General features: G+C 39.6%; 5 protein-coding genes across 8 annotated transcripts; 1 reads left to right on the top strand and 4 right to left on the bottom strand.

The window, feature by feature from the left end:
- Positions 1–19,850: 19,850 nt before the first annotated feature.
- On the bottom strand, positions 19,851–38,921 carry nab1b (NGFI-A binding protein 1b (EGR1 binding protein 1)). Of its 2 annotated transcripts, none has more exons than XM_066687847.1 (8): positions 38,317–38,921; positions 33,459–34,301; positions 32,756–32,889; positions 32,057–32,108; positions 28,049–28,168; positions 26,404–26,572; positions 23,144–23,296; positions 19,851–22,507 (listed from the first exon to the last, which is right to left on the bottom strand). In XM_066687847.1, exons 2-8 carry the CDS (start codon positions 34,275–34,277, stop codon positions 22,419–22,421), a joined length of 1,536 nt encoding a protein of 511 aa, XP_066543944.1. In that variant the 5' UTR covers positions 34,278–34,301; positions 38,317–38,921; the 3' UTR covers positions 19,851–22,418. The 2 variants fall into 2 exon arrangements, with proteins under 2 accessions (XP_066543944.1, XP_066543945.1); XM_066687848.1 differs by having other exon boundaries at positions 33,474–34,301; positions 38,317–38,903.
- Positions 38,922–64,369: 25,448 nt separating this feature from the next.
- Positions 64,370–72,490, top strand: nemp2 (nuclear envelope integral membrane protein 2). Its single transcript, XM_066688547.1, has 9 exons — positions 64,370–64,477; positions 65,297–65,406; positions 66,215–66,449; positions 66,875–66,947; positions 67,203–67,296; positions 67,647–67,758; positions 69,153–69,378; positions 70,052–70,249; positions 71,322–72,490. Exons 1-9 carry the CDS (start codon positions 64,378–64,380, stop codon positions 71,611–71,613), a joined length of 1,440 nt encoding a protein of 479 aa, XP_066544644.1. The 5' UTR covers positions 64,370–64,377; the 3' UTR covers positions 71,614–72,490.
- A 103-nt stretch (positions 72,491–72,593) lies between these two features.
- On the bottom strand, positions 72,594–88,255 carry mfsd6b (major facilitator superfamily domain containing 6b). 3 transcript variants are annotated; one of them, XM_066688546.1, is made up of 8 exons: positions 87,923–88,254; positions 85,127–86,633; positions 80,702–80,799; positions 76,750–76,911; positions 76,005–76,103; positions 75,501–75,781; positions 74,856–74,865; positions 73,731–73,871 (listed from the first exon to the last, which is right to left on the bottom strand). In XM_066688546.1, exons 2-8 carry the CDS (start codon positions 86,629–86,631, stop codon positions 73,861–73,863), a joined length of 2,166 nt encoding a protein of 721 aa, XP_066544643.1. In that variant the 5' UTR covers positions 86,632–86,633; positions 87,923–88,254; the 3' UTR covers positions 73,731–73,860. The 3 variants fall into 3 exon arrangements, with proteins under 3 accessions (XP_066544641.1, XP_066544643.1, XP_066544642.1); XM_066688544.1 differs by lacking the exon at positions 74,856–74,865 and having other exon boundaries at positions 72,594–73,871; XM_066688545.1 differs by lacking the exon at positions 73,731–73,871 and having other exon boundaries at positions 74,557–74,865; positions 87,923–88,255.
- A 743-nt stretch (positions 88,256–88,998) lies between these two features.
- Positions 88,999–98,284, bottom strand: LOC136711953 (inositol polyphosphate 1-phosphatase). Its single transcript, XM_066688548.1, has 6 exons — positions 98,144–98,284; positions 93,513–93,731; positions 93,226–93,286; positions 92,576–92,770; positions 92,002–92,176; positions 88,999–91,338 (listed from the first exon to the last, which is right to left on the bottom strand). Exons 2-6 carry the CDS (start codon positions 93,714–93,716, stop codon positions 90,804–90,806), a joined length of 1,170 nt encoding a protein of 389 aa, XP_066544645.1. The 5' UTR covers positions 93,717–93,731; positions 98,144–98,284; the 3' UTR covers positions 88,999–90,803.
- Positions 98,285–99,969: 1,685 nt separating this feature from the next.
- On the bottom strand, positions 99,970–102,909 carry LOC136711945 (leucine-rich repeat-containing protein 15-like). Its single transcript, XM_066688537.1, has one exon. It carries the CDS (start codon positions 102,907–102,909, stop codon positions 101,800–101,802), a length of 1,110 nt encoding a protein of 369 aa, XP_066544634.1. The 3' UTR covers positions 99,970–101,799.
- Between the last annotated feature and the right edge of the window lie 18,035 nt (positions 102,910–120,944).

Raw genomic sequence — 120,944 nt, 5'->3', positions numbered from 1 at the left:
AGCTGTTTTTGTCAGCGGAACTCGATTAATAATGTATGATCAAGTAATCACCATAATGAAGGACTGGGTCCCAGGTTTTAATGTGTTGGTATAATTATAACTGAACTGATTGCGTTGGTGGTCATTCGTTTTCAGCTATTTTCAGTTTTATTCGGATACATGATAATAATAGAAGACAATTGCTTTCCATTAAAGATGCCAATCATGAGCTTCCTTTTAAAACGATCAAATTACAGTGTATTTTGGATTTGGTATGCCTTCCTCATTTTGGAAAGTACTAGGTATATTCTGATAAGTATAAACTATTTTCACTCACATATTTCTTCTTATTCAATGAATGCAACAGAAAATGGCATGAAGTTGAGTCACTTGTACTATGCTTAGCGGTAGCCCTGCCAAGTAGCATTAAAATACACACACACAGTGATGTTCACAGCATTACATAGCAGGCTGATTATTATTAACAGTATGTGACATGAAATAAATCAAGTAGGATATCTGGTACTATGCAAATATCCTATGCTGTGACAGTATCAGCCCATGCAAGGGTGAATAATATGCTTTACACCAGCCCCATTATTATTATTATTATTATTATTATTATTATTATTATTATTTCTTGGCAGACACCCTTATCCAGGGCGACTTACAACATACGTGCAAACAAAGTGCAAAAATACAGAGAAGTACAAGGCATCAATCGTTACAAATTCAACTTAGCTAAAACATAGCAATTCAAAATAATACATTTTACAAATTCCAATTTACAATTTACACAAGTACAGTAAGAGACTTCCTACATCCTGGACGGTGAAAGCTAAGTGCTGTCAAGATGTAGGATTACAGACAAGGGCTACGGGAAAGGGAGCAAGGAGGAAAACAATCAAGAACGCGAGGAGCATAATAAGCTGAAGTGCTATCTAGCAGGGATAGAGGACTAATATTACAAGTATCCATCTTATGAGCACTGAAAAATAATATTTGAAAAGAAACATCTGGTAATATGAATGATGCATTACTAATTACTGATTAGCCACAAAGGGTGTGAATAGTAAACATTTAAATTATCTCTGCAAATGAAATGTAGATACACTTAAGAGGTATGTAAACGATAACTAGTCCCTAAGTGAGTGGTTTATGTGCCCTCTGAGCCACACGCTTTGCCTCTCAATTTCTAAATAAAAGTGGAGGAACGACCTTCCCACTGAGGTCAGGCCAGCAGAGTCCCTGACCACCTTTCGGCAATTATTTGACACATCTGTTCAGACTGTGCAGTTTATTCTCCTGAGGTACTTAGCACTTCTGTAATTCTGTACTTTATATAACTATACATTACATATTGTATTGTATAACCTGCAATTTGTATTGCTGTAACCTGATTAAGGGTATCTGCTAATACAGAAATAATAATACTACTTAATACATTAAAAAACTATTGTTCAGCAAGACCGTGTTTCTCACCTAATACACTAATGCATATTTCTAATGGTTAATTTAAGTTAGACACATTTCTTACTTTACAGGGATAAAATTAACTGGTTGAAAATGTAGCGCACACAATTACAAAATACATTTTTACACCTTCATATCATGTAATTGTATTGTGAATTATGTGGCAAAATTGTTGAAACCATGTCCCTTTCATGGCAGTTATCAAAACATTCTTAAGTATCTGAACTGTCCAACACAGATATCAGGTTTCTGCTTTGAAATGTGAGATTTCACTAGCTGTCTTTAAGACCTAGACATTTGTGTTGTGTTTATTTGGAAACTAAAAGCTTTTTATAAACCAGTTAGAACTACATTGTTTTAAATCTACAGTGGGGGGAAAAAAGTATTTGATCCCCTGCTGATTTTGTACGTTTGCCCACTGACAAAGAAATGATCAGTCTATAATTTTAATGGTAGGTGTATTTTAACAGTGAGAGACAGAATAACAACAAAAAAATCCAGAAAAACGCATTTCAAAAAAGTTATAAATTGATTTGCATGTTAATGAGGGAAATAAGTATTTGACCCCTTCGACTTAGTACTTGGTGGCAAAACCCTTGCTGGCAATCACAGAGGTCAGACGTTTCTTGTAGTTGGGATTTTGTCCCACTCCTCTTTGCAGATCCTCTCCAAGTCATTAAGGTTTCGAGGTTGACGTTTGGCAACTCGAACCTTCACCTCCCTCCACAGATTTTCTATGGGATTAAGGTCTGGAGACTGGCTAGGCCACTCCAGGACCTTAATGTGCTTCTTCTTGAGCCACTCCTTTGTTGCCTTGGCTGTGTGTTTTGGCTCATTGTCATGCTGGAATACCCATCCACGACCCATTTTCAATGCCCTGGCTGAGGGAAGGAGGTTCTCACCCAAGATTTGATGGTACATGGCCCCGTCCAACGTCCCTTTGATGCGGTGCAGTTGTCCTGTCCCCTTAGCAGAAAAACACCCCCAAAGCATAATGTTTCCACCTCCATGTTTGACGGTGGGGATGGTGTTCTTGGGGTCATTCCTCCTCCTCCAAACATGGCAAGTTGAGTTGATGCCAAAGAGCTTGATTTTGGTCTCATCTGACCACAACACTTTCACCCAGTTCTCCTCTGAATGATTCAGATGTTCATTGGCAAACTTCAGACGGGCCTGTACATGTGCTTTCTTGAGTAGGGGGCCTTGCGGGCACTGCAGGATTTCAAGCCTTCACGGCGTAGTGTGTTACACAAGAGCATCGCTGCGTGTCTGGCAACAGGGACAATGCAACTCTGATTTGGGACCATCATCCCGGACTTCATCAATAAGCACAATTTCCCATCAAACCATTAACATCAGCTGAGATCATCCGACAGTTTATTGATCTGCCCACGACTGCGCCGCAAATACCCCCAAAACAGCCACATCCATAATCAATAGGCTAGCCTATAGTCATTGTAAATAAGAATACAAGTAAAAATACGCCACAAAATGAATGAAAATGTATCATGTGTCAGCTGCCTTGAGATCATTAACAAGATCCTCCCGTGTAGTTCTGGGCTGATTCATCACCGTTCTCATGATCACTGAAACTCCACGAGGTGAGATCTTGCATGGAGCCCCAGACTGAGGGAGACTGACAGTTATTTTGTGTTTCTTCCATTTGCCAATAATCGCACCAACTGTTGTCACCTTCTCACCAAGCTGCTTGGCGATGGTCTTGTAGCCCATTCCAGCCTTGTGTAGGTCTACAATCTTGTCCCTGACATCCTTGGACAGCTCTTTGGTCTTGACCATGGTGGAGAGTTTGGAATCTGATTGATTGATTGATTGCTTCTGTGGGACAGGTGTCTTTTAAACAGGTAACGAGCTGAGATTAGGAGCACTCCCTTTAAGAGAGTGCTCCTAATCTCAGCTCGTTACCTGTATAAAAGACACCTGGGAGCCAGAAATCTTGCTGATTGATAGGGGATCAAATACTTATTTCCCTCATTAACATGCAAATCAATTTATAACTTTTTTGAAATGCATTTTTCTGGATTTTTTTGTTGTTATTCTGTCTCTCACTGTTAAAATACACCTACCATTAAATTTATAGACTGATCATTTCTTTGTCAGTGGGCAAACATACAAAATCAGCAGGGGATCAAATACTTTTTTCCCTCACTGTATATACTTTCCAACATAATAATCAATAGTATTTATTGTTCTACTTAGCCATGACAAACAGCACAGTATTGTATTTATTGTGAATATATTGTATTTATCTGAATCTGATTTAAAACAAAAAAATAATCACCTTTGGAGAAAAAACAACTGACATAAATTGAGATGTTTGAAAAGTTGACTGAAAGATAAAACTTGTAAAAAACTCACATTTGTGATGTTGAACAATGCTTGGTCCTGGAGGACCCCCTACCCTGCTGTTTTCTGTTCCAACCAAGTTCTCAATTACTTAATTGAACACTTAATTGAACTAATAATGTCCTAAATCAAAGACTTTTAATTAGGTTTCACTCAGTTTTACTATTTCTGGGAATTTTGAATAATGGCCAACACAATGAATGAACTCCATGTCATTGTAAAGAAACAACAAGTTTAAAGATCTTCCTTTCTTTTCCATTTTCTGACCCTCTCATCCCCTCTCACATCTCTTCCTGTCTCTCTGCTATCTCCTCCTGGACCTCCTCCCACTGAGATCAGGACAGCAGAGTCCCTGACCACCTTCGGGCGATTACTCAAGACACATCTGTTCAGACTGTACCTGCCTAATCACCCGGGCTGTTCAGCACAACTCCTAGAAGACGAAAACTGCAAACAGTTTCTTTAATAATAGAGGTCAATTTGTGACATTATTAACCACTGCAGAGCAGATAAAAAAACAAGAACAATGTTAATGCAGAAAAACCACCAAGGCCACTATAGAGTTTGCTCTGTTAATAAATTAATAAATCAATAAATAAATACATAATGTCCCTGAAGACATTAAGTATGATCAGAGCAGACATTTGGGTAGTCTCTAGTTCTACTATAGCTTGGTTAAATTTTTTTTAAACTTTTATTTCAGATTAGATGTTTCCAACACTGAAAATTATACCGCAATACAGTGTTGAATCAAGCATAAAGGCTTTCCGATGACTTTATTGTTAACGTAATTACAGTGTTCAAACCGAGCTGCTGCCAACATTTTAATCACAACCAAAAAAAAACGGAGCAATCCTGGCATTAGGTAAAGAGGACAGGAACTTCAAGCCACTCCCCTACGAACAGCAGCAAGTTTCTGTTTTGTTTTTCTTTTCTTGCCCCTTGTGTAAATCTTGTTTTAAATGCCATTGTACATTAATTGAAGTAGTGCCTAGGTATGTTGTTTGTTTTGTTTGTTTGTTTGTTTGTTTGTTTCTTTGTGTACATTCCTTAAAATTTTCCTTGTATTGTGTTAAAACTGTTTATTTGCCCAATTCCATTTCACAACCCGTTATTAGAAATACTTTCATTGTAAAATTAAAGGAGCATCAGGCCGGCCGCATTACTTTGTGTCCACCTTGATCTACAGATGTTATGAAAAGACAGCATTGTGTTGCAGTGCTCCTTTTTCCTGGCTTATTCTAACGCACACAAACACACCTGGTCAGTGCAGTTCGGTTCCCATTTCCGTACATTCACTTCCACCACCAGACTCAGACCTAACTTTCACAGTGTGTGATTTCCTCAGGATGTACCAAGGCTTTGCCTAGAAAATAAGTTATCCACACATTCAAATTTGTTACAATAACATTGAACTTCCAAAACCAAACAAATAATTGCATATTTTCAAATTCTTTTCTGTTTATTAGGGTCTCGGAGGAAGAATGCATTGTTAACCATCATAACATGAACATGCTGGTGCTGGGAACATCAGCCGATCAGCCATAACATTATGAGTACTGACCGGTGAAGTGAATAACACTGATAATCTCATTATCACGGCACCTGTAAGTGGGTGGGATATATTAGGCAGCAAGTGAACATTTTGTCCTCAAAGTTGATGTGTTAGAAGTAGGAAAAATGGGCAAGCGGAAGAATTTGAACGACTTTGACAAGGACCAACTTGTGATGGCTAGACGCATAGGTTAGAGCATCTCCAAAACTGCAGCTCTTGTGGGGTGTTCCCGGTCTGCAGTGGTCAGTACCTATCAAAAGTGGTCCAAGGAAGGAAAAGCGGTGACCCGGCGACAGGGTCATGGGCGGCCAAGGCTCATTGATGCACGTGGGGAGCGAAGGCTGGCCCGTGTGGTCCAATCCAACAGACGAGCTACTGTAGCTCAAATTGCTGAAAAAGTTAATGCTGGTTCTGATAGAAAGGTGTCAGAACACACAGTTCATCGCAGTTTGTTGCATATGGGGCTGCGTAGCCGCAGACCAGTCAGGGTGCCCATGCTGACCCCTGTCCACTGCCGAAAGTGCCTACAATGGGCACGTGAGCATCAGAACTGGACCACGGAGCAATGGAAGAAGGTGGCCTGGTCTGATGAATCACGGGTTCAAGGTGTTGACTTGGCCTCCAAATTCCCCAGATCTCAATCCAATCGAGCGTCTGTGGGATGTGCTGGACAAACAAGTCCAATCCATGGAGGCCCCACCTCACAACTTACAGGACTTAAAGGATCTGCTGCTAACGTCTTGGTGCCAGACACCACAGCACACCTTCAGAGGTCTAGTGGAGTCCATGCCTCGATGGGTCAGGGCTGTTTTGGCGGCAAAAGGGGGAGCTACATAATATTAGGCAGGTGGTCATAATGTTATGGCTGATCGTTGTATAATGTGGTCCTAGTAAAAGCACGAAAAAAATCAGCATCAACAAAAAACAAAACAGTAGCCATAATTGAAATTACATAACTGCGTAAGAGAGCAAGAGGCTGCTATTGTGATGTAGCCATGAGATAACATCCTTAGCTGCCCACAACTACTCCCGTCTTATATGTTTCTAAACTGAAAGCTGTTAAGATTGAATTTCTGTTGCATGCAATCCATCTGATATTGAGTGCTGGCCATGTGCCTTTCCAAATAAATCTTGGCCGACCATTCTTTTAACTAGCTTTGCTAATGGCTGTGGTTGAGAAGGAGTAATTGAGGTCTCGGAGTAATGAAGGAGACGTACGAAGCCGCATTGTGTTTTAATCTGTGCGCTTTCATGCCTTTTCTGTATTTTCTGTTTGTTTTATTTAGTTATTAGTTATGGGACGGACTTCCTACAGGAAAAAACTAACTCATACAGTACAGTTATTCACCAGGGAAAGTGAGCGTAGCCAAGGAGCAATAGATGATTGGCTGTTTAAAATGCTTCTCACAACTGCCTTTTTACAATACTTAAAAGGAACACTGTTGGCTAACCGAGGTGGCAGCAGGACAGGAGGTCTGAACAAGTCAAAACCTATTTAGGACCAGTGGTGTGCAGTAAGTGCAAAAAGAGGAAGTAACTGATGATAGATCGGTTCTTAGATGACACATTAGAAACATAGTTCAAATGCTTCCTGCTTCCAGAGACATAAACGTCAGCTTCCGCAGTAACCAGGGCTTTTATAAATTTTAGAAGGAGTGTCTGAAGTTACTGTGAAGAAAAAGAGGTGCCACGAAATTGCCTACAATCAGCCAAAATGAACAATTACTTGTCTGATAATTGTCAGTAAATGCTTTATACATTAAAAAATAAAAATAAATACAGATAAGTGTCCAGATCGGAAGTGCAATTGTCCAGGAAGCGGTCAATAGAAGCTTTACTCGTTTTTTTTCCTTTCAAATGTGACATTTCCCTACTTGATGTAGATTGAAATTGGCCCTTAATCCTTACTCTGTAATCCTTGCCCCTTTTCACTTTGTCATGGGAAGATAAAGAAAAAAGGCCAAAGGAAGAGTTTTGTTTCAGTTAGAACAGGGCACATCGGAGGCATTCGAAAGTGGTCTTATTTGACAGTGTGCAGCTTATTCTTCAGCAACAATCCGGCGCTCCACATAGTTTAAGCTCTCGAAACTAGACACTTTTTTGTCCAGTCTCCAGTTCTTGTTCCATCCGCCTCCTATTACTCAGTCCAGAAGTATCCGTGCTTCTGTTGTACCCTCGTTTGAAATACACTGAAAATCCAATGAATAAATAAATCCAATAACCTATGGATCTCACGTTTTGAGGGAGCGTGTGATTGGCTGCCGACTGCATTAATGTCCACGAGAGCTGCAGTCGGGTTGAGACCCTGGTGAGGTCTATGAGCCGCAGATGAGCTTCCCTGAGATGCTTTCTGACAGTTTGTGCAGAAATTCTCCGCTTGTGCCAACCCACAGTTTCATCAGCCGTCCGGGAGGCTGGGCTCAGACGATCCCACAGGTGAAGAAGCCGGATGTGGAGGTCCGTGGTCTAAGGTTGTGAGGCTGGTTGGACATACTGCCACATTCTATACATTCTTATGGTAGAGAAATGAACATTGAATTCCCTGGCAACGGCTCTGGTGGACATTCCTGCAGTCAGCAGCCAATCACACACTCCCTCAAAACTGGAGACGTCTGTGACATTGTGTTGTGTGATAAAACTGCACATTTCAGAGTGGCCTTTGGATTAGGGCTTATTTTGGCAAAGGTATGTAAACAAATTTGTGCACAATTTGTTTTAGAAATAAGCTTTCTGTGCGTATGGAACATTTCTGGGCTCTTTCATTTCAGCTCATGAATCATTGGACCAACACTTTACATGTTGTGTTGATATTTGTGTTCAGTAAATATTGATCTGGGCTCTGGGTTGCCACTTCCTGAAACTGAATAAGAAGCTCATTCACTTACCTTGACATTTTTGGTTGTTGAAGTTTAAGATGTCAGACATAAACAGCACCAGGAGGGAGACAGGCTGAGAGGTATCAGTTTCACAAAAATAGATCCTCATATAGCCTGCATCAGCTGCTTCAGCATAGCACAAAGGCACAGTCCATCATATGTATTTGTACACAGGAGATTTAAATATTTACAAACCGCAAATTACAATTACTGTAGGTCTTTCTGAAATTCACACATTAGAAATAATTAGCTCTTGGATTATGGTGGTATTTGATTTGGACACACCTGCCACTCACTCAGATCCAGTTGCCTGTGGCGTCTTGCATGTAGATGCCGAAAAAACTCCTCCAAATATTATGTCAGTAATATCTGACTGGCTTTGGTCTCCCTCAACTGTCTAGTTTACTGGTTAAACCAATTGACTAATAAGAACATAAGAAGGACATAATACAGTTTACAAACGAGAGGAGGCCATTCACCTCCATCGTGCTCGTTTGGTGTCCATTAATAACTAAGTGATCCAAGGATCCTATCCAGTCTATTTTGAATGTTCCCAAATTGTGGCTTCAACCACATCGCTGGGGAGTTTGTTCCAGATTGTGACGGCTCTCTGTGTGAAGAAGTATCTCCTGTTACACAATATATACATATATATCTTCACATGTCAGCTATTTTGTCATTATTTTATTCAAATCTCCTCTGCAATAGGTCTTTGAATGTAGATGAGCTCTTTCCAGCAAGAATGCCTTTCTGTCAGACACTTTGTCAGCTCACATATCTGAACAGCACTGAGCTGACGTTTTCCCCGCGGGCCGTTACATGCAAGATCATTGTCAGAGATAGGCGATACCACATTCCCCAAACCTGAGGCACTCAATCAATCCCATAATACTTGCAAACAGCAGACATCAACTTTCTAGAAATCTTATGATTTATGAGTGAACTGTATATCAAACAAGTAGATTTGTTAACATCGGTTTTTGTAAATCTCTGTATTCCTGAAATCTTTTGGTTTTTTTAGACCAAATTTGCCACCTGCCCTGCTACTATACATTATTCTATTGTGTATTTCTTCTTTCAAAGTTATTGCTGTATACAGTAGTGTAGTCTAGTTTTTTGTAGTGAGTATACTGTGATTTTTCCTTCCCAGCCTCATACTCACCTGTCCCAGAGCGACACCCCATAAGCACCACCACACTCACTAATGCATACAGCATGCATCTACATGTAATTGAGAACATTCTGAAAGACTGCTTATGTGTTATCAACATGTCAATTTATTATAAGCAACACAAGACTGAGACTGGACTGATTTTCTTTTGATTAGTGTTAATCATCTAAAGCTACATTTAACCTTAGATGTTATATGAATATGGTCCCTGGAGCACGGGTTTTATCAGCTGGCAATTTTCTATACAAATTTAAGAGTGCAAGTTGCAACTATTATTAACAATAATGGAAAGCTGAGGCTCATCAGTAGCAGTATTAACAATGAACATTTGTGCAGTTCTATCACCAACACTCATTCATTACAGAATATTATTAACTGAATTATAAGGAACAAAAAGTGGTCCATATCTTCTCGAGCACACTTATCTTCCAAAACCATTGTCAAACTTAGGCTATGTACTGTTTCAGCTTAAATGCATGAGAAAGCATCCAGGAACTGCTACAAGAAAAATAAGCTTCAAATAAGAAAAAAAAAACAAGGTTAATTAACAAATAAGCTACACAATAGCTAACAAATTCATGAAAAGCAGGAGAAAGGAGAAAAATGTCCCTCCTAACATTACCATATAGTAATTTTATGGTGTAAATGTTTCAAATTAATGCACATTTAAGATGACCATGAATTTACTTATTTGACTTTATGAATTTCAATTGTTTTTAACATCAGCTTTGCATGTGTGCTGATATCAGGCAGTACTGTGGAGTAGTGTTTAGGGCTCTGGATTCATAACTAGAAGGTTATGGGTTCAACTCCTGGGGAGGGTAGTCCTGTTGTATTATTGAGCAAGGATACTGATTACTCCAGCTATATAAATGGATACAAATGTAAGTTGCCCTGGAGAAGAGTGTCTGCTAAATGACAAGGAATATAATGTCTGCTAAATGACAAATAATGTAATGATATCTACCTAACTTTATGTCCCTCCACTCTAACCAAGGATGTCTGTTTTTAAATTCCCTAGTCTGACTTTCAGTCCACAGGGTTGGCCAGGAGTTCTCATCTCTCTCATCATCTGAAACAAGGAGATATACACATTGTATTCTGTTTACTGTACACACACACAGTATCTACGTTATCTCCCCCTTCTCCCACATTAATTCATCCACCAGATTAACGTTAGTGAAGTTAGCTAGTTCTATATACAATTCAATATACCAACAATCCCCTGCTGTTAGTTACGTTAATGGTAACGTATATGCTACTTTTACAGGTAACGTTACGATAGCATCGGGCTCATTTTCTGTAACGTTAACGTTCGTGTAATTTGCTGCAGCTGCAGTGTCACCAGAAGCCGCAGTAGCTTAAGGAGCAGGCTTACGAAAACACTGAAAGAGTGGAGTCTGCTATAATGATTCACATTTGTTAATTTCAAACTTGCGCCGGGAATGACCGATGTTGTTACGTATCCTCGCCCTTTTTTAAGTGGGTATACGGAAATCCTTGCGCTTTTCTAGTGGGTATACGGCGTATACCTGCGAATCACGTAGACTACACCACTGGCTGTATAGCTCCTCTGGGATCAGCAGCAACTGGAGTTGGGACAGAGGTGAAAAATAAGTGATAATTAAAGATACAGTAAACTGCAACCCTACCTGATGTTTCCTGACAGTCTTCTGAATGTGCCAACGACTGCTGTAAGCCTACGAAATTGTACTATTAAGAAATGTAGGGCAGTTCTTTAGACATTGCAATTTCACCAAGGCCAATTACAACATATGCTGTGAATTAGGAACTCATTCTGATTTTTGTATTGGCATTTGCATTCAGTTATAATGTTTTCCAGTTTTGAGCCCAACCCATAATTAATTCCTCACGTTGTCAGCATTTTTATTTACACCAATCTCAAAAATTCTTATTCACATTTCTTGATAAACCAAAACGTTCACCGCCTCCCATTTAAATCAAAACCATGTGGAGCGGCTACCACCTGGCGGCAGAATTGTAGAACATACTTCTCTCAAACGTCATTGAGTGTTAACATTGAAAAAGACAAATAAACAATTAAACAATTAAACACACGCGATACGCTAAATAAATAAACGATATGTGCATTTTTATTTCTTAATTACAGTGGTGCATTTTGTAAGCTTCTTTGTGCCCATTTATGCTTTTATTGTAGATGATTAGAAAGGAAAATAATAGTTGTACCTCGTTTAGTAACAACAAGAATATAGAGGACAAATGATAAACTATTACAAAATATATTACAAAGGCTATAGTTACAAAAGGCTTAGAAACTAAAAAAAAAAAAGTTAATACTAAATTGGGAGTAGTGCTGCCCTCTGCAGGATTGATTCTTATTATTTTTATTTTTTATAAATCTTTTTCCACTCAGGTCTATCTTCCATCTCAGCTGCATCAATTAAAGAACTAAAATTTATGTCTACTTGTGAACAATAACTAGGGGTCCTAGTTAACTGATTGAGGTACTGTAATCGGGAACATGACCCAGTGGAGAGAAATGCAAAATACTTGTTTTCTTGGTTTGGGATTTACCAGCAAAACAAATACTGTTTAATCTCTGTTTCAGTAATTCCTATTGCATATGATTAAAGGCTACAGCTCTTTTTAATCCATTTATTTTTATTTGTTTATCAGAGGTTATAAAATCCTCTCTTTGGCACAATCATTTCAGAAAATGCAGACCAGTAGTTCGATGAGTCATTTCATGGTTGCTATGAGGCCTGTGGTGTTAAAAAGGAAAACAACAACAACATTGAAATGGTTTCTGTGCTAAATTACCTTCTCAAATGTTGACAACTAGGACAATCAAAATTTCCAAACTCGAGACTCCGATCAGAGAGCTGACTCATGGGTCACATTTGAGTTTTGTGATCAGGGAGCTGGTTGAAGTTTTGATTTCATCTGGGCCTTTGTCTACCTTAGGAGAGTCTCAAAGGACAGAGAAAGATCTTTATGTTTGTATGACGTAGTGTCCTAATAAGCTAATTTGGGTTGAAATTCTTCTCTTGTCTGCTCTTCCATTGTTGAAAGTTCAAAGAGTTTTTTATCGTTGTTGTTTTCAACTAAAGTCACAATGAAGAAATCGGCGTGACTCATCCAAGACATCACTTGTGGTGTAGGGTGTAAACTGGGCCTCTTTGAAACCCTGTTGCCAGTCAGTCTCCTCATCGTACTTTTTGGGGAACCGCTACAAAATCACTTGGGTTACAAAACCCTGCGGTAGTCACATGGTTCCCCAATGAGCTGCATATTTTGTACCACCAACAAACAAGGTGCATTTTTTACTACGGGGATGCCCACCAACCTCCTTGACGTCACTGAAGTCTTCAGGGAAAGGGGAAGGGGGCGGGAGCCACCCAGCCTGACTGAGTGAAGAGCCGGGAGGGGTGAGGAGGAGGAGGTCTACTGAAAGGCATGACTAGGGCTGCTTTGAGAGGGAAGAATGATGTTCTTTGTGACTGGATTAGAGTGAGTAGCTGCAGGCAATCCTTCAGCGAAGGAGATGCAGTGTTTATGGGATTTTTCAAGATCGACAATACACCTGCAATTACCACTGTCTTTTGCCCAGGCCAGTCTAATCACCTTGAGCTGGGGAAGTCCCAACTTTGTTTCCATCGCGTTGAGCTTATTTAATGCTGGCCATAGACAAAAAACAACCAACAGTATCCCCGGGTCAGCAACACAGTCACGGTTGAACTGTCGGTCGGCACTTAAGCTACACACAGAAATGTACTGGTTCTCCAAACAAGCCAACCATTTCAAATAAACAGGACGTTAAACTGGGCTTGGCCACTCCAGTCCACAAGAGCCACGGGGCTGTATTTTGTACATTCCAGTTGATGCGCTGTCCTTATTATTGTCATTTGGGTAATTTGCTGTGGAACGGGATGGAGGGAGCAGGATAGTGTGAGTCACTCTATCCTACCACCATCAGAAACCTCGTCATGTCTTCTGAGGACAAGACCATAGAGTGACCCACCTCACTAGCGTCTGGGCTATTTGAACCCTTTCCTAAACGTCAGTCAGTTACAGATGCTCATATGACGAGACTATATTGCTTCGCTGTCTGCTCTTCAGTCAACTGTATACCGAGTTGGTGTTAATGAGTGTCAGACATTTATTCCCTGCTCCACTGCTCAGGTACCTTTGGGATGATCATCATTTAAGAGCAGTTGCTAATGATGGTCTGTAAAAAGTCCTGCCAGAAACAACACTCGCAGAAGTGATTCTTTCTGGGAGCAGGTGTGGAACCAAGGCCGGCCTGGGAAGTGCGAGCTAATCTCTCTAAGGGCCGGACATGTGAAGGTTACATCTACACCTGCTGTACTCCTGCCAGAATGAACTCCCCCCCAACTCCCACACACACTAAAAAAACATGTAAGCAAACAAACAGGAGGGTGTCTGAGTCAATATGAGCCACGAATAGCCAGCGTCTGGATGGACCTCCTAGGAAGACTTATTGCATGAATTTTATTTGATTCTCTACATGAATCGAAGCGGCAGAAACAAAGCACAGCTGAAAACACTGACTCAGTTCGCACAGCCTTGTCTTAATTATTCGACAGCCCGCAGCACTTGGAAACAACCGTGTTACTCAATCGGTCAACACCATTACTAATAATAACTGAACAGCGTTTCTTGGTTGATGTACAGTGGGTGCGTCGAGAGTAAAAGAGAGCAAGATGTGTCCCTGGTGCCCTCTGAAGCAGAAATGACACTTTTACACATGGTAGAGTTGAAGTCGAGAGAAGTGAGACATCTCCGTGGGGCTCCGATGTCAGAAATGATCGCACTAGCCTTTGCCACACTGACTCAGAATACATATACACTCACCTAAAGGATTATTAGGAACACCATACTAATACTGTGTTTGACCCCCTTTTGCCTTCAGAACTGCCTTAATTCTACGTGGCATTGATTCAACAAGGTGCTGAAAGCATTCTTTAGAAATGTTGGCCCATATTGATAGGATAGCATGTTGTAGTTGATGGAGATTTGTGGGATGCACATCCAGGGCACGAAGCTCCCGTTCCACCACATCCCAAAGATGCTCTATTGGGTTGAGATCTGGTGACTGTGGGGGCCAGTTTAGTACAGTGAACTCATTGTCATGTTCAAGAAACCAATTTGAAATGATTCGACCTTTGTGACATGGTGCATTATCCTGCTGGAAGTAGTCATCAGAGGATGGGTACATGGTGGTCATAAAGGGATGGACATGGTCAGAAACAATGCTCAGGTAGGCCGTGGCATTTAAACGATGCCCAATCGGCACTAAGGGGCCTAAAGTGTGCCAAGAAAACATCCCCCACACCATTACACCACCACCACCAGCCTGCACAGTGGTAACAAGGCATGATGGATCCATGTTCTCATTCTGTTTATGCCAAATTCTGACTCTACCATCTGAATGTCTCAACAGAAATCGAGACTCATCAGACCAGGCAACATTTTTCCAGTCTTCAACTGTCCAATTTTGGTGAGCTTGTGCAAATTGTAGCCTCTTTTTCCTATTTGTAGTGGAGATGAGTGGTACCCGGTGGGGTCTTCTGCTGTTGTAGCCCATCCACCCAAGGTTGTACGTGTTGTGGCTTCACAAATGCTTTGCTGCATACCTCGGTTGTAACGAGTGGTTATTTCAGTCAAAGTTGCTCTTCTATCAGCTTGAATCAGTCGGCCCATTCTCCTCTGACCTCTAGCATCAACAAGGCATTTTCGCCCACAGGACTGCCGCATACTGGATGTCTTTCCCTTTTCACACCATTCTTTGTAAACCCTAGAAATGGCTGTGCGTGAAAATCCCAGTAACTGAGCAGATTGTGAAATACTCAGACCGGCCCGTCTGGCACCAACAACCATGCCACACTCAAAATTGCTTAAATCACCTTTCTTTCCCATTCAGACATTCAGTTTGGAGTTCAGGAGATTGTCTTGACCAGGACCACACCCCTAAATGCATTGAAGCAACTGCCATGTGATTGGTTGGTTAGATAATTGCATTAATGAGAAATTGAACAGGTGTTCCTAATAATCCTTTAGGTGAGTGTACATATACTCAGCAAAAAAATAAACATCCTCTCACTTTCAACTGCTTTTATTTTCAGCAAACTTAACTTGTGGAAATATTTGTATGAACATAAAAAGATTCAACAACTAAGACATAAACTGAGCAAGTTTCACAGATATGTGACTAACAGAAATGGAATAATGTGTCCCTGAACAAAGGGGGGGTCAAAATCAGCTGCATTAAGTCCTGCAGTGCATCTCCTCCTCATGGACTGCACCAGATTTGCCAGTTCTTGCTGTGAGATGTTACCCCACTCTTCCACCAAGGCACTTGCAAGTTCTCGGACATTTCTGGGGGGAATGGCCCTAGCCCTCACCCTCCGATCCAACAGGTCCCAGACATGCTCATGCTGGGATTGAGATCTGGGCTCTTCGCTGGCCATGGCAGAACACTGATATTCCTATCTTGCAGGAAATCATGTCCAGCGCAGGTGGGTTTGTGCCCATTGGCGACGTTGTTGCCCGTGATGTCTGGTAAAGACCTACCTTACAACAGGCCTACAAGCCCTCAGTCCAGCCTCTCTCGGCCTATTGCGGACAGTTTGAGCACTGATGGAGGGATTGTGCGTTCCTGGTGTAACTTGGGCAGTTGTTGTTGCCATCCGGTACCTGTCCCGCAGGTGTGATATTCGGGTGTTGTTACACGTGGTCTGCCACTGCGAGGACGAGCAGCTGTCCTTCTTGTCTCCCTGTAGAGTCTTAGGCATCTCACACTACGGTCATTGCAATTTATTGCCCTGGCCACATCTGCAGTCCTCATGCCTCCTTGCTGAATGCCTAAGGCACGTTCACGCAGATGAGCAGGGACCCTGGGCATCTTTCTTTTGGTGTTTTTCAGAGTCAGTAGAAAGGTCTCTTTAGTGTCCTACGTTTTTATAACTGTGACCTTAATTGCCTACGTCTGCATGCTGTTAGTGTCTTAACCACCGTTCCACAGGTGCATGTTCATTAATTGGTTATGGTTCATTGAACGAGCATGGAAAACATTGTTTAAACCCTTTACAATAAAGATCTGTAAAGTTAATTGGATTTTTACAAAATTATCTTTAAAATACAGTGTCCTGAAAAATTGATGTTTCTGTTTTTTGCTGAGTATATATATATCATCATCATTGTTAGTCTATATCAATCCACTGCTGGATGCAGGCCTCCACAAGATGTTTCCACTTGCTTTGATCTATGGCTTCCTTTTTCCATGTCAAGCCCTCAAAGTTTATTATTTAATCTTCCCATCATTTATGTGATTGTCTTCTAGGTTTTTTTTCATCTCTTGGGATCCATTCGACAGCTTCTTTCAGATCACAAAATCAAAACTCGGCAAATTAAGTGTAAAAAGTATTATTCCTGTGGTATTTATACACCAATTAATTAAGCACTGGTCCCCATTGTGTGTATATATATATATATATATATATACATTTAGGTGGAGTTGAGCATCAAACAGCATCAGCAGAAGAGAAAAACTGCCGCCCACAGGTATTCAATCTGTCAGGTTCAGCAGTAGACGTTGGTGTCCACGGCGAACGTCTCTGTGCAGCAGTACGTTTTCCTCCCACTCTCCTACCACTTCTCTGCTGCCTACAGTAGAAAGCACTTCTGTGAACTTTCTGTGTTATTCCTGAACACCGTCATGCTCAACTGGGGATGGCTGCCGGCTGGGCTGCACGTGGGTGTTCAGTGTGGTACTTGTAAAGGCATCGTAGCCGAGCAGCGAGCGAGCGCCCGGCCGCCGGTGAAGGTTGCATATGAATGAGTCATTAATTGAGTTTCAGAATGTGTACATATGATGCACATGCTAACCAACTGCAACGCAAAAGTTTTGCCCACAAAGCACGGTTTACATGGCTCAGCAGCCTTTCAGCCTGGTGAGAAACAATTAGATGAGGTCAAATGATATTGTGGTGTTGACAATAATCCAGAGAGAGGTTTAGGCTCAATCAAAACTAATTGTACTTGTACAACAGCTTGTATGAAGAGGTTCACGGGGCAATTCTGTGTAACCATTATGAAGTACGGGTATTTTGATGCAGGCTGGACATGAGAGAGAGAAAACAGGACTCACACGTCTGTCCCGTGATGAGTGAAAATTTGCTTTTCTGCCTGAAAACGCTGGAAGAACCATATATGGTCAAATATATGGAGATACACAGGGGATAACATGCAGTTCTTCAATATGAAAGGGACATGTGCTACTTAGAAAATTTATAAATAATAACAATATTAATAAACAATGTATATTTTACACTCCAAGCATAAATTAGCTCAGGAGTTGTTCCTGAAACTAACCATTAAGCAGTTTATGCTGTTGCTATTCTATTGCATATAAAAACAGGCCTTTATTTATGGATGAATTGAATACCATCATAAAATATACAATTTTATGTATCACTCAAGCATCTTAAACATGTTGGCAACTGTGCAGATGTGCAAATATCTAAGCCTCGACTTCTCTGAAGCGGTAATTGACTGCGGTCAAGTGAGCAGCCAGTTCGAGAGTCACGGTTAAATGAGCAGCAGACAGACGGTGGAAATTATGAACGCGGTGCTGTTGAAAGGAAAATATATCAATCTAACGAGAGATAGTGTGATGATGTATTCCATTAAAACTGTATATACTGCACCCCGAATTAAAACAATGAAATTGCAATTAATTGTATTACTGGTATATCATCTATTATTCAGTATCTGCAAAATGTATGATAATGTAAACTGGCCAGCATTATGGAAAACAACAATTAATTAATACAATTAATAAAAATAAAAATGCTCCAAGAACAAGCAGGATCTAAAGGCAGCTGCAGTACAGGCCTGGCAGAGCATCACCAGGGAAGAATCCCAGCATCTGGTGATGTCTATTGGCAGAGGCGCAGCTTGTAAACAGGCAAGGCAAGAAACTGCCTGGGGCCCCAGGCCATTAGGGCCCCCCCCCCCCCGAGTTTATAACATAGCCTAATGTTGATGAATGCTGGTTGGAGGGGCCCCCTGGGAATTTTTGCCTAGGGCCCCAAAAGACTCTAGGATCACCACTGTCTATGGGTTTCAGACTTCAGGCAGTCATTGACTGCAAAGGATTTGCAACCAAGAATTGAAACTCACAATTTAATTAATGATTATGTTAGTTTGTCCAAATACTTTTGAGCCCCTAAATGTGGGGGGACCACATATAAAAATGGTTCACCCAATCTGGATGTAACTACCCTCAAATTAAAGATGACAGTCTACACTTAAAGCACATCTTGATTGTTTCCTTTCAAATCCATTTTGGTGGCGTACAGAGCCAAAATGATGACAATTGTGTCACTGTCCAAATATTTATGGACCTAACTATGTATTTGAATACTGGTCAGGGTTGAAGACACTCCCCGCTGGTAATACTGTGACAATGCACAATATTAAACCAGCAACCTTTTAAGAACTACAGAGACCATGCCAGTTCAGTTTGTATCAAAATAATTGGTTCAATTCAGTAATGAGCTCTAAGGTGGAATAAAACAGAAGTGGACCAGTGTAACCCAGGAAAATTCCCTGTTTCTTAAAGCCTAAGAAGGAATGCGTGATTGCACAAATAATACATGATCATCTATTTTCTAAATTGTTCTCGAAAACCACAATTAAAAAGGATGCTTTTATCTTTTCTGTTACAGTACTTTTCTCGTGTGTTAAACTGCTCTTTGCATCAAACTGACTGCCTCAGCATAAACATAGTAGAATTTCCAATTATGCAAATACTTTTGTTTCTTTCCATTAAAAGTATGACTGAATTAGAGATTAGCGGTCAGATTGGGTTAGCTTTCACTCATGTACCAAAATCTACGTTGTTATGTTTGTTTGAAGTGGTGCAGGGGGAAAAATAAAGAAAAGTAAAAACGTTTTAAATAACGACAAACAGAACGGAGAAAATTTGTATGGCTTGTATTTAGTGGAAAAGTTTAGCCTAAAAAAACAGCCAGGGAAACGTTACGTTAGGGGGGGAAAAATGAACACAAAAAAACCCAGATTTCTTAGTGTCAGTGAGAACAATAGGCGTAATTTTTTAAATGTGACAATTCATCACCCCTACTTTTTGAAAGACACACCCACGCCACTTTGGAAATCTAAACTCCGTCCTTTATGAGAACATGTTTAAAAAAATTACAATTACATAACGGGAAAAAGAAAATTGCTTTGGATATTCATGGTGGGCAAATGAAAAATCTTTCTTTCATGATCTCAGTTCTCAGATGAACAGTTGTAGCTTCAAATGCTCTCCATCTTAACTGGGACTTTACAGCATACTTCTTCTAGAACATCACCTGGTTCAAAAAAAAAAAAAAAGACACGGCACAAAAGGTCGCACACAGATTTTCAAAAAAATAGAGTTTAATGTTTATGTGCTGTATAACAAATTAAATATATTAGTGTTTACAAAACAACTGGTGCATACTATGCAGACACTAACGAACATTTCACTCACAACAGTGATAAGAACAGAAATAAAGTCTACTTGACAATAAACACGTTTTGATCCCACAATCGAAGATGCATTGTTCCCTCTTTTCATACATACAGTACAGGGTATGTCGGCTAAGGAAATTAACGAAACTACAAAGCAGTGACAACAGAAACATTTACCCTTTTAACTCACAGAACTACATTGGAGGGCACAGTTACTGACGAAGGACAGGGAGGATGTAGGCAACATCCTCAAGAACAACTCATTGGTGGTTGCATATATATATATATTGCATTGGTTGTGGTGCAGTCAGGTCTTATTTAGTGTGAACCTTTGAACACTAATTGATTGCAGCAAGATCATCGCAAACGCTGGAGGAGTTTCAAAGCTACTTGCCGCAGTCCCTTCCTTTTCTGGGTTGGATCCTATAGCTGCTGATTAGGCAGCTAAAAAACAAACGTGTGTGTTTGGCTTTCCCCTTTTCATTGCTTATTTTATCTGCCAAGACATTTAATAGGTCACACCGCCTTTCAGGGAACTGCAGGTGCAATTTGCAGCAAAAAGCTTTGAAACCTCTCCTGGCTGCTGTGCTGTCTTTTACCAAAGTGTTTTTTTTGTTTTCCTCAGCATAGCACATTAAAAGTACACATTAAAAGTAAAGAAAAACAACAATGACATAATGGGTTATGCCACTTCTCAAGTTCAGAGAAAATAAATAAATCAACCATGGGTTTAGTAGTACCAGAATTGTTATCTAGTACTTTGGTGCCCATTCACTCTTAATTTGAACGTCTCCAATTCCTTATCCCCATTTTCTTACTGTAAATACCATTTCAGAGATATCACAGTTATTGGTTTCAGTTTCTTATTCCTGGGTTTTACTTCAACAAATGTACAAAGATTTTGTTAACATATGAACATTTCTTGCTTTAACTCTTTGAAAAAAAAAAAAAAAAAAAAAAGACATTCCTAAAAAGAATGGAAAACAAAAAAAGAAAAACACTTGACTCAAAAAGGGTATTGCATGTGGTTTAGGTCTAGGAAGTCAGTGCTGCTGTTGGCTGCTGCGGTATTTACCATCAACAGCCGTTAACAAACTAAAGGGCTGCGTGAAACGGACACAGTTATAGGGAGGTATCTGTGTGAAACCTGAAAGCATAACCAATCTACACCTTTCAAATGAAAGAAAGAGCAACTACCTCATCAACAAGAACATGAATATCAGGCACCCAGTGCCCTAAATATGCACATCATTAGTCTAACTACTTTGAAATTTCCAACAGTGAGATATTCATTTGAAACACAAACGTTGAATACTTTGATGCTAATTCTAACAGCACATATGTTGCAATAAGAACATAACACTTGTGCATATTGGTTATAGGTAATCTCAAACATCATCAGAACTAGGACTTCTAAACTAGTCAACACAAAGATATTGTACAGTGAACGAACCAGAAGGACAAGACACCATCACTGGGATTCTCCACGACTACTATTCAGTATTGCTCTACTAAAATATACATTGTATTGGAATCGATGCTGTAAGGTCCATGGAGGAAACACATTGCAAGTGATAAAACCCCCAGTGTCAGGTTTTCTTTTTTTAAAGTCTCTTTATGTACAGGACTACTCCTTTCCTCAAAGCATGCCGTGTGATCTCCCAATCGTACTTTAGACTGAGAAATGCTTCGGGATCTCTCCGTACTCTCAAGACGACAGAACACCGAGAATGAGAAATGACTTGTGCTTATTCTGAATGGCTGAGGCTGCGGCTTCAGCGCGTGGCAGGACCCGCCCTGTAGTACAGAATGCAGTCTGCTTCGTCTGACTGTGCACACTCTCTCTATTATTTCAGACACTCCGGTGTAACACTAGCAAATTCCAGAAGAACCGCGTCCATTTAATACTGAAAGTAAGCCTCGGACATCGGAACAGGACTTGGGAAAGTCTTGCAGTCCAGGGATTTCTTTAAGTATTCTATGGGCCTATTAATAAAGTGTTACTGTGCCAAATGGTTTAATCAGGATACACCATTTCGAATGCACATAAAAGACTTTTAGTTCACCATTTTTAGTTTTTGTGTCATATACTGGCATCCTGATCGATCTACTGATTTACAGGCACATAACAACCGCTGTATAGAGAGAAGTTAAGTTTCCAAAGAAATACATTTACTTTATACACAGCACATTCTTAAATAACATCATATACATAACTTTTGGAATGACACGTATCTACAAACAACCGCTTTCGCCGCAGGTTGTGTGAACAGCAATGAATAACTGTACAGCCAGTGAGAAGGGAGCTTCTTTTGCTTCGTGGTGTAGCAGACTAACAGGTCTAGGCGCTTTGGCAAAAAAAATCATGTTTGAGGCATCATTGGTTGTTAAGGCTCTATTGTAGCTGTGCTTGTTTTAGTATTTACCGATAGACATTTTGTTCAGTACAAACATGGAGAAGGGACAGGAAGGGAGGCTATCTGGAATCTTCCGGTTCTGATTTGATTACTTTCTTCTCCGAGAGGTTCAAGACGCGCTGAGAGAAGTCTGTGACGCAGCCGTTTTCTGCGGAGAGAGCAGAGACAATAACAATGAATCAGCAGCAAGTATCTGTATGTTTCACATCAGTTTCACTGAACTTGAATTTTTGTGGAGGTGAATTCAAGTTGGCTGGTGTCGTCCTGCAGCTTCATGTGGACCAGAACGCTATTGGGTTCACATTGCACTCGTCCAAACACATAATTGTTCTCTTGTAGTTTTGAGTTTGAACAGAAGTTAAATTCTTCAAATTGAGAATATTTGACGTGCTGTGGTCTTGCTCAGCAATCAACACAGACAAAGTTATACATTTAATTTCAGTGGGTACAACACATTACACAAAAAGGATGCATCCTCGTCTCAAGACAACCTGTGAAGTGTGTTAATGGGAAACTGTCTACTCTGGCTTAGCACAAGGTAATAAACAGGATAACTCCACAGACTAAGATTTACTAACTACATACTCACTCCCTAATCCTCTACACAATTTAAGCAGCAGGATAAAGATAGTTGGGATAGCTAGTGCCAAGGTTTTTCAATGTACTATTCACGCAGAAGATACACCCAAATCAGCTGCTGTCAGACTGCTTTCAAAGCCTTCCTGTAGAAAAAGTACCCCCTGGCCTTAATGAGGAAAATCAACGCCCATCAACAAGAGCTCACCTGTAGACTGCATTTTCCCTTCACTGGAAGAGTGAAACCGTTTCAATTCGTTCGAGAGCTGCTTCCCCAGGAGCGACTCCCCTTCTGAAGCCATCTGTGGCTGCACCGCGTGCCTCTGCTGGCTGGGGACCCTCAGGTTTAATGGCTTTTCAGCTGCGGATGATAAAAGAAGAACACTTGACCTGCCACTCACATCAGTGGGTGATTGGGTCGCCTGCAATGCTTGTGTCGGTTGCCGTTATGAAGGGTGCAATGATTTAATAGCCGATTGACTAGCTGCAAGCGACCAGTACAGTTATGGATTACCTAAAAACAATCTGTTTTATGCTATAAAATGTGATGCCTGTTTCGAGCACATTTGTACTTAGTTGTACTTGTATCCTATGGCTATCCAAGGTGAGTCCCCTCACATTCTCCACCTAAATTACACACTGCTACTGCATCCATGTGCCAAGAAGACAACTATATCCTGTCCTCAAGAATGCATGGTTAACACATACAAAATGTTCAATTATTATACATTTGTGCTGCACTTTTGTAATGCTTGTGTAACCTGTAATTCGCTCTGGATAAGGGCTTCTGACAATAAATAAATAAATAAATAAAAGAATAATCATACAAAAATAATGATAATTTGCAGGTTTTGTTCCCATAAAAAAAAAAAAAAAAACATAAATGAGGTGTAGTAAAGAGTGACAAAATGTGGACTCCTTTCTTATTTGCTAGTTTGTGCCTGGAGAAATCACTTTCATAAAGTTAGCCTGGAATTTACTCAGCTAAAACACTAGTAAAAATATTAAAAGATAGTTTAGAACATGAGATCTTGATTTCATTTCTGAATGGTGAAGTTGCCTAATGACCAAAACCTTAAAAGCAAAGCTATGCATAAAATACAGGCAGCTGAAGGGGAACACGAGCCTTTGTTGGCAAGATGCTGAATGCTTATGTAAGACCAACACCTGAGCGGAAGGCGGTGGGAGGTGCAAACCGAGGTATTGCTGCACTGTTGAAAGGGAAAGACCTAAACTGTTTTGGCAGAAGCTTTCATGATATAAGACAGTGGATGCTCAGCATAAAAGGTGTGTTATCTAACCACTGTAACAGGCAAGACAGCAATGGGAGGCACTGAAATCTGCCAAGAATTAAATCATTTTCGGTCCCTCTCTCTTTATCTCTGTAAACCGCACAACAAGATAATTCATTGTTCTTCTTAACATGGATTTGTGGCTCTTTTTTTCTTTAGAATTAAAAATGCGTAATAAAATATACTGCAACTGGATTAACTCACATTACAGAGATGATTAACAAACTGTTAACAACCAAAAGCATTGGGTGGACTGATGCTAATTGCGCTGCGCGTTCCTGACGTCAGCAGTTCGATATTTTTGCTCAATTCAGTCTATGGATCGTAGTGAAACTGTCCTTAATTCCAGGTATCATAATTCTGAAACCAACAGTGTGAGAAACGCAATGAATCAGAGGCCAGGCAACTCAGGGATGGTTTCACTCACGCTGACTTGCTCCTAGAAATATCTCATGATCACACAGTAGCTTTTCAGCAATTGGCATAACTGCCTTTGCTTTTACAGATGAGTGCTGTCTGCACATGTTCAATCAAGTTCAATAATAATAATAATAATAATAATAATAATAATAATAATCATCTGTATAATAATCTTTGTAAGAGTAAATATTCTGGACCACTGGTACTTCATCAGGCTAAAGCAATTTGTGACAAAAGTATGTTAAAATATCATGTTTTTTGTAGCTTGTTGTAGCTCCGCCCATTAAAACGGATATTGTTTACGTGACATTTGTGGCGAGCGATTTGTGCGTTTGAAACAAACGTCTCAGCTGTTACAGTTTTAAAGATTCACAAGCAACACCTGGTGCAGCATATTTTTAACAAATGGTTACACCGTAAAGAAAGACAACCTGTGTAAACATCTGTTTAAAAATCCAGATAAATTATTGATTCAAAAATGTAATGGACATGTTAAACAACACACCTGCCACTAATTTCAAACGCTGACCTATAGTCTTGAATATCGCTAAGAATACATTGTACTGCGCACAGGAATAATTTCAGGTTTTGCACTCTTGTATAATCGTACAGGAAATCCCCGTCCACGCATGCCCTTTCCCCTGCGTGAGGCTTCGAGCTGTCAAGCACCAACAAAAAATGAAAGCGAAATTAGAGAGAAAAAAAAAAGAAAAAATGATGACGACAGATGACATACGACAGCAGCCCCCACATTCACTCAGACACAGAGCGTCTGACTTTCTGAGGGGAACCACTTTCTTTCTTCTCTTTTTTCTATAAAGACATTTTAAGGGTCATGCTGCCATGACAAATGCCTCTCCAAAAACAAAAAGAAAAGTCACTAAATGCCTGGTGAGGCACACTTGAATTCGACCTCCTGAAGGCACACAGGCTTAAGTAAAGATTAACCTATTTAAAGAGAATATTATTAGATACTTCCCCCCCTTAAACACAACCAATCATTTGGCCTTGTATTCTCTTCACAGTTTAGTACCTTAACAAAAATCACGTTTTCTTTGTGACTGCCATACTGCTTGTAGACCAAATGAAATACAGGGAGTATCATTATTTCACTCACAGCTCTTGTTCTATTAATGGAAAGGGAACTCAAGTTCTCATTACTAATTCCTTTCGCAAACAACGGCGGCCTATCATCACTACACCTTTTGAGCTGCCCACGTGTCCACTGAAGTGGCTCTGATTCAATCGTGCCTGGCCTGAACTGCTCTAATCCAGCAAGCAGATGCAGACGTCTAAACTGAACTCGCTCTCTGCAACAAAGCTGGTAAAAAAAAAAAAGCCACTGGCACCTTCCGCCTCCCCCCCCCCCACTTCCGTAAGAAAATAAAATCGATGTCAGGGACCTATTACAACCGACACCTCCTTAAAATAGTGTCCACCTTTCCCACCATACTTATATAACAAACTGTGCCAGTCAGCAGACAAGCTTAAGGCTAATAGAGAGAGATGGGTTTGAGTCAGCTCTGTATCATGCTATGTGTTTAATACTATTAAACTACCATCGCGGTGCACATGGTTTTTCACAGGTTTGTAAAACATGCATCAAGAAATGAACCGACAGTTGTGCGATACTTACATTGTGCTGAGGATCGGTTTAACCCTTGGCATACAGAAACACACGTATTTTGAGGAGCACCATCTTTGTTCTACACCAGATGCTTCAGATTTACGGTGCCACCGCGGGAGAGGGCCTCACCTTGCCGATCGCTGAGCTTCTCTGCACTCAGCCCGTTGGTGCTCTGTTTGTCGGCGCCGTGTCTGAAGGCGGTGGGCGGCACACGCCAGTCCAGGGCCTGCAGTCGCTCCTGAGCGGCTGCGTCGTGGACGATCTCCATCTGCTTGGCCACCAGTCTCTCCAGCTGGGCCTACAGCGCGGGAAGGAGTCGGTTAGCGTTCAGCATTAAGAACGGCGCTATGGTGCTCAAAACTGTCCCTGCCGACATGTAGTCCTATCCATATGGAATAAATATATATTTCTTACTTATTGGATACATTTTAAATATCCCAAAATACAAAATCCCAAAGTATATTTTGAAAATACATTTTAGAAATGAAACTCACCATATATTTTCAATGTATAATAATTATAATAATAATAAACCTTTTTTTATATAGTGCCTTCTCAAAATGCATCTCAAAGTGTTTAAAAAGCCAAAGTAAAAAAAAAAGTGGTAGCAGCTGGACAGCAAATTAAATTCTAAAAATAACAAAAGAAAATCTAAATGTTATGTTATAACTGTCTGGTGCATACACTGCCTATTTATATATTAATCAATTTACACTCTGAGCTGCCAGACCCTACTGTTGAATATTAATATAAAGTCACGTAATGCAGTAAATTCTCAAAAGAAATTCTAATCTCCTGTGGTTAATATTTCACCCATTCTACGAGGTAATATCTCAGTTTCCCATAGGCCATGAGCACAAGTTACTGTAATTTTAATTAGTAAAATTTTTAAAAATGTAAATCTATTTTGCTGCTGAAATACAAAACTGCTGGCTTTTAACTTTAAATGCTTACTGGAATCTCAGACAAATGTAAATGGATGTTGCCATTCAATATGTTTTTTTTTTCCTTCATAAAAAGACAAGCCCTTTCGAAAAGATAATTGGGCTGGGTATTTTAAGCACAGTGGTGATGTAATCTGAGGGCTGGTGAAAGGCAGACAGCGCAAATAAAATTTAAATTTAAAAAAATGCACAAAACTCTTAGGCCTACAGAGAGACACCCTCTGACAAATCTTTTATGGCTACATAGAGTGCATAATAATACACAAACAAGACTGAGGATGGAAATAGTTATAGCAGTCATTAGCAGTTTAAAATCCACAGGGATTTGTTCAACTTAACACAAAACATTTCCCTCCAGTTGTGACAATCCTCTACCTCAATAGAACAACAAATCTTTCTTATATTGAAGTTAGAAACCGTATTCCACAAAAGCTGCTGGCCATTCACAGCGGTGGGCAACAGCAGACAGACATTACAGATAATCAGGAAACAAAGAGGAAAAAGGAAGTTACTGTATCCTTTCAAGCCCTTCAGCTTTGAGGGTCAAACTCATCTCAGGCCAAGAAGACATGAATCACTACCCAGGCAAACACAAACAGGGCGAACTTGGTATTTTGGGTTTGGGAGAGGCCCCTGGCTAAAAGATATGGGGAGTTCACTGCAGCACTAAGGTGTGACACCAGAGCTTGATGACTCATGTAGTGTGATGCCCCTTCACAGTCCTCAGCACCCATGTCTGGCAACTCTTTAGGGGGATTCTCTAAAGTGTTGATAGGAAAAAGTAAGTGTATTTAAGTAAACACAAATGGTTAGACCACGGTGTCGGTCACCTGGATGTTTCGACCAACGCTTTCCTCCCCTTTGGACTTCGCGTGCGCCAACTGCTCCTTCAACGTCTCCTGCCGCTGCTGAATGGTCTGTAGTGCCTCCTGAATATCGAAAAAGCCTTCCTGCGAAACCAGGGACAAACAACAAAAAAACAAGTTATTAGCGTGGGACTCATGACTCTCTTCACAGCAAACAGAACATTTACAGCCTTTGCAGCCCTGACGGTGATTCAGTGACTCCCCAGGGTTTTTAACCCCTGTGCCGAGCAGCGGGGAGAGGCAGTAACATGGCGAGATGAGTGCTGCGTTGCACTTTGAGGATCACGCAGCGCTGTGTGGTAACAGGCCGTGAAATGTAGTGAAAGTTGAACCGTTTTATGTAGGAGAAGTGGGATGTCTGAGATGCCAAGTCGATTCTAATCCGGCTGAATGCACACAATAATGCTGTTGGACCAGCTGCTTTCATGGCATTTACCATCTGACATCATACGGCTACATTTGCAAAAAAAAAAACACAAATGGAATTAGGCATCACAGCAGTAAATATACTGTGCCTTAGCAGTCAGATGCAGTAGAAGATAATTAAGCAACTTTTATTTATAACGCCCCCATTGACAGCTTGACTAATTCTAGCAAAACATTCAGTTTTATCTCTGGGTCACCTGCTTGTGATTTTGAGAGACAAAAGTCCATGTCTTTCACAAAGTTCCTGGATATGGCCAAAATATATTGATTAGGGGACATATGGAATATTGAAAAACACTGACAGTGTAACTGGATTAAAACACTGGACTCTGGCAGACAATCTAGGGTTTCGTACATTGTATTGTTCCATGTTGAATAGTACAGGACAATGTTTTAGATTCGTCAACACTGGGAAACAAACAAAAAAAGACAGGAAGGTCTGTGACTTTGCCACCGAACAATCCCAGTGTACTTCTTGTCACATTGCTAGACTAGTAAATCTGGGACTTTTATTTTTCAGGGAAATATGAGACATAAATGCAGGCAGTGTCTCCTGAGAACTGAAGCATCTGTGTTTATTTCAGGAGGAGGTCGCTCTTCCTGCTGGGATCTGGAGGCACGTCTTGTAATTACTTTTTTTCAAACTTTACAGAATAATTCAAAAAAGGTGTGAATTCATGTTTACCGGCATACATCTCCCTCGATTATTGATAATGGGCATTGTTCCACTTAATCACACTTTAGCCAGCCTGTTGTAAATTTTACTAGACTGAGGGACAAATTAATCTTATTTATATTGCTTTTGATTCTCTGTGGATAAAACCTTTGTAAAAATACAGCAAGACAGTGAGGCTTTGAGCACAGTTCATAGTTATAATCAACAATTAAATCTGCTGCATCACCTTAATTATTCCAGACTTCTCACTGTTGAGGTCATTGGATTAGTGTCACTACTCACTAAAACAATCCTTTCAAATATTTTCACTCCTATCTTTGCATTAGACATACAGCTTTTGGAATTAAGCAGCCATTAATTCATTAATTAATTAATTACCATTATCTGCAGTACTTGAAAGGTAACTTCCTAAATTGATGAAAGCTCTTAAATCATACATGCAGTGTATACTCATAAAAACATTTTGAAAAAAACTATTTCCTGTTTTTTTTTATTGTCTCATGTGAGACTTTACCCCTATGGTGTGACTACAACTAAATATAAATCTGGGGAAAATCCACCCACTTTGAGTGAGGTAAAGTTAATGGATAATTCTTCACCTAGTTGGGATGCTGTGCTGAAAAATCCATTCTCGGGACTGCCCCATACAATTTATTTGCACTTTTTCACGGGAAGACTGGGGAAAATAAGCACATTTGTTAAAAAATATGAATTCATATAGATATTAGTCAAGGCTAATTAGGTAGAAGGCTTTGGCCAGGGAGAGTGGCAGGTCATGCTCAGTGCGACTTTCTCAGTGTTTTTATTTCACATTCACTTGCGGTGACTGTAAGCCTGCATGGGTGTGGGTGATTCCAAGTGCACCCACTTAATGATGTCATCTGTACCTCAAGATTATGGGTAGGCGCACTTGATCTCATTTGGGCTTTCCTTCTCAATGTGGGTGGGCAGATGGTTCTTAATGGGAGGGGGAGGTGGGAGGTGTGGAAGGGGGGCTGATTGCCTTGTTTCATATTAAAAACCCTTCGAGTTGAAAATACTTTCCTTAACTCCTTAAATCCTGAGATATATTACAAATATTTCCAGCCTTGCATATCTGTAATTTTACTTACAAATACATGCACCTATATTTATGTATTCTTTTTTTTTATGAATAAGGTTCTGTTGTGCATCATTTGCCTGCTATACACTATATTATTGTAATGCTTGTGTAAACTAAGTTGCCCTGGATAAGGGTGTCTGACAAAAAATAAAAACATATTTATACTGATAATAATATTATTATTTATTATTATTAGTATGATGATGATGATGATGAAATGGAGAATAGCATTTCAAACATATCCCAAGTATATATATATATATATAACAGTAATACACTAAAATGCAGAGCTACAAAACTTGTTAGTGTAGCTTATCACTTATTTTATATAGTCGAAAACCACAAAGTTTCTATATCTGTCATCACACTCGCACATATACGTCACATTACAAATTGAAAGGGTAGAAGTTAAGCAAATTAACCTGTACATTTCTTGACACACACACTTTGGGCTTAGACAGTAATTGTAGGATGGGGGAAATTTTCCAAAAAATTCAAGATTACATAGTTGGAAACAGATCAAATATGTTCTTAATGAGACTCAATGGGATAACTGCCATATGCACAGCTTCAGACAACAAGATTTTATTTTATTAAAAAAAAAAGACATGAAAGTGCCAACCTGAGATGGAGACAAAACTAGTTTTCTTGTTTGGGGATTTTTAAAATGAAATGGAAATGTTTGGGAAGACAGCTGGCAGGAACTCTGTGCTATTGGAACGTCATCAGGTGACAGATACAGCTGACAGGACGACAACAGTCTCACAAGCTACAACTCCATCCACAAAGGGTATTAGTACGCATAAACACACACGCAAAAAAGAGTGACAAGTATCTGAAATACTTCGGGGTAGGCGTCACACAATGGTGTTTTTTTAAGGAATAAAGAAAGCTACTTCTACAGACTTGCGACAGATTGTCCTGAGGGACACTCCCACACTTCCAGCCCACACGCCTGCCATCACATACCTCGACTGAGTGGAATCTAGCTATTTAAACAATGAAGGTCACAGTTCTGTTGCCGTCAAGTAAAATCTGTCAGTCTGGGGTTATTTTCGGCCTGGCTCGTGAACTGTGTCGCAAAAACCTTTGAAAACCACATAATTAATGTAAAAAGCGATGGCTGTCATATCGGTACATCCAAACTGCAGACACAAACTGTATTACTGTACAGGTCTCCCGATCCAATGCATTATTGGTGGAGGAAGTCCTATGCTTGTACAGTGTTGTGTTATTTCTGTGAAGGTCACCTTGACTACATCATTGATGTATTTTCCGATAAGAGTAATACCAGGATTAATGCGATTTGCAATAATAATACAGTGCACTTCTGGTGAGGAGCCATAAATCTACTGACACAATGCGCTCCCCACGCCTTCTGTGTTTCTTATAGGTCTGAACAAGAGAAACAAACATTGCTGGGTTACCAAGGAGCGTCCCTTGCCTTTAAAAGTTTATAAAGCAGGATTGCCAAAGTAGTCACTGACTAGAATGGAAGACTTCAACAAGACCAGGCCTGTGCGTTCTCCAACCCGGCCTCATACTTGACTGCTTACAAAGCCCTCCTAACCCAATCGCTGAACTCGGCTCACGCGTGCGTGTTTTGTGGCAGATCACTTTTGTTCCTGTTAATTGAGGGCTTTAAAGGAGAGCAAAGTGTACTCTTGGTTAACGGAATTACACAAAAAGCAGTATTCATCCCTCATGCACATTCTCCACATCGGCAACTATGGAACAGTAGGTTGGATATAAAGACAAATATTCATACCTCGGATTTGATCCTTTTCGGAGATGGCTCATCTCTGTCTCCACAGCGGGATCTGGAAGAGAAATGAAACTGGATTTGTCCCCTTATCATGTGAAAAGAAAGCTACAATCACCACTAAAAAACTATAATTCAGTATAACATACCTTGTTAAGTAGCTGATGCTTCTTTTATTTCTGTAGATTAACTTGGCACTGTGCATATTGAGCAAGATGGACATTTTACGGCCATTTATGTCGGGGGTGGGGGTAATTTCAGTGGTTTTCATCACTTTTTTTTATTTTTTATTAAACTGAAATAGTCAACAAGCTTAAAATTAATTACTACTAACTCTGCTAACACATAACAGCCAAGGATCTGTGCAGATAAGCACTTGCTCAAAGCCACTGACATTTTACACAGTGCTGAATGAAAAATACAATCCTTTCAGATCAGCTTTAATCCAGGAAGCACCTGCACCTGCATATTCGCTCCTCTCACAGATACTCTACGCCAGGCACCGTATGCAGGGTTACTTGTACTGTGTTACTCTGCTTTAGAGGAGGGAATTGTATATAAATTGTGGGGAATTGCAAGAATTACCATCATGCTAATTCCCAAAGTCTTTTAAAAAGGTATATACTATGAGTGGCAGGGGAAAAAATAAAAGGTATGACGGGGAATGCGAGTGGTCAGAGAAATATCCAGTTGAGCGGCTCTTACTTGCTGGTCCTGTAGGTGTATTTGTAAGTGACCTCTCGGGAGATCTGTCGCGCTAATCCAAAGAGCTCATCCCTGCGAGTCAGAAGAGCATTGTCCTTCATGCACAGCTGAGCTGCAGCCTCGTTGACCGTGAGCTGAGAGTGAAAAATCGGAAAACAGTCAGCAATCCCCGACCCAAACCAGTCATGCCTCTTTAAAACGGAGTTCACTGCAGGTCACAATGTCTGGGTTACACTGACTGCAGACTTTAGTAAAGTTACATTTTGGTTAACAAATGAAGACATTAACTTACTTGCATACCTTATGTTTTACCATATTTCAAGCATTTACAATCTGCTTCGGTTTCCATAACTTTCCATAACTGTTTACATAACATGTACCAATACTGGTAAAATGGTGAAGGAAACTTGATTTTACATCTCCAGAAGGTATAGGCCTACACATCTACAGGTTATATTCAATGAGAAAAAAATTCCTAGCTGATGTATATGATAAAAAACGTCTATCTTGTATATACTAGTTCGTGAATAGGAGAACATTTCTAACAGGAATTCAGTCGTTCAGAAAGTTCTGGAAGTATTCACGTTGCATACTTTCCCATTAAGAGGTCCCTCCCACAGTCTCTTAAAAGCACTTACACCCTTAAGTATTTTGCCAAAATAAAAGGTTTTGCTGCTAACTTAAAATGCTTTTAAATACGCACTGCGTGTCTTTGTACCTCGTGCAGCGTCAAGTGCTTGCCATCTTTCCTCTTGGAGTCGAAGCGCCCGTAGATGGCACTGTACTTGCGGATCTCTTCCTCCTTGTGGGGGTCATCGTCACTCATGTCGAAGATGTGTCCGATCATCTTGGCCAGCTTCTTGTTGTTCTTCAGCTGCTCCTTGACCTCGGCCGGTTCGCCCTTGAGCAGACCCTGGGCCATCCGCTCCACGCACTCCACCACCGATTGCACGGCCGCCGCGTCCAGCGCCTCCAGCCCTTCCCTGGGAGACGAGGGCGAGCCCAGGTCGGCCGGGGACAGGCTCTGCTCGCTCTCGGTGGCGTGGCTACCTGCCCAGAACCGGGGCTCACTCCCGCTCTGCATGGGCGAGCCGGCCGAGGTCTCTGACTTGCTGGGGTCCACGCAGGTGGTGGCGATGCACTTGGGGATCTTGACGTGGGGCTCGCGGGTGTTGTTGCCGCTCCTCTCGTAGCTGTTACACAGCAGGGTGGGTGAGCCCTCGGGCAGCTTGTAGATGGGGATGCTGCAGACGGGCAGTGAGGTCAGGGGCTGGTTGAAGAGGGCAGGGTTGGTGACCCAGTCGCGCAGGGCCTTCTGCAACCGGCGCACATGCAGGGGCTTGCTGGCCATGCCCACCAGTGCCATGATCTCCAGGAACTCGTCCTCGCCGGCCTCGCACAGCTGCTGCACGTCGTCGCCGCCCTGCTGGATGAAGGCATCATAGTAGTACAGCAGGTTGGCCCTCTGGAGGATGCGGTAGAGCTGCAACTCCCCAAGGGTTCTGGGTAAAGTCGCCGCCATACCTGACTGAGATGCGAGTCGCACCTAGAAAACAACACAGGGAAGAGGGGGGGAGTGAGGAACTTGCAAATGTGCACCCCAGTCTGAGTGTAAGAAAGAAGGCAGTCTGTCAGACTCCTTAGCTCTCCGAGATCCACATACCACACTCCACCTCTGCTGTGTGTAGGTGGCCTCAGTACAGTACAGACTCCACTTGTTTGCTAAACTATTGTTCTCTGATCTTGGCAAGTTAGGATCTTGATAGCAGGCTTAGCCAGAAGAAAAAAGGAAAAAGGTACCTCTGTGGTACAGTTGAGGAGTTTGCAACAGTACTGGATACAATCACTGAGGGATCTCAAGAATTCTTGGCTTTTACCCCCCACCTCCACACCTGCACTTAATTGCTGATCATCCCTTCACAGCCCAGCAAAACCAGCTTTTCCTTTACTATCTTTAACCATCATATTATTTCAGGCAGTGTTTTAATCTGATAACAGATACTATTGCCTTACTTTGGTGCTATTTGTATGACTTTAATTTCCTTGGGGATATAAAGTACACTAGATCATTTAAAAACAAATAAACTAACAAAAAGAAAAAACCCACAAAACAAACATACAGTGCCCTTGGAAATATTTTCACAATAGCTTCTTCCCGAGTGATGGATACTGTACAGAGAAACCCTTCCTCAACAAGCAGGTCACCTCACCCGGATCAGGATTTCCATGAGCAAAGGCACCGGAGTTTAAACAATATTATATGTGCAGCAAAACACAGAGTGAAGTGATCTCTCTGAAGTCATTGATTTCCTCTCTTTTACAGTAAGATGTCAAGAGCCCGCTGTGCTTCTGCCAATTATTTTTTAAGTAAGACTATCTCTCTGCAAATGGTGTGTAAAGTGCACTCTATTTATTAGTTCTTTAGAACCAGATGGAGAACATACTTTAGGCGATTTACGCTATTAGCATAACTTTGTCTGTGACACAGGTCGAATTCTAATTTTATATTTGCTTGATCCTCATCAAGTAACAGGAGATGAGTGTCGGCTTTACTACAGCTGTAGGTCCCAACTTTTGAGTCAAAACTTGGATCATAATTAATTATTGCAAAATTAGCCTGACATGGTTGAACTTCAAATCAGTCAAACCACGTCAGTGACTCAGTTACATCTGCCTTCTTTGTCTGCTAGGCTTTGTTTCCCATTTGCATGCAGTGGAAGTAAAAAAAAAAAAAAAAAAAAAGGTTAAACAAATGACTTCTTCACCGAGCCAGAGACGGAGACTAGTGCGCTTCATTCCAACATTAGCGCCTCGTCTGAAGCTGCTTTCAGTGTTTTTTGAAAACAGCATCATCTTGACGGGAACTACCAGCTTCTGGTTTAATTTTTAGCGTCAAAAACTCTAAATGAGACGTTAATTGTTCTCCAAAATCTCTCTAATCGCTGAAGCTTGTTTTTCCCCAATTAGGCGTTTGAAGTGTACAGGAAATAATATTAACCATGCTCTAAAAGCAAGGGCAAAAAGCATCACGTCTCAAGAGTGACTATGGTGTCAATTTTAGAAACTAGCTAGTAACTAACATTTGAAGACCCCTTCTTTGTTTTCTACAAGACAGCTTACGTTCTTGAGAAGTTACAGTGTTCATGATGCTTAAACACACACACACACACAAAACCCCCCAGCTTGTAACCAATGGTATTTTCCATGCTTTTTTCATGAAGTGTCTGCAGTCATGAAGAAATGGCCTATTAGGAAATTAACAGGGTCTGTCTTTCAATTGTCAATTGCGGTTTATCAGGCTTAGAATGCAGTTAATCTGTGCTTTTGCATGCTCGAGAGCTGGGAAACCCATTTTACTGTTCAAATCTCAGTTATCAAAAAACAATCATTGCAAAACTAGCTTTGCTATGTCACAGACAGCCAATTGTTTTATTGTGTTCGGCTGTTATATAGCGAAGTTGACTGACTACACTGGATAATTCAGAAATCCCACTGCCGCCACCACCACCCCCACACCCTCCTGCCCTGAACCTGCACTCACGTCACATCTGAAAAGTCACAAAACATCCCCAGCCTGATGACATAATATGAAATTATTCAACCTAGTACAGAGTAAACAATATGCAAACTGAAGCAGGGAAACACTAATCTAATAACATAACAGGCTGAATATATTTGAATGCCAAACTATTGAAGGTTGTTGGAAGTCAAGCTCGCTTTCCCTTGAACAGCACAAACATTTTTCATCACCGCACTCACCACTACTCTTGTAACGTATGATAACAATGGATATCTACACGCTTCAAACACATCCAACGTGTGCCCCCACTTTGTAAAAACACACGTTCTCGACTTCAAGCAGACAATTTTGAGTGATGAGGGAAACTCCAACATGGCCAACCCACCCAATGTTATCAAAACATATCTGTCTGCAGGAGGTGGTTTGGTAAAAGCAAGAAAATATTGCACTTTGGGCAGAGAATAAAATGAATAAAAATAAAACAACTTCAGCAAAGTAATAATAGGGCTTTACAAGTCAGCACATTATTGTGAAAGTATACCTCCCCCTTAAAATAAAAAAATAGAAGAGGAGTCCTTAACAAATCAGTACATATACATCCCTCAGCCTGTCAAGCAATAAATCCTTATATGGGTGGGATGTCTTATTTATTTATGTATTTATTTTGCAATGGGAGCCCCTCTAACTCTCCATCCGGGAACACGTGTTTGCGGACACACGCTCGCCTGCCCCTCTCCACTTCCTGTTCTGAACATATGAAGATCCCACAAGAGCCTAATTTGTCTATTGGGATCCCAACTGGAAGCAATGAAACCCGAAGTTCCACCTGTCAAGAACCTTGTCTACTTTAAACTCTGATGATGCGGAAAGACCTTTACCTCTCCGGCACCAACAAGAAAAATAAAAAACACACACAGAGGAAACCGATTCTAACTGGAAGACCATGACAATGGGCTCAAAGCCTGGGATTAAACAATGATCATTTAAATAATGTCTGAGAATACTTAAAATCCAGGTTTATGGGACAACAGTGAGACCACAGATCAGCAAAAGCAGGAAACTCACAATTCAGATGTTGAAGTATGTTCATATATATGCAGCTTCTACACATGTATAAAATGTAAATGAGCACAAACACATTTCAGTCTAAAACTACAACAATAACATACTTTGTCATTAATAGACTCATTGTGAAAGCTAGTAAAGCATGCACTTATTATCTGAACAGGTGTTGTGGTATGCTTTTTTTTTTTACAAATATTAACAAGTATAGACCTGTTATATACACATCAATAACTGTGTTAAAACTATATTATTAATAGTGCTTAGGTGCAGCATATTCACATATAATGTAATCCCAAATCATGCATCTTTCTATGGTCTACACTGATATTTTGCTGTGGTTGTTATTATCATTTATTTAATTGATCTAATACTAATCATTATTATAATAATTGCTGCAGCTTCAACATCCTATCCTATCCTATCCTATATAGCTATCCTAAAGCTATAATTGTATATATCTCTGTTTTGCACACTTCTGCAAAATCCATTATTACCAGCTGACACATTAAGTGAACATTTTCAAAAAAACAAAAGTGCACAGAAAGTTAACCAGCTGCAAGATCAATAAGTACAATAAACACAAATAGAAATAAGAAGTGCATTTGCCAATCCGAAGTGTCAAACCCGGAGGATAGTATGCATTCCCACAAAAGAAAACCACCTTTTGGAGAAGGGATTTTGGTGAAAAAAAAAAATATGGGAGAAAGAAAAAGCAAAAGGATGCATTATTGAATGCCTTCTTTACACAGCTGCTGCTGAACGCCCACTGGAGCCTTTCCTGCGTTTTGGATTTCACTGGGATTCACCCACACAGCAGCGAAATCCACCCCGTCCTTCCTGCCAACATGGGCAAGACTGCACTTCACTCTTTATTATAAAGTCACAAGCACATGGACTGCAATAATCCCCAGCGCAGCGCAGCAACACAAGCCATACAAAGTCTCCCTTCCTTTCTACCAACTGCATCCATACATACCTTCTTTCTCCTATAGGTTGACTTCTTACAGAATCCCTTTCTTCACTCTATTATTGCGTGTCAGTGTCCAGCCAGAAGTAATTGCATCTAGCCCTTGTGAAGGACTGGGACGTATCTTCCAGCCGTCCTGCTGACAGGGGGAGGATGCGCCCTCACAGCGAGCAGGTCCGGCCGCTCCAGCAGCGCCGCGCAGTCGCACTCTTCGATTCCGCCACGGACTGCTCGGCGTCTTTCGGGTCGCCCTTAACACTGTGTACGTACAATGTGAGTGTGTGTAGTTTTAGTACGCAGGGCCTGGGAGCTGATGGTTTCCCCCTCCTCCCCTACTGCTCGAGTTGGGATATTCCGCTCTTGCTACATTGCTCTCTCACTCCCACGCTGCTGCGTGACGCAGATCCTGGCGTGGGCGGCGGCGGGGCGTGGGAGGCCGCTGCATGGAATACCAAGCATCACAGCGCAGCGGCGGGCGGGCAGGCAGGGAGCCGGTGAAAATGGTGCCCCTACTTCAAATACCTGCCCCTGTCGTCCTATAGCTCCCGTGCATTCAATTAATAATCCAAATAATCCACGCGCAGCACGAGGCGAGGTCCCCACGTCTCTCCCGCACCTGCGCTGTGCGAGTCCCCAGGCCCGGCCCGCTGGACGTTGGACTATAGAATGCGTTCATATCCATTTCTGTATATTTATCGAAAGATTATATAGTATGTGTGTGTGTGTCGTATCATGTTAAGACCATAAAAAATGACAAGTCGTTGGTAACGCCCACGCACGCACCGCCCACGCAGCCACAACCTGCATTAGCATGCGTCTCAGTCCGGCTACTCTGCATGCTTTACCCGCCCGTGAAAATGCACCGCGGTGTGGGTCTGATACAGCTTAGGTGGTACTGGGCAGTTGTGTGCTCTTTAATTTAAAAGCTGGTCTAATTTGTTGTAAAGACTTCAAAGTCACGCAAGGTGAAAGGGTAAGACAAAAAAGTTTTGAAGTGAGACATGAAACACACCCGTCTTCTAAAATGAAAATGCACAATGCGGTTAACAAATAGCAAAAAAGAAAAGAAAAAAGGCATGAGTAAGTGCATGGTGGTACTGTTTACTAACAATTACGAACATTGTGGTGGTTTTTCTGAAACCGTTAATATGATGGTTCATCTTTCCTTTATCTCAAAGCCTTGTAAAACAGGTAGTTTCTAATCTGGGTTTGGGTAAATTTCATTTTACTGATAAGTTTCTTTTCTGTTATTGAAATTAATCTGTGCGTCTGAAAGCTGTTTCGTGTGAGTCTATATGCACACGCCTGGGCCGAGGTCAGAGTCCAGGTTACGCCTTTCTTACCATAAAACCGGGTGCATTTCCTCAGGAAAGATTGAGTGCAACAAGCATATTAGGGTGAGAAAAAAAGAAAAAGTTAATGCAAAGATCAATGCTTGTCACAGGGGGGTCTGTGCTGCTAATGATCTTGCTTACAAAAATGTGTTTTGAAAAAGTGTCATAGAGAATAGGAATGAGAGGAATGTGTTTTATTTTCCAGGCACAATAAATAAGTTACAAAGCAGGCTGGAAATCATATCAGTTTTAATTACCAAGTGTTTATTATATTTATTACGCATATCAAATCTCTCAAATGGTATTTACGTTCTCAATATTTGGGGGGAAAGAAGCAAACAGAATTGTGGTTGCATGACCTTTTAAAAGCAACTGTCATGCGGTAGTCAGGTTAACAACTTTGCACCTCCTTTTTATATATATATATATATATATATATATATATATATATACAAACTTGAACATTTTGCATATTTAAGGTGTCAGCTTGGTTGAGGAGAATCTCATTAAATTTTTATTCACAGGAAAATGGTTTGCAGAAATATGAGATTTATAACATTAAAGGAAAAAAATAAGAAAACGAGGGGTTTAATCCCCCCCCCCCCCAACACACACAACTTCTCAAAACTTCTTTCAGGATATCGCGACGCATACGTATTGTGATTCAACTGGCAAAGGGCCTTTGCAAACACTTCCTATATGTACTGCATCACAGTTTGGCCGGGCAAAGACTTTAAACTAGTTTTCCATCCTTCCTGCAAAAAGATCTATGCTGGCTTATAGAACTAGTATAGTGTTTGCCTAAACCTTTGACTCCATTGTTGATATCTCAGAAAATAAAAAGTGCTGTGCAGCCTTTTCTCCAGATTTCCCCAGAAAGCCAGCAGAAGCCTGTCTAAATTAATCTTTTTGATTAATTATTATTTATTCCTGTGTCAGTTCATGTTTTCTTTAAATAGTAAACTAAAGTTGTAACACAGTAATAGCCTCCAGAACCTGGATGAGAAGGAGGTCGTAGAGACAAGTTGTTTAAGGACAGTAACACAGGGAGAATACATTTAATTTCATACATTGAAGATGCACCGAGCCGACACTTTATGATCGAGTAAATGGCACATCTCTGAGAACAAGCCCTTGCTTCAAAAGCATTACAAAACAAAACAAAACAAACATAAACCACAACTCCACAATCACTTTAAAAGGGACACACGCAAAGTAAAAAAGCCTTAATTTTACAAACTGATTACAAACTATCCCCAGTATAGTTTGCATTTATGGAAGAAATAAACAGATGAAACAGGTGTCGTGTATATAGAATTATATAAATAAGCCAACTCTTTTCATTTTAATACATAAAACAGATTATGCTTTTTGCAAAGAGAGAGAGAGAGAGAGAGAGAGAGAGAGAGAGATAGAAGAGCAGAGCAGAGCAGAAATGTGTCTGTGAACCAGAACTGCATCATTAAAAAAGTTTTGACCTTTAGACCCTCAAACTTCCTTCTTGCACTTCCACCATTTTGAATTTTGTCAAATATGTATCTCCTGGTTTCTTAGCTTTTGTCAATTTATTTGCGTTGGTTTAAATCGATGGAATATATTTAGCATGAACACCAATACAAATAGACAAGGAAGGGCTGCGAACATTCATCTCGGGGGGAGACCGTGACATTCCAACTGGAGAAGGAAAAGTCTGAAAGTCTTTGAATCTGCCTCAGAATCCGATGCTATTTTTAGGAATTAGGCCAGCTACAGCAAACAGCCCGGGGAAGTCGCAGGGTTGTTATTGTTACTGTCATTCCAGGAAAAAAAAAGAAAGAAAGTGTTAGTAAATATGAGCAATAATGTCTGTGTTATAACTGAACACATTCTAGATGTATTACCTTTCAGTTTTGCTTTCTTAACCTGTTATCTCCCCTTGGCTTTATTTCTAAGATTGGCCAACAGTCCATTTTCAAAAGAGACAAGGAAAGAAGTTGAGTTTTAAGGGCTGATTCATGTAGACTTATAATAATTCAGAAAGTGGGGTACATTATACGTTTCTGAATAAAATATATAACAGTAGTTTTCACGTTATATATATGTAATACATTGAATATTAGTGTTTGAAAAACAAAGTCAGTTGAAAGACAGATTTTTACTACCTATTTTAGTCACCTGTGTGTATAGCTACACTATCTCTACATGCATTTTGCTTGTTAAGTGTCTGTTATCAGTTTAGCTCTCAATTAAAATACTCAAGACACTGGAGGAATATAGAAAAGGAATACATACATAATCAAACATTTCTGCAAGGTTTTAAATATCTCCTCCATGAGAACCTTGAGATTTGTTTTTCTGAGAGCAGCTGTGACTGTTCTTCACAGATGAAGAAGCACAAATGAGTCTTTTAGATCTCAATTTAGACCCTTCTGCAATTCCAAAATAGATCCTAGAGCACAAATTGTATTTCCACAACTGACACAGTTCCATTAATGCTCCCTCAGTTCTGTTGACCTGTGAGGAGCACTTAAACTTCTTACACTTCTTAAGGGAAATGTCTGATAAGAAAGAGAACCAAAACGTGGTGACATTTATTTTCAGGAACTGTTCAATTGTATATATGCAATAATATATTTATTTATCTCTTCTTATCCCAGACATACATTTTTCCATGTTTCTTTGTGTTGTCCACAGTTTCTCTAACATTAATGACCAGGTTTCAGAGCCATAGGTGAGCACTGGTAGTATACATTGATTAAATGTTTTTCTCTTCAAGCAAACAGGTAGATTTCTTTCAATAGTTTGCCTTTTCTTCCAGATGTTCTGCATCCCATTTTCACTCTTTTGATTTGTTCCATCTGCGTGGATTTGGTGTCCAAGGTAGACATAACTTTTCACTTTGAGTATCTTTTGGTCTACTTCAATTCTTAGTTTTAACAAAGTTGCTGATCTTTCTTGTGTTTTTGTGCAAAGATAATATCGTCATCAGCAAATTGTAAATTGTTAATGTAAGCTCCATTTATATTGATCCCTTTTACTTACCAATCCAAAGTCTTCAGCACTTCAATTGGTTGCCGAGAAGATTTTGTATTGGTCCAAAAAAGCATGGTAAGATACACGCTTGAAATAACAAGACAGTACAATTTTGTATCTGAGAGCAAACAAAAGTATGTCACATTATTGAAAGAGTGAGAATGTTAAAATGGCAATAGCCCAGACACATTGCAAGAAGTACAGACCAAGGATGGACAAAATATTCTATAGGGGTCCTGAGAAATGAAGAAAGATGGACATAAAAGATAGGAAGATGAAATAAGAAGGTTTGCTGATGTGACCTGGAACAGAGATTCTAAATGTTGCAATCTGGAACAAACTCCCCAGTGATGTGGTTGAAGCTGAAAATTTGTGAACATTTAAAAATAGACTGGATAGGATCCTTGGATCACTTAGTTATTAATGGACACCAAATGAGCAGGATGGGTGGAATGGCCTCCTCTCGATTGGACACTTTCTTATGTTCTTATGTTCTTAAACATCAAAACAAGTGGAAATATCTTGTGGAGGCCTTCATCCAGCAGTGGATTGATAAAGGCTGAAGATGATGATGATGTGTATATATATCTTTAGAAGGAAAAAATGTGTGGTATAAAACTTGAGATTAAAAAAATCACTACATAAGAATGCATATTTATTTGATCAACGTCAATTCTTGCAGTGCAGACTGGTGTGTTGAATACCAATTAGTGCAACTGATTGAAGGAAGCAAGAAGTAATAAGGGGATTCCTATATTAAGCTGCACTTTCTCATTTGGACTGGCTTTTCCTCAGCAAATGCATCTACAGGCCTTGATGAAAACAAACAAACAAACAAACAAACGACACTCTCTTGAACCTCATAGTGGTGTTATAATGAGCATTGAAATAAAGCCCCCCTTATATCAGGTTAACTAAGATAATTGTCCAGTAGGTTTTATGTCACTTTAAATCATCACCTGCTTAGGGCATATAAATGAGGATTAAATTGGTCCTGTTAATACTTCCATTAGATAATTATGAGCTCATATTGGGGGGGGGCGACAACAGAAGATCTTGTGAACCTCATGATTTATTTTATTTTTGAATACATCTCTTCTAGGCTCTAGGCTTCTCTATGATTGACTCACAAGAAACCAGTAACATTAGACTAATCAAAAAGCTTTATGTCATTCAGCAATTAAATCTGACTTATCATTGATTTTGTACATCTGCAAAACAAGAAATTCTTCATGTTGTTGAGTATTGTTGCTTATAAATCATGTAACAGTGGAATGTTGATCTCGCCTTGTTTTGTTTGCAGTGTGCAGTGTTTTATTCAGAAGCCACCAAAGTTATTTTCTGCGCCAGCTTGCAAACTAGAAATGAAGTGCCAATGAAAAATAAAAAATGATGTTCAGAATCAGAAAAGCAATTTCCCCAGCTCTCTGCGGTATCCTGAACACCGGCAGTGTTTTGTGCAACAGAAACAAATTTTGTATTTTCTCATGCATGTGCCAAAGGTGAATCACTTTTGATAGTCTCTGCAGAATAGTGACAGATTTATATCTCTTGTGTTTTTCTCGAAAAAAAGGATTTAATGCTAACAGACAGCAATTATTGTCAATCTTGCCATGGCAAAACAAATCAACCACGATTACTGCAAACTTGTTAAGGTGCAACTCTACCACGATGCCACACAGACGTGATTTATTTAGGCAGTTATGCATGCTTTTGAAATGTAACTTGCATGTAACTTGTCCAGAGCAATAAGCATTGATTAGTCATCTTGAAAATAAGATATTGCTTTTGATTTGGAATCTGCAGTATGAACTGGTAATAAAAACATCTAACTATAAAAATTGTTTTGTTTTTATTAACCCCTTAAGTCTGTAAATCAACCAATTTAGGGCTCTTGTCATTTTTCATGCAAACACTGTTTTTATTCCTTTTCAGACCTTCCTTACAGACATTACGTTTAAAATAAAACAGACTAAAAGAGTAATTTTATATATTAGAATATATTTTATTATTGTATAATTGGTGTCAGACTTGTCAGTAGAAACTCAAATACTTAATTAATCAATTTAACCATTAAATAAACAGTAGAGACTATACTCAATTTAGCTTTTAAAGACATACCTACTGGATTGACAATGGAAACACTATAAAGCATTATATTTCTTCTTTTGAAATTATTTTCATTTTTTCACCACTAATAAGCAGATTAGTAAAAGAGGGGCATTTCTTTATCATAAAGCCAAAGACGTTTGGGCTTTGAGTATAAGGGCCCTTTATTAATCATTATTTAATATCCCACTCTGCATCTTCAGTTAAGATCATTATTAATATTTGTGCCTAAATCATTGTTTTTCATGCTTGGTCAAGGCTTCTAATGAGCTCTCATCATGACTCTCAGGGGAGTGGAATTTATTAGCTCAAAATGCAGTAGGGCTTCACGTTTCCTCTCAGATTAGAGATTGCAGTTTCTTCCAGGTTTTGCCGTGGAGAAAAATCATTCACAAATTCCTGTGGGGGGCTGTCATCTTACTTGAGAAAAATGAGCATGCTGCAATTAGGTCAGAAATTTTGGAGCTTCTTCAACACTGTATAATACACAGACATCAGTAGATGCTTTGTACTGCTTCGACTGACTTACAAACGTTTTAAACACTACATTTTTCAAATATATTTAACTTAGTGCTAGATTTCCACTCACGAGACTCAGTCAATCAAATCACATATGGCATTGACATTGAGACACATTTTTCGCCTTCCCCCCCGGCTCCGAAGCAATTGATGGTTCAGTGAGACCTCTAAAACTTATGCGTGTTAACAGTTAAGGTTACCTTGTCTGGGTTTTGCTGGGATGGGGAGGGTTCTGTTGGTGGAAGATCTCTCAGCTTCCTACACTATATTGGCCCCTGAAGGTGTTGGCCCAGTCTCCACAGGATTCAAAATGAAAACTGGAGTATGTGTTTGGACCATCTGGCACAGTAACCCTACTGTTTGCCATCCCTGTCTCGTGTCACAGTTAACTAGGCGGTTATTAAATCACAACAGGTGCATAAAAGGATCTCTGGATTAGCTGGTCCGAGGGATGGGGGGATGTTTAAAAAACATATTTCTAAATGCATTTTATTCCTGTCCACATGCAGATGGAGGCAGTGGGGGTGGAGGTGGGGGTTGGGGGGGGGTGGTTGTTGATGGGAAAGGCCTCATGAAATAATGATGGAATCTGTTTCGCATTTGAAATCTGCGATGTTATTGTTCAACAAGCAATAGTATTAATTTCCCCTGACTAACCGAGACAGCCTTCTTTTCACAAATGCAGTGCCACACTGTTGGAAATCAAGTGCCCTCCATGACAGTGAAACCTGGATTTTCTTAATCCACTTGACACAAAACACATCCCATCTCAACGCATTCAGCCACAGATTATGTTCTCATCTTGGATTCTTCCTTTTTTCTCCCTATTGGATAAGGATGTCTCTTATTCTTTAATTTATTTTTCCATCACGCTCCATTTTTACTGACTGTGCTGCTATTAAAAATAGAACGCGTGAATAAATAAACAAATACAGAAATAAATATGGTTTGATATGGTTTTTATATTGCTGTAACATTAACTATTCTTAGTGCCGCCAAATTCCAGCTCCATTTGCTTCGACGCTCATACTCTGGGCCGAGATGGGACGTGGTGCTGGTTCAGCCTGCAAATGACAGAGCAGAAAAGAGTGACATTACACAGAGAGAATTCAAATAGGGGAGATATCTTTTTAAAGGCATTGCACTCCTGATTGCATTAAAATACAGAATTTAAAAATAGTCTGGAAGAGCTAAAAACAAGACTCCAAGACAAATAAATTATGCAGATCACCATGAGTCAGACAATCAGGGAGATGAAAAAAAAAAAAAGTGTTGCTTTCAAGTACTGACTTTTTATTTGCATAATAAAACAGCTTAGGATTTTCAGGAGGAATTTAATGTCTCTAGGTAATGGAGGAAAGAAACATCACCGCCACACAACATATTAGCATTATTATTTCAATAGCCCTTGCTCTGCCTTCACAAACTGGGACATTAGCACATGACACATAACCATTTAGATTTAGATTAAAAGAGCATTTTCCCCATCAGTGCCTTACTCATCTACAAACCTCACCAAGCTCTGGCTCCCGACATCCGCTTCGACTACTTTCTGAGCACAGAAAACACACAGACACAGTCAGTCGTCTAACCTCAATTTCTGTTCCTTGGTTCTGGTTTCCAAGACTGAAGGAATTGTAGAACTTTTTTTTTGTGTAGGTTCTTTTGCTTTTCTTTCTTAAGCATTTCTCTCTGGCCAACCCATGGGCACAAGGAAGAAAAATCTATATACTTAATACCTTATAATTATCAGGATGTAATATTTTATGCTGCAGTAATATAATGTTCATGGTGTTTCTGCTAATGAAGTCCATTAACACACACAGTCGCATTACTTGCACCAGTAGTGCATATATTGTTCTTATAGTCAAACAATGCTCTTTGTACCTTAACTAATCAGATGTAAATCTTTTACTCTGTATGTTTGTTTAATACAATTGTAAACACAGTCCTTGGATTTTAGGTCATGAAAGCTACACAAACATGACATAGGTTTGTTTTTATGGTATTTAAAGGGTTAAATTACAATCTGTCTCTTTTTTCAGTCAAATTCACTATATAAATATATAATATCAAACCATATTTTCAAATTAAGACTGAGTAAACAAAGTGATTTGGGGATCCATCACATTTAATTACTGTTCGTGGGCAACTCTTCTTCTCATCTTATGTAAAGTGTTTGAGTTCGCCTCATTTCAAAGTGTGACATTAAAAGCTTTAATCCCTTCCCTGCCTGAAAACCGTCTACGGACGAGAATCTCTCGTACGGTTGAGGCTTAACACTTCATTTCATAATGAAATACCACTAAATAGCTTGATTATTAATTATTTTCTCAATATAACTAGACGTCTCCTGAAATAACTTGTGTGGGCTCCTCACTCAGATCAATTTTGAAATCAATTTTCAACGGCATGGAGCACAAAAACAGAACTTTCTTGGACTTATCTTCGGAAATAAGAGACAAACAGGTTGTTTTCTTTTTTTACAGTCAGGTATTTGGCTTGCTCAGACTGTTCCAATTTTAATGACATCCATTCCTCAACTAGGGGTGGCTCCCGCTTCCTGTACACCCACTCGCTCCATCCCATTTCCTTATTTGTATCTCTGTCTTCCCAGTGACCCTTGTCACATTTCCAAACTGAATGCTTATTCACTGCTTGGGCCTTAGACGACCAACAGCCTTCACATTTGTCTGTGCTTAATGGTACAATACCACCATAGGAGGTGACCACTAAATGTGTTCTCCCATACTCTTTAATTATAGTTCCTTAACACACAGCTTTCACCAGGGGCATTTCTAAATTGTGGGTTTTGTAACAGTTATTCTCCTGTAAACTTTTCTTCTTGCCCACCTGCATTCCTCAAAATGAAATATATTGAATGCACACGCTGTCTCATGTTTTCCTTGCTGTGTTATTTTATTGGTTAAACAGTGCAAGCTTGTGTTTATTTTGTAAGAATATGTTCATTGCAAGTGCCCTCGTTAAATAAGTTCATCAATAAATACACAATTAAATAGCAATTGAATATGAGTATGAATAACATTTTCAGAAGCATATACATGCGAAAATAGTCTTTTTGCATTTGAATTGTAGGTACAATGTTGCTTTCTATATATTTATATTTTAAAGGGAAAACATTTAAGGTCAAATTATGTAACTATTCTGTGTAGGGAGATCATTTAATCTACTGGCACACCATTATAATGTCATATGCATCATATCTCACCATTAGGCTGACCTTCAAAGCTTTTTGTGCAAAGCAACATTTGCTTGTCATGATCTGAAAGCAACTGCAGTAAGAGTTCATGATGCAATAACAGAAAGAAAACAGATAAGCAAGTGAAATGGATATTTACTGTTGTTTTTTGTGGTTCTGTTTTGTTTTGCATTTTCACTTATCTCTATTATATATGTATAAATGTATATTCCGTAGTTAACTGTATTTGAAAATTGATCATTGTGTGCTGAGCAATCATTGTGTGCATCTTTTTTCATGTTCTTTATAGTCTCTGGAGGGGATTCCGCGCTATTGTTTTCTCTCGAGCTTCCCGTACAAAGTGTATATATTCTGTACTATAGCGACCTGAAGAGGACTGGACTGCTGTTTCTGACTTAAAATGCTACTGTGTTTTAGAGAGAACTACACAGGAGACAGTTTTGCGTAGGCGTGAGGTTCACCCCTCCCACTGTGACTCAACGTACGGCTGACTCAGGTGAGGCCTGAAAATTCAACAGCAGTATTTATGATCCAATTTCTGCAGGAGACATCTAATAGGACCAAGACACTTGGCTTGGACGGTTTAAATCAGTACCCAATGTGATAAAATATGTACCACACATTCGACAACATACTGTAGAACCAGGGCCAAGTTGGTGAACGTCTAACTCATGAGTAAGACCAGCAGTATTTCAAATTAAGGTCATTTTGGCAATCATTTTGATTGAGTAGATATGCTGTATGTATCTCACAGTAACAAGAATACACCTATGTACTGTTCTTATTTATTAGTGAATCCTTTACCAGTTTTGGAACATTAGGGCTTTAATGTCACAACTCTAAAATTAACATCACAATCCATGGTGTAAGCTCTGTTTTTTTACCTCCATTTGAAAACAACCAGACAACCCAGCCACCCAAACAGCAACATACATTAAATGAGGTTGACTAATACAATTCACATCTACTGCAGGATAAAATATTCAATTTAGATCTGAAAGCAGCTTTGCAGAGCACTTTCCTGAGGACAGTGGGAGACGGATCAAGAGTGACTTGGGATCGTTTAAACAGGCTGAAGAGCAAAACACGGCTTAAGGTGGAAGGCCTGAATTTAAAGTCACCACAGGGGCGAAGCAGTTGCATGCCTTTGTAAATCACAACACATGGTTAAGGCAGCGCTGCGTCCTAGAAAACTGCAGGGAATCCAACTGGAGGTGGGGGTGGGGGTGGGGGTGGGTGAGGAGGTGGGCGGGGTGGGCTGTTTTAATCTCAGTGCCTCTTTCTCTACTGCTGCTTGTCTGCTTGTCATGTGTCCACACGATACCCCGGTTCATACGTGCTGCAACTTTCCCAATTACAAACGCAGCAAACCACAAACCCACAGATCTGCCTGACAGACCCTTACCCTGTTATGAAGACGCCCACACAGCTCTGCACAAAACCGGTTCTGACTCTCACAGCTGCCAGAGACACCCTGTTATTCAGCACTCAGCTAGCCAAGCATACAAAGACGCCGTTCACCCCTCCCTGAGACACCACCCACACAGGCAAGCAGGGCTACGCTCCCAACAGAATGCGTCTGAGTCTGTGTGTGTGTGTGTGTGTGTGTGTGCGTGCGCGCATGTGCAAACAGCTCATATGTGTGCGTGTGTGTGTGTGTTGTGTACATGCGTGGGAGGGTGTGTATCTTTGTATTAATCTACTCTCGTCAATGTCAACCCACACTTTCACCGTGCATTTTCACACCATTTTGAACTTTGAGGGCAGGCTGCTACATCAATGAAAACTTCCAATTTCGTATTCCCTTCGCTGGACGTCATACTCCCTCTGTGATGTTGGCGTTTGTGTGGCTGTGGCAAAGCATTCTCAAGGTGGTTTCCTGTAAGGTTATTGGTTGCTCTTCATTTACCATTGACATTTAGTCAAATCGCTATTGCTAAGCTGTTGATCTATATTTCACGGCTTGCAAATTGCATTCCTTCCCTCACCTTAGAAAAAGGGCTTCAAACTTTAGGATTATAATATTAGATGAGCAAAAATAGGAAAGTTACAAATGGCTTGGCATTAGGCAAAGGAAACGAGAAAGTCAAGAAGAAAACATGTTGGGAAAGAGGGTTCCCATGCAAATAACAAAGAAACAAAAACAAAACAAAAAACAGGTTAAACTTTATTTCATTTCATTTAATTTCAGATGAGAGAAGGCCTTCAGATTCAATGAAAGATGTCCATTAGTCTTTTAAAATTCTCCACTTTTGTCGGAGGACTAGTGCTTTTCAATATTCACATTATCTTTCCAGTTTAAGCCAGCCTTATTTTTAAACAAGAACAGAAAAAACTAAAACCAGAAAAAAAAGACAAGAGCACTCAACTACAATAGTCCCCACATTTAATTAAAATCCTTGATAAAGTGAACTTGATTTAGTGGGAAAATGCAGGTATACATTCAGAATTATTCCATTACAAAAGGAACAAAAAAATCAATAACATTTGCATTAATGACATACCTAGTTACAGAGGTTTCTACATACATAACGTTCAGATGTATTCCCACCAGTCCCATTGGTATTTTGTGCATCAACTCTGGCTTTGATAACATGTTAATCATCCTAAGAGTAGGACCTTCCCTGACATTGACCAGTTCAGCCTCAGGTGACAGCAAAAGGACACAATTTTAAAGCTGGTTAATTTCACTTATGCAATCGATTGTGCAAGTAAGTCATCTGCAGATATGGCTTCAGACCAGATTGTTACCATGAATCCAAATGTTATAAGAAATTGTTATAGTGATTTTGTTATGCTTAATTATTTAAAGGAACTAAAAAAGATTTAGTCCAGCAGTTAAAAACAAACATTAATTGAGTCTGAAAGAATGGCTAAAAAGAAATTTTGGACAAAAGCATTTGTTTCTTCACCAGTACAGTTCACAGTCACGTTTAAACCTGTATCATACCACTGGACCAAGGCTTAAAAGCTACTGTTCTTGGTCTCAGTATATATATTTGTAGCTTCAGGTTTTCTGAATACAAGCTCTGTCACCCCTTACTTATTCCACAGAACGGATGAATATGAGCTTTCCAAAGCCCTAGCATGACAAGTTCTCATGAAGGAAATCAAATCATTTATATAAATCCTCCTTCACTTGACTTACTAATGCTTCAAATGGAGTTGGCATGGTCTGCTATTCTTTTCGAAAAAACAACAACAAAAACAGAAACAAAACAATTCTCCCGCCTTCTGAGGAAATAGTGAATATAATAACACGGATATGCTAATGAATGAAATAAGCACCGTAAGGATGAATTGGAAATGGGAAATCTATGTTTGAAAGTTGTTTGTTTGTTTGTTTGTTTCTTTGTTTGTTTGTTTGTTTGTTTCTTTCTTTCTTTCTTTCTTTCTTCATTATTACTGCAAAATAACACTACAGCCATCAATGCAAAGAATTCAGGTCAGATTTCAGGAAAATGTGCTTTTGATTACTCTCTGTTGCATACCTGCAGTGAGGTCTAGGTCAATGTGGGAGGAAGGGGGGATGCACATAGAGTATTATTGACCAGGCAGGCCAAAATTGCTGCACCACAGCCATTAGCCTCTCTATATTCTGAACTGTTAACACCTCCACTAACCTTCTCTCTACCATTAAAATAATTGGGGGGATTTTGTGTGTGGGTGAAGTGGGAGGTTAGAACTGTGAAGGGTAGATGTAGCTACACCTGGGACCGCTCCACCAGGGCTATTCGTTTTTTTTCCTTTCCTGTCATTTACTTCAAGCTTTGTTTATGTTAAGTCACAGTCATGTTTCTAAATAACATCTAAAACGGAGACAAGGAACAGTCACTTTTTATTTATCTATGGGGAACTGTGTTAACAAAAATGGATGAAGCTGCTTCCATGACAACCAGAAGGACTGACTGACCCTGCCTGGGCCTACAGGCCTAGGAAAGTAAACCTGCAGAGTCATAAGTAAACTGATCATATTGTAATTGTTACTGTAGACATTCAATTAATTTAATCTTGGATCATTGTATGGGCAAGCCTGGCTTTTGTTCTTTTCTTTAAGTGATAAGAATATATATATATATATATATATATATATATATATATATATATATATATATATATATATATAATTATATTTCATCTTAAAGCACAGCTGCTTTTTTATTTTTTATTCAGATCAATTCCATTTCTCCTAGTGACGCAGAGCCATCAAGTAAGTATAATCCCTGACTCACTCCCTTTCAGACAAGTGCTTTCAGATAGACTCCAATTTCCACCATCTCTTTTTGATTGCTCTATCAAGGATACTGAACAAAAGAATCAAGAAGGAACTGTAGAGACAGATGACAAAAACAGACAATAATCATTTGGCATCTTCTATGCAGGCTGGTTGTCTCCGCCTGAGACATTCCTTCATAACATTTCAGAGATGGGTCCCAGCCAGTCATATGCAGAATGCCCTGCCTGACTAACAGTGTGACTTGATTTATCTGTGCATCTAAACACTCCCACAGGTGCACTGACACTTGTGAGCACAGATGACACCTTTCATTACTGCTGGTAAATCTCTCTTGAAAAATCAAGATTCAGAAGGATGGGGTGGGAGGAAGAGATTCTGCTTAATTTACATTTACTGCTGGGCAAGATCGGTACAAAAATGAAATGAAAAATCCCTTGGCCATAGAAGACATTTAAATATTTGAATATTTGTGTTTAGGTAATACAGACTGGAGCAGAAGTTAATTTGGGGAATACAGTCTCAGCTAGCTGAGCAAGAGACTTCCAGCCTTGCCACTCTCTCCGTTTGCATGGGCTGAGTAAACTAACACCTACATGCGTACTTTCTTTATCTATATATCCAATTAAGGTGCCAATGCAAGGGAAATCTGCTTTGTAAAATCTCATCAAAGGGAAGGATTCTAAAAAGTGACTGAGTATGGGGAATTGACGTTCAAAACTAGATTCAAAGGAGGCACATAAATAGGCAAGCCAGAGTACAAGATCTTTTCATTAATCTTTTAGACGAAAGAGAAGCTATGGCCGCTCTTAAACATATTACACAGAGGTGAGACGGTCCGCTGCTTAAGCGTAAGGGGGTTCCCAGTCTCTGTACATTTCTGAAAGGTAATTATGAACTGTTATCATGCTAGGAGGTTAAGTGTGGTCAATGTAGGACTGCAAAGTGTGACCCTTTTCTGAAGGACCTATTGGTTGCTTGTTAAGAGTCTTGCTGATGGGTCCACACCACCCACAATGTACTGAATGTTACACAGCCCCATCCTGCGGCATGTAATTGTATAATTCACTTATTTCTAGTAAATGCAGCTTGTCAGTGAATGTTAATTTCATTACTGCGTTTTTCAAGGATCTGGCTACCCAGACAGTCTTCAAGCCTGGCAGGTGCTGAAGGCTGATTGAGGCCAGCTGTTTCCTTCTAGCCCGGTCCTAACCTGCTTCTTCAGACCATTAGATGCCGAAATCGAATTGAACCCCTCACAGAGTAACCATAGCCCTCTAATGATTAATCAAAACATTCACGTGACTTATAATTTCTGGTATCCTTCAGTGAGGAGTGTATGCATTTTTGTAGATACATAACATCAACACTGTTTTGCACTGGACTGAAACTAATGTAGGCCTCAGCCTTCTGTATTAGGTGTACTGAATGCATTTTCCATTCCTGGCAGATTTCAGGAAACCTCAACATGCGCAGACCAAAGAAGAGACTAACCTGCTCCGGCAAGGGACTGGTCCCCAAACATGAGAGATCAACAGGTCAGGCTCATAAACACTATTCCAGTTTCAATTCTCTGAAAGTAAGTTCACATAAACAGTTTTTTTGTCCAAAGCCTCTATACCTCCAAGTCAAAATACAAACATTGGTCAAACAACTGCCAAACCCATAACCACAAACTGACTCATGGACATTGACGGATGGGGAGAATCCAAAGGAAACATTTATTAGCATGGAAAAACATTTTCAGTTGTGAAAATTAAAATACAGATTGTTTCTAACGTATCTGCCAGCAATAATATTAATTAAAAATACGAATAGTACAGCTCTTCGCATGAAATCCGAGTTACTCTGGACTGGATGTTTGTGAAGCTGCAATTATAAAAGTCCTCCATTGAGAATCATATCCCCTCACACCCACCTACTGACTGAATGCTTGAGTTGCAGTAGGTTTTGAATTGAGTCTCAGCGCTAATCAATCAAATGTCGACCGTTACTTGGCAGGCTGCGATATGAAATAACAAGTGGTGCGCATATTACAACGGGCACATAATTTTCTGCCTATTCCCATGCACTTTACAGCTAAGGAAATCAAGATGAGAAAATGACATAATCTTGTTAAAATTGAGCTATTCTAAGAAAAAAAAAAAATACTACCTAAAGCAATACTAGTGTCCTTTGAGTGAAGTCTCGGGGGGGCCAGACCGTTTACACAATGTCAATTTAGTAATCTGCTACTATGTGCCACACTGTTTCTCATATTATTTGATTTAAAATAAACAAACAGGAACAATGACAAAAACGTAACCATTTTGGATTATCCCAATAAAGTCAGAAATGTCAGAAATGTCAAGGTGCATAACTACAATCCCTGGGTGCGATATCACAGGTGCAAAGTAGATGAGTCACTTTATTTTTGAAGTCACCCTGAACTAAAGATGCTGATGGCGTCAATCACACATTTTTCAGCTACAAGGTGCCATTCTTCATCATGCCAGCCCAGGCAACACAGAGGGAAAAATAAGCCACTGTGATTCTCCCTGAAACACAGAGAGATGGAACGATCCGTGAGCCTAGCAGATTTCCTACTACTATCAAACAGCCTCTGCAATGACAAACAGTCAATCCAAGCTCAGCCAATGCACATTACGTAAAAGCCTGACATCTAAGTCCAGGTCTTTCTAAAGTGCCAGACTGTACAGTTGATGGTGAATGGATGTGTGAGCAAATTCTTGGCCAGCTGGGCATGGATATTTATAAAAATCCATATTGTTTTTTTTTTAATATGTGAAGTCTTAACATTGGCTTTCGATTGAATTGAAAAGGAACCCATGTAGAGGTTGAGAGAGTGGTCAGACTGTATAAACCCCAGGAGAATAAGAGAAAATTAATTAAGAGCTCCCTTAGAGGATTCCCAGAAAGCAACATAAACTGTCATAATCTGTACTGTGTGCCTTTTTGTGCAATTGATTTGAATGTTTTGCTCTGAATATATAAGCCCTTAAATAGCTTAGCAACTGCAGCTGCTTAATCCGGTGCTGTTTAAATGTTTTCCATTTAAGATCACAGGGTGAAACGCACTGTACATTGTTGTAATGGGCCAAAACTATGCAGTGGTTTGGGAATTAACAGTAGAAATGTGAAGATCTGATATCAAGCATTAAATCTGAATTTCACGGATGAGCTGTACTATCTGACTTTTATCATTTATTATGTTTCAGTTTTATGACTACGTTTGATACAGTGGCTTGACATTTGTAAAGCCTGATACGACTATAAATTATTCTTAAGTCATCTACATACTATCAAACATGAAAGGCACACCAATTATTGCCAGAGCAAGTTATACCATTGAAATGCATTGTGTTTGTGACCCTCCTTGAAAGATTGCTTCTATTATTGACCACAGCACTGGTCATAGGGCACCAGAATACAGAATTCAATCCAACAAGGACACTTTACATGTCATATGTCAAATCTTAGGCCATTCTTACCCTCAAGCTTGGTTTCATCTCATGCACCTTCGGCAAGATGTCTTTGTGTCAGAGCAAATGCATTTTGGCAACCGGCACCTTGCACACATCACCTTTTCATTGCTAGGAGACAGCGTGTCAACGGGGGTCAGCACAGCCCTCCTACGGCCATCAAATCCATGGTCTGTGCTGCTGCAGATCAATTAAGCTCAATCAAAGCTCAAACCACCTGACGCTCTGAAAATCGATGTGGGCTGCACTGATGCAGCCCACAGAAGATTCATCTGTAGTTGTCGTGTACAGTCCCTTAGACTGGAAAATACCAAATGTAGACTTTCAATCTGCAGCTTTTGTTTCTCTAGGAACACATCTAAATTCACAGTTTTTATCACGCATGTTGCCTATATGACAATAATATGGGAAGACACTTCAAACACAATACAAAGACACATCACTACGCCTCATGAATGCAGTCGGAATAGGAGCTTCATGGTTAATACTGTAGTAAAGAGCTGACAGGTATATTCTATTTGTTCTTAAGGGAGATAATTAGATACCTATGTTGTATCATGTCGTAATAAATGACAAACAATTTAACCACAAAATTATATATATATACACTCACCTAAAGGATTATTAGGAACACCATACTAATACTGTGTTTGACCCCCTTTCACCCTTAATTCTACGTGGCATTGATTCAACAAGGTGCTGAAAGCATTCTTTAGAAATGTTGGCCCATATTGATAGGATAGCATCTTGCAGTTGATGGAGATTTGTGGGATGCACATCCAGGGCACGAAGCTCCCGTTCCACCACATCCCAAAGATGCTCTATTGGGTTGAGATCTGGTGACTGTGGGGGCCAGTTTAGTACAGTGAACTCATTGTCATGTTCAAGAAACCAATTTGAAATGATTCGACCTTTGTGACATGGTGCATTATCCTGCTGGAAGTAGCCATCAGAGGATGGGTACATGGTGGTCATAAAGGGATGGACATGGTCATAAACAATGCTCAGGTAGGCCGTGGCATTTAAACGATGCCCAATTGGCACTAAGGGGCCTAAAGTGTGCCAAGAAAACATCCCCCACACCATTACACCACCACCACCAGCCTGCACAGTGGTAAAAAGGCATGATGGATCCATGTTCTCATTCTGTTTACGCCAAATTCTGACTCTACCATCTGAATGTCTCAACAGAAATTGAGACTCATCAGACCAGGCAACATTTTTCCAGTCTACAACTGTCCAATTTTGGTGAGCTTTGTTGTAGCCCATCCGCCTCAATGTTGTACGTGTTGTGGCTTCACAAATGCTTTGCTGCATACCTCGGTTGTAACGAGTGGTTATTTCAGTCAAAGTTGCTCTTCTATCAGCTTGAATCAGTCGGCCCATTCTCCTCTGACCTCTAGCATCAACAAGGCATTTTCGCCCACAGGACTGCCGCATACTGGATGTTTTTCCCTTTTCACACCATTCTTTGTAAACCCTAGAAATGGTTGTGCGTGACAATCCCAGTAACTGAGCAGATTGTGAAATACTCAGACCGGCCCATCTGGCACCAACAACCATGCCACGCTCAAAATTGCTTAAACCACCTTTCTTTCCCATTCAGACATTCAGTTTGGAGTTCAGGAGATTGTCTTGACCAGGACCACACCCCTAAATGCATTGAAGCAACTGCCATGTGATTGGTTGATTAGATAATTGCATTAATGAGAAATTGAACAGGTGTTCCTAATAATCCTTTAGGTGAGTGTATATATATATATATATATATATATATATATATATATATATATATATATATATAATTAATGAACAAGGCTGCTCCGATCTGGTTCATTAGTGGGAGGTAAAAAGATGCATGTTTTTGTTTTTTGAGAACTGTTGGGTTATATAATCAGGGGAAAGGCTAATTTAATCTGACCAGGCAGGTCGAAACTTTAAAACAGTCGACCTGTGTGCTCCGTCCCTCTCGTTGTTGAAGAAAAGTCACGTTGAGCACAGCCACCTTTGACCTGTTACCGTAGGAGGTTGTAACAAACGAATACAACTTTAAATTCAGACTGTTTTTACTCTAAAGCACTGCACATCAGTACCTCAATCTTGCAGGAGATAATACATATACCATCCTTCTCCTAAAAATAAATACTTTGACTATGACTGTGCAGGAGTCTAATCTAAGGCAGTCACAGGTTATTGTGCACTTTTCAGAAGTAGCTGTTAGCTGTTGCAGACAGCAACATTGCACTTCAAGAAGGTGCCTTTTTTAATTAGCTCATGGAAAGATGTAACTTTGTACATCAGGGGCTTTTTGCAAGGTTTTAAAAAGGAAAAAGTTAAATGAGCCACAAAACCGTTGTTACAATATATATTTTTTCCATTAGTGTTTGTGGCTGTGCGTTTCATTTTGCTGCAAAAGTTAGCAATCTAAGACGCAAATACAATAGATAGAATAGAATATGATACATAAATAAATAAATAAAAAGCAAGATTTGTTTACCCACTACTCCTTCATACTACATAAAGGAAACAAACAAACAAACAAACAAAAATTGAAATATCTGTTGAAATGCTTTTAGTGTTCTCTGGCTGTTTTTTTAAATTCTGTTCCTTTTTATATATACGTTTTCTGCATTAATTACAAATTTAAAGCAGACCTCACTAAATACTTTTTATGAATTGCTTTTTTTTTTTTTTTTTTTTTTTAAGGCAAACTTCACACAATCTAGCTGACAGTAGGCCTTTAGTCTTGTGTAGGTGTGTCTGTCAGGAAAAATCAGTACCATCCTAGAGATATGAGAATAACACCACATACTGTCTACACCCACTTCAAAAATCCCCTCATATTTTAAAGAGCAAAACACACATAAATGACATTTTCATTGCCTTCTCTTAGGTTTTGTTTTTACGTTTGTTTCTGCATTTTTGTTTCTGATGTCTGTCCTTTTTTTCTTTCTTTCTAAAAGTTTAAATGCAAACAACCACAGGCATTCACACAGATTTTGATTTAAAATGCAGAAATATGTACATGCCAAGAATAATCCCAGATAATATAATTTCAGCCACTTGCTAAAAAGCTGTGTTTGTAAATTCTCAATGGAGAAAGATACACATTTTGAATTATTAGTTCAAGGCCTGGTCCTGTGAAATAACAGAGCTCAGTAGGAATAAATAAGAGGAGACACTAGCAATGAGTCTATCTGGGAAAGCCCTGCTGCAATGTGAAATGGAGTTATATTGTAATATATGTGCACACACACCACACACACACTGGCCTAATGTTTATGTGTAACACGCTGACGTCAGGCCCTGGTGCAGCTGTGTCTTCCCTCTGTATTAGTCACTGTATATAAAATGAGTGCACTGCTTTGAACAGAAGACTACTTGGTAATAAAATCAATATGTCAGCAGTGTTAACTAGAATACAGTAATCCAGATAATATGATTGAAGCAAGGCATGCCTTCAGCCTAGACCAAATAAAAAAATAGACCTATCATGATTTGTTTATTTGTCAGAGGCGTCTTTCTGCTTCTTACAATTCAAAATACAACTGGGTACTAATTTAGTCATTTGCAAATTCCAGGAAGGTTAAAGTTCATCTTAAAAGATCTTAGGTTGTGAAGTGCAAAGGAAGGGGAGAGTTTGCTACAAGTTTCGAGGGGATAACTGATTCAACCAGTCAATCCCTCTCCCCCCGCCAGGTGAATCCATCTTCCCACACCGCTGATGAATCAATACGAGCCCTTGCAGCTGGTCTTATAGTTTAAGCAGTCATGTCAGCCAGTTCCAATCTATACCCCTCCCAGAAAACACTGAGTCATCAAAATAAGAGTAATTTGTGCTACTCAACCACTTGAACAAAAAAGCTCCCTACTTGCTCTCACTGCAAGCTGTGTGTTATCCCAGTCCACTGTGTTACATAGATTAGTGTGCAGCTTTGCCAAGAGATGTTTTTTGCTTTATGAAATCCTGCACCTTTGTCTCAAGGGTAACAGGAACGCCTTTCGATTAGATTGCAACACAATGGAATACAGCACAATACCAGCTAGAATTGTATTGTCATTTTATTGTGTCCAGGCACTGCAATAAAGAAAGAAAGAAATAAAGAAATAAGCATCTGCAAAGACCTTAGACCTACTCAAGCATTGCGCTGTAATCTTAACAAGACGCTTTAGCTTTCATTCTAGAGACAGAAAGGCTCTCATTGTTCCTGAGGCCCAGTGTGGACAGAGTTCCTGAGCGTGGGAGTTGTTTGACCGAGAGAGCGAGTCAGAGAAGCCGACTCCTTGGCCACCGGTGCAGCGATCAGGGGCGTCGCAAGGGGGTAGGCATCCTAGGCAATTGCCTGGGGCCCCGGGCTGAGGGGGGGCCCCGAAATGTGAACCCCCCCCCCCAACCCCCTCCCCCCGCTCTCACGGGAGAAAGCTCCACCGCCCCCCCCACATGCCCTATAATCACCTCTGCCTGGGGCCCCCACATACCCTAGAATCACCTTTGGCAGCGATCAGTCCCCCCTTTCGGGTCATCTTTACCATTGCTTTGTAATATATGGCACCAGGAAGCCAGGGAGATCATCTCATCAAACGTAATTGTGGTTGCTCACTTCAGACCTGTGTATAATGTATAACTTTTTTGAAATGCGTTTTTCTGGATTTTTTTTTTGTTATTCTGTCTCTCACTGTTAAAATACACCTACCATTAAAATTATAGACTGATCATTTCTTTGTCAGTGGGCAAAGTACAAAATCAGCAGGGGATCAAATACTTTTTTTCCCTCACTGTATATATAAGAAGATGTTATTAATTAATCACAGAGTTCAGAAATCCCAGTTGTAGCAACAGTGCCGGAAAGCTATTTTACCCCTTTTTATGTTTTCACATGTTGTTTTCAGTTAAGGCATTTCCTTTCCATTCTGAAGTTTTGGTTGCTGTTTTTGTATAATATAAACCACATCTATCGTTAAATTTTTCCTATGGTGGCAGCTGGTTTTCTCAGTCTTTTCAAATATATATATACACACACACACACACACACACACACACATACAGCAATAAGAGCAATTAATAGCCTACTGAAGTTGCTGAATGTGATTATAAATTGTCAAAAGATTGTAATAGTGATTTAAAAAAAAAAAAAAAGGTCATCATGATAGGGAGGCATGTGACCATCTGCCACACCAAAAGACTCAAATTATTAAACTGGTTTCCAGGAAAATACATTTCTCTTGAGAATTTTCCCAAGAAACTTATTCTGTTATTCTGGAAACATTTTCTCCAGTAGGCCTTTGCTTGGCCTTTGTAGGGTTGGAGGTTTCTCTGGAGGTGTCTCACCGCCTGATTGACCAAGCATTTAAAGCCTGGAATTCTCACGCTGGCAAATCAGCCAATCAGAGCCCGCTGGGAGACAGCTCTCCAGCCCTGTAACTAATTAAGGTCCCTTTGAAGCGACTGAAAATGTCACTGATTATTAGATTGGTATAAGAAGATGCCACTTGACTCGCCTGATTAATAATTTGTTTTTTTTTTGAAGATGTGCTGTTTGATCAGGAGGTTGAAGGTGGGGGGGGGGGGGTTGAAACTTCAAAAATATTCAAGTACATTCATTAAACCATCACACTTTTCTCCAAAGTGTGCACCCTAAGGAACTACAGTTGAAATGCATGTTTGGCAAATTAGCAGTCTGTAGAGAGAGATTAAACTGGGACTGGTGTGATACTGGAATTTGCTGGGGGGTCTGTCCAGGGAGTCCTTTCTCAGTTTATATTAATGCCTTCTGCCATCTTTGTCTTGGAATGGAGTTGCAGAGGAATGCTGGAACAAGACAAGGTGGACGTACTGAAAATGAAGTAAAACTGTCATCCTTATGCTGTAATCAGGTGACATTTGAATTTGATACGCCCCCAAAAAGGGCAGTGAAATTATTAGTAGTATATTAGATTCACTAAGCATAAAAATAAGAAAGAAAGGCAAGTTGGGATTCCCAGTAATCACTGGGAATAAGGAAACAGTTTGCATACAGGAGATTATCTTAGTTCCCACAGTGTGAATGATTAAGGTACAGTGCCACAGTGCTGTAACAAGATCCAACAGTTAGTTGGTTGTGCCAGACACCATTCAAGTTTCTAGCGTCTTCCCACCATTGGGAATAGTGTTCCTGGAACTAACACAGCCTTCCAAAAACAAAACAAACAACAACAACAAACAAGGATGAAAATAAATTACCATTATTTTTTGTTCTGTAACAGATTTTTTTGCACTGTAAGGTGTTCTAATAATGTGCATCTGAAAGCGAGAACATGGCCTGTTTCCTGTTCAATTTTGATTCCCCGTGAAGAACAATGGTTTTGACCATTTAAAAACTGAACGTTCCTCATAAATTATAGCCAGTTTGGGAAATAACCAGCCCTTGGTTTTAATTTGCCTCCCCACCAACTCATACTAGTAACTGCATATGTGTCACTTCTGCTTTGGTGTTTTTACAATACTTACCAAGCTGTACAATATGGTGTTTGAGTGCCAGCCAGCTCTGGATGTGTGCCAGTTGGTGAGGTACCGATGAACTAGGCCTACATGAAATATACAAACAACAGAGCAACAATGACAAAAGAAAGCAGTGCCGAAAACATCCAAAGAAAACAACAACAAACACCATAAAGACTTGTATTTCTAAGAAGGAAAAATAATACAAAACCAGGCAGCATTGCGATAACCTGAAAGAGACTTCCTGGTGAGAAACTGTCAAATGTAATTTCTAGAAGTCAGCCTGAAGTAGGGCACTTAAGGATCAGCCAACCTGATGAGTCAACGGCTCCTGTAGGAGGAGTTTGCACTGTGCCACGTGTGTGAGGCTCCTTATCTGTGCTTGTGCAGCGCTGCTGACAGCCTTAAAAATAGCATTTCCTACGTCAGACATGGGGAGCAAAATTGACTGTAATCTCTGCCTGGGACATGCAGGGGGTAATAGATTGGTGAGCCCTGGGAGACCCTCACCCATCCGCTCTGCATGCAGGCATCAAATAGCAAATTGATGCCTGCTGATTCAGAATACACCGGGTGAGATTTCTACTCTCACATTCTACCTGGAGTTGTACCCCATTCTTTTCAAATAATTTAAATTGAATTAAACACAATATGTGCTTAAAATGCAGGACATCACAACTGGATACAGAGCAAATCCAACAGCATGAATACAGTACAACAGACACATCACCTCCTGATAAAATGTCATTAGCAGAATGGCGCCATCTCTGGAGGAAAGCCATTATTCTTCAAGGGACTGATGCCCATGATTTAAAAGAGCAACAAAATAGCTGGCGGTGGCCTAATAGTTCATGAAAGAGATGGAAGTGGATGATGAATGGAGTTCCCAATGGAAGCCACAGTTATCAGTATTCTGTGGATAAGATGTCCACTACTCTCATCTCTGTCAAGGTTAAACACCAACTGATGATTAATTAAATTGGGCATTGGTTTGAGATTTGATGTCTGGATGATGGACAGTTACAGGACACAATCGTTGTCTTTAAAGTGTGCTTAGTTTGCACGTTGCTTTAATTAACTGTTAATATTATAAAGCCATTGCAATATTGTTCTGTATTTCTAGGTGCAGCAGCATACAAATAAATCGTGCATTTGACACGGGCAGAAAATGCTGCACTATCTTTGGAACCACAAGAGGGCATCTCTATATAATGTATCCAAAGCCGTTTCTCAGGAAAACAAACATTTATTTTTTCTACACATATTACAGTACGACTCATATATAATTATAGGCTTCCTGTTGTTTCACGATAACATACAGCAACTCGAAAAGCAAATAGAGGATGTGTGGCACGTAAATCAGCATGCCCAGATGTTCAAACAATTGCACTGACTGTATGTCGTTCACTTTTTAATTTTTCTTCGAATGGGACAGCAAAGCATCTACCGGTTAAGTTTCGTTTTTTGTTTCTAGACCAAACTAATAGATGCCAGATCAGCAAACTCCACTAAATGTATTATTTTAAAGCTGTTTGAAGACACATAGATACTCTAATGTACACTAATACATACCTGGATAACTTCGTGTATGATATTAAGTTAATGTTGGTGTGTTTTTATATCCTGCTCACGTATCGTCTGGTCAGGTCTGCTGTCCTCAATACCACACAATTTGAAAGTGGATGATGTCTAATTTCAACATGAAGGACGCTGGCATGTCAAAGTCTGTCCTGCTTTGGGGACTTGCGTTTGCAATAGCGACCCGGACAGACGCCCACACAGGTAACCGATATTAAATATACGTGCTTGCCGTAGAATTAAGAAATAAGCAAATAAAAAAAATACATGCTGTACATACATGTATGCGTGCACACGTTATTTCCGTGTTGTGTATTCACTGTACTGCACTTACTTGAGACAGGTTGAGTGGTAAAAATGCTCCTTTGCTTGAGTCTTTACAGTATTTGTATTAATGGACAGGTGTTTTTTTTAATGTAAAGTATTATAAAATTTAAATACAGGAATAATTCCACCATGCAACAGGAATGTTTTATTCACTTCCTGCAGAACAATGATGCTTTGAATTGACACGCCTGTATATTAATGCATATCCGTGTTGTTGTGTGGCAGAAAACAAAATTAATAATAATAATAATAATAATAATAATAATAACTGGTTTCGTAGTGGACGATGACTTTACTGTAGTTCTAGAAATGAAATGGTGTATTCATTATGAACAGAATGCATAAAAGTGGGATTTGAAACATTTAAAGACAATACAACAACACCCTGCTGTATACAATGGACCCAAAGTTATGCAATTGTTATGTTAGTGATGAAGGGATTTTTAAATTATTTCATTTTGATCATATTAGCAAGCACATATTATTATAAAATGTGCAATCTATAACACGATAAAAGCCCAGCATAGTGAAATCATAGTAAAACTTGAAGAATGGTACATTTACTTAAACTTGAAGATGACTGTGGACATTATCCATGGTAGACTTATTTCACATATTTTATTGTTCTGAATCTTCTATTGTTAAAAGTATTGTTTAATTAGTTCAATATCAAATGATTAATTTCTCACTTCACAGATTGTATTTCTGTGGAAGAAACCAAGGAAATTACAGAAGCCAGTGAGCAATGCTTCTGCTACACTTCAGGGACCGTAATAAGGTGGAAAGACATTTGGTCCACATTTCAGGTATTTCACTGATATATTTTGAAACATGGTGAAATCATAAAATTCACTATTAACTCACATATTCTTAGGTCAAGTCTTCCCGAACAGCTCTTGTCCCCTTAACATAGTTTTGTTGTGCTGTTTTCTTGTTGGTGTGTTTTACATACCCATCCTGCAGCCCACATATGTTCAATGTTTTTTGCCTTCCATGTTCAACATTCCCAGTCCAGGCAGAAGGTAGAAGTGACTCTCCCTGGAGAGAGGGTGTTGAGTTGGTGTTTGTAACTTTTGGAAAGGAACAGCATTTTGCACTTCTCTTTTAAGCTAAAAATAATGTTTTCAGCACTAAAAGATTAGAGGACCTGCCTTCGATTGAGGCAACTCAAGGTTGATCCCCATTTGGGATTTGAGAAGGGTTTGACTTTGGCATGGATATAGCTGGTGTTTATTGCATTTCCAGCAAATTGTGCCATATGGGGCAGGTAATATAATTTACTTAGATCAATTAGATAATTGTTAATATTTATTACGTAAGTGTTGCACAACTCATAAAGGATGTTAAACGTAGAAACAATAACCATTTAAGATACATTATTAAGAACCCAAAGGTGGACTGAGATCCAAAAATAACTGAACCCCTACTGAATTAAATATTTGAATGAATTCTGAATGGTCAGACTTTAAATTAATTAATTAAGGCTAATTTGCATATATCAAATTGTCTCGCTAATGGATGTAGTTTACAGTATGAAGAAGGAAACCCAACACGTTGCTTGCATGGGTCTTTAATTTCTGACACCTGTGAAGTATGCTTTCTTGTTCTCTTCAGGTGCAGGTCAAAGGTCACAGTGATATTAGCATTGTGTTCCCACTGGAGGAGAGGTCCTGCGAGGACCCCGAGAAGAGAATTCATGTCATCAGATGCGCCTTTAACAAGTACTGGCCTTTTCCAAAGACTCACAACAACACCCAGATGGACATCCCTTTAGTTGACCAGGAAGTCTGCTTCAAGGTCAAACCAGTAAAGCCCCGGGTCAGCTACTCTGTGCATGTGACTGGAAAAAGTAAGCAAAAAGTATACATTATTTGAACTTTGATGTATATTTTTAATCTTACATATTATAACCACGATAAGGGATCTGTTCTCACACATGACCTATGTATCAACAGGAAGATGGGGCAGTAATATTAGCATTTCAATAACATTTTCAAGGGAGTTGTTTTTTAAAATGCAGAGTTGTATACTAAACTTTTCAAGGAAGTTTATATTTATTAACTACAATGACTGGTTGCTGTAAACAGGGCTTTTGTTATTTAAAGAGGAGGCGTAAATAAATAAATACATACATGTTTACTTAAGCACTTACTCACTTTTTTCTACATAAATTGCTTTTCTCCCCCTGAGTTATACAGAGACATCCTGAATATTTGCATTGTGTAAAACCAATTGATGAAACCAAACCGTAATTCTTCCAGTTCATAATTTCAGAGTTGAATATACTACTGTTTGCCATGTTCCTGTGTGGACTGAGCCTCTTCTACTTCGCAGGACGAATTTGCAGGTAAGAGTCTTTTGGCTGAAAAGGCTATAGCGTAACATCCCCAAGTCTGTAAATACCACAGTAATATCTGAAACTGCAAAATCCAAAGCACTGTGCCACCATACTGCCCTTTAACAGTAATAACAATGGTTGTAATTTAAAAAACAAACCAAAAATAAGTGTTTTGAATTAATCATACCTTGTAGTTTACCTCTGATAATGACATGATGTTAGTCACAAACATTCAGTATTTTTACATGTGTTTTCTTTTGGCAGGAGTACGCTGTTTTATTATTCTGCCGGACTCTCCGTCAGTGTTCTCAGTATATCCATTGCCTTAGTGTTTCTACTGAAACGTTTTCTACCAAAGGTAAATATTATCTACATCTGTTTGTGCAACACCCTCTCTTTTTTCTTTTCTGTTGTTATAATTACAAAGTATATTTTCCTTTATTGTTAATATTACAAGAGACTTAAGCCTTTTAAAAGTACATATAGCACTGGTACATGTACAAGGTTATGCCTATATCTCAAAAACACAGTCAGAGTTCTTAAAACTGACACCCTATATAACAAATGGTTTGGGATACTGCTACTCTCAACTCCAGCCATCCAAAGCAGGGCCCTCTCAGCTTCTTAAAAAATAGATGTTGAGGTGTGCAAGGCAGTTTTAGTGTGAGGGGAGCATGTAATTGTGTGTTTTTTGTGTGTCTTTTACAGGGAAGTACATTTTTAATATTGCTCAGCACAACTTCTTTTTCCATATTGGGCATTCAGCAGCTGTTAACTCACCGGGATGAAGTTCTGTTAATGTACTGGAAGTACTTACTGGGTGAGTCGAGATTATATGCATATAGGGATATCTTGTTCGGCGCCCATTGGCTGTGTTGTCACCACAGGCTGCCATGACTATACATATGACCCTGGATTCTACTTTAGGATAAAAGGATGGTGGGTGTATGGAGCAAATTGCCAAGTCTTGGTATGTACAGTTAGGTCCATAAATATTTGGACAGTGACACAATTGTCATCATTTTGGTTCTGTACGCCACCACAATGGATTTGAAAGGAAACAATCAAGATGTGCTTTAAGTGTAGACTTTCATCTTTAATTTGAGGGTAGTTACATCCAAATTGGGTGACAGCTGCTATCCAATTGCCCAATTACTTATGAGCTTCTAACCACATATAAATGGGTGTAATTCCTACACTGTTCACCCAATTTAGATGTAACTACCCTCAAATTAAAGATCTACACTTCAAGAACATATTGTTGATTGTTTGCTTTCAAATCCATTGTGGCGGCATACAGAGACAAAATTATGACAATTGTGTCACTGTCCAAATATTTATGGACCTAACTGTATATGGAGGCTTTTCAAATTGTTGGTTTCTTGGATTAATATGCATTAAAAACTGACAAGAGTGTGATGGATCAAAGGCTAGACTAAGCAAAGATTATTATTTGAAAAAAAAAAAAAAAAACTAAACCTGGTTGTTAATCAAAGCATTGTGACGGCACAGCAAAACAAAGATCTGAAGGTTTTTCTTTCTCTGTTCAGTGAAGGGCAAGTGTTTTAAAATCACTGCTAGAACCCTACAAACAAGCACAAATATATGATGGGAAAACATGTTATTGAATCTAGGCCCATGTTTGTTTTATAAATGAAACTGCAGTTTTACTTCTGGGGAAGATATACACTGATATACATCTGTAAAAGAATCCCCAGACAAGGTATCCCTCGAAAAGAAACAATGTATTTTCTTCTTTTCATCCAATAATGAGACTCGGTTAGATAACTGAAAACTTGGGCAGCCAGAGATTCTGTAGCATTACCTTGGTTGGAGGAAACAGCCGTGCTTCCAATTTAGATGCTTAAATTCACTTTAATTCTAACTCCTATTGTTTCATAAATGTGCAACGGAAAATGTTTCAGAGGTGAAGGGAATGCCTCCTGACTGCTTAACAGGATCTGTGAACTGCTAAATTAATTTCACCGTGGATAGCACTTATACAGCCTGCATGCAAATGTGTAAATGTTTAAACCACGAGAATAGCAGGATTAACAGGCACTGGTGTTGCCCTGAACAGTGCCTTTAATCAGCTTAAAATACAAAATATATAACTGTGCCTTATAAGGTGATGATGATGAAGGAAGAGAAGGGGATTTCATGTTTTACTTTACAGAATTTAGAGTAGTTTTTTTTGTGTTGTTTCTCTCGCAGGCTATCTGTTATTTTCAGGTTCTGTTAGCTTTGCCATCTGCTACAAGCTCGGACCAATTACAGATGAACGGACTCTCACTATTCTGAGCGTGGCACTACAGACAGCAGGCTTGCTCCTCATATACAGCGGCATTAGTTACCTTCCAGCTACATATGTCGTGTTTACAGGCATGGCCATCATTAAATGTGTACCTTATGCCAAAACAATGACCTATTGGATTGGCAGGTAAGTGTGCTTCAACAAGAGTAATTAATGAAGAAAAAAAATACTTAATCGCCTGGCCGAGGGTTCAATGGTCAGTATAACAGTTAGAAGTACAATACAAGGATTATTTAATTGCCTGAAACTGAAAGCATAGTTTTAAACAAAAGTGTCAGAGGTTGGTATTGTTTATTCTCAAAGAGGAAATTTTACAATTTTTCAGTGTAATCTATTCTTTTTTGTTTTCTTTAATATGTGTTTTCTGCTGTTTAATTGGTAGTCCCAGGGAAGCAGCTCCTGAAAAGCCTCCTCTAAGCTCAGTGGGAGGAAGTGTGTGCTTTATACTTCAGCCCACTGGTGACGGATTAGGGAAGTCTTATCAGGAGCCCTTTTCCTGTAACAGAAAGTTACCATGGAAAACAGCTCTGGTATCCAAGCAAAACTGGTGTAATTAAGAAAAGAGTTGTGTGCAATTTGTGGTTCCTTTATGTAGTACTGGAACTGCACTTTAAAGACAATGGTGCAATTGCTTTTTGCCCATTATTTACATTGCGACCATGTCGGTGTATCCTGTACAATCCTTTTTCCATTGTTTAAGCCATGTGACTGGGTTGAACGTTGAATTATTATGAATTGACTTATGTTTCAAAGCACACATGAACGCCATTTTCCTATACCCTTCACCTCGCTTCGACAGACAGATGTGGCGACTATGTGGCGGGCTCTTCAATCTCTTCAGGCGAAAGAAACCTGCGCATCGATACCTAACCGAAGAGGAGTACCGATGGCAGGGGGAAATCCACACCAGAGCCTCCTTAGACGCGTTACGGCAGCACTGCAGGACACCCGGTTTCCCCGCCTGGGACACGGTGTTGAGACTCCGAGCTCCTCAGAGGTACGGGCTTGTTGAACAGTGTGTATTCTTTTAAAACGGGCATGTATGAAACCTGGAGGCATTCTCATCTGAATCTATTTCACATGCTTAGATGTGCACAAATAAGCAAGACAGCCATTCTTAACAGTCAAGGGAGGAGGAATTTAGAAGACTAATATTAAAGATAATATTAAGCAGATACTGTGCCATATTCTCTGGTATAGTACCTGCTGCCTCTTACCACTGACTACAATATCCAATTTATTAGTATGACTGGTAGCTACTGTACTAATATAATTCATATTCAATTTGAATAAAGTTAATATATATGTATGGGCATTGGGATACACAGAAAGCAGGGAATAACAACAGGAGATTAAATGTGTTGCAGAAACACTGTATACAGCCGCAACATAACACAGCTGAGGATTAACATGGTAATCTTACCCCTGAAATGTTATACGTAGTCCACTAATGCGTTTTGCCTTTAGTCCTTTAGATAGCACTCTTACACCAAAAGTGGTTAATTGTATGTATTTTAAAACTGGAGGATTTTAGAACAGAGAGAAGCAACAGACCTTCGTATCACACTAGGAAGACGTGCAAGAGTTTGTGGGTCTGTGGTTTTGCTAGGGCAGTACTTGCAGATTGAATAATAATAGTTGAGGTGTAATTTAGGGGTGAACAACTGGAGAAAACAATTGTTAAGAAAGTTAGTTACAATGGAGATATTGTAATCTAATACAAAATATGTAGTCTGTTGATCAGATGGCAAAACAGTGACTTCTAAAACATGCAAAGGCTGGTTTAAGGCTCTTAGGGAATGACAGTCATGCACACACAATACACTAATTCTCCATGGCATGAATGCATATCAGCTGCTCACTGCTCCTTTCTTCAGATGTTACATAAAGGTTTTGGTCCCTTACGCCAGTGCAGGAGCTTATTTAACTCCTCTGTATAGTGTGAAAATACACCTGGGTGAAGGCGACTGGCACACAACTGAAACCCGCATCCTCATTTACTTGCCTTGTTAGGACTCGAATCACACGCAGGACGTTGAAGCACATCTCCTTCTTCTCTCACCCGTCAGGTTTGCAGGTTTCCTGCAGGGGTCCTCGCACATCACCCCCACTGAGTCGCAAGCACACGACCGGCAGTATGGCGTAGGGGGGCTCTTCTATGAAGAAATTATCTACCCTGCAGGGGGTGGCACGGTGCCCGCCCTGGAGTGGAACAGTAGCCAGCGGCCCAGTGAAGACTTCAGCGAGGATGAGCTGGAATATAATGAACCCATCCAGAGTCCCCTGGCACTCACACCCCCGGTACTGGCACCAGCACCGGCACCGGCTGTCCTGCAGACCGAGGACCTGGAGCTATTCTAAACTGACTGATCCACAATGGGTTTAGTTTTTATCTTTTTATCAGTTTTTTGGAAGGATGCTGAATTCTTAAAAACTTAAAGTAGATGGACACAACCATTTTTAATGAGCAGCCAGATTCCTGCAGGCATCTGCCTCTGCCAGGAGCACTGGGGAAAAGAAGGCATCCAGCCGTCCGAAACTGTCTACCGACTAGTTACTCAACAGGGGTGTTCCATATGGGTGTTGGCAGAGACATTTTCACCTTGGCATTCATCCTCCGAGTTCCCAACACCTTAGAAGTGATTTACACGTGTCCTTGAACGTCCCTAACACCAAACACACACACACACAACACCCCACAGCTTCCATAGCAATAGAAAACATCTTGACAAAACAGGATGTGTAAAAATAGCACAGCAGACGATCCAAGACATTTTGCAGTTGAATTTGCCTCAGATAGTAAAAGCATTTGATTTATCAGATTTGTATACTTACTCTAAAAATAGAGAAGCAGCCTCCTTTCAGCATATCTTCTGTGCCTCAGGTAGAAATGAACTTTTTCTGGTAAATACAAAATCATCAGTTTAAGACACTCCTTAAAGTATCCTGTGCCTTCAAGATGTATTACATGCAAACAACAAATGACAGAAGACAAAACTGAAATTTCCAGAAATGGCAGCTGCTCAGGGAGAATGGTATATATTCAGATATTCCTGCCTAATGATGCTAATAGTTGTAGGTGTTATAATTATTTCTGAGATTCTCTATTTTGAATGGATGGATGATAAGTATGGATAATGAAAGGAAACATGACACTGAATGTCTGGATAGCTCTGTTGAAACACTTAAAGCAGCATAGAATCCAATATCCAATTATATGCAAATTATGCAACCTTTTTCTTTTTTGTCATTGCCGTTTGCTTTTTTCTTCTTTCTTTAGAAAATAATGCATTTCATCTTGAATTTGAAGTGTTTACAGTGAAGGGTGAAGGTCTCGTACAACAGCTTTAATATACCTTTTTAATATTTTCTCAGGTCTGTACATATAGATTATTTAATTAAAATGCACTACAGTGAGTCCAGTGACATTTTACATTTGTTTGTGTAAATTGTATTCTTTTAACACAGGTAAACAGTTTTTCTGGCAGCTGAAAACATTACAAATCAAGGGGTGAATATATTAAGAAGCCAGAGACTGAAGGCACACACAGTTAAAACAATGCACAGAGTCCTGAAGGACACAGGCGCATGTGAATGGTTAAAGCCACTTGTTGCCTTTTCTGTACACAATACTAGGCGCTTGGAGTGCAAACAGTATTAAATTAACCCTTCATCACCCCCCAAACACATTTAAAATACATGTTATTTTTATAACGTTCACTTTCTCAGCAGTTTACAGAGTTCAAAGCTTAACGTAAGCGCTGTAATGTGCTGGTGAAATAAAAACTTAAGAATAAGAATTGGACGTTCTTATATTTACCAGTTTACCCCGAGTCATGGAGCAGTTAAATTAATAGCAGGACAGTTACACACACACACACATTAAAGCACTTTTAGGCACCAGCTGGACTACACAGACTACACATTGGGCACTTTTGGAGTTTTGATTAAGGATGGAACAAAGTGTAATAAAATACTGAACAGTTTTTCAATAATCTGTCATAGCAAGTGCATACTAGTTGAATCCACAGTGTTACTCCATGTTTAGAGGTTACCTGTAATGCGTTTAGACTAGTATCCCGCATGCGTGTGACAGATCTCCAGTGATGATGACCACAAATAAACAAGGAGCTGCAAGTGCTACCAAATCTCAAACGGCAACAATCTACCGGCAATGCATCCCTCCTACCAAAAAGAAAAAAACATTCAGGTGGTCTTTGTTTTTGGTTTGAAATTAGTTTTCCACCCCTTTTTAAAAAAACATGGATACAGGCTGACCCAGACACCAAAGTAGGAGTCCTATCTACAGGATTGGAAGTGTAAGTTCCCCCCGTCGTTCGTGGTCACTGCTGGCGGAAAGGGTTCGTCGAAGACAAGGGTGGCGCAGAGTCAAAGCTGCCTGGCAAAGGAGTGGGGTGCTCCACGCTGTCTGGGGGGTCCGGGGGCGGATGGGCCTGGTTGTCCGGGGCCGGGTTCACTTCTGCTGGGGGGTCACTGGCGGGGGTGCTGGGAGGAGCTTCGGGGGATGCCAGCTCCTCCGCCCCCGCAGGCTGGTCTGCTGTGTGCCTGTCGGACGTTGGCACGGTTGGAGGGGCTGGTACGACAGGTTCATTCGTCTCCTACCAGATACAGAAACCTTCGCATTAGCACAAGCTTTATTTAAAGGGACAATTTGCATTTAGTAATAAGGTTATAAATACATGCCATTCCTTTTATTATGATCATAATTATTAGTAATCATTAATAAATAGCTGATGATGGCTGTACTCACTAATGGTACCTACCAAGAGCTGCACTGGCAAAAAAAAAAAAAAATGTTCATTAGTGTATCCATTACTCATTCATAACTAGCAACATATGCGCCTCAAAATAAAGCAGGTGGAGGCAGTTGGAAAGTGAATGTGAAGCAAGTGCGAAGGGGTGTGGTGCGTGTTAAATTTAAACCAAAATCATCCAACACTTCCATTTCAGACCTTCTCTTCGTTTTCTCTGGGCGGAAGTCGGCCTCACAGACCTGCACTAACATGGATAATAAATTCTGGATCTTGGCAAAGAGTGATGTTTGTTGCCAAATCCTATTTCTGGATTCCGTATGTACACATGAAAGGTTTGCTGAAGTCTGTGTATAAAGAAATCTGTGTGCTTGTGTGTGTTGAGGAGTATTAATGGCCTATGCTCCTCCTCATATTCTTACAGCATGACCAATGCTATCCTCAGCCCTGGTCACATGCTTGCCAACACGTCAACTAATTGGCGGCTGTGTGTGACCGGAGATCATCAAGAATAACCCAAGTCCAAATCAGATCATGTTACACAGAGGGATTTTATTTGTCACTTTCACCATGTGCGTCCACAGCATCCCCATATAACTACCATCAAATGTGAAAATAAATAAATCAATAAATAAACAGAATTGTGACAAGAGGTCTTCATTTTTTGGCTTGATTTTGACTGAATCAAAAGTAGCGATTCCTTATTGAACAACATTCAATTACCTTCATTTCATTACAATTATGCAGGATTTAGACAGAGATTAAAAAAAGTAATACATTTGAAACCGAAACCCCCTGTGAAATGTTAAATAAAAGAAAACACTTTCTCACCTTTCTTCAGCTGAGCAAGGTAAGCATGAAAGAGAGAGAACGTGCTTCAGTCATTGCACCACCATATTTTAACAATTTTTACAAAAGAGAATACCATTTGAGAAATACATCAAACACTGCCCAGACTGTAGCCTCTTCAGAAATGTGTGTAGATTGACTCAACAACAACTTAATTTAGAGGAGAAAAAATTGAATAACCATACATGTGCATCAGCATAAAAATCCCTTTATATTTCAGAGCAGAGAACGTATGGCCTGCACTTTACCATCATGAATCATTGACAGATTATCTTCTATTAAACACTGGATGCTTGCTGGAGAAAGTGCTGTGCGTTTCATCTTTTTAATAACCTCCAGACATGCTAACCATCCAACAAGGTTTTGTTTTGACAAACGGTGTCTGTTTACTGTCACAATCTCAGCGAGACTAGGTGGCAATACATTGCAGAATTAATCTCTTCAAGAGTAACTAGTCTAATTAGTTTACCAGCTCGTTTGTATGCCATACAGATTTTGAAATTCTCTGCCATGCGCCAAGGCAGCAAACACCTTGATGTGCTCTCCTGGGCATCTCACCTAAACTTTAGGCTCAAGCCTGCCTTTAGGTGTGGGTTTTTCCCCCGATTACAGAGAAAAACTCCCTACCTGAAGAGGCTGATTCTCCACAGCAGGGCTCTGCCGGGCCATTTTCACCATCTCTTTGATCTGGTAGAAGGCAAAGGCTATGGTCACCCAGGGCGAGGAGGAGATGACCCAGGCCGGCTTGTTGACGTCCTCTTGTTCCTCCTGGTGTTTGGTCTTCTTGGGCGGCAGCTTGGGCTCCATGCGAGGCATCACGGCTTCAGACTGGTGCTCCACCAGGTCGATGGTGGCGATGGGAACTGGACTGGATGGTACGGGGATGTTTTCCGCCAGCATCCTGTCCTCTAAACCAAAAACAGCATAACAACATCACAGTCAGTATTAACACTGGGGAAGGAAAATAAAGGGTACAGTTATGCAGTGAGTATGTCAGGATGACTAGATTTCCTGTAGATCAAATACTTCATCGATTTACTGTGCATGTTCCTTCTAATTTCAAAGGCAGTTTATCGCCCTGAAGAAGTGAACGAGGTCACTATGGGCTCCCATCACGGTTCAGTGTCTCACCTTTTTCTTCATTTTTCCCTACCACCCACTGAATGAAAGCGAACACTAATAAGATCACAAGAGAAGCCATTCCTATTCCTCTGAAGGTCTCAGCCGCCCCTAAAACAGAGAGAGAAAGTCGAAGGTTAAAGAGGAACCAGCATCCAGCAGGTACCATTTAAAGGCCTTCAACTAATTGTAAGAACTGGGCTCAAGATGAGTCTAGCAGGCAATGAAACAACATCAAATATATCTCCAGCACGAAACAGAGTGAGAAAATGCCATGACAGACAAGGATCTCCCAGAATGCACCTTGATGAGCTTTTCAGATGTGGAACATTACACCTGATGAACAGAGCTAGTGTCTGCTCTTGTTATAAGGGTTTCCAGTGGCTAGGGTTCCAATTATGTATTTTTCCAAGAAAAGATGTTACAAAAACAACAACACATTCTTCTTCTTGTGATATGGAACAATTACTGACAACTCCCATTGTCAATGTAGGGGAATGAACAATCAGACAATCAGTCAGTCAGTCTTTATTTAATATTGGGCTTGGTAAAGCTAAGTAAACAGAACACCATTCATAGAACGAAAAAATAAAACATAAAAAGTAAGTAAATAGAGTTGCAATAAAAGAGTTAATTTAAGAGTTGTATTCAAAACATCGTAACAATTTAGAGCCAGAAATTTAAGACAGTTTAAATGTAATGAAATGCACCAGAAGTGTAAAGGTAGGAAAGGGGGGGGGGAGACTGGCATACGTACCGAAGAAATTGACGAAGACTCCCCCGACCATGGCTCCGCAGCCCCTGCCCAGGCCTAGGTGAAGGCCCTGCAGGATGCCCTGGGCAGAGGTCCTCAGTGCTGGGGGCACGGCAGCGCTCAGATACGAGATGCAGGCTGCCCACACAGAGGCGTGAGTGATACCTGCAGATACACAACACCTTCAGACCAGGGGACACCCACAGAGGAGAGCCAGAGGACAGCGCCCCTGCCTGCCAAACCTCTAATCTGAAATGTACAGTAGAACAGCCAATTTATTAAACTCACAAATAAATACAAATCTTACACAGCAGTTAGTCTTTGGCAAGAAAGATAGGTTATCGAGGAAGTGACCCTAAATGTTAAGTTTATTAATGTTGTGGAAATGAATCCTTCAAATGAGCAAAGCCTTCTTTCTTGGGTTTAGAATCAAGAAATAGTTTTTCTAAACAAAGAAGCACATGATAGTTTGCTGAAGGGATTACAATGACCTAATCTTTGCCTTTGTGCCCTAAGTTTATAAAAAGCTCTACAAATATGGAGTCATAAAATCTCTATTGCGATTGTGGGTTTAAGTTTATGCATATTTGCCAGCCTTGGCTGCATATTAGAGTTCAGAGAGTCCACGTATGTATAAAAGTAATGAATCAATAATTGCACTTAATGTGAATGCAAAAACCTGCTTAAAACTAAATTGAATTACTTAATTATGGCCAATTAATATGCATTACCCCTAAATCAATGTTGCTTTTAACATTATAAAACCTGAAAGGGTGAGGTATTGGACATAATATGCACCTGAAAACCTTTGATTTTATTGTGCAAATGTTTTTTTAACTTCTGTGCAAATACACAAACAAAGGTGTATGAAATAAATAAGTATAAATTAAAATTGAATATGAAAATATTTAAAAGTACTTTAAATAAAATTAAAACAATTATTGCAACATGGAAAGTAAACTCTTTAATCTCACCCCTTTTTATCGATAACTCCGGCTACATGCCTATAAGCAGACTTCCTACAGAAAACTACCCTGCCCAGAATGCATCACTCTGTCAGTGCTATTACATTAGGTATGTTTAGATCACACAGACTTTCGTCATTCTGCACAGAATCTGCACAGAATATGACGATAATGTACTTTTTGTATTGCAATAGACCCCTGGCACTTTTTCTAGCTGTTACTCTATATTTTTTTGCATTCAAAAATATGATGATGTTTATAGTAAAAGCAAAACATTTGTAATTATTACTGTATCAATTGACTGAAGATTTGAACAAAACAATATTTCTAATTCACATATGGCAAAATCCAAATCATGGCACAACGTCATACTGGTGGGTCTACCACCCACCCCTAATTGGAGTGTTAGCTGGGTTTAGGTAATGCAAGTGTAAAATCAGTGAGAAAAGTACTCTTACACCACAATCTCCATCTAAAATCCCAATTGCAGTATAATCTGTACAGTCCCATATATTTGTGAACCTTTGCTTTTAAGATCCAAATGGAAGGAGCTGGGGGGGAATTTCAATGCTAGTTCAAGGTGTGACGAGCTTATCTCTAATGAAACACAGCAGAAAGCAAAGGGCAGTCTTCTCATTATGTTTGACTAAAAGGAGTTCCTGGTACAGCTTTTATTTTATTGTTTAAATATATATTTGCTATAATCCAAACATGTCACTTTAACATCTGTCAGTGGGATTATCAGGAAAACTTTGTTTTATAAGACTGCAGTGGCAGGGGATTTAAAATGTAAAAAAAGCAACAGAATCACATTTGTATACTGATAAGGGAAACATGTAAAGTTGGATAAGAACTGCTGTTGCTCTGCTAGGATGGCTTATGACAGTAAACAAGATTTGTAGACCTCAGGGGTAAAAAAAAAAAAACAGGAACAGGAACACCTGAATTGGAATATGGCCAACATCAATGTTTTGTATATGTGCTCTGAGGAAATCCATAATTTCCCCTGATCATTTTTATTTAAAATACAACAACTAAAACATAAATAAAACAGTTAATTTTAAACCGATTGCCAAGCTTCTGATAAAAATGATTCAGTTCTGAACAGAAAACAACAGCTCAGAGAAAGCAAATCTGAGCTTTTTTAAAGTGGATAATAATAACAACAATGACAGATATTCTTTAAAATAATTGAAGTTTGCTTCTATGTAATGCTCATTGTTCCCCCTGGTGCTGCGTTTTTGTTTTCACAAAAGTATTGAGTATTGATTGATTTATTTTTGATGGGGTCAGGCAAAGAATGACTTCCATATCCTTAAAGATAAGTGAGCTTTAATATTGTTTATGGCTGTGCAAAAGATTATAAAAGACATCAGGGATGTGCTGGGCAGGATTGTGAAATGCTGCCTACAGTTAATCGAGAGAAGAAACACTTTTTTAAATATATAAACAGAGAAATAAACTCCCCCCACCCCCCAAGGTTAAGGACAATGAAATGAATAGAATACATGCATACAAAAAGACCTGAAACTCAGTATTAGACACTGAACAGGAAGATATTAAGAGAGTTGAAGGAAAAAAAAAAACTATTGCAGTAAGAACACATTAAAATATCCCAATCATGCTTGAATCATGTGGCTAACCTCGAAAACATGTTCAAAACGCCTGGAGCACTTTTGAACCTAATGAGGTTTTATGAGAAGGCAACTGTGAAGACTCCTGTCACATCACGCTTCTCAACACTTAAACGCTTAACTGTCAAGACATTGAGGAAGACGGATATTGAAACGCATGCTGCTGGCTATTTTTTCCGGTTTGCAGAAAGCTATGTTTAAGGCTATCTATAAAAAATACAAAAATAAAATAAGTATTTTTTGACAGACTCTCCAGAGGGGGCTTTACCAGCATGCTTTAGAAGAAAAAAAAAATGGTCATGAAATGGTATTTAAAGACTTATACTGTGAAATGATTTAATTTATGTTTTTATAGGTGCAGAAAGTAGAGGGCATTATTAAGTGACCTGAATAAGGTGTAAGAGATTGCCCGCTGTCTCCGGGTGTGTACGCTTGACCAGCCTGCTCTGAATATAGTGTCAACACCCAGTAAAACCAACATTTAAACAAGAGCCTGTTCCAAGAAACTCCTGACCTTTTGTTTAATGCCAGGGCTTCTGTAAAGTCAGTGTCACCTGGGCTTAGTGGTTTCCATATGAAACGCTGTGTAACCAAATAAGACAACAGAACTTACAGCCAGGCTATGCAGACGACCCACACACCGCTATTACATACGAAAACAGGCCAACTAGTACTGCTCGCTGAATTACCATGAAGTGTTAGTGTTAAATGGAAAAAAACGGTTCTAATTATGCATTTTGCTTAGGTCCTATATTTGTTAGGTGCATTCCTCTTGGTAAATGTGCGTTTGGTATCAAGCCACCAGGTTAAAATCAGTTGCTTGCCAGTTAAAAAGAGCGAGGCAAGCACACAAAACATGTCACTTTACTGGGTACAGAAATATTAGGTGTCAACATCTTGTTTCATTGCGAATGTGGGTTTTAACCGAGATCTCGTTTAACCACATTGTTTTTCCTGTACAGATATAATGTCAAGCATGAATAAAATAAAATAATCTGCTTTGGTGCTTCGCTTTTGACTAGGCCTAATATGTTGAAAGCAATTAAACGAAAGATTAACAATTTACCCATAAGCGCAGAATTGGGGCTCTCAGATTACAAATTCTAATGATCACTTATATTAAATGTATATAGTGTGCACCAGTGGTGTTGGCCTTTAAATATTGTGGTAAGTCTTAAGTCTTGGAGGTTTAATTCAAGTAGATGCTGTCACTGTAATGTTGCAGAACCTGGGCAGTCAGAGAAATCAAAGCAATGTGGGGTAATCAAAAATAAATGGGTGAAACCAATCCCCCCCCCCCCAAAGTAAGATTCATAATACAAAATAAACTTCTACTACACTGTGAACACTCCTTACCTTGAAGTACCTCCATAGGCAGGACAATCCAAGCATTTTCTAAGTAGGATATGTAGAGATAGCGGGCTGTGTTGCAGGCCAAACCAATATACAAAACCCTGCAATGGGGAGAAAGAAAAAGAAAAAGATGAAATTCAAAAACAAACGGACCAGCGCTGTCAATTCCACATGAATCGAGCACAGCATGACTCATGCTCCGTGGGCGGCTCCACTTCTAATATAAGCCACAGCGCTTTCATATCACACCACCCAAGACTTTTACCTCAGTCGTCGCATCACAAACTTACATCACACCCTGACCCTTCACAGCCCAAGTCCCTCATAAATAAGCACTTTTCATTGAAACATACGCATCTTTGTTTTGTTCATGGCATGCAATGGTCAGTGACCACGTATTTTGTTTAAAACCATTTTATCTGTAACTCGAGCCCTGTTAAATATAATACCCCTGTAATTTGCTGCAAAACAAGCTTTCAGAACCCATTAAACTGCAGTTAGTTCTCTTGACTTTTGATGGATGATTAATATTTCAGTTGTGTGCCAAGTTTTTAATTAACTTCACAAAACGCTCAAAGCTCAAAGCACCAGTTAAAAAGTAAAGGAAGACAAAGCAAGCTGTGGCATTCTGGGCGATGTAGTCGATCTAATTAAAAAGAAATGCCAGTTAAATCTCTTTGGACTAAGCACAGAGTTTTGTTTTTTCTTCTCCCTAACTAAACTGCCACACTAGATCAATAAAAGATGGGAGACACAAAGATACGAACAATTTTCAGCAGAGTATTAAATTACAGTGCTGCTTTATAGTAAAGACATTCAAGCCTCAGGCCTCTAATACTGCACAGAGGAGATACAACAATGACTTTGGAAACGGGATTTGCAAGTACTGAAAACTGTTTCTCTAAGAAATGTCCCCAATCGTTCTTCAGAGCAAAAAATTCACTTTTGATTTTAAGATCAGGGAAATTAATTACTTTAAATGTTAAGTTTCTCCATTCATTTGACTTCAAAAAGCACAAGATATTGAATTCCTTAAGTGTAGTAAATATGTATCTGTGCTTTTCCTCCGTAGTTGAAAAAGTCATTGGTTTTCCAACCGATAATTCAGGATTCGATAGCAAGGGTTTTATTATGAAGTGCCTTGCTAATCCTGTTGCATCCCTGTCATTTTCAGCGTCATTATATCACTGAAATTATTTATTGTTGAAAAACAAAACAAAAACAAAGCAAAGACAGTTACATGTTGCCAGCATGCCAGTGTTTTCCAACTGAAGTGACAGGAACACAGACCTTGGATGAAATAACTAGGCTTCCCCTAGTTACTGTTGAAGGAATTGTCTGCACACACCAGATCAAAGTCATCATGATGAAGGGAAATGAAGCTCTTTTCAGTGCCACAAAGAATGCCAGAGATGGGTGTGGCGGCAGAGAGAATTGAAAAGCTGACAAATGCGGGGCACTCTCGCTAGCCTGGCTGGGGATCACAGTATTCCAGTTTCGCAAGATGTCACTGCCACTGACCTTGAACATCCGAATGACTCATCGAACCCAGAAGCGGTGTGAAAAAATTTAGGTGTGTCCTGTTACAAGGTGTCATACATATGTATTTAGGTAGTTGTATGTTTGATCATCTTTTAAAAATAACAACAAAAGAAATGTTCTCCACCCCTTCCAAGTGTGATGAGGTTTAAGGAGACCAGTATACTAGACTCCTTCATCATGCACATCTGAGAATAAACAGAGAGAGGAGGTTTTCATTGTTTTACTACCATGTGCTGAAGCAATAGCTTGCAGTGGAACTTGCAAACATCCAAATTTGTTAGAATTGAATTAGAAAATCAACACTGGTCAGAGTATTGTTTAATTGAATGCATAAAGTAATAAGAAACTGTAAGAGGTAGCTCATAATAAACATTTGAATCCCCCACAACAGGAAGTTTAACCCTATAAGTAAATGACTCGTTGACTTGATGATGATGATGTGTTTCAATTTAGAAATAAATAACAAAAAAAAACATTGGCTCCAAAACACAGGTGTATAGATACTTAATACAATTACGCACAAACTGAAAGAATCATTGGGAATACTGCATTTCAAACTACAACAGACACACAGAATGCCCTTGTCTTGTGACTTCAAAGTGAACATCATAAAAAAAAAGCCTCTGCACCCATTGAAAACATTGATGTTCAACTACCAGCTAGTGTCACTGTAAATATGAGAAGCACCAAGGGTTTTGACAGCTAGAAGTCTGTAAGTGCTCTGTTGGAAATAAAAACACACAAATGAATACCAGTTTTAACCACAACCAGCGAGTCTCAGTAGCGGTGTGATTTGCGTGGTCAAAACAATATGCAATTGTCTTGATGAAAACAAGTTAGACTGTAGTTGGATGAATTTAAAGCTTTATCTCAAACTAGCAGTCAGTGTTGTGAGTAAATAGGGTTGATACCTGTAGGGGACAACAACGTTTGCTGAACATATTTATATACAGGAAATTAGATTATGGCGCAAAACCAGAAATTGAGAAATCCAGCATACTTTCTCTATGTTGTGAAATGTTTTACTGCACAGTCATTTCACTTGATGATCAATAGATTTTTTTAAATGTATTTATTTTTCTTTTAATCTGTAAACAATCACCGTCATTCAATTTCAGATCATTATTCAGATTGGTTCAGTCACTTTTTGATTAGATAGTTGTGGGTTTTAACAACAAAACAAAACAAACAAGAAAAACACCAGCAACAGTAGATTAAGTAAATTCAGCCATTTCACTTAAATATGAAAACAAATGCCAGTAAAGGAACCAATCTTCTACAAACCAATAGTCTAAGGCTTCGGTTTCATATCCTGTATTATCTGCGCTAAACAATACGGTCGTCTTTTGTCAGACATTTGGATTAAGTCACTTCTGGCAAAAAACAGATGCCAACTGAGCTTCATTAACTGAAACTGTGTGATTTGACAGTGTAGTAATAATAATAATAATAATAATAATAATAATAATAATAATCACAAGCCTATATTCACAAACCCATACTAAAGGCGTACTGACTAATAGGTTATACATCCTGTGGCAAATATCCAGTCCAGACACATTCAATTCATCCTTTATATAAGTCTGCCAAAGAAGAAAGTCTAACTTTCTCAAAATATTGTCTTACAAGCACCACTCTGTGTGTGGCATTTTCACAGCTCAAATCACTTTTTTGGAAGCTGAATGGATGGTGGCCTGTTATGACACACTACCACTGACAGCACCATCTTAATGCTCAGTTGTCTAAATGACACAAGAGTCTAAAATGTCCCAGCCTTGTGCAAATGGCAAATGTAATTATGAAGTCATGTGTAAAGAGAAGGAGAGCCATAATGTTTCACTGCAATGACAAAGTTGTATTAAGCTTGAATTGTAAGCTTACTAAAATCTAAAGAAAAAATACCAAAGCAACTTATATAGCTTGACAGGAAATGTAAATAAACCTAAATTCAATACAAACCACAGACTAATAAAGTAGTGTATGAAGACTACTGCTGACTTAATTTAGAGCTATTACAATGAAGCTGATTACATGCCAGCAAAAACAGATTTGTGACCTTCAGACATGACAATAAGGAGTCTCTAAAGAAGGTGAAAGATAAGGCCAAAAATAAGCCACCAGCAAACAACAATGAACACAAAAGATGAATGAAAACAGAATGGAAGACCCAAATGATGCCAAAATGATTTCTTACAGAAACAATGCAGAGAAAAAGATAAATGTGGCCAGTGAAATGATGAAAAAGTACATTCACAGATGCTCTGCAGATGGATATCATAAAAGCCTATAACAACTACAACTGGGAGGGGCAGGCTGATTGCTGAGACAGTTAAGTCCTGTTTCATCGTGTTTAGATGGCTTTAAAGGGTACAGATATTATTAATCAAAAACCAATGGTCCACTGTGGAAACCCTTATCTAGTTTGTCAACAGAGAAGCCAGCTGGGCATCTCATAAACAGTCCTTAGCTCTTACATCAAGGATTACTCATCCACAAGCCACAAAAGATATAATGCTGTTCAGAGTAATTTGCCACCCAAAAACCACCATTGTCTCCCGTTCAATACATAGCAAAATATACACGTTAGGAATGAAAATACAGAATATTGTTATTGTTATATGAAGCAAATATCTTTAGGGGAAAATACACAACTCTTATAATACTAAAATAATACTAAAAAGTGTTCAGTTGTCTGGGTTCATTTTGCAAGCTTTGACTTCCTTGTCCACTCAGCCTTAAAGAGTACTTAATGAGAACTGTCATTAGTCATTAGTAAATCCATTTGCAATCTGGAAACACCTTAAGTATATTATGGTTTTCCTACCAGCTACGATGCCATGCCCCTCTATTGGTGGTGTAACCAAGACATAAAAGCCCATTCCATACCTGATGTGTCCCACCAACTCAATGAGCTTGTGGCTGGTGAAGTAGGCCGCCAGCTCGGAGACGTGGCTCAGCACGGAGCAGATGCCGAACAGCGTGGTGGTCCCCTTCAGGTCCTCTAAGTGCCAGTACAGGAAGGTGAAAACGAAGCCATAGCCGAAGCCCATGAACCAAGCCACGAAGAGGACCGTGCCGTAGCGCACACTGCAGAGCAGCACGATCAGCTCTTTGTATTGAAACTGGTCCTGGCTGGTGCTGGGGGTAGCCGGAGGGGCGGCTTCGAGACTTCCTTCGGTGGGAGTGTTGCGGGCCACCTGGGGGATTTCTATTTCCTCCTTCTGGTCTTCCTCAGGTTTGTAAATGCTGCTGCTGAAAGAGAACTGCGTGGCCACAATCAGCGCCAGCGTCATCAGGACCCCAAACACAATGAAGGCAATCTGGTAGTTCTTGTAATCGGGGAGGACGCAGCCGGTGCCCTCGATGAAGAGCCTGATGTGCGTGTGGTCGATGCCGATGCCCACCGAGAGCATAGCCAACCCCCAGCCCAGAGAGCCCCACATCCTCTGCAGGCCGTAGCGGTCCCGGTGTTTGCCGAGGTACTGCAGGGTCACAGTGTCCACAATGGTCACGGCGGGGGCACTAAAGAACTCCCCGATTATGATCACCAACAAGATCAAGAGGAAGATGGTCTCCACTTGGTCACTGTTGTAAGTGATTGTGTACTTGTCCAAGGACTTGGTTGTGCTTTGAGTGGTCATGCTGGTGGTGGTACTGGGTGTGGGGATGGTTGTGGGTGATGCCGGTGTGGTACCATTCTCTCCAGCTAACAGCTCCACTGTCCTGTTTACGTCAGCGTTTCTGGCATGCCGGGAGTGTAAAAGGTGTTCCAAGTCAAAAAAGGGCAGAGTGAAGATCCCACTGTACAAAGCTCTCCTGTACCGAGTCTTGGTGTCGTTCAAGGTGGAGTGGGAGGTCGGGGTAATCGTGGTGTTGGTCGGCGTTACGGTCGGGTGCTTCAGGACGCACGTCATGGAGGCCGGCCTCACAAAACCGATCCCGCAGTTGAACAGAACCCAACAGAGCACGGAGAACAGGAGGACGATTTTGCCTTTCTTGAAGCGGTCGGCCACCACCCCCCAAAACGGAGCACTGCAGAACTCGATGAAGTAGCGGATGCCGACGAGAAGACCACTCTGACTGGGTGTCATGCCCAGCTGTTTGTAATAGACAGGCAGCAGAGGGTGCAAGGATCCGTAGGCGGCGTAGAAGAAGAAATAAAAGACTTTGGAAATGAGGAGATGGTCGTCAATCTTTATGCAGTTCCTTTCCAGGCAGTCGATGTCGTCCTCCTCTGCAGGCAGAGGGGTTTCCAGAGGGGGTGGCGGCACGGGAGGGGGCCCGGCCACTTGATCCAAAGACAGGGTGTTGAAGGGCTCGGCCAGCACATACTTCCTCTTCTGCTCTTCCTCGTCCTCCGTCAAAATGGCCACTCTATCGTCGCTCGCCATGTCTTGGAGACCAAAAAGAAACAAAATAAAAATATATATAGTTTACAAATTAATATCTATTCGTGGACTGTGACCACTCACTGGGTGCATTGTGAAATAATTTAGCTCACTGTAAGAGAGGATGGCCATTAATGAGTTTTGAATGAAGTTGCTAAATACATTACCAAACCACAGAGTTTTTTTTACATGATTATTTGTACACACACCAGGACAACAGGCACACACGATGGCCTCTGATCAGTGCCTGCCACCCTCAGATCCATCAAACTTTCCATCCATTTATCACCATGGCAACCCCGGCAGCTGTATTGGCAAGGGATCTGCTCTGTACACACACAGCACCGGCCATTCAGGGGGCCTGGTTTTGCAGTCATTTGGTCTCATGATTGCTGAGGTGGCTCAATAATGACTATTGTGCAACCAGCATGAGCATGGCATATAAAATAAATTGCTTATTATTATTTATTATTGTTGTTTACAATGCCAGTGAGACATACAGGGCATATTCCTTAGTGGTTTCATATTTCTATATTTCCTTCTGTTCTGCCATGAATTAAGAACCACTTCTTAAAAAAATAATCTTAATTTTGCAATATTTGTTCCCACGTATTCTCCATAACTTTGAAAGCACTGTTTACATGCATGTGCCAACTCAATCAACCCACCACTTCACACGGAACAATAACTACGCCCTGCTGCCAGGAAAACAAGCTTGTTTGGCGACTTCGCCCGAGTGAAATGTAAATTACGCGTATGCACTTAACTGTAATTACAAAATAAGGCGATCCTGAGTGGACAACCGGTGCACAAGTCAAAGCCAGGATTGACAGCTCCTCGCCAAGCTTGCGTGTTACGTTTGCGGAAGTGCATGTGTCGGGTGTTTCCTAACATTCAAAATGTTCTCGGCACACACTGGCATTTATGTGGAAAAGCCGGGTTTTTGTTTGCCAATGGTATTTCTACACCAGAGACAACACGTTCATAAACTTGCTCTTCTCTGGGCGGAATCTCGATGTGTGGTGTGTGCTTGTGATCCCCACTATACACTATTGATCTCCGTTATCGCTGTACGACAATAATAATTAAAAAGTAAATGGGTTCATGAACCTGTTCAACCATCATACACGAATACATACGTACATGTAGATGCGTCAGTCATACCAACTTATTATTCCAATACTTCGCTCAATGTAGGACACATACATGAATTGTCTGTCAGTAAATTTAAAACAAATCAGATACAATACGACAAATCGGTATTTAAAAAGCATTTGTTAGTGCACCGTCCTACCTGAACGTCCTGCTCTTGAAGTTTAAAAGATCTTCTCTCGGCCGCCCTCGTCGGCAGGTGATCTGAATTGATAATAATGTGTCCGGAGAAGATGTCCTCTCTCCAACATCATCTGTACCCCGACTGTGCCGCTGTGTGTGGCTCCATTGAGTCCTGCCGAGCACTTAAAAACGCACAATAATCCGGGTTTATTGCCGGAATCTCGCAGAGCAAGTCTTGTTACGCAGCCGTACACATTTCAGCCAACCTGTCTGTGCGGCGCGGCGGCAGTGTGTCTGCTCCTGACGTCACCTCTCACCTGCGCGCCGGGGTCGGGGCGCCTCACAGCCGCTTCACACAGCGGTCGTGCTGCTGATGCGCAGATGTCCGCAGTCCGCGGCTCCACCAATAGGATCGTCGGGATTGTGCAGATCTGCGCAGAAAAGCGGACATCTGCGATAGAAGAACGCGGCCGGTGTCTTTACACGGAAGAGCCAGTCACTGGGCTGAGACGGTGTGTGTGCGTTGCCGTCTGTTTGACTTGATGGTATTTTCGGATTGCTCTAGGGGAGTTTAACATAACAGGCTTTTCCAGAAGCAGATTCTGAAAGTATGGCAGATTTTATACTTAAAAAAAAAAACACCTGACAGAAATAGCTGATCAAATTCCTGGGCTGGGGAGAAGCCAAGCTCCCTCTGTTAAAAACAAAATAATATTACATCCTCAGACAGTGTAAAGTAAAATCCAACCTAATTTAATTTAAAAGCTGCAGGGCTTTGAAGTTCAGTTCCAAGTGCCAAATATTACTGAATGCTTACTGCTGCGGAGAAAATATTTGCTTAATTGATGTAAGGTTATATAAAAGCCTATCATATTATTGTGTTACCATAATGTCTAATGCATAAAATATATTTGATTTCAGCATTCCACAAACAAAGTATTTAAACACACAAGAAAAGGTTTTGTGAATTGCCTAGTTCTCAGACTGAGGCCATTCCCAGCTTTTGGTTACTAGAAATGTTTAAACACAGAAATAAACTTTTCATACATACAGCTGTTCAGTGGCTACATGTAATTATTATACTCTAAAAGCAAGCACACTAAATATTTGTTTTATTAATTACGTGTGCATGTCACATACATGTTTAACAATACAAATTATATGCAATATACATACATCTGCTTACAAACAGAATAGTCTTTGAATAACACTGTAAGAAACCAAAGAGTTATCCCTTAGTTTATTATATTAATTTTGCATGGATAGAATACTATAATAAAATTAAAATCTGTATATTTAATCTTAAACTTTTACAATTCAGTTACATCACAATCATTGCATTTTGCACTTCCTTCCTAAACAACATGTGATTGTAATGCCAACAGAAAATGGTCCCAAAATCATTGTTGCTAAAAATAGTTAATCATTTGCACCATGTGTGTCATTATCACCACAGTAGAATCAGTCGTAGTGGCAAATAAACATCAGTTACGAACTAGTGTGCAACATCTTCCATAACACTTTAAAGAACAGTGCAAAATAATACAGTTTACCAGACATGTATGAAAATTATGATTGCAGCTGTCCTTACTGGTAGATTTGTCTAAATGTCAGTTATGGCCTTTGAGCAGGAGAAGGCCAAACAATAACATATATGGTGTCAAAGAATCTATGAAAATTGCACCGATCGTGGTTCTCTAGCTTGTCTTTGCATGAGCACATGAACTACATGTAGCATCAATCACTCTTGTCTCATGTTTGAAGAGCTTAGAAGTGCTTGATTGAATCGTATGGAATGGAACTAGCCCCTCGACGACACAGAGATACAGGGCAGGTATGATAAGAAAGTCTTTAGGTGGGGACTGCTGACAGTGGGGAGTGCCACTCAGAATCATTAGCTGATCTCATTCCTTATCAGCTTCACAGGAGAGAAAACTCATTTCCTAATCTTCACACAGTTAGAATCACAAAAGGCGATACAGGAAGTGGGTTCTCTAACAGAGCACGTAAGCAAACCCAGGTTATTACAGGCAGCAAGTTTTGCCTTCCGCTTCACCGCACCAGGTATTATCTTCAACCCATGCATTATTTAATTGACAGCTGTGGTCTCAGATCTGCAAAGAGATTAACACACATAGAAAACACACAGGAGCGGGCTAAGGGAAAGGGTGCTTCATTTAGACAGGAATGGCCATGGTAGTTGAGTTTGCCTCTAACCGTCAGAGAGGAACTGATCAGGCTGTGCAGACTACACAGGAAGCCCGCTCTTGTAGAAAATGACTTCGATTTCAGTTGCATTTTCAGTGCACTTAAAGGGCCAGTGTAGAGCATCTGCATTTTGCATGCTTCCCCAAGATGCAGTTTTATCAGAAGCATAAAAACACATGGGTAATGAAGACACATAGTAAGTTAGGAAATAAAAACAGAAGCAACAAATCCTTTTTAAAGGCAACTTTGTCACTCAGTCATGTATGTTATCCTTATTGAAATACTGTATACACAATGTCAGTCAGTGAATGCCAAAAACAAGGAAGGTGCAGTGTGAGTTTAATATTATTAAACTGTAACGTAATCTTAGTTTAATCCGAGTTAAAACACTCACATTTTCATCAGTGGAGTAGCAGTTCAGAGTTTACACCCCCTCCATCTTGACTCAGATCGGTTAACTGGAATAATTAGTTTCCTCTAGGCTGAATCAGTGTTCAGCCAACAATGAGAAGATACCGTTGATAAATAAGTATAGTTTGAATAACAATATTAATTATACTAAATGAATGACAGGATAAAATAGTTATAGATGAAGTGTGTGAATACTTTCAATTGCAAGTGTTTCTGGATTCCCACAATGTCTCTCTGTGGCTTAACAAGAAATGGGGGAGGAAAAAAAAGCATTATCGTGACTATACAGTTACCCCGGAGAGCAGCTTCAAGACTGCATCCAAATGACTCTGCGATCTGTAAGCAACCAGACCGCCCTTATTGGCCCACTTATCGGACCCACTGGCTTCCTGCACAGGGAGGTTATACACCAACTCCGGACGCTCCTCTGGTTTCCCGTCTCGCCTCATCCTCAGGCACTCTTTCAGGTCGGCCATCCCCCCGCCAAGAGAGCGCAGGATGGCGTGAGGGGAGCAGCAGTCCCATTTGAAGGTGGTGTCTTCGGAGAACACGTACACGTTCACCAGGCCCAGGACGACGCACAGGCTTTTGTAGCCGGCCCCAGCTGCGTAGTGGATGCCTCCTCCGCAGGCTTCTTGGAGCACAGCCTTGATGCTCTCTGTTTCCCCCGTGCTCAGAACGGCTGAGAATCCCTTCCCAGGAGAGCTGGAGGGGTTGTGGGATTCCTCTGTGGTGCTACTGGCTTCAGAAGACAGCTGGAGAGATGAAATGTTGGTGGATCCATATGAAATCCCCCAATAGTACTGTCCACTCCACCTGGGGAAAACACATTTATTTTTGTCCAGAGTTAAAATGAGTTTTCAGGTCTCCACAATACAAAAATAACACAGAAATATAACCCCCTTCTAAAGCAATGGTTCCCGAGGGTCAAGTTAGTGTTTCCAGGGACCACTACCGGTGCCAACAACCAAAAAAAATAGTAGTGTAGAAGAAATATCATACATGTTAAGTACATACATTAATGGAAATTACTTTGACTAAAGCAGCCTTAGAGTTCCTATAACATACTGTACATTTTCTGGTAATTAAAAAGATTATCAATGTATTTTGAGGGCCTTCGTCTGGACCACAAGATGATGTCACAAATACTCCACAAGCTTGTCATTATAAACCAGACAAGCAATTGTAATTTGTCTCTGTTTAAATGGTTATTTCAATTTATTTCAGCAATGCTTTACAAATCACTTCCTAAGAGCTAGTGCTAAGAAGAACATAAGAAAGGAAGCCGTTTAACTTTGCTAGAGGCTGTCAGTATTTTGTTCATAAGTTATTTGGTATAATTGTCAACTGACATTTAAATTTGATAGCCGAGCTAGAAAGCTGTGATGATGTGTGTGCATATGTTTAATTCCCATCAGCCTCTTCTTCAGCCTCCCAATTCAATAAACACGTTTTAAAAGATGAACACAGGAATTTTACCTTTGTGTTTTTGGATCCAGAGCTGCAAAAGGCTGGTTGACAACCCCCATGATGGGCACCCCAGATTGCAGATTGTACACCCCAATTAAAATGGTCACACATTGAAGTCCCTGGCTGTAAATGTTATCGTCTGGTTTCGAGTTACTGATCCCTTTGATATACTGAAATGTTGAATCTAAAAAAATAACAATAAAACGGGTAAACAAACATGGTGTCAGTTAAAAAATATTTTGGGAATAATTTACATGATGAATTTTGCTGTAATTCCCATACTAGGAATGACTATTCAACTGATTTTAAAATTTCCCATAAACCTCCAGCAGCTGTCTGGTATTGATGGGAAAACATAACTCAAAGCCATCTATTTCAACCCCCTACTGGCTTTGCTTTCATACTTTTAGTATTATTATTATTAGTGGTGATCTAGAGTCAAAGTAAAGATTATAGATCACTTAGAAGCAACGCAAAAGTAAACCGGTATTGGAGGACTCTGGGCCAGATTTAAACATGTTGCCACATCTGTTCCAAACACTAAAGCGCTGCTGCGCTCCCTAATCCGATTACAGTCATTTACCTATGGGATCCACCCACACTCCCAGGCTCTCCAGAGGAATGTCGATGTCCCCCGTCCCCAGGTCAGACAGGAGGATATCCCAGTGGGCTGTCCTGGCCAGAGCTTCGGCTGCTGCCATATTCCCATCAAGCACTTTGCTGAGGAGCATTGTGGTCTTGTGCTCTGTTTCACATACTTGCACTTGAATCTTCTCCCCTGCAGAATGAAAGCAAATTAATTGTAAGGCTTTCTGGATCAAATGGTAACACTTTTGAATTAGTAAAGCCCTATCAATGTGACCCTTAGTGATTAGGACAGAGCACCTGCTTTGGTAAATTAGGAGCTGTTACCTGAATAGTTAAGAGTATTATTAATTCCCCACAGCGATACTCTAGAGGGAGGTATATATATCAGTCTATCAGGCACAATGCCAAGCTATCAAATACTGCTGTGTTCATGCATGCTCCTTTTCATGCTTCTATCTGTAATACAGGCTGCTCATTTTCATATGTCTTTAAAAGAGAGAAGAAGAAAACACTATTCTCAACAATGACCGCACAATGCTCCGATATCTATTGGTGAAGAATTACACAATCTGGTGAAATGATGTGCAATAATGGGGGGGATAAGTGCCTGCTTTCTAGATGAGCTGATATATTTTAACAACTTACCTAATCCATTCATGAATTCAATGGACTCTTCTCCAAATATGCTGTTTTCAAGTTCTGGAAACTTAATGATAAAAGGTGGCAGTGTGTTAGTTGTATAGTATAACACACTAAACTTATCAGACTTTTCTGCAGAGGAATACCTCATTGTGTAGCATACATATATGTATAAACATATCATACACAAACCAGACACATTGGCTCTACAGCATTTTTGTTCTCCTTGATGTGGTTTATGGAATCTCTCCCTTCTGTATTTAAAGGATAACCTGGATGTACAAATTACATACTTGCTTTCCAATGTCATGCTTTATAACTTCTTGGACCAGGACGTCTGCTAGTGTTTTGAAGTCTGTTACAAACTTCTTGTTCTTCTCTCCCTCTTTCTTCTCCTCTATCAGCAGGCTGAAGAGGGCCTCCTCCTGCCTACATGCACGAGCGATATTGGCTGCCTTCTCAGAGGCCTGCACCAACGCAGACATCAATTGTGACATCTTTCAACCCACAACCTGCATAGGGAAGAGGAAGAACAACAATATATTTTAAGATGTCTGTAAACTTATTTTTTTAATCAAACCTCAATAACCTATTTTACACTTCCCTAACAAGAGTGTACAGCACTGTAAAACAACAACAAAAGTTTTACACATTGCTTTGCCCCACCCTGTACTAACCTGTTCAACATCCTCGTTTCCTGAGTTATTGAAAAACATATTATTTTCTTTATTGCTGCAACTGTATCATGAGTACAATATATTTTTAGAGGTGTGCAAGTTGCATCTGTTATGTATGAATGTTAAACCTCTTTATTTCTGTGCATACATAAAACCGCAAGGTCAATTTCAATTGTCCTTGAGTGATGCATAACTTTTACACCAGAGAATAAAATTAAAAATACTACATTCTATTGTTAACAATACACATTTATAATAGGGTTCAAAGGGTGATTATGTACATTGTATAGATGAAAATGGTCTGCAATGTGTCACAGTTACAATGCATTCATTCACTTTGAAAAGCACAATTACTGAATACATTTATTGATCTTAACAAGGGAGCAGTATAATGCTCTATTTTTCTTAACAAATTGTATTATATAATATATACATTTACAAATATATAACATCAGTTTTAATATATTCAGTTTTTCATATAATAATGTAATACATCATTCATAATTCGAGTTTCTTTATTTGTTTTTTTGTTACAATTTCTCTGTACTTTTGCAGTTGATTTTCTGCAAAGCTTCGTAATTTTAAGACGTAAACGCTGTTCTCAGTATACAGTGAGGGGAAAAAAGTATTTGATCCCCTGCTGATTCTGTACGTTTGCCCACTGACAAAGAAATGATCAGTCTATGATTTTAATGGTAGGTGTATTTTAACAGTGAGAGACAGAATAACAACAAAAAAATCCAGAAAAAAACGCATTTCAAAAAAGTTATACATTGATTTGCATGTTAATGAGGGAAATAAGTATTTGACCCCTTCGACTTAGTACTTGGTGGCAAAACCCTTGTTGGCAATCACAGAGGTCAGACGTTTCTTGTAGTTGGCCACCAGGTTTGCACACATCTCAGGAGGGATTTTGTCCCACTCCTCTTTGCAGATCCTCTCCAAGTCATTAAGGTTTTGAGGCTGACATTTGGCAACTCGAACCTTCAGTTCCCTCCACAGATTTTCTATGGGATAAAGGTCTGGAGACTGGCTAGGCCACTCCAGGACCTTAATGTGATTCTTCTTGAGACACTCCTTTGTTGCCTTGACTGTGTGTTTTGGGTCATTGTCATGCTGGAATACCCATCCCCAACCCATTTTCAATGCCCTGGCTGAGGGAAGGAGGTTCTCACCCAAGATTTGACGGTACATGGTCCCGTCCATCATCCCTTTGATGCAGTAGTTGTCCTGTCCCCTTAGCAGAAAAACACCCCCAAAGCATAATGTTTCCACCTCCATGTTTGACGGTGGGGATGGTGTTCTTGGGGTCATAGGCAGCATTCCTCCTCCTCCAAACACGGTGAATTGAGTTGATGCCAAAGAGCTCGATTTTGACCACAACACTTTCACCCAGTTCTCCTCTGAATCATTCAGATGTTCAGTGGCAAACTTCAGACGGGTCTGTACATGTGCTTTCTTGAGCAGGGGGACCTTGCGGGTGCTGCAGGATTTCAGTCCTTCACGGCGTAGTGTGTTACCAATTGTTTTCTTGGTGACTATGGTCCCAGCTGCCTTGAGATCATTAACAAGATCCTCCCGTGTAGTTCTGGGCTGATTCCTCACCGTTCTCATGATCAGTGAAACTCCAAGAGGTAAGATCTTGCATGGAGCCCCAGACCGAGGGAGACTGACAGTTATTTTGTGTTTCTTCCATTTGCGAATAATCGCACCAACTGTTGTCACCTTCTCACCAAGCTGCTTGGCGATGGTCTTGTAGCCCATTCCAGCCTTGTGTAGGTCTACAATCTTGTCCCTGACATCCTTGGACAGCTGTTTGGTCTTGGCCATGGTGGAGAGTTTGGAATCTGATTGATTGCTTCTGTGGACAGGTGTCTTTCATACAGGTAACGAGCTGAGATTAGGAGCACTCCCTTTAAGAGAGTGCTCCTAATCTCAGCTCGTTACCTGTATAAAAGACACCTGGGAGCCAGAAATCTTGCTGATTGATAGGGGATCAAATACTTATTTCCCTCATTAACATGCAAATCAATTTATAACTTTTTTGAAATGCGTTTTTCTGGATTTTTTTGTTGTTATTCTGTCTCTCACTGTTAAAATACACCTACCATTAAAATTATAGACTGACCATTTCTTTGTCAGTGGGCAAACGCACAAAATCAGCAGGGGATCAAATACTTTTTCCCTCACTGTATATGGTTCCCATTAGCAAAACAATTAAATGTATATATTTTTAAAGCATTACACTTAGAGCTTTAAATGCCAATAGGCAGACTGTAGTTGATTTAAGTGGTATATGCCTAATTTAAGTAGGCTAATTGTACTGATTTAATTCTATCGCTGAAGAAATAAATACCTATCTATATATAGCAATGTGTGTGATTAGGTCAAATGATATAACTCACCTTGCTGTATAATAGGGCTGTGCGATATGACGATATATATCGTATGACGATAGAAAAACGTCTATCGTTTCATATTATGCTCTATCGTTTATATCGTGGTGTCGCAAATCGCACTCTTTACGGCAGGATTTTTCGTCATTTGGACGCTTTGCGTTCTCCCCGGTTCTTCCACACGTGCCGGGTGCGGCCAGAAATGTGCATCAGAAACACAGACAGACATGAGGAGAGAGAACTGACACACAATAACCAACACAACCATGAGTTACTTTAATGCGCAAGCGCACACGGTCCGCCCCGCTCTCGTCGCCGGGCTGAACTCCATCTGCAAGCAGCACCCACGACAATACCCGATCGCACCCCCACCCCCGCTAATTTAGACGGATATAATTTGTATAAAATTAAAGAATAAGAGTTTGTTTGCATTTTAATAAATTGGAAAGCAATGCAAACAGATGCAGAAAGTTTCATTAGATGGTGAAGTGGTATAACAGCTTTTATTATTATTATTATTATTATTATTATTATTATTATTATTATTATAACTATTTAGTATTAGCACGTGCTGTACCGGTAAGTAGAATCGAAACGCGACACTCAGAGAAGAAATGTCCCTGTCTAGCAGATGTTAATGCGCCACTGTAGACCCAGCTGTGGTAAATATAACTGAATCTGTACCATTTTACAGCACATGTGTTGCTTGATTACTATTACTTGTGTTATTGTTATGTGACAGTAAATCATGTGTATATGTATGTATGTATGTATGCATGTATATATATATATATAATCCCATAACATAACACACATAATAGTAATCACACACCACTTGCACTGTTATATATTGCATTCTGCATATATTTACCATGACAGCCTACATGTAGTATTTGTTAGTTTTGCATATTTAATGATTAAATAAAGAATTGTTGTTTAAATGTCTTTGGTCTTATTTTGTAGCTTGATTGGATAAAAACAAGGCATATCGATGTATACATCGTGTATCGCCCAACCTGCCAAAAATATGGAGATACCATTTTTAAGTCATATCGCCCAGCCCTACTGTATAATGATAAGAATAAATTAATTTGTGTGCATCAATACTTTAATTCTTTGTAATTATTGTATACACAGTAAAGTAGTAGCATGTAGCCTACTAATGAGATTGTAACGCATTAAAAATAGCTTTGGCAATGAATTAGGTCATGAGATTATATTCTGTAATTAGATGTAAATCTCTCTTTGGGTACACAGATTTAATAGGTTTTACTTAAGTGTATTGATTATGCATACATACCACTTATAACGTCACGGATTCAACTTAGATTAAACTATTCGTTTTGTTTATTATTAATGCAGTACTTATAAGCAGGCTACCTTCATTAAAACGTATCAATTTTAATAAAATGATACATTCTCAAATACAATGTCTTTTTAAATATAATGCGTAAATTATCCCCATGCATTCACAAATGGACCAGGTTAATTTATTTTTTTCGCAAACCTACGTGCAAAATAAGTTAATATTAGAATAATAAAAATCAATTGCAGTTATTGTTATGTCAATAAACTGGCTAGTTAATATATGTATCCAACTTAGCATCTCTGATCCGTAACAGAAACAGTACAGATTTCACTTTGATCTACATTGCATAATTAAGATCAATGATCACGCTGATTAGCTTAACAAGATGCATGTAATTAACAAAACATCGTACCGCACTTACCATTTTGATGGGAAACCTTAACATTGATCAACTGCACAACAGAGCATAATTATTCATAAACAGATCATGTATGTAAGAACGTAAATTAAAATATTATTATTGTATTACTGGCACCCCTTACCTTTTTGTGTAGCGAAAAAATAATAAGTATTTTCCTCTAACTCTAAAACGCGCCTGTTTTCAAAGACATCCTGTTCAGTGCTCTATCACCATCCACAGGCGTGTCAAATCGGCTCTGACATTTTACTGATAATGTGTCATCTTTCAGCGCCGCCGTATTAATGTACAACCGTTTCCTCATCGACGAATGATGACGTAGTCAAGCAGAAGCCGGCATGGGCGCTGCCATTTTGAGCTGTATCAGCCGTTAGGCATGAACATATGATAGCGAAAGAGCAAAATTACATTTAGCTTGTACATACTTGACCTTACCCGTAGTGCATGCTTTCCTTGAACTGCTTCTCAATAAAATGTTAGTACAATAGGGCATGTTTTATATGGCAGTGAAAGCAGTGCCTATAGAAAGTCTACAGCCCCTTGAACTTTCACATGTTGCTGTATGAGTGCCTCAGAGTTTCTAGCATTTGAAATACAAAACTGACATATAATTGGATAAGTCTCCACTCCCCTGAGCAATTAAAACTGTGAGCCTGTTGGGATAGGTCTCTATCAACTGTCCACACATAGATTTGTCAATATTTGACCATTTGTATTTACAAAACTGTTCTAGCTCTGTCAAGTTCCTTGGGGAACTCTGACTGGACCACTCAATGACATTTACCTTTTTGTTCCTTAGCCACTCCAGTGTAGTTTTGGCTGTGTGCTTCGGGTCATTGTCCTGTCCTGCTGAAAGATTGGTCCCAGTTTCAGTTTTCTTGCAGAGGGCAGCAGGTTTTCCTCAACGACTTTTCTGTACTTTGCACCACTAATTTTCCCTGCTAGGAAAGGTAGACTGATTTGGACTATTTCAGTTTCGCTAATCATGAGAGGAACCCTGCCTTTTGAATGTGGGTCCCCTCCAGGTATCCACACCCCCTCCCAGGTGTGTTGCAAGATGGCAGCATCTGCCAGGTGTTTATTGTTTGCTGGAGCTGTGTTTTAATGATTAAAACAAGAAATCAAACGTATTGATTTCAAGTTGTTTAAAGCAACTTTGTTGGTGTTTTTTTGGACTGCATAATCTTAACCTGCATTCTATTTTACAGTTATCGCTACCTAAGACACTATGGGATGGACATTTATCTTTTGCACCACGGATAGTGCAGACACTACGTTTTTAAGGGTCTCCAGATTTTTCTGCTTTCTGGCTTTAAGAGACTCAAGGGTGTACCCAGCCTGTCCGTTAAATAAGAGTGTAGAAGCAAGGCTGGTAGCACCACCAGGTTGTTACACAAGTTAGGCAACGGGGTTGAGTGTCCAGGTGGTAAATGAGAGGGGTACCAAGGTAAACCATGCAAGGCTGTAGCTGAGCAGCCTGTCTTTAAGAAAAGTCACTAGTGATGTAGCTACCCTTGCTTCCTCCCACCTGGGGTTGAGCTGGGCACATCACTGGCAACTCCCTTCAAGGCTTTAGCCAACCTGCCTGTGTCTTCCTAAGTGGGAAGATACAGACAGGTTAGTTGTAAAACAAAAGGTTAGCGTGCTTTGGAATGTTTGATGGGTCAAAACCACACCCATACACCTCCCTCCAAGTTCAAGTTGGTAATCACCTCCATAAAAAAATAATGTGAAAAAAAAGTTCCTTTTGTGGCAATGGCACAAAGAAAAAGATTGCATTATTTCTAAAAAACTGATAGGAACCATTTAAATGATTCTCCAGACAAAATGTGAAACCACAACTGTTGAATAAATAAACATTCAAATCAAAACAAGATTAAAGTTTTATTGCAGAAAGAGAAATGAACACACAAATGCAACTAAGTAGTGCATTAAAGGATTACACAAGTCTTGTAGACAAGTTTAACATACCTGTACTATATAAAACATACTTTGACAGAATAAATGTGAAAAAAATAATAATAATAATTTAACATGAACAGTAACTTGCCAAAACAAGTCGGATTTCAGCTGCTGCACACTGCTTGTTCCGATGATAGTAACACCCCAACAAATGCCACCAAAGAAGGGAAAGGTTAGCAGTTCATGTCTATTCACACGACACGTCACGTCAATGCATAAAAGTGTGGCATAATTATTTTAGAATACAGTACTTCCAATGGTAGCTTACACATGAAACATACAAATTCATTGGTAAGTCGCTGGTTCCATATATATGATGAGCAATACGTTATTTAGCCTGCGTTTTTTGTGTACAGACTTGTCCGTAACCCTATATAGGCAAATATGCAGTCTTGTGAAAAAACGCACCCGCTTCTAAATGGTTCATCAGACTGTAGATATTTGCTATCGAAATGTCAATGACAACTCTGCAGATGGTCTAATAATAAATACATAAATTCAGCAAATAGATCTAAATAATAACATTAGCATATCTTTATTAAAAAAAAAAAAAACTACATGATTTCATAATGAACAAATATGGGATACTCATATGCCATGAGAGTTAGTATACTCTTGTCATGGGATTGAAAAATCTGTCATTTTATTTGCAACAGGAATTTGGCATTGTAGACCGAAAGCAGGGACAGACGTGGTGACAAACTTCAGAAGAGGACCCACTGCTATCTTAAACATTCTACAGGATATATTCATCTGAGATCATCTGTAGCAGAGTCCATCATCTTTGCTTTGTGAAAAGATGCGTTGTCTTACCAGGCTGTCAGAAATGATGATTACACAAAATGAGATACATTCAAAGGTGCAGCCCTGGGAACAATATTTACAATATTTGTGACAAGAATTCAGGACCCAGGCTTTTAGACCTCCTCTAAGCCTTATCTTTACAAAGGTGAACAGGTGTTTGGATAAAAATGTTGCAGCATCTTTAAAGTTACAAAAGAGTTTGTGTCAGTCAGCCATTTTTTTTCTGTTAATTTTCTTCTTTAAGAATGTAAAGACTTCCACAGGCCCGTTCCTCATAACTGACTGAAACTCTGTGAAGTAGTTTCAATAACAGGATGTGAAAGTATAGCATCCAACAGTTTATTCTGTAGCCCCCTTACTTTCTTACTTGCAACACCGTGGAATAATTCATAGAACCTTTGACGATTATGTTTTCCACACTTTTTTGGAACATAACACATTTGTAACTGCGCCAGATCAAAATATGCAGATTAAACAGCCCATAGAGACTCACAAATCATTATTCTGAAAGATTTATGGGATATTCAACAACATCATTGTTTTTATATTCATACAAATGAGGACAAAACAGGTGCAGACACAGCCTTGATATAAATGTTTGATGAATATGTCATTGTATGTCTGCCTTTCTCAATTAAGTATTCACAGTTTGCTGAATTGGAAACATAAAACATGTTTTTTTTCTACCTTTCCTTGTGTTTTCTCTGGGGCCAATTTTAAGGGGCTTATCTGCCATAGCCAGCTAGTCTAGAGAAGTCCATGACAAAATAAATAATATATTAATCTGTGCTGTGAGCATTTTAAGTTTGTTTTTCACTCTGCTTACCATAGGTTTTCCTTATCAAGCTTTTCAGTTCCATTTTGGACAATCTTTGGATAAAACAGGATGGAGTTAATGGTCAATTTAATCAAAGTCATCCCTCTTCACAATCCATGCACCCTTTAGCAACCTCTTACTTGACAATACCTTTCAGTGCGTTTTGCTTTTCTGGAAGCATCTACTGACGATTTCCCTCATCCGGAAAGTCCGTAGTGTCTGCGCAGAGGTCTGTGTGTCAGCTGGTCCTGGGAGTCGTAGCTCAGATTACTCTCCTCGCTCCAGTGTTTGCCAGTGATCTTCTTCCCGTTCCTCTCTGCCATGACGATGGCCACCACAACGGTGATGACCACGGTGAGGGTGATGACAAGGACCGTCACTGTCTCCCTGATGCACAGCTGGTTGTCCACCTCCTCCAGTCTGCGGCCGTGGAGCTCCGGCGGCTCCTGGCAGGTCAGGTGGCTGTAGTCATCTAGAATGAGCCTCTGCACGCTCTGCAGCTTCCTGAAGACCCGCTGGAGGTCACAGTCGCAGTGCCAGCGGTTCTGAGCCAGCAGGATGTGGGTGCCATAGGTGTGGATGCTAAGGAAGGTCTTGAATTGAATAGTCTCCAGCAGGTTGTTGGTCATGTTCAGGACTACCAAGCTGGTCAAAGGCGTGAACACACCCACCTCAGTGCCATTGATCTGGTTCTCCTGGAGACTGAGGATCTCCAGCGATTTCAGCATGGAGAAGATGCTGTAGCCAAGGATGGTCAGCTTGTTCTTGTCCAGGTGCAGCTGCCTGAGCTGGGTCAAGTGTCCAAATGCCCTGATCTCGATGAAGCCGATGTCATTGCGGCTCAAGATGAGTTTCTGCAGGTTGTCCAGGTGCTGGAGGCTCCTGCTGGGCAGGGCCATGAGCTGATTCTCTGACAGCAGCAGGTCCCTCAGAGAGCCCAGGCCCCGGAAGAATCCGTCGCTAAGAGCCGAGATCTTGTTGCAGCTCAGATCCAGTCTGTGGAGGCTCTCAAGGAAGGAGAAGGCGCCGTCTTCAATGGAGCTGATGTTGTTGTCATTCATTAGAAGCACTCTCAGTCTGTGAAGGGCTGTGAAAGCACCCTTGGGGATGACCATCAGGTGGTTCCTGGAGAGGTCAAACTGCTCTGTGAATGAGGGAATCTTACTGGGAATATGGGACAACGCAGCACTGGAGTTCACAAATTTTAATTCCTCCAGGTTTTTGTACACTTTCTCAAGCCCCTCTTGTGGTGCCAATTTGGCCCATGAGACAGAAACGTGGAAGAGAAACCAAAAGTAGAAAATCATGTCTGTGTTATGAGGTGTGGCCTTCCAGAACAAACAAACAAACACATGATATCAATGTAAAAATAAGGTCAAAAGGGATTATTATTATTATGATGATGATGAAATGTGCTGAATGTTTGAAATATAATAATTAAACAAAATAACGGATACCTTTATAAAAAAAATTAAATATTGAAATAAATTTTCCTTTCAAGGAATTGTGGTAGACTTCTCTCCTTAATTTAAACAGAATTGCATTTTTTTCCCTAAACAGTCTGTTCTTATACTGAAAGACTGAGTCTATGCATTAAAAAAAAGAATTATTTATAGAAATATAGATATTTAAGAACTACTACTACAACTTCTACCACTACTATTACTACTGCTACTAACAGCAACAAAAAGATTAAATAAATTAAATGAGTAGTGAAACTGCATACTTTACAGATAATTTAAAGACTGCAAGAATTTGTGGTAATGGCAATGATTATTGGATCTACAACTTTTAAGTGTGTTCATATTATATAACATACACACACGCACACATACAGTACATCCCGATACACATGTACATGCACTTTCACAAATAAAATAAAAGAGCAGGACCAACACTTTCAATAATATCTCATACCTGTTAGATGGTAAAAAGTGGAATGCAATAGAAAAACACCGACGATGATGTCAAATTTTGGGTGAAAAAAAGACTGCATATATTAAGATTTAGCAGTGTAGCAACATAAACAAAAGTTACAATTAGTAAATTACTTCTAAAATACAAATGGTAGGCTGTGTAGCCTTGTAGCAATAACAAAATCTGGACACATGTCTAAATCATAATATATTCATAAAAACACATACCTTGTTTTAAGCAAAGGGGGGGGGGAGACAGATACAAAAACAAAACATAACAAACAACAAATTTTAAACTAGTACTCCTGTGAAGGGAATGGAAACCGTACCTTGTCTGTGGGAAATGCTGTACTCTGCTTCCTCTGCTAGGTGTCTTTCAACAGAGTGCCGCATGAGCTGGAAAAAAGTGAACCGTTCGGGGGAGTGAGAGTGAAGATGGGTTATTGTACAGGGGGGGCACCTGTTGAAATGAGAGAGAGTAGGAGAGGAGGAGTGTTAATAATTCACACAACTGGAGGAGAGGGGATGGTGGCTGCCAGCTGCCTGGTTTTAAGATCCAAAGAGGCCTGTTTCAGAGATAGGAGAACATTTCCTTATCTTCTCTGTAAGTTCTCTTATTACAGGGGGTACTGATACACCTAAACTGCCAAAGTGAAAGTGTTGCAGGGAGAGAAATGTCTAAAATGTTGTTGTTAAGTGTTACTACTGGATGGGTCTGAAGTGGAGGATGTTCACAGCTCAGTTGTTATGGGGCATAATAAAAAGTAACAATGTGAACATGTTCATACAGGAAAATCAGGTTTAACCAGTAATATATATGCAAATGATGTCATTTCCATTGAATAAAAGGCTGGTATGTACCGTTGAAGCTCAAAGGGCTAGAGTTCTGAAAAAATAAATACATTCAAAAACACTATTTATATATCCTAGTATGTGTACAGTCCTTTATTGTACTGTGTGGATTGTTTAATCTGTGCACACTAAACACAAAGAAGATAGAAATAAATCAATTGCAATACAACAGAGCCCTTAGGAAACAAATTCCAGCCTGGAGAAACATTTGCATGCTGGCACCAGAGACTGTTGTTAGAAAAAAGAAATGCCTGCAGAGAAGCTTTCAAAATTCCCGAAAATATGTTTTATGTTTCTTATCATGGCATAAACATTCTTTCAGTGCATTTGATGTCTTTTTAGCACAAAGGAAACCACATACAGATCTCTACGGAAGAGCATTAGGGCCACTTAAGAGAGAGAAAAAATATATATATTTTGAGAAAAAAACTTCAAAACTTTTGAGAAAAAAAGTCAAAAGTTTTGAGATTTAAAGTCAAAATAAACTTTTGAGAAAAAGTTCAGGTTCAAACACAACAGCGTCGATATGGCATCAATAGGGGCCTGGGTAAAACCCGAAATGCCGGAACAATGGAAAGATTTACAAAGACGTCTAAAACAGAAAAATACTTATTCTGGGCTTTCAGAAATGTGTGTTTTAATTGCAAATATTGTATTACATCATGTAAATAATATAATAATGAACTTTAATACTAATAATAACATTAACAACACCAATAAAATTATTATTATTATTATTATTATTATTATTATTATTATTATTATTATTATATATACAATTTGTTAAACTGAACAGGATTTGTAAAAGTAATAGTGGTATTAAGGTGCAATAGTGCTACAACAGTTTCATGCTTGGGAGCCATTTGTCGGACTGGGAAGAGACAACCAAATAAGTGTCCCCAATGCCACAAGTTTGTGTCTTAGATTGGGTTGTTAGCTTTCCAAGGGTTGCTTTCTAATATTGAAATGACAACTCCCCAAAATCATCATAGTCCTTTTTATGGTACAGTAGTTTTTTGCTGGGGAGTTATTTTTGGAACTGGAAACATACACCCAAAATAGTTTACAATATTTGTCCTTTCGAGCAATTAATAAGGCTTATTAGCGTTCCAAGGCATACTTTTCATTACACTACATTATTTGTCATTCAGCAGACACTCTTATCCAGGGCAACTTACATTTATACAGCTGGGCATTTTACTGGAGCAATCTAAGTGAAGTGCCTTGCTCAAGGGTACAACAGCTTAAGTGGCCCTAATGCTCTTCCGTAGCTCTCTTATTCTAGCATGAAGAGGAAAGATCCTTACATATAATTAAGCAGTGCCAGTTTTAGCCATTGGAAGAACACAGAGGAAGATAGCAGCCTGTTACTTTAAGTCACTGCCATAACAGGGGCACCAATGACAGCCACAGTTTGAAAAAAAAAAACAGATCCATTGCAAGTTCTGTGGTCCTCTGTTTCACCCAACCCTCAGGATTCAATTGCCATTTCCTCACCAGGTTTTGAAGTGCGGGGTTTTGGGTTTCACCCAGCCCGTTTGAGTGCCACAGTTCACTCTTCAGACACTCCTATACCGGAAACCAAGAGCCCTTCTCCAGAGAGATCTTTGTCCTGCTGGCCGGAACAGACAGCGTTGTTTTGTTCTCTTGTCTTGATATATCTGACAAGCATTGCTGTCCTTTTCCTATACTTGAAGAGCTCACGACATCTCACTGGCAATGTTGACTTGTCTCCTGAGGGGAGCAAACATCTTTTCTTAACTGAGAAAAGGCATACTTTCTCTAGAAGAACAAACTTGAACTTCAGCTGAATGAAAATCAGCTCTCTTTGATCAGTAAAATCAAACCGTGCAATGCAAACCCTTCAAAAAAGCCCTGTAAAACATGTCTGACTTCTTACCTTGTTGTAAGGTTTTCCTACAGGCAAGGAGCATAGTAGTCCAGAGGATTTTTGTGTATTTCCAGAAAAAGGAAATATATATTGAGGTTAATTTCACTTTCTTTTGTCTCTATTTGTCTCTATTTCGTAGTCTCTATTTGAAGTAGTTAAAAGCTCCACATATATAAGTGAAAAGAAATGGAGTCTAATCCTTACACGACTTTCCTTCCAGTCCTTTTTTCTTCAAAACTAAAAGAGAGCCTGTCACTGCAAATGAATTACAAAGGAGAAACAGAAGATATGCTTGCATGACTTGCTTGAAGAACATCTGTACCAATAATCTAAGAAAAGTGAATTAAAATGTCCCATCGGAGGCATGTTCTCATCAGTGGGAGAAGATTAGAAAACAACAATACTAACCAAAATCTTTAAGGAGAAGCATCGTCAATGTACAGAGCACTACATTAGCAGTACAGAGTTGAGAAAAAAAGCCTGATTCATTTATAATCCCTGCCCAGGCTGTGGATTAGTGGGAAATTAAATACTGTACATCATAATTCATCATCTTGCAGCCAAGATCTGTAAATGTCAGACGGCCTAGCTTATAATGCTTCTTATGAATCGAAACAACTGCGCGTTCCTGTATCTACACCCAGTTTTTGGCATACAGTAAAAGTATTTGATCCTCTGCTGATTTTGTATGTTTGCCCACTGACAAAGAAATGATCAGTCTATAATTTTAATGGTAGGTGTATTTTAACAGTGAGAGACAGAATAACAACAACAAAAAACTGAAAAAAAAACACATTTCAAAAAAGTTATAAATTGATTTGCATGTTAATGAGGGAAATAAGTATTTGACCCCTTCGACTTAGTACTTGGTGGCAAAACCCTTGTTGGCAATCACAGAGGTCAGATGTTTCTTGTAGTTGGCCACCAGGTTTGCACACATCTCAGGAGGGATTTTGTCCCACTCCTCTTTGCAGATCCTCTCCAAGTCATTAAGGTTTCGAGGCTGACGTTTTGCAACTCGAACCTTCAGCTCCCTCCACAGATTTTCTATGGGATTCAGGTCTGGAGACTGGCTAGGCCACTCCAGGACCTTAATGTGCTTCTTCTTGAGCCACTCCTTTGTTGCCTTGGCTGTGTGTTTTGGGTCATTGTCCTGCTGGAATACACATCCACGACCCATTTTCAATGCCCTGGCTGAGGGAAGGACGTTCTCACCCAAGATTTGATGGTACATGGCCCCGTCCATCATCCCTTTGATGCGGTGCAGTTGTCCTGTCCCCTTAGCAGAAAAACACCCCCAAAGCATAATGTTTCCACCTCCATGTTTGACGGTGGGGATGGTGTTCTTGGGGTCATTCCTCCTCCTCCAAACACGGCGAGTTGAGTTGATGCCAATGAGCTCGATTTTGGTCTCACCTGACCACAACACTTTCACGCAGTTCATTCAGATGTTCATTAGCAAACTTCAGACGGGTCTGTACATGTGCTTTCTTGAGCAGGGGGACCTTGCGGGCGCTGCAGGATTTCAGTCCTTCATGGCGTAGTGTGTTACCAATTGTTTTCTTGGTGACTATGGTCCCAGCTGCCTTGAGATCATTAACAAGATCCTCCCGTGTAGTTCTGGGCTGATTCCTCACCGTTCTCATGATCATTGAAACTCCACAAGGTGAGATCTTGCATGGAGCCCCAGACCGAGGGAGACTGACAGTTATTTTGTGTTTCTTCCATTTGAGAATAATCGCACCAACTGTTGTCACCTTCTCACCAAGCTGCTTGGCGATGGTCTTGTAGCCCATTCCAGCCTTGTGTCCCTTTAAGAGAGTGCTCCTAATCTCAGCTCGTTACCTGTATAAAAGACACCTGGGAGCCAGAAATCTTGCTGATTGATAGGGGATCAAACACTTATTTCCCTCATTAACATGCAAATCAATTTATAACTTTTTTGAAATGTGTTTTTCTGGATTTTTTTGTTGTTATTCTGTCTCTCACTGTTCAAATACACCTACTATTAAAATTATAGACTGATCATTTCTTTGTCAGTGGGCAAACGTACAAAATCAGCAGGGGATCAAATACTTTTTTCCCTCACTGTAAGTAACAAGAAGGCCTGGTCTGAGTTCAGTGGCTGCAGTGTCCGACAGTTTACTGCTGTATTGGCATATGACAATAACAATACTGTCCATTAAAAATTGCCAGAAGTTGTGACTGCAAACGAACCCTTAATATTTTAAGTTCTACCATCTACCTCTCTCTTTAATGCTGGGTGTCCAAAAGGAACTTTCCAACATGTAAAATAAATATAAGAAAATTGCCAATGACAAAATATCGTAGTTGTCTGTGGAGCAAAACACATCACAAAAACCAAGGTACTGTGAATGCGGACAAGCTTTTAAAGGATCTTTCAATAAGGAATAGATTAAGTCCAGATATTGTCTCCAGTGATTACTAGTCTGCCAGAGTTTCTGCCAACGGAGTTATTAATGAATTTGACTTCATAATGAGTTATCATTGACCCAGTAATGTAGATAAGCATTCAATGAGAAAATCTTTCTCAATTGTTCACTGAGGTCACTCTGGGAAACTGAGGCGAACGAGCATCATGTGTTTCTTTTTCCCAAGCAACCAAAACTGATGGATGTTCCCCTGACAATGGACCAGTACAATTCACTTAAAAAGGCTTTTCTGTTACCTTTCTTCTCTTTGTTCCCTTCTCTCTCGCTCTCACTTCTGCTCTCTCCTGTGTATCCCCTTAAGTCCTTATTTTCAAAGAGTCTGAATGACAGCAAAACACACTGCATTTAGTTTATTTTCAGCATCCAATAAGAAAGCATAAATAAGTAACCAACCAAACTGTCAAACACATAGACTATAGGTTGTTGCAATATCCCATACATAGAGTAAGCAGCCTCATTCTAAATGTGTGGATGTGCTGTACTTGCTAAATGTATACAAACCGAATCAGTGTATATATTTTGATTGCATGTCTGCATCTGAACCTTTTACTGCTAATGATGGATAGAATGGGATTACTGTGTATTAAAACATGTGTGTTGCAGATGGACACTTAGCTTTTATCTCAATTTAAAACCCATGAGTCTAAGCACTGAGACAGACACTACTTTGGAGAAATATTAAATTTTATAGCAATTTAATATTTTTTAACTAGGAAGATTTTTCCACCAGTACTGCATTAATTCATTCAAAATAAAATAATTCATTAATTTAAATGATTCCAGTGACTAATAACTAGCTATGCTAACTCTGAATAGTCTTTCTCTCTGTGTCTCACTTTACCTATTGATAAAGATTAATCCTTACAGTAATTACCAAGTTCGTTATAAACACAGCCAACTCTTTCATTGTCAGACTCAGACTTTCAGGCTGCAATGCCACCCTTCGCCAAAAGATGGGAGGGTTCTCTCACATACTGCATTAAGTATGCTTTAATGCTTCCCAGCCTTCAACGACCGTCTTTCCTCTTTGTAGCGCACAGAGGGAGTTTTCTTGGTTGACTACCTGCAGTGTAAACAGACAAAAAGAGAGATCAATGGCATATTAAGACATTAAACTAGCTATGGCAAAAAGGCAGGATGTTAATGCATCGGAAAATGACTGTAAACCATGGCAAGCATCACAAAAAGTAATGTATAGCTGGATGAAAATAATGCCCAAAAATGGCCTTTTACAATAAATGATGTGATTACATGTACTGAAAGTCTGATTGCTTGTTTATCAAATCAGCTCTCTCTACTGAATGTTGTAAAAGATTTCCAATTCTGGACAGGGCAGAAACATTAACACTGTTGCACGAAGCAGAGATTGTGTGAAGGGGTCATAAAGTAATTGTTATTCATCTGCCCACATTTCCAAGAAGAGTTTAGTGGGCATGTCAACTATAGTTCATTGTCAAACGCTGGCCCACTGATCTGACTTCTTGAGCTGATGTTGCAACGACAAACAGACACGTTGATTTTCTGGAGCTGTCAACCTGGCCTACTTCAACAGTGTGACATGTCATTGTAAACCAAAGCTATTTCTGCAAAGGCGTCGCCTGTGCTGCGCTGCATTGGCAGGGTTTAAGAAATGACCCATCGCCGAAAGATTTCCTGTTGACAGGCCATGGAAAGTTCTTGTCTGACCACACAAGACAGACTCGCAGCATCTCCAAAAACTGCTTCGCCCTCCTTCTCCAAAGAGGGTATTTTTCCTTGTAACTGTTGCCAGCGTTTTTCATGAGGTCATCACATTTTTATCTGATTACCCCCTTGACATTAAAGTCCTGCATACATAACAAGCAAGATCCCTAGCTGTGAGGAAGAAAAAGTCGTTTTTTGGCCCCAGAAAACGTTCTGGGATTCGTAAAGTGTAGAAGAATGTAAACCTTGTACAGTGAAAGGATGAATGCTTTGTAGTTGTTGGGCCGTCTCTTGCCGTCCAAAATATTAAGAAAGAAAACACAGATTAATGAAGAACTAAACATATTTTGGGAAAGGGAATTCAGAACTAGCAGTGTTCCAAAGGAAATGTCACGCAACATGCTTGGTTTATTTGGAAAGAAAATTTAAGAAAGAAGCATTTACAAAGCAAAGTTACTGGTTAAACCTTTTGAACTTTCAAAACAGATCAAATTATCTAATTGTTAGGACAACATATATAGTGGTTGCATTTATATCCATGTGATCATTAAAGAGAAGCAAACAAACAAACAAAAAACATAGAATTTGCTTAATGCAACATATATTACAAGAATCATTGATAAGCGACCCTTTCACCATTAAATATATATATATATATATATATATATATATATATATATATATTTTACATATTTCAAAGTATGATACATAGCACACATATGCCTAATAGACTAGCCACATAAAAAACAAGGCCATTCTTCTGAGAACAATAATGTTGCTCCTTTTATCTCTCCAACAACAGGCTCCAGGAAACTGGAAATGAAAGAAAGCATTTTTTCATCAGATCCTCAGTTAGGCAGATCCAAACAGTTTTAACTAGCATCATCTCTTCTTGTAGGAACTCCTTTCAAATAAACCCTGTGGTCCTCATTTCCCCTGCAATACGGAGATCTGTACTGAAAATAAGGTCATGTACAATGGATGAAAAGAACCTTCCTTCAGTTATCTTACCGGTGCACATTTCACAAAAAGGATTAGCAGCTGTCAAAAGTAGCCTGAAAAAAAAAATGCTTTCTGAAGCTTAGATGTAATCTGTACAATCCCTAAATCTGATGAAATTTCAGAGCTTGGTAATGGAAGAGCTTTGACTCCCATGACTCCAGAGATAGAGTATGCAAAACATATATAAATAAAGCATTTTGGTGCGTTATAAGTTTACAACAAAGAACTCAAAGAACTGAAGCATGACATATCAACTGGCTGTTACAATTACATTGAAACACATACTGTTTTCTCTTTTACACTATAAATGTTTCGTTGTTTTCTTATTAGATGTTTGGAGCCAGTGTTAAATCTGTACAGGAATGTCAGCTCTGTGGCGCTCATTGTTTTGCATCCAACGATTGAGTGGGACTCTCCCAGGGTGCCAGGAATACTCAGCATTAGCACCAACAGACAGGGAGTGTTGGAAAGATGAAGACGCAGGAGGAGCAAAACAACACCGAACAACTCAAACAACAACCAAAAAAAAATTGACAGCACGGCTAAACAAAAAGCAAGTGGCCTATTTTTAAAAGGCCTGACGTGATTGCATTTTCATCAACATCCTGTCAGAGTTCATCACCGTCAACGGGGAATTTGACAGATCTGGCCGCACCGGAAAGTTCAGTCACATCAACAAGTGACGAGGAGTTGAAAGCAGATCTTCTTGAATTAAAAACAGCGCGTGTGGATTTTCGACTGAAGAAAAGTCTGGAAGCCTCATCTTTTTTTTTTTTTTTTTTTTTTAATGTTAACCATTTACCCATCATCCTCCTCTTTCGAGATTTCACAATGAACTCTTACAATGTACCTGCAGTTGAGGGCCTTGCAGGAAGACCGGGGCAAAGATACTCTTGTTCCCTTGAGAAATACTTTGCTACCTACATGTTCTCATTAACACTTGAGCCTTTAAGCTTTCATTATTGTGTTATAAGTCTGTGTTACTTCATCCATTGTTGTTTAGGGCAGGGTAGGATCTGAAACTGTAATAATTCATTGAAAAGACTCCGCAAAACACTACTTTAAAATGTGTTACTACCCGAGGGATGGTTCGTATGAAGAGGCTGGTTTTCATGAGGGGCAAATGACAATGTATCACCAACAATGATTACATTAACCGTGAGAGTTGGTACATCTACTACCATACCACCAAAGGTCTTGATGTATTTCTCTTTTAATTCCCCTTCCAGACTTGCCCTGTACTGAATCACACTGTCTGAGAGAAGCCTTCATCAGAACTGAATGGGCAAGGCTTCAGTCTCTTCCTGTAACAGAAAGGTGTCAGGTTGAAAAATGAACAGATGTGGTATTTAAACAGCTGTAGTCACATGCAGGGAAGAATACAACTACATATTATTATTTTTCTGATTGCTTAAATCTTAAAGCAACAGCAGTTACACCTCAGTTATGGCAGAAACGTGTGAAACTCACATCAAATTGACCAATCTTTCTGTGAGGCACCGTAGCGTTGAGCAGCGGCCGCAGACAGTGATCAAGTTGCCACATTTTGAACACTGCTCCAAGTGCACTTAAACTGCCATGTTGGCACAATAATATACATCTGCTGTCTGGATCCTGCTATAATCGCCTTCCAACACCATGCTATTGGTCACGTTCTTTAAATATCACCACAATTAGCTTTCTTGAGGGGATCCGTTTGCTCATCTTTACTCAAGAGTGGAACGACAGTCGAGTCGGAGGCAGTTCACTCGGCCTGTCAGTCTGTACACATGTTCAAGGCAGTAATAAGATCAAGCCCTCCACTGCCATATTGTGCCGCTTACATAAATAAAAACATCATAAATCATCCTAATGGAAAACGTGCTGAGGCCGGGACTTTTGCAATGTGACAACCTGCAGGAAGACTGAATCATGCTGGAGGCTGATGCTTTTTATCCCCTCCTTGTGAAACACTACGTGCATCCTCTTCCAGTGAGTCATGGGGGTTAAAACCGCCTGAATGAGGCGGTGAAGCCATCAGCACTGAACATTAAAAACTCTTGACAACATTAATCTCTCCATCCTCTTGCCCTCAGATTCAGACTGTCTTTCTCCCATTTTCCCATTTCATTTCATGATTTCCTCTGTCTTTTCCCAACAAAAACACAAATACTCCACACAAATCAATAAAAAAATAAAGCCTTTTTTACTTTTTACTTTATGACTTTAATAGCCTCCCTTCCAGCAGTATTATAAAGCTCTCTGATGTGTATAAACCATGCATTGTTTGTCACAGCCTCATTTAAAAATAAAGATCCCTTTGCCTTTTCATCTCCTTTTATTTCAAGTGCTTTTTGTCGGCAAACCACATATTCGGTGCCATCCTTTCCATCTTCAATATTATATTTCAGAAACTTGGGATTATGGTTGCCAGCTTGTAAGAGAGTAGTTTTACCAGCTGGCATCCTAAAATAGATGTTAAGTTTCTTGGCCTCCTAAATAAAACCACATTCTTGGAAAATGCACCATTTGGAAAAATAAATACAAATAATGTTTTGAATTTAAATATAAATAATAATAATATATATCAAAAAGAGTTGGCACATTCCCTTGTATACAAAATGCTATGGTTCTTCGAATGACCATAATGTCTGAAAACAGCCAGGTTAACATGCTAATTACCTTTTGCAGGAAATTTGACACACTAAGCTATTAAAAGTCCTTTTGGCAGCAAGGTTGGTCTGTTTGAATAATGTAAGGATGTATTTACTTATGAGAGGCAGAAAATGTTTTTAATAAAGCAATGGTAAAATAAGTTTCATAAATCAAAAATACTTTATTTTGTGTATGTAAACTATAATGTTACAAACAAAACAACGCAAAAACTGTTTTCAAACTTAGTGTAATCCAACCTTTTATTATCAGCTGATTTTTAATCACTCTGAACACCAACAATGTATTTAACTGAAGTTCCCAAGTTGTTATAAAGCACAGGACAAAATTGCCGTTCCATGTATGCAACCATAAAGTATAAAGCAGGATTACAAAATGATAACATATAAGAAATAACAGGGTAGAAATCAATTTAAGAAATAAAAATCAGACAAGTGTGGTAGATATATTCTGAAGGATGAAAGCATGCTATTGTTAAAATAAGGTGACCCACAACAGTCAGTACTGACTTTCCCCCCAACGTTTTTATGAGGCTAATTGGAAACAAATTTGTTAAACAGGAAGAGCAGTAAATCACTAGCAATGTAGAATAAAACAAGTTCAATAAAAGGAAGAAACCAAACAAAAAACAGATGGTTTCAAGGGTTTAATCAAATGAAAACAATAGCTGCGTAATTAGACTTTACAGTTACAAATCAAGGCTAGTGTGACAATTTTGTCCCAGATCTTTATTATTATTATTATTATTATTATTATTATTATTATTATTATGAAGTCTATCAAGCAGGTTTTGCAGACACCTTTATTGAAGTCAATGTATTTAATGCTAACACTGGAAAATAAGGTAGATAATAAAGTTGAAAGATGAGTACTGAACTGCAATCTTGACGCTCATCAAGTCGGGTTTGGAAGCTTTACTAGGACGAACACATTGGATAAAAAGTTTGTTCTGGCAAGCAAAACTTTACCTCAGTAGGCTGCTTGTGAGAAACTCCTAAGAATTTATCAACCCTATTAAAATGTGTAATGTGCTGTAAGGTAAACACAGACAGGGCTCCGTTCTCGCATCGGCTTATCTCACCGATACGGAGGGTGTTGATTACTGGTGCACAAAGAGTGCCATTGAGATCCTAATACAAATTACAGAAGAACCAAGTACACATTAACAATCTTGTAATGCATTGTAGTTAGGGCTCACATACTTTAATGCCTGTGAGGAGGCTATTCTTTCGGAGGTTACGTCACCGTTGAGGAAAAAGAAAAGTGACGCCTGGCTGGAACCCCATACCCAAAAGGCAGTGTGAAGGTTGGAAAGTAGACAGTGGTCACATTGTCATCTCTGTCTTCCTCGTCTCATCTATCTTATCCCTGGTGAAACTTGAAAGGTTCCCCCTGAAGGACTTCATCCAGATGTGAGAACACGCTCTGGTTTCTAAGCTTTATGACTGCAAACTGCTTTCACATGTATTGGTGGCTTGCAGTCCACAATTCCCGTTTTTTTTTCCCACTCTATTTAATTAAACATGGCACTCATTTAAATATTATAACTCACTACGGTGGTTACATGTCGGAAAGCAAAATCTCTTTGGGTAAATTAAATGAATGGAGCAGGTTTGACCTCACACACCCAGCAAAGTAAAAAGACAAACATTACATAACCAGATCTTTCCACTGTTTTCTTAATACCAAGCCTCCTTTATATTTGTTGAAAACCTAGCAGTTACTAAGCACTCTAGAGATATAAACAAAATACTTCCTTTACTCACTGACTGTCTTCCCATACATCTTTTCAGTGCTATATGATATTTGCACAAAGATGCTCTGCTATTTTTGTTGACATGACATTTCTCTAATAAGGGACCTGGCACCTTAATGTCATGTCAACAGAAACACCTCTAAACTGTCACTCAAGTGCAGGGAACCATCTCCTAAAAGCCTCACAGCTTCTGCACTCATATAAAAGATGACCTCTCAGATACATGTCTTTAAACACGTTCTTGTTCTGAACCCTGGTTTGTTCCTCAGATGTTCCAATGCACCTCTGGTTTCAGCAGATGGAACCAGAGATTATTCAAGCCAAGCATAGAAACAGACGACCGGCCTACTGATTCCGACATCTCTGGGAGGGAAAGAAGAAAAAGGCTCCTTTCATGTTAATAGAGATAAGTCATTTAGAAGCAGCTTCCTTATTTCTTAACAAAGAATGGCGGAGAGGGACATGCTTTTATGAAAAAAGTCTGGAAATGCACTTAAACACACACATACTAAGCCCATTGGCTACCACAGAAAAGAACACTCAATGATTGGCAAGTGCAGCGTATTTAAACTCACCCGTTTATTGTTAATAAACTTCAAGTCATTTCATGCAATGTCCTGACTGAAGTATACTTTATTTCTTAGAATGGATTTAGAATGGTGACTTACGGGATGCACAAGCAATACACAATTCACAAAAGCATACATACAAAGTACGATGTAACTTTTGTGTCATGCCATCTCAACGCAATAGCATGAGTAGCTACCATCTACATTAAGGGCATTGCTAACTCGTCAAACTGAAGTACTGCTTTGAGGTGTTTTTTTAAATGAGCACAATCTGTCTTTTTAATACCAAAACACCTGTTCATTATAATCAATACGCCCTCTTTCTGTGGAAAGGATGTGAATTTTTACTGAAGCAGTCAGTCTTTGGCAGGACTCAGGAGGGATTTTTTTTTTTAATGGTCTCTTTTCCCATAAATACTTGAAAATTGTGACAACAGATCTTGGACTGCAGATATTGTGTGCATCATTTAAGAATTCTGGGTAGGGTAGCTTGTTAAAATCTCTCTCTCGCTCGCTCACTCCCCCATGTTTTTTCCTATTAAAATGCATCATGTGGAAAATATGGGGTACTTGCATCTTTGAAAACCTTCACATCCTAATATGTAGGTTCCAGTAGGTAAGTTTTTTGCCAGAAGAAACCCACATCACTGAATTCCTAGACTGTCTACAAGAACGGCCTGTTTATACTCAAGCCTGCACCTGTGACGTCACCTGGCAGAGGAACTTACTGGATGTGTATCATCAAGCAGTGCCTATTTAATGTGAGAAAACTCATTTTTTCCCATGATATAACAATAATTGTTTAGGGGGGTGTTTCCATGAATTGATAATAAATAAATAAATATATATGAATAAAAGAATAAAACATGAAGCAGACTGTGATTCAGCCCTCCCAAAGAACTGCAGAGCTGTGTGCTTGCTATAATGAAATAATAATTATTTTTTGAAGTTCACATTCACAGTGAGTGCATTTCCTGACACTCAGCTTTCCCTCATTCTAGGACAAAAAAAAAACAGGTTCATAGACCTCAGACACAAGTGCAAATTGAGGCATCTCTAGCTATGCAGTTATCAAAACAGCTAATATAAGCATTCTGCAATTATAAAACATTCACATGTAACATTTAAAATAAAAACATGCTAAAACAGTAAGGGAAAAAAATACAGGTATAATCTTAAATAATATATCATATTCAATTTACTGGTGTAAATTCCCTTGCCTTCCCTTCCCTTGCACCCAGTGCTTGTCTGTACTGGAGGACAAAACAGATGGATGTAAAACTAAATGGAAGTATGGATGGTAAATAACATACAAGCAAAGATAATCTTTAATGCACACAACTGTGTCAGTTAAATAGCATATATTACCTGAATCCACTTACTAACACCTCTCTATTTGTGGTTTATTTCCTGATTAAGAAATGAATACTTCCTTCAGCATATTTACCTGATTCAAGATGCAATTCTTCAAAAAAACAGGGAGGTGACTAGCTGAAGAGTTGGAAGTGCTACTGCCACCCGCACTTCAATGAAAGGGAAGTTCACATCTGTGTCTGTGGCACAGTACATGGTTTTCATAACAAAATCTGTAGTCAATAGACCGTAAATGAACACTCACTACATTTGAAAATACCACAAAGCAGTAAAATTAATGTGTTGTATAAAACAAGAACAATCTGCTTTTAAATTAGCTAAGAAACTAACGCCCTTCCAAGGCCATAATCTGCATGGAAGCCTTGTCGTGTGAAAGGATTCTTAATATAACGTAGCATATGGCTCTTTCTCGTGCTTCCAATGCATCAGTCACTTCTATTCGAAAGCTAAATTGTTTGGTCTTGGAGTAGACAGTGTACCAAAGCTGTTCGCAATCCATCTGCACAATCTGTAACAAGCTCAGATTTGGCTGCAAACTCAACCTTTGTTTCATGCTTCTTTATAAAGACAATACTTACAATGTGGCGCTTCAGCTAATTATTTAATTAACTAACAAACTAAATCTAAGTCTTCTTAAAACATTACCTTAGTCTGTACAGAATGAAAACCTACATGGTGGGTGACCCTACTGGATTTATAGCCATCAGGCCACCCTACATTGTCAAAATATGACAATTTCACGATTTGTGTTTTTACTTGATTTAACAATCTTTAACTGCTTGTCAAACAGAGCTATTATCAAGACCCCTCCAGTTGTGCTGTCCAGATGCCAGTTGAGTCGTTTCGTTCAAAATCCCGGACTCTTAGGGCCGTGAGCGCAGAATTGGGTCCTCAGTAATTGGTAGAAGCCTACCCACATTCACAGTGAACTAATGAGTCTGAAATAACCACAGGATCTCAGACTATATATAAAGCCATTTATTTTTCCATCAGTAATGATTTTAAAGAGCTGAGAGGACATGGCAAGCACACACGTCTGTAACCTGGAGATGGAAAGTGAGACTCATGTTTCTTTACAAGGAGAAAAGTGGCAGGAGTGAATTTTGGAAAGGTCAAGGTGGTGAACCGGTAAAAACAAAGGTAGAGATATTGATATTTTCCATTGCATTTTCCTGATTGCTTCCATAGCTGAAAAAACAAAGCCAGAAGCAGTCAAAGGCAGAATTAGTCAGACACATCTAAGAAAGACAATGGGAATCTTCAAGTAGCAGTTTAAGGACATTCTTAGAACAATACGCTACTGGTAACCAAAGAGGCAAGGTGGACCATTTCCTCTTGTTGTTTATTGGATTTCCTATGATGTTATGTCCTTATCAATTGTAGCCACAGTTGCCAAAAGGCGGACAATAATTTCTCCCTTTTTGGTTTGAAATTTGATGAAAGTAGGGATCCATTTCAAAACCTGAGAGTCATGTAAAGTAATATTTATCTGATACATGTGAATGTACAGGCAACATACTGATTCCACTACTTCATGCTTCACTCCCACATTTCTAAATTGCCACTGAACTACTAAAAAGGCCTTTGATTTCCCCAAACTTTAAATTAGGGTTTCCAAACCAAATCTTTTATACTGCCATTTTAAGGGAAAAGATTTGCCTACAAGGCAAACATGACCAATTCTTGAAGCGAAACATAGAAACGATCAATAATTTATTCCCTGGTGATACCGATAGTTCTTGCCCACCTGTAACAAGCATGTACGTCCTTCTCAGCCCAAGACACCGCATGGTAACCACCATAAGTTCAATACACTACTGAACCGTGTCATTAATCAAGTCTGACAGTGACAATGTTTTAAACTGTACGTTGTATCTTTAATGAGGGGCCTCCAGCACCCTTTTGAGTCGACCACAGAAAATCGTGGAGATGGGATCTTTTGAAGCATGTTATGACTGCAGAGAGAACACACACAAACGCTTAATTGAGAGCATTCTCTGCATTATCTGATAGAACGTGACATCCAATCTGCCCCTGCTTCGCGTTTGCATCTTCCAAAACCCCAAAGATCTTTTCTGCAGCTTTGTTTATCTCTGCTGCGTTCAACCTAAGTAAACTCCCCAGATCCCCTGCAGTAACGTTTCAGTAATACGGCCAAGGTGGAGATAAGGAGCCGTACACTGTCACATCCACAAGATCGGCTGTGAGATTAAATCCTTTGAACAGTGCATGGAAATATGATTCATTGATCTAATGCAATCCACTTAACTTAATTCCATTTTAATTGTATTATTTTCACTTTGAGAACTTCAGTTAACATTCCTCTGTCAATCTCCTTGCAGGGCCCTTGTCTTCAGACCTTACTCTCACTATATCTGCTACTGCACAAGGAACTGTCCGTACCTATTCCTGTTGCCCAGCCCAGTGCTGATGAGCCAAACCTGACACCAACTCCTGACCTACATTTCAGAACAAAACAATAATATGACTATGAGATTCTTAACTTCTTAAACAGAGTTCCCAGCCGTCTAATGTAGCCTATTCAGTCACCAAATACATGTAACCTATTCCCTCCACAATAATGACACATTCATACAAGTCTTTAGATAATCTTGCTAAAAAGTTGTAAATAAAATAATTGTATTCATTAGACCTTGGCTAAAAACACCACAGTCAACTAAGATTCTTATTGCATTATTTAATTTCTTTTAGAACCATCTTTTGGTATGAACTTACCTGGGATACTGGTGCTTGAATTAACATGATTTAGTAAAACATCTGTATGTTAGGTTTGTGATCTACAATATCTCAAAATTAAACAATGTATACATACAAGGTGCATATTGGCTACTTATAAAGACATACTACAGCCATGGATATTCATTTTTGAATCTGTATGCTCAATTTTACTGTACATTTTCTCCAATATTCTAGACATACATCTATAAACACAAGATAGAACCTACCAGAACTATTGCTAAGATTGTTCGGTATAAGGAAGTGCTTTTCATTCTCTGTCTTTAAAGCCTTTTTCAATCAGATTTAACCTTTAACCAGATCAAACACATTTTTAGAAAATAATTCCTGACAAATAATGTGATGGTAATTCTGTGTTCTAAATAAACACAGATCATCTTTAAAGAATCAAAATCAGTTTCTGATTGGAGGTATTGGTTCCAAAAAGCAACACCTCT

This window comes from Amia ocellicauda, chromosome 16, assembly GCF_036373705.1.
Source record: "Amia ocellicauda isolate fAmiCal2 chromosome 16, fAmiCal2.hap1, whole genome shotgun sequence".
NCBI classification, from domain to species: Eukaryota; Metazoa; Chordata; class Actinopteri; order Amiiformes; family Amiidae; genus Amia; species Amia ocellicauda.
Note: the sequence above shows the minus strand (reverse complement) of the source record. Positions and strands in the feature narration are given on the sequence as shown.

Excerpts from the sequence above, each read along its gene's own strand:
- nab1b (XM_066687847.1), bottom strand. The coding sequence starts at position 34,277 with ATGGCGGCGACTTTACCCAGAACCCTTGGGGAGTTGCAGCTCTACCGC. Across the intron at positions 32,109-32,755 it reads TACACCTACAGGACCAGCAA|ATCCCGCTGTGGAGACAGAG; the intron begins GTAAGAGCCGCT and ends TTTCTCTTCCAG. Across the intron at positions 23,297-26,403 it reads GAAGCTCAGCGATCGGCAAG|CTGAAAAGCCATTAAACCTG; the intron begins GTGAGGCCCTCT and ends TATCATCCGCAG.
- nemp2 (XM_066688547.1), top strand. The coding sequence starts at position 64,378 with ATGATGTCTAATTTCAACATGAAGGACGCTGGCATGTCAAAGTCTGTC. Across the intron at positions 64,478-65,296 it reads CCGGACAGACGCCCACACAG|ATTGTATTTCTGTGGAAGAA; the intron begins GTAACCGATATT and ends CTCACTTCACAG. Across the intron at positions 70,250-71,321 it reads AGACTCCGAGCTCCTCAGAG|GTTTGCAGGTTTCCTGCAGG; the intron begins GTACGGGCTTGT and ends CTCACCCGTCAG.
- mfsd6b (XM_066688544.1), bottom strand. The coding sequence starts at position 86,631 with ATGGCGAGCGACGATAGAGTGGCCATTTTGACGGAGGACGAGGAAGAG. Across the intron at positions 80,800-85,126 it reads GAGTTGGTGGGACACATCAG|GGTTTTGTATATTGGTTTGG; the intron begins GTATGGAATGGG and ends TCCCCATTGCAG. Across the intron at positions 76,912-80,701 it reads GCCTATGGAGGTACTTCAAG|GTATCACTCACGCCTCTGTG; the intron begins GTAAGGAGTGTT and ends GTGTATCTGCAG.
- LOC136711953 (XM_066688548.1), bottom strand. The coding sequence starts at position 93,716 with ATGTCACAATTGATGTCTGCGTTGGTGCAGGCCTCTGAGAAGGCAGCC. Across the intron at positions 92,771-93,225 it reads TGAATTCATGAATGGATTAG|GGGAGAAGATTCAAGTGCAA; the intron begins GTAAGTTGTTAA and ends TTCATTCTGCAG. Across the intron at positions 91,339-92,001 it reads CTGGATCCAAAAACACAAAG|GTGGAGTGGACAGTACTATT; the intron begins GTAAAATTCCTG and ends TGTTTTCCCCAG.
- LOC136711945 (XM_066688537.1), bottom strand. The coding sequence starts at position 102,909 with ATGATTTTCTACTTTTGGTTTCTCTTCCACGTTTCTGTCTCATGGGCC.